The following is a 108040-nucleotide window of genomic DNA, read 5'->3' on the forward strand; positions in this document are numbered from 1 at the left end:
AAACTGCTCCTTCCACAGGCTGGGGCTGGGATGAGCCCCTTCTCGGGGTCCCGCACAGAAGAGATGGCTGTGGACTGTCTCCGCATAGGAATCTCGATCCATATGCTACACACATGCCACTGTCCCCATGTTTCAACAGAGAAGATGGTGAGCATCAGGAGAGAGGAAGATGAAAGGTCTGCCTGATTTTTGCATCATTCTCAGCTTCAAAAGGGCGTCAGAAAGACTTTTCCCCCCCCATGAGAAGATAGAAAGAGCCTAGAAATAAGCACCAATTATTGGCTCCATCTGCATTCATATTGCTGGAAATAATTTTGAATTACAAACATACTAAGGGCACCTTGTACTTGTACAGAAGCAGCACCACCCATGGAGTGATTCCAAAGGAAAAGGTTTGGTTTAGCCTCCAAGTTGCACTCACCGCTTAAAGAGCCTCTCTGTTAGGATCCAAGCTTACCCCTCTCCCCTTTTTTTAAAAATGCAAATAACACAAAAATGCATAAGGTTTAAGATTAGGCAACAGGAATTTTTCTCAGCAAACACGTTACTGAAGCCCAGCAGATTCAGAAAGTAGGAAACGTGCTATGAACGGGGGTAAAGAGGCAGGGGTTTATAACCGGTAAGTGAGGACAGGGATGGAAGAGCAGCAATACCACCAGTCGGTTCACTTCAGTCAGCTGCATAACTTCTGCATCATAAAAGTTCATGCTCGTACTGCAAACACAATTGCTAACTTTCTCCGCTGGCATGAAGGTTTCTTCGGATCAGATCAGAGGTGCTCAAGTGAAATTAAACTGGCAGTTTAATTCTGCTACTGTACAGTGCCTGCTTTATGAACAGACAGCATCTACGTCTGGACCTGTCAATCCAAAACTTTAATTTATTTCAGAACTGAAAGCATAGAATTTTATGAAGAAGGAAAAAAAAGGGGTGGGGGTGGTGTAAGAATGCCACATGGCAATGCCTCACATTACAAACATGTATCTGCAAAATTATAATAAGAATGCCTCAATCACAATGCTGATTTTACACAAAAGTAGAATGGCTCCAGAAATGAAACAGAACCACCTGCTTTTTTGGTCTTTTTCTGGCTCTTCTAGTTGCATTAGACATGCAAACTACATACATATACTTGCTTTTTCAGATGAACACAGGGGAGACAATGAAGCAATCTTGTCTGTGGCAAGTGCTGGGTGCCTACTTAACACGTTTCACTAAACTTCCCAAGTCAGCCCTTCAGCTGAGCCAGAAGAGGAAACCTGGTATCAAGCCCAGGTTCACCAACTTTGGCTGATGCCACCTCACCAGATGCTCCGTGATGCCAGAACCTCGGCACTCACTGTCCTCCCCTCCCCTCGGCCAGAGCAGGGACGATACCGAGTGCCGACAACTGCCCGCTCGGGTGGAAAGCCCTGGAAGAAGTGGGTGGTTGCCGGCAGAGACGGTTCCTCCAGTTCTTGCCATGCCTCCGGGTCTGGAATACGGGCGTGCGGAGCAAGACGTGATTTCGCAGCACCGTGAGAAAGGGCTGTTTAGCTGCGGTGTTGGTTAAAGGTTTAAAGACTTACGAGCAGGATGAGAGACAGAGAGACTGAGGCTGACTTTGCAGCCTGGGGAGGAGCTGGAGTCAGGGAAGAGAGGGAGGAAGATCCCAGACTTCCCAAAGTATCTCAGACCCCAGACGAAAGAAGGAAGAGACAACCATCGAAAGGAAATCCATACAAGCACATCAGCAATTTCTGCCTTAGACTGTATGTTTTGAGCGCTCGCCAAGTAATAAAAAAGACCTGGTTTTAAAACCCTTCCCAAGCGGCTGGGTAATAACAACTCAACGAACAACCCTGCACTCGTGGGGCCACCCCTGGCTGCGCATGGAGCGGCTCCACGCACAGCTACGAGAAAGCCCCACGCTTCCAGCAAATCCGCTCTCCAAGGAGATGCTCTCCCTTGCCTCTCTCTCCAAAAGCTTTTCCAAGGCTCTCCAGAGTCATCACACACCAGCCTGTTAAGAGACCCCGAACTAATTACGCTTGTTTATACTTCCAAAACGTGCTCAGAGAATGACTTAATTCCCGTTATTAGCACTTGACACGACGGACTGGTTTGCTCGACACGACTGCAGCTCCGCTCAGCACTCAGGCAATCCCCCAAAGAGCAATTCGGAGACGTTCCTGCAGCTCATCCACACCTGGGCAAGCTGGGTCTCACCTCTGGAAGGATCGATACCGGTGCCTGAAAGATGTACGGCGGTCTCAGCTTGTGCAAGTACCGTGGAGCATCCCTGACATCAGCCAGCTCCCGAAATTGTTGGCATTTATCTGCTCACCCATCACTTGCATTAGCTTTCTCGCTGCTGACTGCTGGGATGATCCAGTTCTAAAAGGCTCCACTGCTGCGTTGTACATCTTAAATTATACATGCAGTGCTCTGCCATAGGAGAAGAGCAATCAAAGTGATTTATTTCTGGGTGAAGAGAAAGCGTCCCCTTTGTCTCAAAACAGTAATTACTGTGGGCCACATTCCAATGCTAGCCTTAGTCAGGGCAGAAGTTACTAGAACAGAGATTATTTGTGGAGTAAGGTATTTCTCAGCAGGTATCAGGATGTTGGTTTTCAGCCCTAAAGCTCCTACGTTAAATACCACATCTTTAATTATTTCAATTTATCTTTAATCAAACGATGTGTAACTGCAGTGCCTCCCTTTCTCTTTGCTGATAGCTGCTCCCATAAATACACAGAAAAGCAATTAATTAGTGCAAATTTTAGAACAGAAATAGCTATGCAGATATCTGTGAAGATGCTAAAAATGTCAGGAGAAAAGCAAGATAAATGTCAATGTTATTAAAAATAAATGTCTACTTAATGCAACATTTACCTAAATGTTTGCCAGGAAAACAGTAAATACAGAATTTAAATCCTTATGTAGCACAATTACATACAGAGGCTCAAAGGGTAAACTCCAGCCCTGTGCTGAAAGGCAGCCCGAGATGAAAATTTCATTCTAAGCCTTTGTACCATCTGTGCTAGCCCTCTGCACAAAAGTGGACTTTATCCAACGTACGGTGCCTTTGTAAACAACCCACTTCCTTTTACCAATACCGAGATTAATTTTCTGATGTTTCCTTCCACATCCACAAAGGTGCCTCAATCAAACCCCACACCCTGGCAGAGTATCAGGATTTAAACTCCTTTTTCCATCCGTCGGGGCCTCTCAGTCGCTGCTCCGCAGGACCGAAGCCTCGGGCCCCCGTGAGACCTTCTGTCCTGAGCTCTAAACACAAGCCCCTGTACGGGGCAAATAATAAATGAGCGTTTCTTACATTCTCCCAGTTTATCAAATAATGCAGGTGGCTCTGCCAGTGAGCTGACTTATTCATCACCTCAGCAGCCTCCAGTCTGCACGCACATCTGCAAACATTATCCGTAATGATTATATGTTTTCTAGCAAGCTACTGATACAAGTGTTAAATAGCGAAAGGCCAGCAAACGATCCCCGAGGAACCCCTCTATACACGCACCGGCTCAGCGATGATTCCCTCCATCCATCTCCATTTGGAGGTCTGTCAGCGTCAAAACCATTTTCTGTTGGACATTGTTCATTTTGTCTCTGGATCAAGATGTGAAGGAGGCCCGCTCAGAAGACTACCGCACCTTTTATCAGGCAAGTTTGTAATCTTGGTAAAGTAAAATACATCAAGCTGATTTGACAAGGTCCGTTTTCCTTAGGCTCAGGTAGATAGACATTAACGAGGTGGCCCTCCCTTAATTTATTATTAAAGGACTCCTATTCAGTTGTTCCATTATTTTGCCTTGGACCTATGTCAAGCTGACAGACCTATACTTACCACCACCACTCCATTTTCAGAGCATGTTAACAATATGCTTTTTTCCCCACTTACTGACTAAAAAGCAACATATAGAGGTCAACAGAGCTCCTCTCTCCAGCTCTTTAAAAATTCTAGGATACGAATTTTTTGGATTTAATGATTCTAAAATGTTCAGAGGCAGCAGCTGTCCTGTGTAACCTTCTCTAGCTGCTGTCTCAATGGAAAATACTTGAATTTCATCTTCTGTGATAGAGCTACATCTTCCATTTGCTAGGCCATGCAAAACTCATGCATTAGCACTGGCTTGAACACCAATCCCAACAGAAACCACCAAAACCGAGCCAGTCTCTAGGCTGAACATTCAAAGCTTCCACCTGAAAATATCCTGGAAGCTCGTTTCAGCTCAGGACGAGCTCATCCTCTCAGCTCCATGAGAATAACTTCTCTTCTAGAACACCTTTAAGCATTTCTGGCTGAACTATAACAACTTCTTTGACTCTTGCCTATTGGACTAGGAGGGAGCATAGAGGGCTTCATGCCAAGGATAGTTATACCTCTTCTAAACTAGGATAAAGTAAAAGCTTTGTTCTACTTAACGTGGGTTACGGGCAAGACCTTGGATCAGTTCCTAATTTGATCAAACTGATTTATTCCCCCCAAAAAGCCGTGCTGGAAGCGATCACCGTAACACCAGGGTAACGCGCAGCTTCACACACATCACAAGAACAGTGACAGAAACCAGCAAATATCCTCCCATGCACTGCCAGCTCCTAAACCTGCAGGGGTTGGACTGCCTGACAGGGGGAAAGCTGGGACCTTGACACTGTTCAGACTAATAAGCACATGCTTGACTAAGATTTGAACAGCAGCTGTAATTGCCATCTGCATTATTTGCCTCTGCCGTGTACAAACAGTGGCAGGCCCACGCTTCTGGAATATCCAAGGAGGAAATTCAAGATGTTACTATGTGCCTCGCTCTCGCAGGCTGGGGGTCGGGCTACACAAGCTATCTGTGTTTTTTCCACACACCATCCCACTCTCTGTTGGATCGCTTCTGCCAACGTAACGCTGCAGCTTGACCTTCTGTGAAGTTTTGAGCAAGGTGTAAAAACTTCCTCATGGAGGGCAGGAGGAGATATTTGCAGATCGTAAAGATCGCATTTGCATAGCCTAGATATTATCAGAAACATAATACCTCTCCTTAGCATCCCAGTAATATCTAACCCATCCTAATTTCCTGTTGTTTCTTTCAGCCGACGGCGCGTCAGAACAGCTGTGGCAGCAAATATCCCCTTCAACAAGCTGGAGATGTTGCACGGAGAGCTCCTGCACTCACATCCCAGGAGTTTTCGTGGACTGGCCCCCATTAAATGCCTGTTAGCAATCCTTCCTTCCCACTGCTTCAGCTTACTCTAGCCGCTTCATGCACAAGAACAACTGTCTATAGCCAGCCAGACTTGAGTGAACAACGTAGATCTGCTTAAGGAGAAGTTCGCATCGTCAAATATGCAGCTCCTCATCCCTCTCGGAGAAAAAACACCTCCTCCCCAATAACGTTTTAAAACTCTGTTGCAGAATTTACTGGAACGGCTTCTAATGTGAGAAGCCACGCTGTCAGTATGAAAGATGAAACTGCAACGTAACGAAGAATGAATGCCCACTTTTGTGCAAAAACGCAATCCTAGAAAGCTACAAAAACATTCGGAAACAACAGCTCTTTTATTTGGCCGTAATACTGCCCTCGTGTTCAATCCAGTTCACCAAATAAGACAACCCCATATCATTAAAGATGATCTCATCGAAAAGCAGCTCCTAGGAAGTTTTCTTGCATAGGAGGCTTTAACTGCCGGCCCTGATGCAGCCTGACTAGGAGCGGTGTTTGCTCAGCACATTCTGGTGGTTTCAGAGACAAAGCCAGCGTTCCCAAGGCTCGAGATAATCAAGCAGATGAAGTCATGCACTCCGGATACTCCAGAAAGAGAAATGGATTTGGGGGGGGGGGGGGGGGGGCACAGGGGACCACACTTAGCGTTACCACACAGAGAAGGAGAGAGGAAAAAGTGTTCCCCTTTTAATGATTCTCTACATGCACTGGCATTACCGATAAAATAGTATTTGAAGGGATGAACCGTTTAACCCCAGGAGAAGTCAGACTCACAGGCAGCCCGTCTAAGCCCAGGAGCATCTGGGTCTACGTGCTCTCCCCAAGGACAAAGATCTTTGGGAGGGAGCATAAAGCCAGTGGCTTCTTATTTGAGGGATCTCAATTAAGCGTCACCTTGTTATCAACCCCAGCTCTTTTGAGGAAGGTGCTGCTAATACCCGTCAACAACACGTAGAAATAAAAGGTGAATCACATGCTTACAACAAACCCTTCTTCCATTTTGGAGCCTGCTTAGGGAGCAGAGGAGGAGGGCAGAGCAGCTCTCGGTAGCGATACTTCAAAGGCAGCCCAAGGTTGGGAAGCAGGACAGGATTAGATATCGATAACCACAAACATTTTTGAAAGCAACTGGGGTTTTAAGAGCCCTTGGCTTTCAGACTTCAACTCCAACCGCTTAAGGGAAATAGATTTTCAGCCCTTTCTAGAAAATCCTGTACTAGTTGCTTAAAAACTGAAATCATTGCATTGACCTACCCCTGAACTCCTGTGCCTTCTTTTTATATTCATCTCTGCCTGCAAGCCCTCCAGGGAGGGATCTGGCCTCACATTGCAGCATATTTCTGGGGCTTACATTGCAATTATTATAATGGACAGCTTTCTTTTCAGATTGGGGGAGAGTTTGGTGAAAATCCTTTCCATTCACATGTGTTTTCAATCATTTTTTCCTCCTTCTTACACATACACATCTCCTTCCAATTCAAAAATACATCATTTCCCTGCAGATAGCACAGCTGGATGGGTACAGCTCATTACTTTCTTAGAAGCTTCTTTTCTTCCAAACTCCTTATTTCTATTTTAACTCTTGCTTTATGCTTTCTTCCACCTAGGTACGGATTATGGGCATGGTGTCTGCTGCTGGATAGAAGTGTATTATATTCCACTTATCCACTGCCTATTAGATACAGCCACCTCTCGATAAACTGGAAAACTCCTGAGGGAGCGTTTTTGGAAGGAAAGCCCATGCCAGATGCCACGCCAGAATTTCTCTCTGTACGAGACAGGCAGCTGCGATCGGGCTCCATTCACTCCTATTGCCGCTGAAATGGCAGCATGAAACTTTTAACAGCGAAAATAGTTTACGCTCAGGCATTCCAGCCGTGGATAAAACATAGCTAGCATCTCTGTTGTCAAACATCCCGCCGTCTCTCACCACATTGATTTCACCTCATGCTGATCCTAGGGGCAAAATCTCAGCGCTAATGAAGTTAATGGTAGTTTCACCATTGGATTCAAGAGGGTTGGGATTTCACACAAACTCTTCAGACATAAAATTCCTTCCGCTCACCTCTGAGCTTAAAGACTGTGCCCGTTACACCCAGCACGTAGGATCTGGGGCTGATCCAATATCCTTTTAAGTTAATGGAAAGGCTCCCACTAACTTTAATGAGGACTGAGATAGATGGTTAGTGGATGACAGCATTTTATTTGAGAGAGGGAGATGTTGTTCTACAGCCACTTACATTGTCTTTTTAACCCCTCATGTGCTTTTTTTGTGTGTCTTTCTCTTATCTCCCATGTTGATTTTGATTGCTGCTGATAACCATTTTGCAAGAGTGGGGGAAAGGAGTCTCCCATCACGATCATGGAGGTTTTTACTCTTCCCTCTTCCTACCATTTAATGTGAGCTGTAACTATTGAGGAAGTCTGAATATCAACAGAAGCATTCAGGAGAAAAAAAAATACAGATGTAAAAATACACTAGAAAAAAAAAACATGCATAATTGTGGTTAAGAATATGGCACAGCCTCAGTTATGCCTGCAGCTTACGGCAACCTCTCTACATTAAGGTAATGTCTTGTGTTGGGAGGAGACATTAGTAAGCAAACAGCTGTGACAGCACAGTTGTGCTTAAGGGAAAAGTATTACTTTTGTACCGATGCCAATCAATAGATCTGAGTTAATGCTCTTCCCTTTCTGTGCGAGTATCGGTGAAGACTCATCCCTCCTCCGGATCTTCCCTGTCACCCCCCATCCTTCTTACCGCATCAAACCCCCACGCTTGGCTACCTCGGCTTTCTCTTGTTCTACCCCACGCTCAGTTTTTCTTCAAATACCATTCTACAGGGCACCTCCTTAAAAAGGGCTTGCTTACATCTCCTACTACTGCCCATTTGTTTTCAACCCCAGTCCTAGAACCGGGAGGCAGTTTCTTTTATCCTGGATGAAGCAAGGCACAAGAAAAGAGGTTGCGCTGATGATCCAGGTAAACTAGATCCGATCCAAGTCTCCGAGCCTGCAGGAGGACTCTGGATGTCAGCGAGAGCTGGATGACGCTGAAGCCCACGGGAACATCATGCAAACCTTCACTGTGTTTCTGCCCAACCACTGGCATGAAATAGGGCTTGTCTTAATGCTTCACACCTTTATTTTTACTGCTCGCTTTAAGCTCTGTCCTCGGTATTACAGCATGCTTGAGAACTGAGCAGAAAGCTGCCGGGCCACGTCCAGGGCTGAAACCACTGTCACAGTTAGTTACCTGAAGCATCAGCCAAGGGGTTTTAATTCCGTGCCACTGGAGGGAAACAAACACATTTTGGTCCTGGCCTTCCCACCCTCGAGCCCACATCCCCGTTTTTTAATTTTTTAGATCCCAAGTGTATTCTCAGAGCAATGTATTCAAAGGGAAATGAATGATTACCAGCTTAACAAAAGTCATTAATCCCCTGTAAGCATGCTTCTGCATGAATCTATTAATTCTCATTTCCAAGTTTTCAGAATTAAAGTAAGTGTTTGATATAGTACGTGCTACCTATTCTCTTTAATTAAACAACCGCCCACTGTTGAAGTGGGTGAAATATTTCATCAGTCAACAGCACGCACAGCCCTCATGGAGAAAGTTTCCGGGATTGCCCGACACACAATAAAACACTGAACATCAGCTGAAGTTTCATCAGCTCGCATTAAATCCCATTTGTGGCAGAAGCAGCGAGGGAATTAATTCCCTGGCATCTTTACGACATGTACCTTAAGCGCAAATCGCACAGTTCAGATTTATATTGAATATCCTCTGCACCCTTCTTCACAGACTAAAGTGTGGCTCAGATCAACAGCAAAAATAAATGATTAATAACAACGCTAATCACCTGAATGACAGCAAATCAGTGACCTATAGGAAACAGTTTTGCAGTGCCAATGCAATTTCAAGTGAATGAATATCCATTCACTAGTGAGATTCGCCACTTGGCAACTCCGGCAAGGAATTTGAATAGCAGAGGGATACACTGTCTAAGCAATTCTAGAAAAGGAAGAGACTAGCTGTGTTTGTATTTCTCAGTGCTGCAAAGCATGCGGAAGAAATGGGAGCTCTAACAAGCCGGCGGCAGAAAACACACATCATTTATTTTTCTAAGTCCTTTTTGTAATTGCCTCTATTTTTTTTGGGTGGGGGGGTGGTCTGCAAAGAGCGTGTACAGTGTGCAGAAGTAATCTTGTTATATTTTGTGATTTGTTACCATTCTTATAAATAGAAAATGGAAACATACCACTCTGTCAGGAAGGCGGACTTTCACACATCCGAGATAAGCAGAATTCCGTAGAGGCTTTTTAATAGTGTCTCATAAGCACGTTGTGCTTTTAGTTCAATGCGTGATCGAGAAATCTCACAGACTAAGCAGACAGAAGAGAAAGGCACAACAGTGGAAGCGTCGGGGCAGTACAGACACCCATTTGACACGGGTGCCCCACATCCACGCGGGATCGTGACCCTGGTCGCAGAGAGAAGCTGCGAGGAGAGCTGAGCACAGAGCAAGCAGACTCGCTCAAAAGAGCTCAGGCACTTCACTAACTCACGTTTTGGGGCCCAGAACCGAAAACTGGTGATTGCGTTGAGACTTTTGAGCTTTTAGGTCACTTCGAACAAGGTTCCCTTAAGTGTGTGCAATGCAAGCTGTTCCCAAAAGTCCCAAAGGCCTAACACCATCCGCTTGATGGAGTCAGATTACAAGGAAAACTTGGGTCATCCAAGAAACATCATCTAATAACAAAGTCATCTCTGGCAGTCCCAGCGGACTGCAGTGTAGGAGGCTGTGAATCACTGAAGACGTGGGAAAATGGCAGCAAGGGAAAGGAAAAAAGGCCAGCGCGCAGCAGATAAACAGGTGTAACCTTGCTAAATCCTTCTGCAAGCAGTTGTCAGAACCTGATCCCTGCCTGGAAACTCGCTGCTCTTCTCTTTAAGTAGCCAAGCTCTGATACTAAACATCTTATAAAGAATTCCAGAGTAATTACTGCAATATTAAGCTTGTGAATTTAGCCAGCTCCAGCCAGTAGAGAAGAAAGGAACATCACTAAGCAGCAAGGACTGAGAAGCTGAAACAGAGAGAACCCAAGCAGAACAAACTGCCTAACTTAAAGCTAAGGTTTGTGTTGTATCGCTATGCCATCGCAAAGATAAACATCAAAGCCCATGAGATGAACGAATTGAAAAAAACTATTCATAATCTACCTTTTGAGCTCATTCACATATTGATAAAGTTTTCACTACAATGACGCAACTAGTGACTATCTCGAAAACAAGTCCCAAAACTGGGAATATGCCAGGTGACTGCTCTGGAATTCCAGAAGACTGAGGGAAAGCATATTTCTACATCCAGAGTTTAGTTTATTCATGCTGGCTTATTGTAGATGAACGAAACGTGCAAAATCCCTGTGGGATGGGAACGAAAGGTCCAAGAGCACAGGCACAGTAATACTGTAGTGTTCTTGGGGAGCCGGAACATTACTCAAAAGGTGAAATAAAACAAATAAGAAAAAGCAACAGCATCCTTTTCTTCTCCAACCTGAGGTTTCTAAGTCCAGAAGCAGTATAATATTCTGTAAATTTTTAATAGTAGGAAGGTTTTGTCCATTAAAAATATATCTATCGCTTAAACCACTTTCCTCTAGCTAGGATAAAATAACATTAGGAAAGGGAGCTCTGGAGTTGGAGGGCTGAATTTTAATAACCAGAAAATCTGGGAAAAGCCATAGTGATTCTATAGCAAAAAACCTAGGAACTCAGGTTCAGTTAAAGAACAGTGCAATAGTTGATACCAAAGTAAGCATGAAATCCTCTTTCATATGACATTTTCTTTGCAGATTTGGCACTACCTCCACTTTTTATCCTTTTTGCAAGATTGGTAAAGTAAATATGCTTTGCCTATGATAGTTTAGAAAACACAGATGTATAATTGAGTCAGCTGCTCTGGAACAGAAGTTAACTCTTCTGATCCCCTCGATCCTCTAAAATTAGGCCTCTTAAAATCATAAGGGTAAGTGCCTTAATACTTTCTGATATCAAACAAAAGTCAGTAAGAAATGAATTGTATTAGAGTTTGAACCAAAGCCAAGTCTAGTCACTTTGATCTTTTCATTAAATTTCAGCCTGCTTTGCTATAAGCCCTTAGAAAACATGCAAAGTAAATGTTGATGCTCTTTGTGGTTATTGCATAACATTAGGAGGCTCTTTGCAAATGATTTTGTCTTTCTGCGTCTCAGTTCATGGCCACTGCCCATTAAAAACTGAAACATTATCAAAGTGACAATCAGGGTGCCAGATAAAGGATATGAATCTGCATGCAGTATCTAGTTATGGAAAGCAGCCATGCACACAAAGGACCAAGTCTACAAAACCACGTAATAAACTAAGTAAGCACTATCACGTTCTAACACCTAAAGGAAAAATGTTAAAATATATATATATGCAGAGGTACATGTGCACTTACCCAGTGCAGGCAGCATCACTGAGGGTCAGCCATTTTGTGTCTGTGCTTGCATAATTACACAAGAATCTTGCTCAAGTATGTTAACAAGTCTGTATATTCAACACATGTGGCGAGTGTAAATTGTAAGCATTTACCAGAAGGCAGTACCAAGACTGGCCAGTTTCCTGAGTTCTAGGGCAAGAAATTAGGAGGGGAGGAAGCACTGTCAAATTTCCCTATGGGCTGGAAAGGCTGAGGCTTGCAGGAAGGGTGAACGACATTCAGAGAAAGAAGTATCTTCATTAACTCTTCCTATTTTTGCAGTACCTGGCTATCTGTCATCTTAGATGAGCATGAAAATCTCTAGCTGTCTAAATCACAATTTATCATAGCTTAAGTTCAAAAGACTGTTCTTTCTCACTTCTGCTGACTCAGATACAAGCTTTTGGGAAAACATCTCCGCTTTCTTTTTCAGGCCAGTAAATGATGGATGTGGTTTTCATCACCGGGAAGCACAGCAGTCCAGAGGCTAAGGAAGGATTAGTTCAGAGCACCATGCTAAAAGTTCCAAACTCGCTTCTACCCATCCCACCTGGGAGGACATGGGTCCCGTCCAGAAGTCAGAACGCCCTGCAAGAACTGATGGGGAACCAGCAAAGAGACTGCATCAGTCAATACCACTAACAAGAAAGGTGTATTGTAGTCCAGATCCACTGCTTTTGCAACAGTTGTGTTGTCCTGCTTTAGAAACAGAAACACCACAGGGAATTTCAGTGCTTTTCAGGCCTTGCATCGCCCTGACGTACGCGTACCGGTAAGCCAACTATTACAACTGTATGGTTATAGGAGGGCCAGCACAGCCATTAAGACCTCTGCATTGAAAAGAGCCAATTCAGAACTGAGACGCATCATATTTTACCTCTCCTCCTCGAGTTTTACACATCATCAGCTCCCGATCCAACTCATATCCACGTGGATGTGGAATGACATAGGCTCGACATAGAGCCTCATGCTGCTCTTCCACTGGTGATGGAGCAATCCTTTATTTTCTGGATGCTGATGGCAGGCAACATGTTCACCTGGTTATGGCAGTGGACATGCCACCAGGTTCCCTGGCTGGCATCTGTACAGCTACACAAGTACAGCTATTTTTCATATTCAATGGGAAAGGCTGGTGGGAGGAGAAGCAGACTCCAGGGTTTTTTTGCAAGTATCAGACTTAAACTTAGAATAAATTTGAACAAGTAGCAGGGCTGCAAAACAGATCGCAGAAGCCAAAGGGATATGCGTCCCCAAGCAATCAGTGTGGTAGGGAAGGTGGAAGAGTCGAGGACTTTTAATGCAGTCATGGACACAACTAAAATTGTTCAAACATTGGTGCTCCCTCCAGAGAGCACTGAGCTCATCAAGGATTAGTCACCCATGTGCAGTCTAGGACAAGTCAGCACTCATGCTCAAATGTAATCAAAGCTCTCCCCAGTGAACACCCTGCTACAGAAATGTGTGCACTGATTCTGAAAGGATAAGTGAGTTAGTTCTGGAACAAATCAAATTTGAAGAAATCCTTTAAATGGAGGGAAAGTAAACACGTACACACACATCTACCCGGGACAAAGGGGACTTCTTAGATGTCTTCATTTCCTACCGCAGAAGCAGAGGCTGATTGCTTATTCAAGCCCACTGCTGTTTATACCCAGTCTGCATCTCAAGAGAAAAAGCAAGAACTGCTTCAGAGCGAAACTGAAGTTCCTCCAGCCTGGGCCTGCTGAGCCTGGTCCCTTAGCAAACGCCTTGTGCAATCGTTTTGAACTTCCCTCCTGCTCACTGATGCCAACACGTGTATCATCACATTCGTGTGGGCGAGCGCGCTCCTAATAGCGTTATCTGTCACCAGTCCTTTTATGATGCTTCATTTCCATGGCTCCTTGGTGGATGCTTTTGTCTGCTCTCCATCATCATTGTACAGTACCCAGCAATTATTTTGGCTGCTCTCTTCAGTTTGAGCTGTTCCTTCCTTTTGTACGTGGGCTGGGTTGGTTTTGTTTTTTGCTTTTTCTTTTTTAATTAAAGGGCTTTGTTTACAGTATCGGGTTTTTGAACGAAGATTTATAGCCGACCCCATAATTATAACAGTCCCAATAAACAGTACGAACTGTCATTTACAGCTACAACACAGTGTTATAGTTCTATGCCAGCATAACATCTCCACTATGTCAGCCTTCCTCTCTTGGAGGAATCCTTGGTATTTTCTCTCTTCAGTACTGGAAAATACCACCCAGTAGGTCGAGGAGAAGAAACTTCGGCAAGCAGGAAAGGAGGGGTAGGCAACCACCCCCAAATACCAACATAAGAATTTCACTGCCCCTGTTTTGAGGAGCACGCCGAGTGATATTTGGGGTAAATATGCGGAAATGGTGACCATGTCATTTTCCCCTCTCCATTTCAGAGTCGCAGCTGCTTAGCCAGTTTGAGCACCAAGCTTTCAGCAGTGAGAACACGTGCACTGAAGCCCTAAATTCAAGCTGCTGATCTAGGCTGGGATTATATCGTCCAGCGAACCACCTCTGAATGATAAGAAGAGGTTTGCTCGAGCAATACAGTCGCTTGATGGCCTGTTCCTTGCGGTGCCCACAGCACAAATACAGCTCTACCCGGGGAAGGGGGCCTGCTTCTCTGCAACCTGGATGTAAAAGGGACAAATGTGGACTACAGCAATTTTTCCTGTTCATTAGGCAGGCTCTAAATATTAAAAGTTGAAAATGGAGGGAGAGTAGAGACAACTGAAGAAAGGAAGAAGGAGCTGAAAAACTTGAGAGGCTTTACAGCACAAGAGAAAACAGAGGAGGAAAAGAGAAAAGACAGAGTAGGAAACCCAAGAGCAAATGGGGCAGGAAAGCAGCGCAGAAGAACACCACACAGGACGAGCAGGATTCCTGGAAACTCAACCGGCTTGAATGGAAGTGATGCTAGACCACATGCAACTGCACTAGAAAACACACAAGAAAAATTCATTCATCTGAGTCATCATGAAAGTAAAATCGTTGCAGTTAACAGAAAAATAACAAAAATTCAAGCCAGATGACTATGTGGTGCCTTATCCTCAAAGGTTCAGAACTGTATTTAGTAAGCACAGCTTGGTTTCGGGTATGTTTCTGAAGGTGGTTGGGTTGGCTTTTCAAAAATTCAATGAGTATTGCAGAATTAACATTCTGCTAATGCTGAGAAAAGCAGTCTCCTCCTTCCATCGGTAACTAAAGTAGTTCCTGGCATTGCATTATATAACGAGCTCCTCCATTCTTACCGTTTTAAAATGATTTGCAAGAATTTACAGAGTGATTTGATTTAAACCAGAACTGGAACCTGTTCCCTTTTTTTGTTTCTTTTCTAAAGCATGGCCAGAGTTCATTCCATTAGCACAAAGTGCTTCCAAGAACTAGCATAAAGTCAGAAAGCACCTTTGGTTCTTATTCCCGCCCCCCCCGGATCATGCAATTCATCAAGAAGGGTATTATTTCCCATTAAGCCAATACTGGACGGAAACGCTCTTCTAAATGGCCCAAAAAGTTTCAGAACAGCAGCCAAGGAGACTTTCCGGGAAGTAACAGGACTGCCAAAGACAGATGCATGTGCATTTCTGAGGAAAAGGTGGAGGAAAAACAAAAAGGAAAGAAAAAAAAGAAGAAGAAAAAAAGGCAAATCTGATGTTCATTTAGGGACACAAGTCTCAAAGACCACTGTTAAAAAACATGAGATATTGCCATCAAGGGGCCCATGATTGGTAATCTAACACTCGCCACATGGCAAAGGACTGAGCTGAGATTGCTAACTTTTGAAACATGCTCAGACTTCTCTTTTTTCCAGAAGAGGTTACACCAAAGAGCATCAGAGGACTGGCAATGTAGGTGTGCTATATACCACATCAGAAATGTCAGCTGAAAAGAAATGTAATAACTTCTCTTAAACCATCCTGAATTTCATAGCAGAATGATTTCACAGAGACAAGCCAGAGAAGTGGCACATCTGATCAAAGCTGCCTGTTAGCACAAAAAACAACTCTGTGCCTTATTAACACAGAACATCAAACACTGATAATGTCAGCACCCACTGCTGAATTTGTAAAGGCAAAGGACAAAAATAACTGGATTAAAGGAGTTCTCTATGGCACCCATCCATTACCGGTGAACACTCATTCAACAACTTGCTCTCTTCTCTTCACCTTGAACTCTGTGCTTAGCCCAAGCGCCTTGACTACATTATGGAAATCTCTTCCACCATAATCACAGTTATCCTGTCTTCAGTGGAGACAGGTTATGCCAGCACAAAGTCAGGCTGACGCCAGAGCGAAACCAAGTAACACGGAGGAGTATCCCACTTTTCACTGGGATATAAACCTGGAAGGATTTTCAGTGGGAAAGCTGCCACAAACACCAGTACCCTTCGCTTTTCTTAGGGCCTCAACATCCACTTTCCCTCCTGCAGTGATAATTCCTGGAATTTACTTCTGAATAAATAGACTGTACACCAAAAAAGAGTTAAGTTTCACTTTTACAAATTAGCTATGTGTATTCAAATGAAAATAAGCATTCTAATTCTCCAGAGAGAAACCATCGGATACTTGCTTCATGATCCCAGGAGCCTGTTCTCTCTGTCTGTCTGCTGGTGCCCTTACCCACGATTTTTTATGGCTGTATTATCATCATCATCTATGGACTTAGTATTCCAAACATACCAGCTGCCCACAACTGAAGGGCTTCTTTGCATTACAAATTATAATTGCACTGAATGCACTACTGGTTCTGTGACATAAAAAGGAACAAAAAAAAAAATCATCAAGCTTATTTTAACTTGACAGTTAAACCCAGGTAAAAAAGCTAAGTCAGTAACCCACAGAACCCACTAATTAATTACCATGTAGATGTATGTATCCAATCTAATGGAGATCAAAATTAAAAAAAAAAAAAAAAAGTAACCCATTATTTACCACCAGTTTCAATTACAGCTGGGAGAATAAGTCCAGTTAACATATTCTCTGTGGCCTGGCTCACACCCAAAGAGGTGCTTCTCAGGAAGAAGCTCAGAAGCAAAATTTGGCTTGAAAACTGGAGCAAGACACCTCTTTTGAAGTCTTCTTTCAAAAATGAAAAGATAAAAACCCAACAACAACAAATCCCCAAAATCATAGTTCGCCCCTTTTGAAGATTACTACTATTTTCTAGAGTAGGCCATTGAGATTTACAATTTTATCTATCCATTCCTTCATTAAGCTGGACCAAGTCAGCATTCATTTGTTAACCTTTGTAATAGTTCAAGCACGAGTGCCATATGGTATCAAGCTAAATGCCAAACCAAATTCACTTAAGAGAACAGAAAAGAACATTTCTTACCTGTTACTTTTTCCTCATAACTGTGGACTCCCACTGCTGATGATAATCTGTCAAGTTAAAGAGTCTTCTTTTTTCTTTTCTTTTTTTTTTTTTTAAACCTCCCACTCCTAAACCATTTAACATTACCACATATGAAAGAAAATGCAAGGAAAAACTTGCCTAATCTATCAATGGTTACATGCCACTTCTGTTAGTCAGCTTCCGTATGAGCTTGGGTAGATATTTCAAATAACAGGGGAGACAATACATTTTCTAACAAGAAACACCAAGAATATGCCAGAAAAACTTGCATTTTAAAATACAAAAGTAGCATAGGGTTCCAGAGGCATGCAAAGGACCAGAAAATATTATCGTTTTAAGTGTATTATATATAGGTTATATTTCATGTTATGTTGATTTAGGTCAAAAAACATTCTGTGTGGGGGATTTTCCGACAGCTATAGATATGAATACCCACCTAAAATAGAGAAAAAGACAATAAGCTATTGCTTTTGCAAGACAGCAGCACAGGAACATACACATACTAGGCATTGTTCTCATATACTAAAGTTGGTGCACATTTGGGTTGCAATTGCAGTATACTTTCTAGAATGGTATTGCACAACTGAGGTACTTGTTACTTAAAAGCCTATTCCACCTAGGAGCAATTAGTGAATGAACAGCAGCATTTACCTGCATCCTCCTTTTACTCCAAAACCTTTCATTCACATGGTCCAGGTGATTTATAACACCATTCAGGACTGTGCACCCTGTACTCTTGCTGGTTTACACTTTTCCACTTCTTAAAAAAGGCACTGAATTTTGGATATACTGAAGAGAAAGGAATAGCAAGATTCATGGTTCCTAGTGCATTTTAAGAGCTGAGAGTTACTTTAGCAATACACCTTTCACAGCTAGTCAGTATAAATATGTTAACAAGTTTCCATTTAAAAATGAGTCATCCCATCCTACTGGAGTAAGAAAACAGAACTCATCAGATTCAGATTCTGGAGATTGCACAGGTTTCATTTACCTCTAAATCACTGAATTAAACTAGTTTAATACCAAGAAAGAACAAAAGTCCTTACAGTTATTTGTATCTTTTGCCAAGTAAATTGCCAGACCTAATAAAAAACTAGAACAGGGGTCACACTTCTTTTGGATTTATAACTTAGGCAAAATCTGACTCATTTTTATAATTAAAATTGTATAGTGGTATTTTAAAAGTAATTCAATTTTGTGTTACAACAAAAGTTATCATTCTAAATGTGGAAGATCTCCATTTCCCCTTAGTGAAACCGTTAAACCAGGCAGCAAACTTTACAGTATAGAAAAGCTACAATAAAGGCTTGAAAGAACAGCTGTAAATTTTAAGGATTTCATATAAATTTATGAGACAACAATATCTGAATAGAGAACACTAAACAGAATCATTCAAGAGTGGGACTGTACAGTCCATTCATATAGTCCACATTCACGTTAATTACCCAACCGCACGTCTTTATCGCCTCTTCTCTCCCCAAAAGCAAAGCCTAAGCAAACCCTTTGCTTTTATAATACAGTAGATCCACGTGAGTTGACCTGGTATGCTCTTGGTTCATTCTTAGATTAATCCTCTAATAATTTGTCCCCACCTAATATGTGGCTACCCTCAGTACTACATCAGGTTAGCTGTGGCTACCTGGTACCCAACCGTGCAGTTATTTTGCTGACAGATAACACTGCACACCTGTATTCAGTGTTTCTGCTGTACTCCTCTGCAAGACTCTCAGGCTGAGACTCAGCACCATGCCACGGGTTCACGCTTCTTCCAATTTGGATCTGGCTAGCAGCTGCCCAGAATTTGGATCTGGCTAGCAGCTGCCCAGGACCCGTGCAGAAGCTTGCGAGCATTTACCTGCAGGTCAGTGTAAGCCTTGAAGTTCTCCAACGTTTTTGGCCAAATACCACCACCGTCAGTAACAGTAGCGTGGCAGTGTAGGTGCTTGTGCAAAGAACAGCAGCTCCCAGTCAGCATGGGGCTGTACACCACTCTGGAGTGGCTGGTGTAACACTCGTCTCCCCCCCCCTTGGAAAATGTCTTGTACACACATATTGTCATAAGACTGAACAGCACAAAAGCTGGGACCAAGGACTGCACTGTAGATACTTATGAAGAACAGCTACCACAGCATCCTTGAAATAAAACATCTTCAGGAGAGGAGTGCTAGAGAACAGATAGGCTATGATGTGTAAGTTCAGAAGTGACAGGATTTTGACCATCTTTTTGCACCTACTCAAGGTAGGGCTATTTGGTGAGACCACAAACGGTCGAGATAACTGGAAAAGGGAGCTTGTCAACAAGCTCCTGGAGCTAAAAGTAAAAACATGGATCTCAGATTCCTGCCACTGCACGGAAAGTACAGCAACTGCTATGGATTCAGGCAACTCATTCACATTCTTATGTAAACACCAGCAAGGCAAGAAACATTAACAGCCATACAGGAATAATACTTAGAAGTACAACTTACACACCTATACAAACCAGGTATGATGGGAAAAGCCAGACTGAATACCATAAAGAAAAATCACCACTTCTACTCCATCAGAAATTATTTGAGCCTTTAATGAAAACTGCAGGTGAAGAAACTCAGGTCACCACAATTGTTCTCATCTTAAACCTCTCCCCCCTCCCCCCAACCCCAAGCTTTGACAAAGAGGCTTTAAGTAGTCAAAAAATAAGGGTGAGGTTTTGTCAAAAGATAGAAAGGTACATATAAAATAGGAAAATAAAAATAAAATCCGTGTCTATTGCACCTTTATTAAGCAGTTAGTACTTAAGATTGTTAATGCTTAGGCCCAATCCAGCAAATGAGGTCAAAAATGCAGCAAAACTTGCAGAAACTTATCTTAAAGACAGGAAGAACTGAAGAACTATTAATGAGCCTGTTGAATGGAGAGCACGTTGATTAAATACAGTGTGGGCAAAACCAAGATGAGGCTTGTTTCAAAAAAACCAAAAAAAACCCAACAAAACAAAACAAAACAAAAAAATCCACCCAAACCTCAAGCTAGTCATTCACACTGCTTGGTTGTAAATTAACTAACTGCTTCCAAAGCAAAATACTTTAACAATTCACACCTCAATACACAGAAGCTGTTTACAGAGGATGAGGTAACACACACAAAAAAATTAAAAACTGATAAATCCATTACAATATAAAGTATGTGGTAAAAACTTCACTTAAACATCTATTTGTATTGGTTCTAAGCTACGAAGGCTAGAAAGGGGTTAGGAACTAACAGACCTTGTAAAAAGGGGCCATAAAAAAAAAAAAGGTGAAAAAAAGGATCAAAAGAGGCATACGAAGGCTCCTGGAAGAGGAAACATGGGGAACATTTCAGAAATATGAACAAGGGGTATGAAAGAGTAATTGCAGTAATCAGTTTACTGGAAAGGAAAACCATTCCCATATATCATTTTTCCAAATACTACAAAGAATCAATGAGACTGAAAAGCAATTCAGTCAAACCTCAAAATGCTCATACAACATATAGCTGACTTTAACGTCACTGCCATACTCAGTACATGCTGAGATTCACCTAAAGAAAGAACTAGGTATTAGAAGGCAAAAAATGACATTCTCTGCAGAATTCATTTAAGAAGTTTAAGCAGCAGCCCACTGTGGAGTCCTTCTGTAGGTAGATTGTAAACAACTGGCACTTCTCACCAACTTCCTAAGGAAAGCTTCTATATTCTTAGAAGATAGTCATGGGTAGGTGCTCTTCAGGATAATGCATGACCATTCTGGATCGCTCTGAATCACTGCTTTCCTTCATTAAGCTGGACCAAGCAGAAGTGTCACTGCCCACTTAACTGTATGTTAATGCACATACAGAAAAATACATTTGTTAGTTAATTCAAATACAGTTGTCAATTCAGATGACCTTACAGAAATAAGATTTCAAGAGTGGTGGGAAAATAGTATGTGTGTAGAACTTCAAAAACCGTACTTGCCTCTTGGGTCTGAGCAAGACTGCAATTCACTCGCAGATGTAGCGGTGCAGTTTCCCGGTAGTGGTATGATTTACACCAAAGCAAGTCAGACAGCGCTGGTGTCTGCTTAACCTACACTGGAGTTATGCACAGAGGTAGCTGTACTACCACTGGCTGAAATACAGAATAGGTAAGGAACATGTTTTAATAGCAAAAAGGTACCAGGAAACAGCTCCGTCTTGCAGTTTTCATTAAAGCTATGAACAGACTTACTTATCACAGAAACAAGTAACACAGAGCTCATTAGACACTGCCTCATATCAAACCGTTCTCTGCAGTTGCAGAAGTTTTCTTTTTAGGCCACACGAATTCCAAGACAAACAAATTCATTATTCACTCTATTTCACCTTGCTAAAGCAACACCAGGACTACCACCCAAGGATAAATCCAGTACTCCATCATGACATAATACCTTTTTTATTACAATATCCAAAAAACTGAGTATGCAAGATTTTGAGATCTCACGATCCCTTCTTCAATCTCAGGAATGTGCCATCTAAAGACTGTATATTTAAACCATAAAGGAGTTTAAATGTAAAGAAAAGAGAAAAATGCATTTTCTTCATAAACATTCTCTGTGTCTCTTCCTACCAACCACACCATCCTCTGTAAAACCCGAAGATTTCTTTCTGTAAAGCAAATATATATATAGTGTTGGTAGCCCACCCCACCCCATCCCAAGATCAGTTTTTATTAATCTTCTGTATTAGTGTCAACAATCAGCTACAGATACATATTACTTTGAGAATTAAATACATAATCGTTTAATTCAAACAAGCAGAAGGGCAAGAGGAAAAAGCATTATGTGGATGGCACATTTGGTTGTAGATTACCAAAACATTCAGCCTTTACAATTCAATGATTCTTTCTCTAGTAATCAACTTTCAAATAAAATTTCTCTTTGTTGCAATTACAGACCAAAATACACTAGATAGTTTTCTTTTACTACAATCTTACCATAGTAGTTTAAGAAGTACTATTACAAAATGCTTTTAATTAGTGTACTCTTTACAAAGAGTCAGAGAGGCAATGTAATAGCAGAGTACAGTGTAAAGAGTGCTTCTAGGAACTAGGAGTTTTTGTAATATACTACTCGGTAAGCAATATAGCTACAGAACTCACAGCCACAACTGTTATGTCTACTCTCTCACTTAAGTAGCTGCAGCTTCAGTGCATTCAAACTGTGCCCGATGTCTCTGAACGGAGAGTTCTGCCTGCGTGAGCAATCTGAACAGATTAACACTGGTTTGAATTGAAAACGCCCCTCCTTGATCTGAGCTAACTATGTAAACGTACACAGGAGAGGGGAGTTTTGAACTCAGCCGGGAAGGTGAGTGCTCGCCACGGCCACCCAAGGGAAGCTCTCAACCTGAAGAGAGGTGGTCGGAGATTAACAGAACTGGAACACAAAAAGAGGCAAACAAAAAAAAAAAAAAAAAAAAAAAAGGACAAACAGCAACCGACAGAGCAAACACTTTAGAAAGAGCCTATTCCTTAAGCCTGCTTCCGATATTGCTCTGCTCTATAAAAGTGAATTTAGGACCTAAGGCTTGTAAATTATAAGAGGCCCAGGTGGCCAAGTCCATCTTCAACGTCACTGAAGTGCTTTCACAAGATATAGCTTTTCCCCGTGTTCACTGGTGAAGATGGGAGCCTTTTTGTAGTGTTCCACCAACTCATCCATAGTATTAAAGCGACGCTGCCCAATACAATAGACATTGTCCACGAGCTGCACCTTGAAATGTTTGTTCTTCCCCGACGCCTTTAGAGATACCGAGAAGTCACTGGGCTGTTGAGAAGAATTCAGAAAGAAAAAAAAAAAAGAATTACATAAAAGTGAACAAAATGAAGGCGTAATTTTGTGGTTTCAGGAACAAACTGTGTCACATAGTTGATGGTAATTTATGCTAGTCTTTGTTCCACAGCTCGGTGCTTTAGCTACTTAAGAAACCCAATAGTCTATTATTCAATAAATAATTGCCATCATTATTAACGTGCACAGTTAAGACAGTTAAGTGAAAGCTCCCCAGATGCACAGTCTGAAGTTGCCAATTACATGACTAAATTGCAAATATTATCTTAGTTACTCGGTCTAGAAGCACGAGAATGTCAAGGAGAAGGGAAAAACTTTCATCCTCTATGGTTTCCTTGCCAGAGAGTCCTGGAGAAAGCAATTATTGCAATATTGCTTGGGTGAGATGAAGAAAATTGCCCGTATGGCTTTTTTTAGAGCTGTGACCACCACTAGAGGGCTGTTCTTGCTTTGCATTGCAAAAGACAAAATGCACATTCACCTTTTACCCTCTTACCATGTATGGGGAATAATTTCTCCTATTAAGTACAGCTTTTTTGTAAAAAAAAAAATAAAGCTATAGAATAAAAACACAGTACAAATCTTGCCATCAAACCACCACCCACAAAACACAAAACTTAAACACTACGTTATTCAGGACAGAACAATTTCACATGATAAGTCTTTTCATCTTGGCGATCGGTTGCTTTAACGAAGACAGTGCTGTCATCCAAACGGCTGGGATGAGACCATTCCGCTTTTTGCGCCACATGCTGCCGTAGGGAGGGCAGAAAGGACACACTGTCCCTCGCTTCCAGCTGAACTCCATCTCTAGCCATTGACCACTGCTGGCCGGCTGTAGAGATCGGAGTATGGGCTTTGCCCCACCAGAAGAGGCTGGAGACTGGTGTTGCCGGCCAGTGGGAAAACGGAATAATAAAAAATAAAGCACACACCAGATTTTGTAGCAAGCACTTAATGGAGATAAGTAACGGCTGATGCGACTCTGGGGGTACTGCTGCAGGGTCTCTGCCCGCTGAAGGCATGGCTTCAGGCAGAAACCGCTGAAGGCATGGGCGAGACTTCAGACACGGCCTTTGTGCAGTCCCTCGGTCCTCCCCACCACCACGCTGCTGCTGTGGTCAAGCCAGCGCTGTGAACCTGAACTCGTCCAGGCTAAACAAAACCCACAAGGGACTATTTGGTTCACAGCATCGCCTTACGAACAACCACGAGCGGAGCTGTGGCACAGCAGAGGACTGAGCTGGGGGGAACTGGGAGCCCTCGGACGTTACTGGTGTCACCAGACTTCGGTTCATGAAACCACAGCCTCCGGAGCCCTCTACACTGCGCTTGGGGGGTCAGATACACACCGAGTACCTACCCAAGGAAACCGAAGGACAGCGTTTTCTCAGGCATGCTGTCTTTTTTCTTGCAGTGATGTGGGTCTCTGCCCCACACATCCCCCACGATCTGCCTATCCCCAAAATCTCATCCCTTGCATCTCCCCCTCAGTTGTTTTAATACTGATGCCTTCTCTGCCTTCCCTTCTGACTCCATCTGCCCTGTCCGCAGCAAACAAAGCTCCTGCCATGCCCATCAATCTGGCTCTGGCTTGCTCCTCAAGCTTTGGGCAGCAGCTCTTCCCCTCTTGGACTGCCCAAGCCAGCAGCCAGCTCCCCACACCTCTGGGCTAATCCCCTTCTACCTCGAGCCACTCATTTCCAGATCCACAAGCATCACTTCTTTAAATATTGTTTTTACCTAACACCCATAGGAGAATTACTCCTTCCACCTATAATCCAGTGTCACCGGGCCTTGGCCGGGTCAGCGCAGGCTCCATCAGGAAGGCTGCCTCGGGCTCTGAGCAGCTCCAAAGCCACCAGCTCAAAATACAGGCAACACCCCCCGTGACCACCAAGAGGAGAGGACTGGGGAGGGTGGGGGAAAGGGATGGAAAGAAATGTGCGTAAGAACGTATCTTTGGGGTTTCCAGTGCTCCACCCAAGATATGTTTCATGCCTGGTCATCCATCCCTAGCTCCAGGTTCAAAAACTGCTATTTTAGGCCAGCCAGCTCTGCTATGAAACCCCTGCCTCAGGAGCATCGCAAACAAGGCTGCAGAGAACTCACACCAAGACTGACCTATTTTCAACACCTACCTCCCTGGGTTAAAGCTAACCCAGTTGCACCAACACCACGCTGTGGTTCAGAGCCCGAACGCAGCGTGGACAAACCCTCCAGCAGCCATAACCACGCAGGACTATGACCCGTTTCAATGGACATCTCCATAGCCCTAAGAAGGGGCAGCCATTAAACGGTAACGAAGCACAAGCCTGCACCAACGAAGCTCTGCAGAAGCTCTGGGACCCTGGGCTCACGGAGGAGAAATTTAGGGTACGGGCTCTGGGCAGCGAGCTGATCGCTGTGCTCTAACCACAGGCTGCCAGGCAAGTCTGTAGGGTCTCTTCAGTTGAGGGGAGCACGTACGGATTAGCTGCTCAGGATTCAAAAAACAAGATCAAGCCTTGCTGACTAAGTTCTGCTGCTTCCATGGGCGATGCCTATGGCAAACAAAAACCAGTAAGCAAAAGGCCTTCATTTAAAACAGAAGAACTTACCATTTCTAAGTTCATAATCTGAACCAAACACTTTTTTTTTGTTGTTTTAGGAACAGGAAAAGATGTTATGACAAAGGTTTAAAAATAAGTGAAATAATCACTTCAAGCTCAACAAAATTTTAATGTTTTCTGGCAAAGCACAGTTGTTTTCAGCATGCCAAAATTATGAGTTTTCATTGCTCCTTGTATCTGCTAAGAATTGTTATCTTTAGACCAGAAAGGATGTGCTAATGACACACAGAGGTGCTGGACTAGGTCTTAGACCTCTGATCTACTGTCCTATGTCCCAGGCACTGGCCAGACTTAGATCTTTGTGAGGTGATCTACACAATACATTAAATACTTTTCCTGCCATTTTAATTATAAGTCTAATGAATGAGCATTCTCCTGAACTATTGTCCATTCTTCCCAGTCTTAGAGCTGCTAATTAGATTGATGCATAAATAGAAGACATTATTATCACTTATTTTCTCCAGAATATGTTACAAAGTTTATTCTTTTCGTGATCTGATCTAATTAAAGAAAAAAAACCACCAACCCCCCCCCCACACACACACAACGGAAAGGCTGATCTAACTCTTTTGAGAGCCATCATCCGGTGCAAAGAGATGGAAGAGCTCAAACAGCTGTTGCAAGAATCCTGAAACCCTTTATTGGCCTCAGCACTGTAACTTCTACAGGATTCAAGAACAAACACCAAAAGCAACTGGACTTGCATTTGTTTTTATTTTGGTTCTTTCCCACTCTAACAAACATGCAAAATGGTTAAAAAGACTATTTAAAAAAAAAATCTCTAGATAAACTACTGCTCTTAAACATTCCATTTCAAAGTATGCTGGTTCGATGCAGCTTGAATTGGTTCCCTGCTGTCCTCCTTGGATTTGCTCCAAGTCTGTTTATTTTATTTACTGTTTAAGCTATTTTGTTTCAACTGCTGGCCAATTTTTCTCCCTTCTCCCTCTTAAATTAATTGCTACATTTGGATGTTTGCACACTAACTTTTCCAGGAATAAAAGCCTCACATACACCAAATAAGGGCACATCAGAAGTAAGCCTTAATCCCTGAAATCTATAGAGGAGCTGATGATTCTGCAACAGAATTACAGAGCATAGCTTCATGGCAGGGAACCTGTGAATATTTCTGTACTGCCATAATTGTGAAGACCTAAATCTGAAGTTAAATTAATTCCTAAAACAGAAAATTGAAGATTAGCTGTTATGTATCTACAGCTCTTCAGACCAGGTGTAGTACTTCTTTGAATTGTTTCAATTTCCTTTATTTTAACTCCTGCTTATGACTAAGATGACCATAAGCCAGCTGGTGCCTACAGCATTTGGAAGACAACAGGTAGGAAGATGTTCCTTTAATTTTACTTCTTTGGTCAGGAACTTCACTGTCTTTTCAAAAAAGATGGAAAACTATCATGAAGACAAGTTATAAAGCAATATAAGGGAAAACAAGTGAAACCGGGAAAGAAATTTCCCTCTTTACAAACTCCATTTGAGAATGAAACAGGACAATTTTATCATAAATGGCAATATTGGGAAAAATAACTCCCTCTGAAAGCCTTTTACTGATCCTGTAACTTATTGTTTTTCCTTTCAATCCAGTTCCAGTTGGCAATGCCCTTTCTCCATGGAAGATATTCTCATGCACTCATTCTTCAAACTGTTTTAGACCCTTCGAGCTCCCACCTGTGAGCCTGCCCTAAAGCTCACCAACTCCTTCCACCTCCACACCCAGGCTTTCCCTCACTCCTCCTCCTACTCAGTCACCCAGCCAAAAAAAAGTCATAGCTCAAAAGTCTAAGGTCAGGCTGGACAGAACCATCTGGGAGGGTTAAAAATTCCTTTTTTCTACCCCTTCCACCTCATTTGGATATAAACAAATACCTTTCTCTATGTAACGTTCACCATGTTCCAAAATCAACATTATGCAGGTCAGAAACATGAATTAGCTCCACTGATCATCAAAAACAGCTCCAATAAGATTTCTATTCTTCCATTTAAAATAAACCACTAGGATACTTCTTAAGCCTGTTTTTAAAGATAAACTTTCTCCTCCTCTCCACTGTACTCATCAATCACAATATGTCATAGAACATGACAAATGCTTCAGTTTTTTAACTGTTGCCACATTTCATTGCTTCTATCCAACACTTGCGGGATTAAAACCCCAGGAAAAAATGGGAAAGCCTGAATGCTACAGAATTAGCACCTCAAAAAGCATACAGACTGTCAACCTGTGCCTCCTCCCTCTGCTGCCACTATCGCTGGACAAAGAGCACAGAAGCTAAATGCGACCTTAAAGGACTGACACAAATCTAGCTGCACCTACAATCCTCAGTATCATCTTAATACTATATAGCCTGCAACCCCATTTAGGATCGGTTACTATAATTTGATAGCTGTGACACTATTGGCAGAAGGTAGCCATTACTTCCCAATAAATAATTGCTCCCGAAATCGTCCAAGAAATTGCATAGATCACTCATGCTAATAAATAGAGCTGGCCTGAGAAAAACATCTCTGCTTCACGAGAAGACATCATAGGGTTATGAAACAGCGGTGTTTGTCTGATCGACAGTTTCGCACCCGCTTGCAGCTGAGCGCGAGGGGACTGCGAGTCCTGATGGAAGCTCCCTTTGAAGTCTCGGGGTGCCTGGAGCAGGGGACCTGCTCAGCGGCGAGCTGTGGTGGCCCTCCATCATCACCAGCCACAGGCTATTGCTGGTTCCTGTTAGCTACAGCGCTAGCAAGCATTCTTGTTTCCCAGGGTGAATCTGAACAAAAAAACCTTCTTCCTTTCAAATTTGCTTCTCTCCCCAGTGGAACCTTAGATCTTCAAAGCATGATGATCACCTGCCCAACCCAGGCCAACGGTGTCAGCCAAGACTTGTTTGTCTTGTGGTAGGTACCACACAGAGAGAACAAAAATCTGACCGCTGAAGAGCCTGCAATTCAAAAAGGGTAAGAAGTGGCTGTACGGAGACTGCATAGATTAAATCTGCATTAGTTGTTCAGGAGGGCTACTTAAACGAGACAACAAACTTCAGTTTTTAATCGGCAGAGCAGCCTGCAGCAGAAAGAACAAATCGAGCAGTTATTTCTAACTAGGTATGTTCCGCTTCAGTCTCCTCCTTTACATCTCCAAAACTGAGGCCACATTACCTGGGTATAACAGAGTTGGCAAAAATGTTACCAGTAGGTAACTGTGCCTGTTACATAAACTATAGGCTTAAATGGTTCAAACAAGTTTATGGTTCTAATAATAGTATTTCGTAATTAATGAAGATAATCAGGCTCCTAGCTACCTGACTGAGTTCATCTCGGGATATTCTCCACTATGGCAGCATCCCTTAGATCCAAATGTATCTGAGGAGAATGTTTTTGGCTAAAGCAATCTAGCTGTGAGACAAACATCTGGTAAGTTAAATCTAGAGAAACATTGTAAAATCTTGCAACCACTAAAATTTGAAATGGAGAAACATGGCAGTCTCATCAAGTGAATACAAAATACAAACCTTCATCTATCCAAGGAGAGCTTTTCATAGCTCAGTAACAAGAGCAAAATGCAAATCTAAGGAAAACTTTTACACAGATGACTTTTCGTAACTATGGTGATGGAAGTCTATAGAAAACCCTAAAACAGGTCAAAAATCAGGCACAGGATTAGCAGGATGACTCAGAGTTTTATCTATGGGCCTTTTTAGAAAGGAATAACCCCTGCAACTACAGCTTTAATAGGTGGGTTCATAACACAATGTAATGGGAACTGCTGGCTTGGTGGAAAGATGAGCAAACCAGAGAGCTGACAACTTCGCTCGGTTCAGTCTGGTCTCTCTAATCAAGATCCTTCGCTCCGATCGTGCAGTCACTCCTGGTGACTTTTAGCCACAGCGTGGCCCAATGCTTTTATAATTCACATACATAAACAAATTACATGATGGTATGATATATAAAGTATTATATATAAAGATTAGGGTAGGCAAAAGTTTGAGATGTAGTAAAATATTTCTTTAAACCTAATAAAAACTAAAACTCGCAAGTAGTACCAAGACAAAGGAGGCATTTACATGTTCAGTTACAGTTACAGTTTTTCTCATTGCTCAAAAAAAAACCCCAAATACAGGATCTGCAAGACCAGATCAAGATTAGAAAAAGAAAAAAAAAAAAAGCCGTTAAGTTCCTCAATTCAGCACATTTTTTTTGTGTGTGTGAAAAAACTTGCTGTAATGTGAATGGAGCAAGTTTTCTGGGATTCCAGTAAGTGTTAGACACTAGAAACAACTTGAAGACCACATTCTGAATGAATCTTTTTGTGCTCCACAAGCAACAATTTCCCCAGCAACAATGCAGGCAGCAAATTTGAAACTGCTTTGAATACAAGCGTCTTTAGTATTATGATGTCATATTAAATTAAAAGGTTACTGTGTCCTTTCAAGGAAATTTGTTTACTCCAGAGGTTAGACTCTTAAGAGCAAAGAAACAAGCCGTAGCACAGTGGTCACTGTGACATGACGTGCACTGAGAAATGGCTGCGCATTTTTGTATTTTAAGTAATGTATTAATTTTCAAACTGTCCTTCTGGCACTTTCCCAAAAGACAGAAGAAAATGCAGCATCCAAATCTGAAAGTGAGCTTCTACCTACTGGATGGACACACCAAGGGTATACTGCATCCACGATACCCGCCTGCCCCCAGGAGACAGGATGCTACCTTGAAGAGACAGCTGAACTACTGTAATTTAATGATTACCATAATCCTCTCGTGGCTTTCTACGTTTTAGAAGACTGCATGCCCAACCTCAGTCTTTTCTTCTGTTGACTAAACAAACTTGACTCCTCTCAGCCTCTGTAAGTCAGAAATGTTTTCTAAATCTTTATTTTTCTTCCTGTTCTCCTCTGGTTTATTTTTATTTAATCTCTATTTTTCTTCCTGTTCTCCTGTAGTTTATTTGCATTTGCCTTCATTTAGTGATTACAGAGCAGATTACTAAGAGTAGAAATAGCAACTCAATGACAGAGAACTTCAAAGGAAGGGTAGTCTGACAGCTACCATGTCTTCTTCAGAGCAAATTCATAAAGGAAAGATGCCTGAAATTTAATCAGACAATACTGTATGCAGAAAAAATAATCTGGGACTATTACAGAATTGTATTTTGTCAATAATGTTACATATGATGTAAAAATTTCAGGGCATAGCAAGAGTCCTAACTTCAATAATAATAAACTACTACTGTTTTCCAAAAATTAGAATGCAAGGTTTTATTTGGATTTAGAAAATCCTACACAGTTAACAATTTCCTTGTCTTTCACCTGTTGTTCTGCTGTCACTAGAAGCCTCTGTTCAACTCCCTCACCAAGAGTCAACATGCCAGCCAACCCCGAATTTAAGTATTACATATGAGGAATACACGAAAAGCCTGAAATATTTAGTTAGTTGCTTGTCCACTAAAGAGCATCCTTTAGTATGCACTACTTAATGAATCTGCCTCAATACTACCTCTGATTTTGACTTCACTCTACGACCTCTTCTGAGTAGCTGAAATTGCAACTTTGGAAGAACAGAATCAGCAAATGAAATGTGAAACATACTTCCAAAAAAGTATCGTGAGCTAAAAGGATCTTTACTTCCAGATTTGAGCTCAAGCTTAAACCTCCCATTTACTTAAAGCAAATTCTTTGTTTTCCAGCATGCAGTCATGCCAACACCTACTACCAACTAATTACTAAAATAATTTACACGAGGAATAGTATATAGGAACAGTTTTCCCCCAGTTTACAGACAATTATGATAAAGAATATCACAAGTTCTAACCAGAAGTGGTATATGCAATCAATACAGCCTTCTTAAAGACATCAGAATCAAGAAGTCTTAAAAACCATATTATGGTTCAAACTGTATGCTTTAGTTTTTATTCACAACCTACACTGTAAACGAAGATAGCCCATAATATGGGCACAGTGAAACCCAACACAAATACGGCATAGAGATAGATGTCCATAGCTGTGTAAGGTATACTTATTTTAGTAGTACCGTATGCTCAAATTAGAAGACTGAGCTAATATAACTACATTATTTTTTAATTTTTATACATGAAGCAACAAAATACTTAGATGGAGACATCTACTAAACAACAATGTGTTTCATGGAATGGCTTTACAGTTGAAACAATAAATGCAGAAAAGCCCTAATCACAAATTCAGATTTATTTTTTTTTTTTTGGTACCTTTTGAAAGATATATTAAGGGATTATTAAAATCTGTAACCTTTTCAAAATTACAGTCAAGGGTTAATTAAATTTTGAGTGCTTTGACTATGAATTCTCTGGCCTTAGCATACATGAAAGGCCTCTCAGTGTAATTTTAAATTTGAACTTTCAGAATCACAATGACCCCTAATCAGCACTACTTGTATCCCTCTGATGTCATCAAGGCTCAATTTACAAAGCATACGAGCTGCTGACTTGACCCTCTCTGTTGTATATCATAATCTTAACAGTTAGATACAATAATAAGTTTCCCTTATTACAACCTAAATAATCTAAGTAGAGCAGAAATACATTAAAATGGGATTTTAACCCATAGTTTAAAGAACCTATATTATTATTCAATTAAAAGCAGAACAAAACTGACCAATGCAAAGATCCCATTTGAATTAGCTTTAAAATCAAATTAATAACCAAATTTGCAATTCACAAGAGTTATTTTATCTTGTAGCGCTGTAAATTTAAGGACGATTGCATATGAGGAATGCCTGAAAAGTCAAATTGAAGCCTTAAATATTTACTTGCTTGTCCACTAATTAAAAGCCCTGGGTAATACAGACCACAGCTGCTAAATTTCAGTGTAAATATCACTGCATTTCAGTAACAGACCGATTCTTGCAAGCAGTAAGCGTATCGGTTGGTAACGCCAAAGCGTTGCTTGCTTCTTTAAGGGTGGAAAGCCCTTTACTACAGCTAGGGAAGCTATTAACTGTCATGCCTGCTAACCCAAGTGTCGGGTATTACAAAGCCTGCCGGGCTGAGTACCACTTACCGAAGATTCACTATCTCTAACAAGGAAGTCTCCTTCCACTCCCCTTTCGTTCAGGGCACATTCTGCTTGGTGTCGGGTAACATTCCCGTAATACCATTCTCTTCCAGCAAACCGTCCGGTGGAAGATGGTCCCGTGTAGCTTATCTGAGGCGGATGGGAAGTGTTAATGGTAGGACCATCGCTAATGATTACTACATAGTTTTTAGGAACAAGACCAATTTGCCCTCTGGAATTTTTACATTTCCACCATTCTGGGTCGTTTTCTGGCTTTTCAATGACTTCCATCGTTTCCCCTTTTTCAAAATTGAGCTCTTCTTCTGTGACGGAGCTGAATGGATACAGTGTCTGAACAACGTGGAGTACTTTGGTGCCCTGGCCGTTACTCATGGAAGCGCCTTTCCTTAAGCTGAGAAAGCTGGGTGAATCTGCAGTTGCCTCCTCAACCTCCTCTACCACATAGTTCGAAGGAAACCAGCCAATCTGTCCATTGTAGCTACCTCTCCACCAGCCGTCGCTGCACTTCTCCATGACAATCACTCGGGATCCTTTAACAAGGGACAGTTCATCCTCCCTCTCCGCGACATAGGCAAATTTCACGTAGGCTGGAATGTTAAGATCATAAATCCGGTCGGCGCTGCTGCCGTTGGATGGGTATTCTGCGTCCGTGCTAGGAGTGGGTGAGGCGTCTCTCGCGCTCGTCTTTCTCTTGGTTTTTCCCAAACCTGTTAGAGAGAGAAACGTAAAGTGGTCATTCGGAATGCTTGTCCCCAGACTGCAAACACTGGATTTGGTGGCATGCCCCTCCATCACTTTAACAACACTGCTAAACGGAGATCTCTTCTGTGACACCGCATAGTCAGGAAACAGTAACACCTTTAAGAGATTATCTTTAACATCCAGCTGATGCAGCATCAAGTAAGGGGCAATGTGCATTATAATGGCTCTCTTCCCTTCCAGAAGTACCACAGTTTCAACACACTTAAAACCAGTGGTTTCTTCACTAGGAGAACAGCTAATCACTGGAACGGTTGCACAGCTTGCTGTTCTGTCTCTTAAAAATCCAGCCAAATGATCATGCCTTTTAATTTTAGTGATGACTTTAATTTGGCTCAAGCAAAAGATGAAAGAAAATCTACAAAAATAAATAGCACAGCAACAGAAGCTTAAGTTTCACTGCAGATTACATTTTGCTCTCTTCATTCTTCAGTCAGTCCCCAGGCAGCTACAGCTACAACTCCTTCCAACTGCAAGCCCCCTTTTGAAATCCACACTTCTTTCATCTACGTTTCATCACATACTATAAAAGCGTAAACCTGACTGTGAGGAAGACCATTTGCATACATTCCTCTGTAATATGCAAATTCTGATGTACTGTCGTGGCTTTAAATTTAGCATGAAATACAATGTACAGAAGAAACAACAATAACATTAAACACATAACTTTTTTAAAATATTCTTAATTAGAGGAACCATGCTAATGTCTGTTTAAATACGGCAGAAAAACTGCACAACACACTTGGTGTACTTTTCAAACCTTCACAGCAAGGACTGCTGAAGGTTATATATAAACAGAAAGATAAAGTGAACAAGTAGCCCTCTCTTGTGAAATTCACTTACAAAAGTTCTGAAAAGAAAACAAAAGATGAAGTCTCAGTTTAGCACAAACCAAGCAACATCCAAAATGTCGTGCAGGGGACAGAAAGCAAAAACCAACACAGAAACAGGAGCTTTTGTACTTTTCTCCATGTTCCTAGAGCCTTGCTGGCAGGTGAGAGATTCACTTGAGACACAATGAGTACACACCGATTATGGCAGACTGAATGAAAAAAAAATAAAAAATAGGACTTTGCTTTTGTTTCTTCAAATAACCTGATAGAAGAAGATGCATGCTATTTCATTTTTAACAATTCAGGACTATTTAATCTGACCACTCCACTGCTGAAAAGTGTGTTCATTTTTTAATACATAGATACATAAATATGTACATGCATACACAATTAATATCTTCAGCAAAACTGTTTGTTCAGTGCAAAACTACCTGGTTTATTTCACAGGGTTAGCTGTACAGCACAAAGAGTGCACACACGACCACACAGGGATTGCTAACTAGAAGGGTTAAATACATTAATTAATACATGTTTAAGGTCTCAGAAGACAGCAGAAAATTCCAATGATCCTAAAGTGTTTCCTGACCTTCCCCAGCAGCTCCTTGCTTCCTGCTGGAGCCTGCTTACATCCTAATGTCATTCTAACTACATCATTTCAGCCGACAGCCAGTGGCTGCACTTTCAGGCAAAAAGAGGGAGAGCAGCTTATTGTACTAGGGGAGACAATCGCAGGAAAAGAATGTCCAAGCAAGGGCTAATCAGAAGCTGACCAGGCTCTGGTCTCTGCCAAGACTGGAAATTTTCATCAGTTTAGAGATCGTTTGCAACCAAAAGACAAGGATGTATCAGAATTTAGGAGCATTAAATTAGGGTGATAGAAACCAACACAACTTAAGGGTTGTTCTGTTAGGAAAGGGGGGAAATTACTTGTATAACTTCATGGAAAACAAGCAATTTTATTTCAATAGATTCACTCTACATAAAGCCCTACACTGAGACTGAACCTTCCAGATTAAAAGCTTAGGTTTTGATGTGCTTTGTAATGGAGATCTGCAGCACCACTTCTTGGAATTACAGCAGCAGAACTAATAAAATAAAAAAACCCAGCAGATGATGAAGTAGCTAGCCAGAAGAAAACTAGTTGAAAATCAGAGCACAGAGATAACTGTGAGCTATGGGGATGTAGTGTGATAAGAGAATGCCATAAACTGAAGTATCTAGAGAAGAAATTGTTGACAAACAGGTGAAAAAAAATTTCTGAATTCCAATAAAAGTGTCTAAACATTTAGCAAAAGGTTATCATCCAAGCACTCTTTCACTTGGAGTTTCAGCGGTTGCATCTTTTTCCACAAACTTTCCAATGCTGTGTCTGACATTTAAAATGTTCCTTTCTATCCTCCCCATTCAACACAAACCATAACGACACAGAAGAAAAAAACCCCAAACAACAGAAACTTCACTTGTTTTTCTTTATCAATAAAGGCAGTCAGAGCTCTTCAGTTTAAGCTTAACATTTAATGTAACCAAACTTTTTAAGGCCGATAGCATGGTAATGATTATTAGCCTTTTGCACTACCAGTGACATGCACCAAAGACTCTGTTTCCAGCTGGTTTGAGCAAGGTAACTGACTATGCAGAGACCCAGCTGCAGCCAAGCACAGCAAAGGGCATGCACAACATTATCTAACACTCATTTTTTCTGTGAGGCTACAACATTCATAACTGCGTCTATGACAGAAGAGGAAACAAGTTGTTCCGTGAGCAGAACGAAGGAAATCTGTTCCTGTTTTTCTCCTTACACCTCCTGCCGCACTATTCCTCCTCTGCCTCCCCCATCTCCTGCAGGATCCACAATAAACCCCCTTACCATATGACTGCTTTCGCATCCCCCTCGTCCTTCTCATACCTCCAGCTCCCCAGTGCGATCTCCAAACTGCCCTCGAAGTATACTCCATGTCCCCTGGTGTTGCCCTCCCTACCTTTGTTGGGCTGGCCAGCCAAGCACCGTGCCCAGCGCCCCGCTGTCCTTCAGCCCCGCTTGGACGGAGCAAAGAGCTGGAATTGCTCTGGCTTCTCCTCCAGTGAGGGACACCAACAATGACCCTCCCAGGCACCAAGTTGGAGAAAAGTAGTTAGCTTATCTCTGCCAGTCTGTCAAGTTTGCTTAAAATTGGCTGAGTTATCAAGGGTGGACAGATGGACGGACGATGACAGCTGACTGTGACAGCATGACTACTGCAAGCTTCATTTCCTTAGGAAACAAGTCTAAAAATATAATTTAGTAGGGTGGCTGGTCATAGCTAAGCAAGAATAAACTAAGCACGATTATAAACTTCGTATGCATCTATGACAAAATCAGAACTCCATTGAAAAAAAAGTACAATCTACATAAGTCATCTCTGGAAGAGTAAATGCTGCCATTACTCGCTACTAACAGAAATGTTCGCTTACTACGATTTGCAAGGGTATCCCTATTCTTATGTCCAAATGGAATAAGACCCATGTAATGAATTTCATGGAAAACATTCAAGCACTTTGGGAGTCACATTTGGGAGAGTCAAATATACTTGTAATGGCAGTCATTATTTTGGCATTTTTATTGTCTTTGTTTTAATGAAAACTTATCTACTAGTGAGATACAACTGTATTTTCCCATTCTGACTCATTGGTTACAGTTCACTTGAAGCCGTAATCCTTTGTAATGCAACTAAAATCTAAAGCAATGGATCAGCTTTCAAGTGAGGGGAAAACAGTGGGAGCAAATGCACTGCAAAGCAGCAGAAAGCCTGGTTTACGTGATGGCATCTCGTTGGAAATAACACTGTTCACAACTACAGCTGACCCACACTAAGCCAGCTCATTTTCATTCTTACAAACAAGCTGCCAAATGAGGTGAGTAGGTTTAATTTTTAGGTGGATATATTGCTGAGATTAAAAAAACTGGTTAGCATCCTTTCCAGAGAAGGGACCCACTGCAAATGCTCCTCCTCTCCGCAGTGAAAGAAATCCGCTGGCCCCGAGGTTAGTCCTAGGGAGACTCAGAAATGTGCCTCCCGCATTATTCCATGCCCTCTTCCTTTCCTCGCTCAGTTGCAGCTCTAAAGAATAGCTTGTTTTGCGAGCAGCAGGCTGAAGGAAGACCAGTTTCCTATGAATTTGCTTCCTGTCTCTTAAGTCCCCATTGTGCAAACCCCAACTTTACACCCTTTCGTTACCAGCTTGTCCCCGTGACAGCCTTCCCGTTGTACCCACAGCTCCTCCAGCTCGTACCTCCAATGCCCTCTCCCCTGCAGCACTTCCAGCCTTCCCACCTTGCATTCTTTAAGCTCCCCCAGGAAGCCCCAAAGTGGTGGAATTTCCTTCTGGTCACTCCCTTTTGGCCCGTTACCGTGATAGTGCCAGTTCCCCTACCCCTACCTACGTCTTCTGCCATGCTGGCTACGCTCCTGGCCCAAAGCTCAGCCACCCATCAGACAGCACAGATGCCCCGACTGCCCAGCCTTCTCCTGCTAAAACCAATTTATCTTCCTTCAGCGAAGGCACTGAAAAAGGCTGTGTAGCCACAATCTTTATGAAAATTGGTGCCTAGGAGAAACAAGTTTAATTAAAACTTCATCTTGATACATACTTTATCAAATACATAGATAATGCTTGTATAAAAAGGGATTTTGCTGCCACTAAATTCATATCCCATTTGCTAATTATGGTTTGTATTACATACTACCTTTACTAGAAAAGGCCCATTTACAAAACACGTTATCTTCCTAATTTTAGGAAGACTTATTTAATGAGTCTTTCCATGCTCCTGCAAGCTGGTGTCCTTGCCGGAAACTGATGAGTGACCACATTTTGTATTTTAACTGCTTTTGCTCATCCCCAGAGGTGAAAGAAGATTCACTGACACGGCTGTATAACGCATCTCCGCAGGCTTATCTGTACTCATATTTATTTTATTAAGTTCTATTTAAGAATAACATGCACTAAACACTGAAAATATTTGCAGTCAAATTGTCTAGCATCCCCCTCCCAAGACTGCTCCCTAAATTTATTACATCTTGTATGTCACTTAACTTTAAATAGACTAAAACCAGTTGCATTTCTTTTCCAAAGGATTTTTGATACCTCAGATTACTGACTTTTCCATTCTCCCATTTTCTGCATATAAAAAAAGGTCAGTCAATACCCAAAGCCAATTTCTGAAAAATCGTTGGCAAGTGAAACTAGTGTCATCTGAATTCTCCCAACCTACCTTTTCTAAAACCTTTTCCAATTTTAATATATAAATCTTGAGCAAAAACATTTTCTGTAGCTTACTTGTGCATCAAATCACATTCACAGGACAAAAAAAAAAAAAAGGCCTTTCAGAAAAAAGGTGCAATACAAGAAAACTGTATTGTTTTGAGAAATCATAAAGGCAACACTAAACAATTTTGAAAACAGAATTCCTCAATCCAGCACTCAACGAAAGAGACCATGCCACTAAATATGCCAGATACAACTGCTTAAGAAGCCTCCAACAACTTCTCATTAAAATACCGAGAGCAATTAAGGAAGAACACCCCCCACTCCCCCCCCCCCAGTGACCTTTAAACTACAAAAAACACTGCAAAACCAACAACAAAACTGCCCCAATACAACTGAGCTCTTGGAAACTACTAGATTTCTACTAAATGGTATCCTTCAAATATCCTCTATCACTTTTGAAGTAGCTAGTTTTAAGTCTAAATAAACAGCTGGAAATATAATAACAAATGCTACTGAGTAATACCGTTACCTTCCCTCTCCCTGTGGCAATTAGAAAATCAACTTTTAATATATTTTCTTTTATTGCTATATTTACATATTGTAATAGATTCTTTTTCATAACAAGTCAGAACTGATTTTTGTATCATGTATTCAACCTTTCATGTTTGAAATTAGTCTTCCATCAGTTATTATATATTATTACAAAGCTGTAAATCAGCAAAAAAGTTACCTCAAATATGTAAGGGTCATCAAATTGATATCTTGAATTAATAGTACATCAAATACTGCCAGCTACTTTCTTTCACAGTATATTTACAAATACAACAAGCTTTTTCTCAATTAAAAGACTAAATTATTTGACCTAGTCAAAACACAGGAACTGATACTAAAGCTGAATTAAAAGCACGCTTATGTACAGTCAAAAACAAAGGTGGGTAAAAATTGGTATATTTAATTTTTCTCTCTCTAAACTAAATTTTCTAGTGAAAATTTAGGATCCCTGCCTTCCCACCTCGTGGCTCCCCACCAGCCCCAAAGTTGCCCAAACCAGCCATGCCTTCCTCAAAGAGACTTGCTCTGCAGTCATGTTAGCATCCCACCCCCCCACCCAAAAAAAAAAAAAAAAAAAAAAAAAAAAAAAAAAATCGGCCCATGATCCACGGTTCTGTCAAAAGCTGCCTAACCAAACACGACACCGGGCTGATTTCGATGGGTCCGCAGGAGTGCCGCGGCGGTGGGGTTGTGGTTTGCGGGGCTGAGCACCTCCTTCCTTGCATGCCATGACACCCTCGCCCGGCTTCCCAGTTTGCAGTGCCTTCCAGCACGACGCTCAACTGCAGTGCTTGACTTCGCAGCTATTCTGTATCAAAGGGACTAATACATAAACCCAAAGGTATTGGAAAGAGGAGGAAAAAGGGAGAAAATTCCGGGAGACGGTTCCTTCAGCTTCTACCTTAAATCTTATCCATGCTGCCACAACTCTCACACAAACTGTCAAAGCATGGGTTTTAAACATAACATGAATGAGTATTTGAAAAATTATTTATGGGAAAGAATAATTAAAAAAAAAAAAATCTTTCCTTGGCATTACAAATAACCCAGAAACTGAAATTTCTTTACATTACTGGTCATGCTTCTCTGAATTAAAAAAAAAAAACAAACCAAACCAACCAAATCAACAACAAAGCAGTTATTTGTAAAATTTTTCATACAAATTTTAATGCATCTCAATTTGTGTACCCTCCTTCTAGAGTAAAATGCTTTAAACAGTACTACTTGCTTTATGGTTAAAAAAAAATGATCATAGAAGCAACCACAAAGAGCATAAGTACAGTACATTTTTTATGAAAATATTTTCATTTTAATCAGATTTTTAAAATAATGTTTTTCTTCTTCAAAAATAAACCCATTATAATTCAATTTGAAACCAGGCACTCCAGAGCTGAAAAATTTAAGACTACTATAATCTATTAAGACAAGTTCCATTAAACAGCTGAAACATTCAAGCAAAACAAGTTTGAGGCTGATAAATTTAAGGAAGTCAAACAAATGAGCTAGGAGAACTCCTAGTATAAATACCTAGAGCAAGAGCTTGTTCAAGTACTGAATAGTCATCTCTGAAAAAGTTAGGAAAAAGTATTTTCAAAATAATTTCTGTTAAGTTTAGTGACTTATATAAAAACCTAAAGAAAACAATTTCAGCTGAGATGGAAATATGTTTTAGTTCCCCCAAATATAAAACCAAATTTTACAGAACAGCTCTCCTAGTTCTAAAAATCTTCAGAGACAAGGTAACCAAGGTAATTCTCATTCAATTTACTAATCAAGTGTTTTATGTAAGATGCAGCAGGGACAAGCAAGTTTATTTAGAGGTAACATTTATTTAACATTTTAGCCAATTTATATTTAAGATACTTAAAATAATGATTTTTCCTGTGCATTTTAATAGAAATGCAATTCCATCTGGCTTCACACATATGCAGTTAAAAAAAATGATCCTTCTCTGTTTACCAAATAAATTATTCATCGCCTAATACTAAGGCTCTGAATTATATTGCATATTAATGCATACAGTTAATAAGTATGCAAAGTGTACAGTGTTTTCTTAAAAAAAAAGTATTAAAAAGGAAGTAATTAACTTTTCAGGAAAATTCTTAAGAAAAAAACATAAACCAATGTAAATTAAGTAATTCATTCACCCAATACAGAGACGAACACATAATTTCTTGACAGCTGGAATGTCCAGATCAGACGTTCATTTAGCTTTATGTTATTTATTATTATTATTATAATTTTAAATTAACTTGTCTTTGCTTCTTTATTAAAAAGGAATTCGGCAGACTGAAGTTTCTTCTGTTACACAGAAAGAAAACCCAAACATTTCTGCACATTTTCAGTCTGCAACCTCCCACGCCTTCTTCTCCCCCTCCACCTACATGTCCAGTTTCCAAGCGAATGTTCAAAGGCCAAGATCCATGGGATAGTCAGTATTTTAGAAGAAACATCTCCATCAACAGCACTCTTTAAAGAACACTGCTATAAATCCTAGAAATCTTTAACTGCATTTGTGATAGAGAAATGAAACCTTACAGCTCTATTAATGACTTTTTGTATCTTCTTTAAGAAGCTCAATACCAAAAAAAGCCACAGTAGAACAAATCAGAAATTCTGACATTTCAACAACCAGTCTGCTTTATCACTATGTTTTTCAAACACAAGAAAAAGTAGTGTCAAAGTTTCCCATACATCAAACACTATTTGGTATGGAGGCTTCCATAAAGAAATCAACTCAACAACTGTATTAAAAACAACTACTGCATTAATTCTTGTAATTTAGACTGTGTTAAACATGCCTATCTCTTATCAGGAAAGGTACATTCAAATTCCAGTACTAGATAAGGCGCTTCCTGTACCCAGAGTGTTTTAGAGCAAGAGGTTAAAATGAAAGATGTACTACAGGGACATACGTGGACAGAGTTTTCCAAAGGCATCAAACACACGATCCGAAGGCTTCCATCAACCAACTCGTGTATGTTCTTACCCCAGTGGAAAAGTGAAGTTGATGAAGTCTTACTAGGCAAACTCAAAATGGCCTTGGGATTTTAAATCCTCTATGGAATAGGAAAATGGCTGCCCTAGTCTCAAAGAGAAGGCATACAAAATGAACGGGGTTTCTCAAGATCTATAGTTCCAAATTCTGTCTACAAACTTAAATTGAAGACAGCTTGCTTTAAATACACAGTCTTTGCTTTCAAATAGAGATCATTTCCACCTACTTTGTAATCTTACTACTGATGCTCTCTTGATTTTGTAGGATACCCCGATAAGAAAAAATGACGAGGACTACCTATCGTTCTAAGAACAGATCTATATGGTTTGGGGTGAAGGTACCCCCCCAGCCCTGTAGGACTTCTCAGTGCTTTCTGTTCCCTTGATGTAGAGAAGGAAAGCTATCCCATTTTGCCTCTCCTTCACTAGCACTAACACAATATTGACAAAGAAACCCCTAGTATGCATGAGGTGCTCCCCACCGTCTACCCCAATACATGCTCCTGTCCCTTAGTAAGTATACAACAGCTTATGTTCGCCCTCCTCCAGCATTTGATGGAAAGATGACTTCTATTTAGCTATCTCACATTTATATTAAGTACAAGAGGTGCATGGGACAGCTAAGGATACAAATCCAACTTGCTAACATGAACCCACTCAATTTTTTATTTAAAAAAAACCCAAAAAACCACCCCAAAACCAAAACTGCAGGTACATAGTAGACTACCCTGAATGTAAGATGATGACCCTCCAATTTAAACACTCTTCCAGATAACTGAGAAGGAATGACTCTATTTTGGATACAGGCAATTATAGTATTAACTTTGTCTTTTCACTTCTTGTTTGCTCAAATTTGCTCTCAAATCTGTACCTGAAAATGAAAGGCTTAAGAGGTGTTACAAACACAGATTGAAGTTTAGATCATTGAGCCCAAACCTGAACAGATTAATTACAAAGGAGTAATTATACAGCCCCTCAATTCAAAGAAATGCATTAGAAGACTAAAGGACAATCTCTCAGCATCAAAAAGCTCAAGATAGTCCCCCCGCAATGTAACATGGTCAGATAGTCTTTGAGGTTATAGCGTTTTATTCCAGTTGGCTCATACCAACACCAAGCATGATATAAACCTTTAGTAATTCTACCACAAGGTCAGAATGACAATGCTATACTATACTAATGTTTTCAAACATTAAATACCATCTTACAACAAAATCCAAGGTGTTTATTACTTTTTCCGTTGGAAACCTCAGAACTCCTTAGAAGCCTGTCATAGATACTGCAATTTTATTCAGAGCTTCTTTTAGGAAAGGAAAGCAAAGTAAATACCACCTTTTCTTTCTTAACTTCCTCTCTGAATTGTAATGCCCATAGCTTCATTAATCAAGGGCTCTCAGGTTATTTGCAACTTCATACACAACACCAGACCTCCCCATCACTGAAGGAGAAGTAACAGGGGAAAATGGCCCCTTTAACAAAACAGCCCGTCTCCTCTGAGGTTTAGCCCTCACGGCCAAAACACAAAACCCCACAACTCACACGCAAACTAAAAAAAATTTATTCTATAGATTAAAACTCAAGAATGAATTATTAAGCAATATAGTAATAAATTTAGCTCCCGTTCTGGAGAACAACTTCCTGAATGACCAATTAAAAAAAATATCTTACAGATTTCTAAATTGGTATAACCCATGTACAAGAACAACAGCACTTTCACTACATCAAAATACATTTTCCCTTTCTTTTTTCTTTCACCTTCCATTTTCTTTCATTTACAAGGTCCCAAAGACTGCTAAATAGAGGCGATGGCAATGATAAGATATAGTTTAGACACTCTACAGCCAAAGTCCTAGATCAATTTTCTGGTCCAAAATACAGCTATAAGTAGTCACCTAGTAGAAACAGCACGCCTGAACATCCACCTCGCCAACCTGACCACCCATTGACGTTAAGAGCAGTGTCTGTGCAAATCAGTTTGCTGTGACCACAAAAACTACTTGTCAGTAAAAAACCATGTTCAGCACTGAAGTGACTCTCCAAGAAAGCCATCTCAGCCACTAGAACCCTCCTCCTGAAAAATAACAGAGGTGGGTATTTTCTCTCATGTAGCAGGTTTATGCTGGGAGTCTGCATACACTGCACACATCTTGATTCCTGCTTTATGGATGCACTCCACATAACATTTCTGAGACTCAGAAGAAGGAAGGAAATCTTCTCTTGTACATTCTAAGATAAAGCCCATTTTTTTTTGGCGTGAATGCTAATTTAGAAATTTTGTTGGCATAGTATGAAAACATGTCCCAGGATGGCCACCTATTGTTCAGGTCTTCAAAATACCCGAGAAACAGAAAGCAATGGAACCCAAGTGGGACCACGCAGAGAAAAAGAAACAAATTAATACTCTGAAAGACACTGGAAGATTATATGTTAAGACAGCCCAAGGCCTCAAAAAAAGAGAGATCCAGTAATACTGAAAGAATTATTTAGGGATGCATACTAGAGGAAATACCCACACCTAAATGAGAAGAATTCCCCTATGATGCTAAGACAGTAGAAAGAGCAGCTGCTGTCACTTTAATATAGAAAAATCTCATCCTCTGAGTCACTGGAATTCTTTGGCAAATGACGTCCCCAAGACTACATAGACAAGCTATTGGTTTTTAGAAGGGTGACCCAGCTATACACACCAAACAAGGTATACGCGAGACCTCAAAATGAGCTACTGTGGACTGCTTCTTCTCTGCTGCCACCCTCACGTGCTAGGACGTGAAGCTAACGGAGAGGACAGTACGCAGAGACCACATTTTCTGGAGAACCGTGGTCACCACATCCCCCCATAAGCACACGTTTACGGGGAGGGTCCAACCCAGGCAGCAGCAGGGTGCAATGCGGTGACCCACGCTGCGGCCACGGTTCTGGTGCTTCGGCGGACTTTGGTCTTCCCAGGAACCTGCGGGAAGGGAAGACAGAAGGAAACACAATACAAGAAATCCAGTACGATGCTACTTGGAAAAAAAAAGGTACTCTATTTAGTCACTGCCTCAGAAGAAGAGACATCATTAGCACATCGCTTAAAGGATTTTATTCTATGGAAAAAAATGAAACATCAAAAGAGTTGAGGGTTCAGACGCAAACTTTTAACGCTAAGAGAGCAAAAGGCTCTGCCTCCACGGCTGGAACAGGGTGTAGGAAGAGCTACTGGCAATGGGGTGACTCTCTTTAATAGGGAACAAAGAAACTACCTTGGGAGCTAATTTTGGGCTTGCTCTAAGGCCAAACACAATTACTCATTGAAACATAACTGGCTCAGAGAGGGGCAAAACCAAGGGTCCTCAAAGGTGACAGCTGAGGGAAGTAATACCGCCAAAGACACCAGTACACGCAGCCACACTGAGTTAAGGCGATCCTTTTATCTTTTCAGAACATAATTATGACTAAAATAAAGGCTCGTTCTGCAATCTGTAAATGTCAAATTGTACCTCCAAGCACACACATAAACTGCACAGGGAGGGGGGAGGCACAAAACTTCTATTACAACATAAAGAACAGATTTATTCACTCAATGTGGACTAAAACCAGCAAGATTTCTTTATGCCTTCAGCCTTGAAACATTTTACTGCGACCACTGTATTGGAAAAATCTGCTGAAAGGTAGGACACATCATGGCTTCCATTATATGTTTGTTTCAAACTCCTGAAGCAGCAAATCCTTTAAATAATCCACCTCAATAAATAATTCACGTTAAGACAAACTTTCAGCAGAATATAATACATGCAAGTGTAAACTGAAAAAAAGAGCAAACTTCTGCTCCCATCACCAGCCAGCGCTGGAGCTCAGGGGCACCGCAACAAGCTGCAGGTTCTGCTTTCACTGCTGCTTTTGGCTTTTCACCTCGGATCAGATAAAGGGCCTGATGCATACATCCGGCAGAGAAAGTCTTTTATCAAGCAGTAAAAGAAGCATTACTCCGTACCTTGAGTTCTCCAGAACATTTACCAATTTTCTTTGCTTTCAAGTCCTTTTGCTGCAGGTAACAAAAAAGCATGAAGTTTGTGTTTTATTTTGTTTTGGGGTTTGGTGGGGTGGTTTGTTGTTGTTTTTTTTTGAATTAGTCTGTTCTGCAATTTCAGATGTTTTTCCTTCTTAAGCACACATTCTTTTAGAAATTATAACAGTATTTTTTAGAATGTCTGATTTTAGTTACACAAAGCGGAGACTTCAATTCCTTTAATGCTACTTTCACTGGACATATTTGATATGCATAAAGTTATTTAGATTTTTACAGGCATACAATAGGTCCATAACCATAAATTTCTGAATTTGTTTTGCATTCTGGGTAACTATTTTAACACCCATAATAGTAACACTACTTCAAAATTAATATATTCTTTTGCCATTATGTATATATCAAATTGATAGTGAGATAGCAGACCCTACTGCGTCAGCAATATCTTCTTGTATCATTTTCCATATGCAGAGCTACTGCTATTGAATATGCCTCTAGATCTTCAAAGACCATCAATGAACTGAAAATAGTCACTTAAGCTAAGTCTATGTTTTTATGATGATCATGAGGCAGATATATTTCCAGAAATTAGCAAAGCATTTGAATTCCTTATCATACAAATCATCTGCTACCACTCCAATGGTATTAGCACTGCCAGCTCCTAACTCCACATGCTCTAATGGGAATGGAAGAAATCTCTTCTCTGTGTTTTGAAATCATTGTGAGCATCTCCCATTTCTCCTTTCTCAGCATCTACTGACAGGAATCCATGCAACCAGACTGATCTATCATTACTGTGAAGATGAAAGAAATGCAATTGTTCCAGCTTTTTTTTTTTTTTTTTTTAAACCACCAAAGACACCACACCTAAACAGAGCTCCCATCAGCTTCTCTCACTACCCCAAAACCACGTTCCTCAGTTTCATCACCGGTGAAGAGTCACCACTGTTGCCATGCTGTCCCACAAACAAACATGCTTACTTTGAGCAATGCAACTAAAAAAGGAGGACGCAGTGCAGCAGGGAAAGTGCTTTTGCTGAACAAATTCAACCATAGCATAAGCTATTTTAACACATGGATTCTAGGCAACTGAGCAAGAATTTGTGCTTCATGTAAAAACTTCAACTACTTCCTCTCTGTAAAGATGAACTTAAATTCCTGTATATCGACTGCTTAAAAGTGCCAGTACAGACAGCTTAGCCTCATCCAGTCCTCCAAGAGACACGACAGACGTGCCACTACTGTCATGCCCACATTTTCTGACAAGCTAGAAAGCTTCAAAGCAACATAAAGTGACACAGGAAAAATACTTTTTTTGTGTTGAATTCCTATCAAGGGGATTTTACCGCTAATTTCAACTGGAGATATCTGGCTAAATGAAAGACTTTGTATCATTCCTTCTTAGAAATCTTTATATATGATAAATAATTTGACAGCTACAAACTGTAGAAAGTTCTGAAGGTTGGTTGGTTTGGGTTTGTTTTTGTTTTTGTTTTTTTTTAACATCAAATTTATTAAATGCCTGCTCTTGAGTGGAAAAACTAGCATTTCTTACAGGTCTGTGACAAGGAAGTCCAACAACATTGGGAACTCCAAGTTCTAAAGAGATTAAAATAACTTCTGTTTGTCTTACAAGGCAGCTCTGTTTTTATTAACATGAGCTCTACAAAGCTTAAGAGGCTGTGCTATACAACAGTGTATTTATTTTACAATGATACCATATTTATCCTTATTTCCACCATTCTTTCATCCTGTAGTAAATTTTACACCCACATGGTGTCCAGAAAATACTAAAATGGAAAACAACTAATTAAGAACTAATAGCAATATTTTCAAACTAGTACTTGGTCATATTACCGATTTAATGTGTTTTCTGTGATTTCGAAGCTAATATGGCTAAGGCAGTTGGCTGATAAACACAAATTGATCAAGCAAAGAGTACGAAAGACTCTATTTATAGCTACGACTGTGCCAGAAAGACTGTGTATGCTTCTCATGATTACGCTTTTAAAAACCTAGTGCTGAAGAACTGGAAAAAGTTCAGTTAAAACCCACAACAATCAAAGTCATGTAAGTAACTTTCACCAGTGAAAGACTCGAGTATTGAAATTTGATTACTAAAGACAAGATTTAGAAGCGATTTGATGAATGTCAAAATACCACCTTGTACAATTAAATCTACTAGACGTACCAAGTCAGAACTACCGAAATCAGACCACTAAGATATTTTAAAAAAGAAAAAATCCTCACAACCAAAATAAAAATAAAGACCACTAACCCACACACCAGAAGTCTAAAGATTGACTACTTATTTGGAGAATGAGATTTCATGACCATGTTATGCAGAACTATGATGGTAATAGTTTAAATTTGAGTTGAAATATTTGTCTCTAAAAAGGAAGTACATCAAACCTCTTAACCAACAGTGTTTTCTAATGCTAAAGAAAACATTGCATTAAAAAATGATCTATTCCACATTTCTGCTTGTTACTAAGCAGTGACTGACTAATAAAAAAGAGAGCTAACTTCCCCAGCAATTTCCAGAAAGGCATGGTGAAAGTGGTATTAAGTAGCTCTCAAATGGGAAAATGTGAAGTTATAAATGTGAAAAAAAGCCAAAACCCAACCCAAAACCAACCCAAAAAACAAACACAACAAAAACCCAAACCTTTTCATATAAATAAATAAAAATAACCAGGGGAGAAGGGGAGAGGTGTAAAACTGTTGATTCCTGGAAGCGACAGTATATACAGCACTCAGGAACTGCTGCACAGATCTACAGATTGACCCAGGTAGACACGGTGGAGGCTGACAAACACAGGAAATACTCCTGGACGCTCACAACACTTCTGAAATAACATACTAGCAACAGTGATGCAAGTAAGGACTCGTTTCTGTACTTACACCTCACTTGGCAGTTCTTACTTTCCACGTGAAGAGCTGGCACACCGAGTGATTTAAAACTAAAGTTACTGAAATGTTTTGCCGACTTACAGATGCTTAATAAAGAAGTCATTTGAAGAGTCCCTCGTGCAACTTAAAGATCTCTGTGAAATGTTATCAAGATTACTGTTATTTGCCATCATTGCCAACACTCACCTCTAGTGTTTCGATTGTTCCTACGCATTTTGCAAACCTATCTCCTGTATTCTTGATGTCCAATCTCTCTTTCAATACCTTTTAATAAACCTTTCTTTTGCTGGGCATCTGTTCAAAAACCCACACTGAGTGGAAATGTCTTCAAGGTTTCTTATGCGGTTGTTCACTAAAGGGAGCAAGACTGGACACCTTTAAGAAATCCCCATTTATGCAGTGCTGGTTGTGAAGCAAAAGCAGCAACGTCCGGAAAATCGTGGATTCCCATGAAAATGACACCCTGCTGCTGGATCACGCGCATCAGTCACCCATGGCACGTTGCTGCCTGGGGAGTTGTGCTGCTGCCAGGAAAATGACTTGCAAAGGGATGGAAAAAATGCAGAAGTTTTATTTTGCTTACACAAACAACTGATTTCATAATTATTTTTACTTCCTTCAGATAAGGTTTATGTTCAGCGTGACAGAGATGAGCCAGCCAGCATAGATCATCTTTGCTGCAGAAGAGGAAACCCGTGGAGCCGTGCTCAGAGGCAGCTCTGGGGGTGGTGCTGGCAAACACCCGCTCCATCCAAATGGGTACGGGAATTCCTTCCCACCCCCGGTGCATGGGAAGAATTGCATTACAGAAAATTACAGTTTGGAAGATGCATGCTGGAGGTCTGTTGCTCAGTAAGGCTTAATCGAAATGCATAAAAAATACCCTCCCCACAAAAGAAATACTGTACAAGGAAACTATTTTAAACTTCATTATGATGAATGAAGATGAAATTTTAATCACAGGCCTGGAAGCTGTCTTTTGCCTTAAGAATAGTAATAATTACCAGATTTCATTCAATATGAGCAAACAGAAGACAGTAATTTGAAATGGCTAAATTGCCATTAACTTTTTACTCACAGTATCACTCAGTTAAGACAAAAAAGGGAATGAGAAGATGAATCATTTAAAATACTTAATAGGTGGCCTATATGCCACATTTCCATAATTAAACCCAGGCCATTGTAGCTAAGTATCCATTAGAATTCACTCAAGAAAGAGATTTAAGAACACAGAAGTAGTGTATATCAAACAGAAAAACAGACAGCCATCAATAGAAAAATTACAAGTCTCAAAATGTCTCCAAGTCACTTAAGGGAAAGCTAAAAGTTCTGGAAAATTTCCCTCATGACAGGACTAAAAGAAGATACGGTATAACAGAGTAAGCCCATAGAAGGGGAAAGACAAAGTGAATGGTGCAGAACAGGATATTGTTTTGTAAAAAGACATAGGATGGTATCTCTTCAGAAATTACTGGGGGTCATCTGAGATTTGAGGTGAGCTGTTTTTCAGTCCACAAGTAATCGATTTAATGAACATATGCTAAAAATTTAGCGACACATTTCAAAATGTGTTTAAAACACATTTAAAAGAGCTGGCTCTGAACACGTTTTATTTGCTGATGTTCTTTTCCAAAAACACTGAAATACAATGGAAATTCTAGAAGCCTTAAGACATTGCTGAAAACAGGCTGAAGTTTTAAATCATCAAGCTGCATGTTCTAGGTACCCACATGCCCATTAACCTTCCACCAACACCAAGCCAAACAGTAAAGCTGATGGGATTCTATTAATAAAGTATTCAAGGGCTGAGATTCAATTAATGACAGTCAACAGAGTTCCAGGAAAATTAGTTTTCAGCATCAAACAGGCATGACTTCATTCTCTGATGAGATTAGAAGTTTTCCTGATAAAGGCAACTTTATAAAAGGTAGTAAACTTTCATGGTATATTTGGCTTTTTATGAATGGGACACCAATGTATTAAGTGGTGCCATAAACTTTCATTAGAACACAGACTACATGGATTAAGAACTATCTAGATGATGCATCTTCAACAGCTGGCTATGGGGACTATTAATTAAATAGTAATAGCTCTTTATAGGGTCTGCCACAATTTGAACTATGGCTGGTACTCTTCATATTGATTGAATATCTGGAAGTAAGTATAAATCAACCACCGGTAATTACTGTGGATAAGCATAAGAGTGGCAGATAGCTACGGGCAATCACACAGACAATACACTACATCATTTGTGTGATAACAATGCTTTCAGATGAAATATGTTTGAACACAAGGAAACCTAATTGATTACGGTATAGGTAGGGAAAAGTGCATCTCCATGGGAGCAACCGTTTGCTGGAGCACCACAAGTATGAAAGGTGGGTCCAGGTACATCGGAGGGTCCATCCCTCTCTTTAAAGCCCGTTAGTCTTATCACTGGAAGCAACTTAGAGCCTGCTGTTTCCCTCCTGAGATTTCACAAAACTTACGATTAATTATTGACTGATTATTAAATGACTTTTTTTTTTTTAGTTCAGCACCTGATATTTTGGTAATAGCTTCAAGATCAAAGTCAGAAACAGATTTGGTTTAAGGACTAATACTTGTGACCGCCATTCCCATCTGTGCTAGGTTATCAGGTATTTTAATGTGAATTTTCTTGTGATCTTAGGAGAGGCATGTTTGGTGAGACATTAGACATACTTCTTTAAAGAGAACTTAAGAACTTGTTTCACTGGGTGCAGCAAAACTTTCAAAAGCTGTTTCACTAGATCAAACATCAGCCTTGCAATTTGCAAGCCTTTGTTAAAAAAAAAAAAAAAAAACAAACCAAGAATTGCATTCTTGATGGCCGCTCAGAACGAAGAATCCTCTAAAGGACACATGCTCTCCTTGTTCTGAATGGGAAATTACTGTACAGCCAGACAAACATGGCTTAAAGACTATATAGTTTAGCTGAGGGGGTGTTAAGAATATCCTGAGCCAATTTGTGGGTTAGGTATGGCTTAGGCAGTTTCTTACTGTCACAGGATGTACGAGCATAAAGAGCATGAGAGGTGCTTTGTACGCTTAGCAGGCACGTGTGGTCACTGCAAAAGAAAAAGCTAAGCTCTGCCACGTGATATTTTCTGCCTCAGCTGAACAAACAACACACAGAGAAAACTATTAGAAAAGGTACGGGGAAATCAGTAGATTGTAATAACGGTCCTTCAGAACTTAAAAACCTGTGTACATGTGTGCAAAGGGCTGAGGTTTAGAAGATGGAATACTAGCGAAGGCTCGGCCATGAAACCACCAAGATTTGCTCTCACACCGTTTCATCGGTCGCCACCACAGTGAAGCGAAGCACCCTGCAGCATGCAGCTTTTTTAAGATCAAGGAGGTAAACATGCATATATGCCAGCACACGCCTCTACTCTTTCACTTAAACACTTTTCTGTTGGATGTAAATAAAAATGTGTTTGTTTACATCAAGTAAGTACTGTCCACATTTTACACAAACACTTGATACATTATCACAACAGAAATGCAATCCTTTCATAAAGTAGCTTTTAGGCTATACATATATATTTTTAAACAACATAAATCCATATAAAAGGAGCTTAAAGTCACAACTGGGATTTTGATTTTAACTAGTTAATTGATGTTGGAGCTTATTCTTTATACAAATCTTTGAAAAGGCATAATCACATTTGCTGGCACTGTAACGAGTATATTCCAAGAGTATCTGTAGAGAGGCCTATGGTTTTAAATATTACCATGGTAAATCTTTTGATAACCTTATTTGCTTGCCACCTGTCCTGTAGTCCTCAATTTCCACATACTTTATAGCAGTTCAGCAGTGGAGGATACAGTAATGAAGAAGTGACCAAGAAGTCTAACCTGTTAGACACAGCATTAGCACAGGACGGCTGCAATAAACCTATAAGAGCTATTGCCATTTTATTTTTAAGCAAACTTTTTTGCTTCCTAACAAGTCCAATCCCAAATTTTAATTTTTCTGTTGAAGAGTCAGTATTTTCTACAGCAAACTGCAACAGAGTAAGTTTTCCCTATGTAAGACTTCACAGGTAAAAACCAAAACACAAGCAAAAAATAGCCTCAAAACACCTCCAGGTGCATATCTGTTTCTGTTTTATTCACTATATCCTAAAATACCACTAGTAGGGGTTTTTTGGCCTCTTATATGTAAAATGATCACTTATCACTGTTTAACATTTCCTAGCCATATGCAAAGCCCTTTATTTTTTAGTAATTTAAGCAGTCACTAAAAGTAATTGCAAAAATAAAGAAAAAAGAATTCATTTCACCTGACTTCCAAATACATTTCTTCAAAATACACTCAAAATTTTTCAGAGGTATATTATTTTTTATATATGATACACTGTTGTGAAGAATTTATGTGCAAGTATAAAACAGAGTACATATGAAGGACTTGGAAGCAGAAGGAACATCTCAGACCACAGAAACTTAACCCCTGACATTGCACATAGCCATATCATATAATCCCATTCATAAACTGGTTTAGCTTTGCTGTGATAGCTATGCTGAACAATACAGTTTACATCCTATTTCTGAGCAAGAGGACTTGGCATGAGAGGAGAGGATTCAGCATTTGGTATCTCAATGAAAACACAGTTCTTCAGCCACTGAAAACATACAATCTCTGACAAACTGGAACAAAAACAACATCTTATTCTCCTGGATGTGATACGAGAAAACCCATTACAGATTTTTCCACATGACTCTCCCCCCACACTCTCCCTCCCTCCCCCACCATGTCACCTCAAACTAAGGATTACGAAAATCCAAACGAGCATGTTAAAAAAAATATTTATATGAACATTACATTCGCAATCTGAAACCCATCAAGTCTACTAAACTTCTTCCAAAATACAAAAGGACTTACCCAATGTGTCTTTTAGATTTTTAACCAGAGAACCTTTCTTCAAGCTGTTTTTTCGCTCCACATAATTTGATGGCACGTATCCCGTTTTGTTGGCCGCGTTTCTTACCCTCCACCATGTCTTGGAATCATCTAATAGCCAAAGACGCTCATTTTTCTTGATGTCAAGTTCTTGGTCCTGCTGTGCAGTGTAATCCCACTTTGCAATAACAATAACTTCTTCTGTCATCTTTCATGGAGTCCTTCTGCAACAAAATATTAAAACACACTCATCAGTAAGTTATATCATGTAACTCTTACTCAATTTTTTTCTTTGAGTTCTTCTGAAATAGAAGGGTAGGGAAAAATGAGAAAGCCATACAGAGAAACACCTCACAGATTGGAATGCCTCTTTCAAAAATAAGGGAAGTCATATTGACCTTTCTTGCTTTTTCTGCCACTGAAATATGACAACACCTTGATAGCAAATTCTAGTCATAATGTATTACGTTCACTTCCCCTGAATGCATATAAAATATTATTCAGAAATACGTTAACAAAGGCTAATTTATAAAACCCATTTAGTTTTTGCATGTAGCATTATAAAACTATCCCACACCTGGCATTCAAAGTTCTGACCTGAGGAAAAAAAAAAAAATAGCAGCATTCAAAAAATATATTTTCCTTGTGCCCTAGTTCCTCATCTTCATACTAAATGCAGAAAACTTAAAAATAATACATTAAACAAAGTTATCCATCTTTTTTTAATAGGAAGTTAAAAATACTTCAAGTAATGTAACTCAGCAGGGACATTTGCGATCAAGAAGAGGGTACTGTCTTTAGTTAGCCTTTGTTCACAATGTTTTGCACAGGCAGCACAATACTGCATTTTAGGAGAAGACTTCACTCCCACTTTGCTCCCAGGAAGATCCCAGCTCACCGCAGTCCTGTGCTGGGCACGAGTCAGCAGGGTGAAGAGCACCCGCTGCTCTTCCCTCGATTGCATTGCTTTTCTTCCCTACCCGAAACTTATCCAGAGTTCTGTTAAGACTGAATGAGTTGTCTTTTTTTACTTACCTGTAACAAGAACGATCTTTCCCAAAGCTATTTGTCAGCTGCATAAAGACAGCTGCGTGCCTCCACGTTTTCCTACGCACCCCAGTAATTACCAGGAACAATGTGAGGGAGGACAATAGTGTACAAGGAAGACAAAACTCCCATGCCAGTACCACTGACATTCAAACATATTATAATGCCAACAAAAACATGTTGATTTCATCCTCTAAATTCTGAGAAGTTACCTAAAATTTTCTAAACGCTGCTGGGAGTTTTTGGGGGAGAGGGAAGTGGAGGAGGATGGGAGAGAGTGGGAGGTGATAATATATTTAAAATCAATGTAGCAGATTATTTTTTTAAAAAAGTAAAAGCTGTAGATTTCCTTTAACTTACAGATTAGTAGAAACAGGTCCCAGAGTACTTCAAACTATTAATGTCCAAGGATCTTTTTAACATTATTTGACTTTGTTGCCTAGTTCTTAGCAGTCCACAACCCTATGAACTTTGATACCTAATAGTTTATGGGGCAAAAAGGTAATTAAAAAAAAAAACCCAAACCTCATTCAGAAATTCTGTTCAGCATGTAAGTTATATCACCTGTATTCAGAGAGGTTCCTTCTGCAGTCTGTAAACACACACACACACTTTCTCCCTTTAGCTACAGTACAAGATGTGAAAACTACATGCTAGACAGCCCAGCAGTCTACTCTTTCAAAGGAAAAGAAGTGTTTCCCTTATTTAAAGTTAACCTATAATCATAAGACACAACAGTGGACTCTATTACAATTTAACAGCCTCCTCTTATCATCATTTTTGTTTCCAGGAGAGCATCACATAGGGTTGAGCTATGGTTGCTAAACTATTTGACAGCAAAGTTCTGGAAAGTACCAACAACGTCACCCCTCATGGCCAAGGTAGGATGACATTTTGGAAAATCTGAAGCTGAAATCAACAGGTTTAAATTCTCATTTTCCAATTAGAAAACACAAAGGAACATACAACAATTAAAACATTATTCAAATGCGCGTTTGCACAGCTGAGAGCTCCAAGATTAATTCAAAAAGAAGTTACGATGTTTTGAACAATTGAGAAGAAACACCACCCTTAGAGTTCAAACAGCCAGTGACTTACGCAGGTGGAATTGAGGATTTTACAAGAAATAAGTCACCATACCCTTCAACAATTTTTTTTTTTCTCCCCTAAAATAATAATCCCGTCTGACAATGACATAGGAGAGCCTGAGCTTTGGACCACAGCCTCCAATAAACTGCCCTGGTTTCTGACTCACATAAAATGGACAGATAGCCTACAGGTCGATAAGCTGATGTAGCCACAGGGGGACTGCAATCAAGCATGTTCTGGAGGCCGGTGTTGTCAATATAATCTCTCTCTCCAATTTAGATCAGTTTATTTTATCTCAGCAATTGTAAAATGGTCAATTCTTACTATTCCCGGGGTCATGGAGAACATGAAGAAATAGGACACCATCAATGCAGTTGGCTGATGCTGCCACACACAGGCTCCACTTCTAAAAAAGGTTATTTTCACAACACAGGCAAGTTAAAATTATCTATCAATATTACAGTATATTAATAATAAAAAAAACAAATTAGGTGTAATATTTGACTAGTGACTGATGGAAAACTATTAAACTCTTCTTATCCCTCTGAAGCAACAAAAAATAAATAACTGAATTGGCTCCTGTTGTAAGAGTCACCAAGTGTTTCTCCAAGGTGTTGGGGCAAGGACAGAAGCACAGGAAAAGACCACACGTCAGGGCTGACGACATCAACTACACAGTCCTCCGAAAAATCACTCAGGGAGCCCCAAGCCACCCAATTTCTACAATTCCAGTTATTGTTGAGGTGTAAAACTGCCACTCTGCCTGAGAAACAGTGTCATTTCACAAGCAGACCCCTTGCATGATGCAATTTTGGCAGAAGTGTAGAAAGCCAAGTTTCTCAAGTGGCATGCTCATGCAGAACCCATTTCAGTAAAGCACTCCAGGTTTTGCTGAATGTTTAATGGCAAAAGCACTCCTACCCAAGTGGGGACAGGATTTATAAAGAGTCAAAATGCATCATATAATTGCAGCTGAGCATTTGTCCTTTTAAAACTGCATGCATGTGTGTGGAAGAGCTTGGTTGTGCTGGTTTTTTAGTTTGGGGGGTGCGGGGGGCGGAGATCTGGGTTTGGGGTTTTTTTGTTTGGTGGGAGGGTCTTTTTGTTTGTTTTTTGGTTGGTTGGTTTTAAATTTGGGCAACTAGTATTAAAGTTTTTAAAATTACTTTCTTATGGTTGCATCATTAGACTGGCTCCATCAAGGACAATAAGGTTCTTCCTGTGACATTTGCAGAGCTAAGATTTCCTCGTATGTGAGTAACGATAATAATCCCCCAGTTGTTCCCCAGAAGGGGGGCTGTAGAATTAATAGTTTTGAAATGCTTCTGCAGCACAGCTGTGTGCCAAACAAAAGATTAGAAGTAAAGGACATATCTAGATCTGGGGAAAAACATAAGGAAAAAACAGTAATACAGCCTTCCAAAAAAGGCGAGTGTCCCATAAAAACTTGACACGCACTCAAAATGTGAAATTTCTTCAGTATACTGCTTATAGACTGTGCAACAAAATATACCACAGTCCCCATAGATTCTAATGATAACATGAGATTCTTTCACATCAAGAAAATGAAAGTCCATTACTGCTAAGAGTGTACAACGTTCTGGAATGTTCCTCCTCAAAAAGCTCAGAAGTCCTAGTGCTGACATGCACTCTCCTCCTCATACCCAACAGGACAACACCCCCCCACTTTAAAAAACACCAGTGAAAAGCTTTGAAATACCTATGCAAGGAACTGTAAATTTATGAAATACAACACAGTCATTTCTCAGAACAAGATTGCTTCACTTCAAAAGTATATGTATGGCCTTAATTTTTAGCTTACCATATCAAGCGGTCATTTGCTTTACTTTTATGGCAATCCAACTTCCAATTGCAGTTTTTAAACAAACAAAAAACCCCAAATAACCCAAAACAAAAGACACCACACTAAATGAGCCAACAAACAAAACTCCACATCCCAGACCTTCAACAGGTAATTCTTACACTAGCTATGTGACTGATCCACACTTCCAACCCCTTTTAACCCAGCATTTCCTTCATTGCTAGCAGTGGTACTAAACTAATTTATTTTACCAACATTGTATTTGCTGAAATGTTACAAGTAATCAGTTAAGATTGAGCTCAGGTATTTTCAGCCACTTTTGTTTCTTCCCTCCAGTTTAGGTTTTGTTAGCAGAGGAGTCCTGTCTTCAGTGGCAGCTGCCCTTCTGCAGAAGCACACCTGAAAATTTTCCCCCACAAAAACATCCTTGGGAGAGAGGGAAAACCTGAAAAATCTGCCTGGCTAGGAAGGCAGTGAACAAAAACCCAGCCAAGGTAAAGTCAGTTATAAGAAGACGGTACTGAAAGCCTGCTCAGACAGGTGAGGAACATTAGCTAACCCTAAGGCAGACATCAGTGGAATGTCTAGTACTGTAGCTCCTGTAAAGCCTTTATCAGAAAAAAGTCCAGAAGGGAAAAGGTTATGTTCAATAAACTATCAATGATTCAAGAATTTAGCAATGTTAGAAAGAAAACAAAGACAACCAACCACTTATGCCGTTTTGAACCGATGCTTAAAACTGAACCATGCAAGCAGTATTTGAGGTTATGGAAACTAAAATGTAGAGGACCTGAAGAGAATTTGCTCCCACAAACTTTTAAATCTGCTAGTGATTTTCCATGTGAAAGATTTGCTCAGTTGATGTTATTTCAAATATCAAACTATATACAATTGTTACACAGATCTCATTATCTTTCACCAAGCCTGGATTTCTCCCCCTACCATATAGGTCTAATGTGTTTCTCCCACAATGCTAAGTAAGAAAGGATCCATTCCAGCATGCCACCTGAACTGGAACCTTCTCCTATAGATTGAAACAAGTTAGCACTCCCACTAGTTTAATGCCCTGGCCCAAAGGGCAGAAAAGCAGTATCTTTTCTTGCCTTCAGGAGGAAAGCTCAGGGTTACATCAGGGATACACAGTTAGTATAGTGCAAACAGGAGGAGGTATGGTTGAGCTTTAAAGACGCAGTGAGAAAGGAAGCGGTTGCTCTCCTTGTTCACAATTTATTTTGCAAAAAGGAACATGGCTGAAAAATGACTGACAGTAATGCTTGAAATTTAATCCCTCACCAAGGGAACAAGCAAAAATTCTATTAATAGGAAGTGACAATTGATGTAACAGACTGTTCTGGAATTGGATGCCCTCCTAAGACACACTGAAAGAAAGGCACTAAATTGATACGGAGGCTTTTACATGACACTGATGTACATTAAAACACGTAATTGCTATGCAACATTACATAATATTGTATAGTAATTATGTCTTGAGTTAATTGTCTTGGGAGAATGAAAAGCTAACTAATGACGTATCACAGTTTTCTCTAAGATTTGAGGCTGAACATCCTCTCTCCTTCTCCTGCCCCAAACTCTGAATCAAAATGGGTTTGGAACCCTCCAGCACATCTTGCTGGCGGGCCAGCTATCTGGTGGTGTCCACTTGGTTGATCTTTTGTAAGCTACAGCAAATAGGCAGTATTTGGTCCTCTAAGGTATCACAGCTGTGAAAAAATAAAAAAAAGTCTCTTTCCATCAAGGCCTCTTTCATAGTAAGCGGATGTGCTTACTGTATTCTGTAATTAATAAAATAACTTGTATTGGATCACTTCATCTGAAGCGCATTCTAAGTCTGAAGCTTTCTTATTTTTGAAGATGCAATCTCTGGTTAGCCTGCCTACTGTTTCAGGAGGTTTGAAGCTTTGTTTTCACTTACAGTTGTTCTCTTTGTTGCATGTGTGGTTAGGTTTTTCTAAATCAGCCTGGATGAACAGTTTTGACATATAGAAAGATTTCAAAAAAGCATTTCTACATTTGAGATTGTTCCACTCAGTTCTTGGGGATCAGTAAAGCACCAAACTCAAAGACAGAACTCAGAATGCATTAAAAAGAACAGAAATGTGAATTCAAATGAAAATTTGTGAAAAAGAATACACCTTTTGGACATACTTTTAGCAATTTCCAGTAGAACACAGCACTTTTGACAATTAAAGCATGTATGTCTGAAAAAACAGGAAAATATCATCTCCTTCTTGCAAAGGCCAAAGTTAACCTAAACCAAGCAAAATATATTTCAAATGATTGCTACAAGAAAATCTCAAAATGCAGAGGTTTAGAAAGAGTAAGCAAGCTGACCCAAATTATGGCAAATCGCAGCCCTTTGTTAAAACCAGTAAAAACCCTTCCATGCTTTGTTACATGGGCTATTTGCTGGTGCCTAGACAAATGGAGATGGATCACATAAAGGCCACCTTGTCTAACTGCTGCTGCAGTTTAACACTTTAATACTGCATATAATGTGTGTCAATCCATCCCAAGGGACACATTTCTTTGGAAAGAGGTCACTGCACCAAAAATTATTGTAAGAATACTCCCCCCTTCTTTTAAAGGAAGTTAACCAAATAGCTGTAGTGATCAAACATTCATCATCTTGCTATGCAGTTCTGAGGTGCCAAACTGATACCTGGGCTGCCTAAAATTGCTGACTGTTTTAACACAAGTTTTACAATTAATTTGGGGTATTTCACTATTAGGTCTCATTAGGATGCATTGACTACAGCACTAAAAGTGATAGCTGAGTAAGTGCAAGTGATTATTATCTAATTTACTTTGATGTGCAAACTGAAGACACAATCACAATCAATAGAAGCTGCTGTTGGTAATTTAGGAGGGTCAGTTTTCCAAAGCTGAAAACAAGCATAAGTGGAAGCTGTAAAGAATAAACGTGAATAAAGATATAAATAAATGGATCCACTGCAAAGGAGGAATGTTTTATTACATTTCCCAACCTACTCTCACAATTTAGCATTTATGAAAGAAGTATTATATGGTTAAAAGAATATTCTGTTTAAAAAGTGAGGTAAAAAGCTCTGGAAGTTTTCTGTGTCCCCTCTCCCTGGTCAGTTGAAAAGGAAAAACTGATAGCAACAAGCTCAAGTCAGGAAATGCAAACTGAGGCTATGAAAAAACTGCAGTTTAGCTCATTAAGAACTATAAAAAAGTTATTAAACTGCATCTGGAATAAACTAAATATTAGCAATAGAATAAGTACAGAATTAGATAGAACATTAAGTTTCCTGCACATGATGTAGGAAAAAAATGTTTAACACTTATTTCTACACTATGGGATTATTTTACAATGACAATCATTTTCTTCTCTGTCATTAACTAGGGTATGAAAACAATACAAGAAATTAAACACTTTTAATCTTCAAATGCACCCCAAGATAGCAGAACCATGCACAAAGCTTTTACAGTTTTAGTGTCAACTCTGACAAAAATTTAGAGCAACGAAGTAGTTCTGGAGAATTGCAGCTGTGCCACTAATTTGAAAGCATAAATTGGATGATCCTTGATAACACCATGAAGCAGTCAGATGAACTCTAATCCTAAAGAAAAATAAAGGAAACAGACAAAGGACCCCCCCCAAAAAACTCCACACAGTATACCAGCAGATTATGGATGTGCAATTAGTACTTATCAAAAGGCTTTTAAGGAAGATAGGCATGAACAAACTATTTTCTCAGTACATTTTTCACTTCATTTGATCTCCCAATTTAGGTCTACCAATTGACCCAAGCCCACAGCCATGCTGGACAGATGAACAACCAGCCAAAGGACAGGTCCAGCCGCAGGGCTGACTTCAAAGGCAGGCTCAGCAGACACCGTGAGCCATTCTGGCAGGTCCCGAGACATCTGTTCTTAGGTGCCAAAGTACTCGGTTTCCTTATGAGTCACTTGGGGGGGCGAAGAATAATTATAAGTAAAACTGTGAGGGTGATACAGCCCGGTAAAACAGTTAATCAGATGCAGGACTGCCTTGCCACGGGCCCACTTCTACATGATACTTCTTGCTAAAGTATAAGCAGGTTGTATATCTTCAAAAAAAGTGAAGGATCAGTCTTAATTAACCAGTTATTTAGAACTGTACTAAATAACTTCATCTTGATGCTGCCCCTGCACACCTCACACCCTCTCCCTCTCTGTATCACCTGCCACTGTTTCAGGGCACAATGCTGCAAGGTTTGGGGTTTTGTTTCTTCAACCGGATGCCTCCAACAGCTTCTAAGCAATGTTTGCTTCTCTCGGCCCCACAACATATCTGATATCCCAATCTCTAATACAACTGCAGCTACGCTCTGGCGCCTTGTATCTTGTGCTACAGAACAACTGCAAACAGGAAACCTCAAGACTAGTTTAGTGGTAACGAATTTCTGCACAGCTCTAACAAAGCACAAAAGCCAAGCTTGTTTTTTGTCTTGTAAGTGGCTTAGATTTAAAAGACACACAAAGAAATAAAGGAGAATACAGATTATAAACACCCAGAAATACATCCTTCCTGCTAAGAGGTCGGTACAGCACTTTACCATTCAACAAAAAAGAAATCTCACTTTATATATGTTTATATAATAACATACAAAATGATGTTTGTAAAAAAAATTTCCCACCCAGTGTTTTCATGAATGTTCACACGAATCAGTCTGCCCTGATGAAAAAAGCAGGGACTGCTTCAGATGATCTTTTCAAATGTAAGCTTACCATTTAAGGAAAAGAAATAGTTTTAATCACTGTCTGCATCTCCTCGGCGAGACCCACCTATGTTTTGTGTGCAGCCCAGAACCTTAGTGATGACCGTCTCTGATGGCTCAAAGTCACCTCACAGTCACAACTGCCCATTATTCAGACCAATACAGCTTCGTAATTTTGAGGTATACTGTCTCGGAAAAACTTGAAGTTGCAAGAAGAGGACACAATGCTGTCAGAACAGTAAGACTCTGGACAATATTATTAGGTAAGAATAAAATTGCTAACATTTATATGAGAAACTAGCAGATACTTTAGCCTGCTACATCTCTAGTGGTAGAAAAGAGAAAGTCATCCAGACTATGACAAGGTAGGCTGCTGCAGCACTAAAAGAACACAAAACCCAGTTCTGGCCTTCTATTAATTCATGCAATACCACCCTAATTTTATATGATATACACCGTTCCATGTTGTGACCTTCATAGCAGCTAACCTTCCCAATTCCTTATTTTTTTTATTTCATTAGTAGTACTGCTACGCCACAAAATTTCCTGGTCTGGGGCAGTTCAAGATATAAATGCTTAATCAATGGGACAGTTTTTAAAACACATAATACGAAGTACTATCTTTCCTATTTATGTGATAAGCACTCTGCTGTTTCGGGAAGCTAAGTTTTTTTAAATCTTTTGATGTCTAACTTAAAAAGAAGAGGATATTTCTATACCCTTTTTGGAACAGCATGCCTAATATAAAGTAGGCAGTGTTCATTTTTAGCTTCTGACAGATGATTTAAATTGAAAATTCTATTTCAAAGGACAAAAAGCTGGTATTCTACAGCAAAAAGCAACATATGTTACAGTTTTGCAATACTAGTTAGGAGCCTTATAACTTACCTATGCTTAAAAGATAGATAATGTTAGTAATAGAAATTACAGAGAAAACACTCTAATAGGTCTTTAGCTAAGCTGAAGCTGAGTATGGTCACCAACACAGTTATAATAAAAACCTGGCTCAAGTCTTTCCATAAATGTGGGATGACTATTAAGAAATTGGCTAAGGACAACCTTAAGGGATTAAAAAACCCAAACAAACATATTTCAGCTTGTTTGGGGGTGGGGGCATTTTTGAGAAATTTGTACTTTTATTTCATTTGGAAAGCAAGACAAAGATTAACAGACAGTACCGGCAATGTTATAAAGACCAGGCAAAAAACGAGAGAGAGGGTTTTTGTAGTTAGATGATTTTATTAGTGCTTCATCCAACCCAGATGGTATTTTTGGAAGAAGGTATTTCCCCATACCTTGAAGACTATACAAAATTGCATCTTGTCATGCCCTTCTATTATATATTTATCAGAAAACACAAGGAGCATGAATTATTAAGTCATCATCGCTGGTTTTAGTCTGTCAAAAAAGAGTTAAAAAAAAAAATGTCTTGAATATAAAGCAACTCTGACCGCAGACAGCCAGCTAACATCCCTTCCTACCAACCCCTTCCTTCCTCCAGCCTTTAGCCCCCCCCTGCTCATACCATCTGCCCTCAACCTCCCTCTCCTGCATCTGTTGCTGCAAGCTCCACCAGCAGGCAGGGCTCAGGCAGGTGCCGGCAGCAGCTGCAGGTTCTTCTGCCTCCATCAGCAGCCTACGCAGATGCAACCACTGCGGCTGACCCGATCTGCGGTGACTTTTTCCACTATTAGGGCAAAAAGCTGCTGGTTGCTTTGTTTTGAAGGCACTGCCATCAAGAGCGATGGTTTTCCACGTTCTGGACAGCAATGGTAAAAGCCAGACCGTGCAGAAAGGACATTTTCAGACCCTTCAGCTGCAAACAGCATGAGACAAACAGGGAGGCGGCAGCTTTTTTGGCCTATGTTTCTCGGCTGCGGAGTAAACAAAACAGAACCCCAAACGTTGCCTCACGTTTAGATAAATATAGCGAGAGGGTCAGAAAAGAGCATCGGCTCACCTTTTCTTGATTTCTTTTAGAAGCAGTTTCAGAAAAGCCACACTGCTAATAAACAGCTCAACTGCACTAAAGGAAACTTTTGGGAAAAGAGACCTCATCTCTCTTCTAAAACAGCAGCAGTGATTAACGGCCACACCTCCTCCGCATTGGTTTACGGGTATTTCTACTAAGTCAGAGACACAGATAGGCTTAATGTTTGTTGGTGTTGCTCTGGACTGTTGTATCTCCACTCCTCCCAGCAGACAACATTTAAGCTTACCTATACCTTTGGAAATACATGAAAATAAAAAAAACAAACAAGACAGAAGAGAGAGGAAAAGTCCAGGAAGAATACAACGTGCGTTAGGTGTCTACGCAAGACAAAATTAGAAATCATTTTATACCTACCAACCCCTCCACAGTCCCTTACAAAAAGGGGGTAAGGAGGGAGCCAAGCACACAAGATCATAGAAGAAAAAAAAATCCAGACACTCTACTGAGAGGACATTTAGGTAATATTATCTGTATGATAGACTGGTGAAACATGCTCTGCAGAAGAACAAATTAAGTGTACCGCTGTTTGTGCATTTTCATACTCACTGTCAAGAAACCTTCCTTCTCACCTTGAAATTAAAACAGCCAGCCACTCAAGATAGGGTGAACACCATGAAATTTTATAAAGGAGACATCCTTGAATTTCTTTCAAGATAAAAAAAAAAAAAAAAAAGGCATTTGAATGATTTGCATCCATTGCTGCTTCTTTTCCCCTAGCTCAAACATTCAATGGACTGCAGGAATTACACTTCACTGGAAGTGTTAGTACATTTATGTATTGTATAAACAAAGAACAGTCCTCAGACATAAGAAGTTTAACCTTGATCTCGCACAGAAGGACAGAGCTCAGAATCACTGTGGATTGCTACGTTTTACTGCTAATCCCTTGAAACACTGCTACCTACTTTTCAAGGGATTTCACTTTAAACTGTCTATAAAATGCTGAAAATAAAATTGAACTGCTGACCTTCTGTTCCCCAATAGAAAAATCATATATTCACTTTTTAACTAGAAAGAGGAAAAGATGTTTGTTCAGTTCAAAAACGCATTTATTCCCAACCAAAGCTGTTTAAGGAAAAAGAGTACATTGTCCATTTCTAGACAATGTTCACTTTATAGTCTTAAGCAATTTATCAATTGCTTTACAAAAAACCTCATTCAATCTACCTCATGACAGTAGGAAAATGTGAAAAATACTTATATTAAAACAATTTTTAACTTTCTAGCTCACAGAGCCCTAAGTAACTTACGGGCCCTGTTCAGACTGTTGCCGTGAGCTTTCCAGTTTACTGTCATTTCAAATACTGAATAAAATCTTGGACTTCTGGATTTATCATTTTTTTTATCACCTGGACCAGAACTTTTGTCTAATATAAAAAGGTGCATGTAGCAGCACAAAAAAGTAGTAAGATGCTTCTCAATTTAACTCTCAGGCACACACAGTTCCACAGATTTTTACCTGAATTTGGAGTTACTGAACATCTATTTGTCATATCTAGGAGACTTTCTCACGGAAAAAGCTATTTTCTAGAAGCAGAGTCTTTGAATAATACAGGTAAAAATAATCACCGGATGCAAGATAACATTCTTGATTCTGTGCTTATGTATGTAGCCAAAGAGGCAGCTTAAAAGATACAGTGTTGGATTTCATTAAGAAACAGCTAGTACTCTTAAATTTATTCCCATATAAATCTGTACATCTTCCTGAAGAAGATTGGACCACAAGATAGTTACTCGGAAAGCTATCCTTTTAATTTCCTGATAGGAACACATACCAAGAGAAAGCACAATTTAAATAAAGAGACACTCTTGGACCTCGTATGAGACATAAGTAAATGCTGCAGCTTCACAAGTCTCTTGTCAGTCAGACTGACTGCTGTGCTAATGCTGTACAACTGGGAAAGTATCAGCCCAGGCAAGAAAGGGCCATCCCCCGAGTCTCCCCCTGAAGTTATCTGTTCTCCTTCCATCTGACAGCTCTTCAGAGTCAAGACAGGAATCCTCTCTTACTGCTCCCAAAACACAAGTGCAGGGGAAACTCTATCCCTCATGCTTTTCCAAATAAAACAGGTTTCAAAACGACCTGTCTTGTAGCTCTTAAAAATGCTTTAAATCTAAAGTCAAGACTGCATTTTTGGTCTGGAATGTTGGCAGCATTCATATATTTCAATCAAATTATTTCTTACATATCTTCCTCCCGTTCAGATGAGGTCCTCTTCTAAAAAATAGTACTTGCAAGTGCTCTGCCACACAACTTCAGCAGCCAGCCATTGTTAAATCCTCAATCAAAGGGGAGGGACGCAAAACCAAGAGAGAAACACCATTCACTGAAGGGGGAAACGGATGAAAGGGGATTTACTGAAACCCTTCTGCCAGCCGTGCTCCAGAGAATGCAGGCTGCTGTAAGCATGTTAGGAAGATGCTCCTTATTCTGAACTCTCACCTTGCTGTTCTGGTGTCTGTGTAAGCAGTCTTAGAGCAGCTGACAACCTAAACAGTTGTTCCACTACTACTACCCCAACATGATTTTCCACTGCTGCTCAAAAAGGTAAGCTTCTGAAAGTAAACTTTTACCGGATAAAGACTAGGAATATCTGACTTTTTCCATAGAAACAGTTACCAAAAACCAAGAATAAGCAATTAGAAGAGTCTACATTTCCATGAGCAAAATATACATTCAATAGAGACCAACATTGCCTAGCGATGCCAGACTCTCATCCTCCTTTATTCCTACTCTCAGCTCCAGTGCCTGAACAAAACGGAATCTTTCCAAACTCCTCTAAATCTCCTCCTACTGTTTTATCTTCTGCCAGAAACTTCTTCACAGCTCACTTTTCTGAATAAAATCTCCCTGCAATAAACAAATCGGTTCAAAATTAAACATTTGGCTTTGGCTGCTATATCACATTCCCTTTCATACAGAAATGTTATATACTCTTACACTGATGAAGATGTTCTATGCTCACACGCACATGGACACATTTTCTTCCTTACTCCCAACAGATAACAATAAAACGCATCAACAAATGTGAAAGGGAATTAAAAGTAGCCAAATAATTTCCAAACATGGAGAGAGACTGTGGGGATTAATATCTGTGCTAGAACAAAGACTAAATAAAGGAAAAACAGGTTCAAAACCACAGGTCTGAAATTTGGAAGTTTAGCCACAGAGTTCTCGTTCCTTCTAGATTAATACAAATTTAAAAATTTATATTACAACAGAAGAGAAGCCAATAGTGTTACCAAATCTGCATCAAGCCTCAATGAAAAAGGCTTTTTAAAGAAATTTCATACACAAATATTGGGAGCTGTGGAGCAGTATATGAAAGGAGTGGCAAGTTACAATCCCTTGACTTATCCAAAGTAGGAGCAAGTATATAAAAATTCACAGATTACCTCAAGGTGGGGAAGAGAATAGGGAGAAAGGGGAAGACACATGTATCCCCTCTCCCCCTGGACCTCAGGGAGAACTTACAGAAAAGATCCCTTTTCCTTTCCTACATCACAGAACCTCTGAATGCTTCAAGTGGCTAATACCAAGCTTTTTTATTTTATTTGTTCCTGTTCTTAAGCTTCCAGTTGAAAATTAAGTTCTGAGGAACAGGTCTGGGACTGAAGTGTTACTTGATGCCTCGTTCCTGCTCCTCTAGTGTGTAGTTAAAAAACTCAACCCTGAAATCAAGCTTTAGTTCCATAAAGGCAAGCAAGACTGTGTCATTGCATCAGATGCTGTTTCTCTTATTTTTAAGGACTCTGCAGAATTAGTCAGGGTACTGACTCAGGATGAAGAGATGCCCAGTCACCACTTACAGACCAGAATCCTCAGTCTGACCAGTGACCTGCTTAGTGCCGTCATTTTCCTCCTCTCCTCCTAAAGCGCAGCCAGCGAGCAAGTCACAACCACCTACTGATGTCTCTGCTGCAACACCTTCTTTGCTGAAGAGTACACAGCAGCAGCCGCTCCTCACACCGCTGGACATAAGCCCAGCACACATACGGGACACCCCCGTTTTGGCCACACGATGATGTGTTACCGGTTTCACGGGAGAAGGCTTACAGCCCACAGGTCAAGACTTCCTGAAGTTTCAGTAACTTACTGCAGTCAGAAAGTATGTTATAGCAGCCACGCATCCAATGAGTGCCTGAAGCACAAGTCAGCAGTTGAGAATGCAAGTTTCCATTATCCCTCTGACAGTAAATTCAATTCTCTAAGGAGCACAACTGTCAAAACCTTGCTTAGGAGCTACTTTTAAAACCAGTTTTATAAACATATATATACACACACACACACACACACAGAAGGTTTGTAGTTCTAGTCAAAACACTGCAGTAAACCCAAGGATGTCACACCCTTTTCTTTTGAGATAAATACTTCAGCTCACCAGGCACGCTGATCTTCATCATCATAAACCAGCACTCTCTCCAGCAATAATGGAACAGACCTTTCCAGATCTTATACAAATCCAGGGCTGGCAGCAAATGCCATCCAGTAATCTTCAGGGAGAACTAAGAAAGGAAAACTAATACTCTGACTGTTTAATCTTGAAAAACAAATTCAGAGATCAAATATGAAGAGAGGTCTAACCCTCGTTCAACAGCATTTTTGGGGCTGGTATGTGATAACTGGAGAACTAATGGTATGAGACAACCCAGCTTATCAAAGAACGTGCCAAGTGACAGACAAAGAGCTACTGATTTAGTGCAAGATGGAGAACTCAAAATCAGCCTCTTGGGAAAATCCAGATCCCCCAACTGCCTGCTGCTTCAGGGAAAGGATGTCTCCGACATCACCCGCTGCAGCCAGCTGCCACGAGGGGCAGATATTTAACTTGCATATAGGAACACATTTGTTCAGATGTCTGTATTTCACATTAAAAAAAATATCAGGCTACAGGTAAATTGTAAAGGTTAGTAGGAAGAGGTGGAACAAGCAGTTGCAAGGAAAAGACAGGCTAAAAAGAAACGCAAGCACTCAAACTAGTGAGGAAAAAGAACAGTGTGAGTAGCAATGACAGTAGCAGGGGACCTGCTGGAAGGATTATGCATACAGCTGCTGAATCAAAAAGCAGGAGTAGGATCATTTAAAAGAAAGGGGTTAGTGGGGGGAGAGAGTGATGGAGCAGGTAGAAAATAAGCTGCACAGAGGCTCTATTATGGGGAACAACTAAAAGCAGCTGACACAGACAACAGCCTCCAAAATAAGGAGGGATAAGATGAGAGCTGCAGGGGAACCCTGAAACAAAAGGGTGTGAAAAAGACAGCACAAAGGAAAGCGGGGGTTAAACCCAGGAGAATGCAAGGAGGCTGTGATGTCTTAAAGTGAGACTCTCCAAGTCAGGGAAAGAAAAATAGACTGTAAAACATTTGTATCTGTACACATGGTATTCTATGCTTTATGTTACTACTGGCTTAAAAAAACAGGACAAGATCATTTTCTCAGTCCTCTCTGCTCAGTACAATTCGAGCTTTGTTACTACAGTGCAAACAGTAATCGTAATCCAAGATTAATTAACAGAATTATTAGAAACAGAATTCCACAGCAAATATACCACACTAGCCTTTAAACATTTTCTGTTCTGTGAAATTCACCAATTTCAGCATTTATCCAGAATAACACACGCAAAATCATTCGCCAGATACGAAACGAGATGAACTGCATGTGCAGTCTCTTCCCATGCGTTAAAAGGCAGTATTTCAGCAAGCCAAACTGTTTTTTAATACCATAATACATTTGATGTAACACATACCATTTGAACATGATGTTGTATGGAATACGTTAACAGAACTACTGAAAATAGACGCATTTATGGCTTTAGCTGTATTTCTACTACACACCAATTCCAACACGAACAATGAAGCGTTTAAAGTTCCCTCAAAGCCTCCACACCAGAAGAACTGCCTTCCAGCCGTTATCAAATGGAGGAACAAGCCTTCAACGGATTTTTTTAAGTGACCTACACCAACGCTGGCTGGGTACCTGCTCCTGCAAAGCACCAGTCAAGCAGCCAGCCCCAAAGAGCTATGGAACAGGGACAGCACACCTCAGAAACCCAAAGAGGCATTTGCAAGCAGGAGATGACAACAGCTCCTTTATGGGGCAGTTAGATCTTGGAGTAAGTCGGTGACTGTGGCCTCAGCCGCTAATCTGCTTCCTCCGTCGGGAGGGTTTGGGATCACTGACCTGGTCCCACACTGATACGGCCCTATTGCACTGCACAGCGCTGGCGCAAGGACTGCTCCCCGTCCCCGCGTCCCAAAAACCTCAAGCTGACTTTCCCCGACGTATGCCTCCACGTACAACACTCACCTAAGGCATGAACGCGTTCAGCATCTTGGGACAACCTCCCTGTGACGTAGCTTAACTACATGAGCTACCCTGAAGAGTTTCTCAAGATCATATTCTTGGCCACATCAGTTGTCCCTGAGAAGTGCAGTGCATATTCAAATCTAACTGAAACTGGTGTAATGCAGGGATATGTTTATTTAGAAGCCACAGAAATATGGGCTCAGTAACCAGTTCTGCCAGTGGCATTCCTCTGAACACTCATCAAGACACCAAGGTTGGTCGCCGAGTGTTCTGTGCTCAGTTCACGAATATAGTGGGGCACAAGCTTAACCTTAGCCTACTCATATATAGCTATTTTATACACACAGCTTAACTAATAGCCATATTCATGAGCAACATGCTAGATGCTTTTCAGCAGGCAAAGCTTTTTTTGGCTCAGAAAAACTAACATGCTGGATGAGAAGACAGCCGAAGTCCACATTAGCTATCAAACCACAAAACTACTTCCACCAGGAAGAACGTGGTCATTGTTTTATTTTTATTGAACTGAATTTTCACGTATTGATGAAAGAGCTGTACAGTGTCCTCTGATGAGGACTCCATAGGGATTGCAGTTAAAGTATACTGCAATGGCCATTTGTGGGCCATAGCAGGTACCATTGATACCCACAAACCTGAGTTGCACCTGAAGCTATCAAAGCTGGAAAAAAATTATAGACAAGTGATTCTTAATAATCTAGTTTATACTATTAGTAAATAAGAGCATGCCTGTATTTTCATGTGAAGAACTACAATAACTACAAAGAGAAATAGAAAAAGTGTAAAAAATCCAAAAGAGAAAATACTAAAATTATGTAATTCAGGGAAGATCAATTTATTGGGGGGGTGGGGTGTATACCTGTGGTTATGGGGGCGTAGGATGGGATGAAAGTGTTCTCCCTACCGTCCACAATTACAGGTTAGAAAGTATTCTGCCACTAGCATAGCATAATGGGCAGTATTCTACAAATTCATTTATTATACTAAATGTCTGTAAATATATTTAAGTAATGCTAAAGTTGCATTCGAAGGCTTAAAAGCAACACTTTAAGCACCTGGGATAATTGATGTAATTACAGGAAACATTTTTTTCTTAAGGGAAAGGAATCCAGACATCCACTCAGTACATTCAGTACATACCTTTCATTCTCTTAATTACTGTCAGAATCCAAATTTCCCATAACTATCTCATACAAAACACTAAGAACAGGGATTGTTTTCCTTGGGTTTAAACTCCTCAAAAATCAACAACTAGAAACATGCTGATCCATAGAAAAATACCAAGAACTATTTTGGTACAGCATCGCAGACAGTTCCATCAAATTGAAATGTCTGTGGTGCTTTTTCCTTTAAATGAGGAAGATCAGTCTTTCAGAAGCTGTGAGCAGGTCCCCAGTCTGACAACACGAGGAGTGCGTTGGCCTCACAGTTGTTCCAAGTACCTTTACAGACTGGGCTTTCCACCAAATGTTGTGGTACTGCAGCCATTGACATCTGATCGCATTTTGGCAGATCTGCTGAGTACTAGGACACTGATAACTTTGCTTGTACCTGTTGCTCCTGATATGTACAGAGGTATCCCTGAAGAACCAAACAGTACATTTCATAAAGGTGTATGAAGTCTTAAAGAATTATACTATTAAAGAACACTTCCCAGAAGATTTTTTCTAAAATACAAAAAAGAACTGCTCAAGGCACATATTAATATTGCAATCACTTTTAAAAATATTCTATTATGAAAATACAAGATGAAATTTATTTTTTGATTCAAAGACCGCAAGTGAATGAGGAACAAGTTCAAAAGTACAGAATACCACTACATACAACATGATGTTCTAAAATAGGTTAAATGCTTTCCAGATAGTTTCGGATTTGCCACAACTGAACGATTGCAATAAATTGCCAGAACATTAGGCTTCATGACAGATCTTTTCTTTTTTAAAAAAGAGTGCTTTCCATATAGTTCTCTTCAGAGAGAGAGAGAGAGAGAAACAAAAACAAACAACTGAAAAAAGCCAGCTTGCCCAGCTAGATGAAAGATGAGCTGGCAGATCTTGACAACCACATACTAATTACACTGTAGTTCTGACTCAACAAAATCCTATAATGACACATTATCGTCTGCAGTTCAGTGAAGTTTAAGAATATTTTGAGTGTAATTTGTGAATATTTACTCTGTTGTCAACTGCATTTCATTTTCAAAGGGCAAATGGTTTACTATGTTCTGGTTCAACAAAGCATTTCGAGTGTAGGCTTTACTGAGCATACACCTATGCATTCATTTCCTTTCAGGAAAGGCATTAGAATGCTCCCTGTTTTGCAGAATCACATCTTTACCAAGTTGAACATAGTCCATCGGAAACATGCACACAAAGGATGGAAAAAGACATAAAATATTAATACAGAAGTTAATTTCAGTAACAAAATTAAATCTAAGTATTGTCTCATTGGACACAGCAAGTATTCTAGGTACCCATACTTTAAAAGAAGAAAAAAAAAAAAAAAGACAGACTCCTACACCCCCTGTCAACTGAGATGTCCAAAGAGTTCTTTCTCTCCTCCCTTCAGTGAGCTACTATCTATTTATTGCCTTTTTGGGAAGTATAGAAAACCTTCACCTGCTGTAAACACCTTCACTTTGGGCATATTTGGCTCCCCTCCCCCCTTCTTGTTTTAAAGAGTAGAAGAAAAAATTACTCAATAAGCCAAATATCACAGAAATAAGTTCAACAAATAAAGATGACTCGAAATCTATAACTCAGATTCCAAACACCTATTTCCTTGAACAAATAAGTGGATTTTTTTTAAAAATTCTTTTCACTGAAAATTTAACTGAAAGCTATTATAAAAGATGACAAGAAAGAGATTCCAAAGATAAAACTCTAAAGACTTTTATATTACACATTTGAAATCAATACAAAATTTGGGACATAGTTGGTAAAATACAAGCTTAATTTTGAGTAGAAATTTTAGTAGAAAAAATAGAATAATTTTACTATGATTAAGTCTACAGTCTGATGAATCATTGGCTATACTCTGATCTGTTGGAAAGGCCAGGGTTATAAATTCGTCCATTACACTTAAAGACATATATCGGATAATTTGAAAATGTAGCGCAAGAGCCAATTGCAGCATCTCAGAGTTTCTATTCTAGTACTTCAGAATTTCCTTGTCAGTTTGAAGGAAACTGAATAATTTGCAAAAACTTATGTAGATGTTATACTTAAGACTGGGTTGCATTTTTAATTCTAACTGGTTCACCTGCACTTTATTAAACAAATTAAGTCTAATTTCAACATCTAATAACACTTCATTGAACAAGTATTTAACAGAACTCACAACAAATATCAAGGCACACAAGGACTTCATACATTGCTTTCCATTTAAAGGCTCCAAAATGTCAATAATGAGCCTTCATAACTTCCTTCTGAAGAAGGTAACATTACTTTTATTTTATAAACAGAGAATTGGAGTAAGAAATAATAAATCCACCTGGTGAAGTAACGAATGAAACTAAGATTCCCAGTTTTCTGTTCAGTCTGCAGCCACTACAATGCTGAAAGTTCTTTCAGTGTTCTGCCTTTTTGCTTTTATTTTTTTGGTACAGTTGTAATGAGGTTTCCTTTTATTAAAAGCTTCTGTTAATAAATCTCTGCTAAGCCACAGAGATAACTACAGATACTAGAAACAGACAACAGGGTACATGAATTAACAGAAAAAAGATAGCCAGACTCTACCACAAAATGAATCCTATGGAAAACATCAGCTTCATTAGGTTACTTCAGGTCTTCAGAGCCAGCCCAGGAAGATACTCTATATATACTGAATGCAGTTCTGTTCTACTCCCACAGAAAACCCAAACCTCCTTTCCTCTCAGTGCTTTATAAGCTATTACTTAGTTTTTAGATTTCAATCAAAGAATAATATTAAGCCTGCTCCACCACAGGCTATGGATGGCCACTACTCCTCCATACCTCCCACACCACCACATCCTGTCTACAGCACCTTCAAGGGAAAACGTCCCAAGTCAAAGCAGTAGGTAAAGGGAGACAGGAGCCAAAAAGCAGTGGTAGCAATATCTGGTGCTTAATTAATAGTCTGAGCATATCCTTTTTTCTTGTCTTTTTCTGCAAGTAAGAGCTAAAACTGATTTGTCTCAGATCGCTGAAGGAAAAAGACTTGCTATTTAATCATCCATCCAGCAGTTTAAAAAAAAAAATCTCAAGTACTACACTGCACAGAAGCAAAAACCAAGCAATACATCCAGTTCACTCATTATCTTTAGTTACAAAAATAACCACTGAACTTGAACCACTCACCTTTGGCACACTGTTAAAAGGATCCAGGCAGTGAAAGGCAGGACTCTCCAACAAAGTTATGTACACCACTATCTGAAACAACAAACAACACTTATTTTAGTTTCAGCACTAAACTTAGAAGACCTTCATCTAGGTAATTTAGTTTTCATACTACCAAGATCTCCTCAGAGATGCTGAAGAGCGGGCAGAATGGCTCCAAATTGAGCCACCTGTTCAGCATAAATAGAATCCATCTTCATACTTAACTTTTCTCCATGTGAATACACAGACAATCAAAACCATCTAGGAAAGAAAGTAACTACAAACCCAGCCATCACAGTACAGAGATAAACCAATCAAGAAATGGAATTAAAAATTCAGTCCAGTTTTAGAAAGATTATGTTTTAAAAAGCACCCTTATTTACTGTTTCCTTCACTTTTACATTAGTCAGTTTAACTTGCCCATAATTCCTAAGAAAAGAGAAATGCTGTTGCACATGGAAACCTGAGGTACATCAGTAAAAGCACAGCCAGCAGTTTTGGCAACATGACTATTTCCACCCAGGAGGCAGTCACACACAGTTGGATGTGCAATCCAGCTGGATTACTATCATGTCTAATAGCGATACTGACCCAACAAGAAAGCTCTGACAGAGGCGGTGAAACTGGGCATAGGGCTGGAGAACTCCGTTAAGGGATATTCTGGCTGGATGTAAAAAAGCCATGAGGGTGGCTAAGCACAGCCACATGCCCCCTGAGAAGTGATGGACCTTTCTCCCGGGAGAGTCTCAAATTCTCCAGGACATGGCCCCAGCCTTAGCCCTGCCAGGAGCTGGATGGCACAAGCCTCCAGCAGTCCCTCTCAGCATCCATTCTTCTGTTAAGTATTCCTAGCCGCAAAAGTAACCTTTCAGAAGGGACTTCAAAGTCTTTAAACATTTGTTTCTGTTTTTTAATGACACTTCTAACTCCATAGGATGTCTGACAAATTCAGGCAGCGTAAACCCATTAAGATCCAATTCAAAGAGAAGGAAAAAATTCTGAGCGTCTTCCTGCGCTGTAGCCCCTAGCTCGTAAGGATGATATATCACAACTCCAACTCAACCTGAGGCCACTCATGCACAAATGTTTCTGTTCAAAGTCTTCTCTGAACAGATTCCAACCAGTTGCCACTCTACAAAAGCATCCTATGAAGAAATTCAATTAAAAAGAGCAATTCATCCAATGATCCCACACATCATAATGAAGGGGGCAGGGGGGAAGTATATTGACAAAGGTATAATAAATACCTTACACAGATGTTTAGAAGTGAGATTTAGACTTCTAGCCATTAATAAGTGGAGTAACAGAACTACTAAAACCACAGTTTGACAAACATTTAAGCATAAACATATTGTTAGGGGATAAAGCACGAGCGAATCCCTGCCCCTCAGCTCCCCAGCTGCTCACCCCTTGCTCCCCAGCAGCTGCAAGGGAAGCCAGAGCATTGCCAGCCCTCCTGAAAAACACACAAGGAAAAAAAAAGAAATAAACAGAGGAAGGCAAATCATGAGGCAGTGTTATTCAACCAGAAGAGCCTCCTGATCCAGTTCATCACCTGAACGAAGATATGCCTGTGAAAGCAGAGTACAGACGGGACTGGAAGGTGACCTACCCCTTTCTCTGCCAGGCTGCTGGCTGGAACGCCTGCTGCCCCACCGCCCAACCTGGGTTTTCAGCTTTCTGCAGACACAGGCCATGGGCAACCACACTTTGCTCTATCAATTTTCCTGCCCAGTTACAGACCTTAACTGTGTTCTCACTGAAAACTGCTCTGTATTTGAAATTATAGGACAGATATCAAGTAAATGGGAAAGATACTTTAACAAATGAAGCAACATTAAAACCCAGAAGCAGGGCAGATCTATTTTCCTACTGGGTGAGTATTTTGTAGAACATGTTTTCCTCCTGTCAATAATACAAGAACATTTTTAATAATAAGGGGAAAAAATGAGAAAATAAAAGTCACTTCATTTTTTGTTACAAGATCTTCGGAACAGTACTATCTTTCCCCTTCCTACCTCACAAATCATCTACTGCCCATTAGCACCCACCACTAAAGTACTGTACCAAGATTCTGATTTTGTTTGGGGTTTTTTTTGTTTTGTTCCTTAAAGAAAAAAACAACACCTCTCTCAATTACTGCTTCCACCTTCACAAATACACATTTGCATATAGAACTTGGGTTTGAAAGTGAGCTGAAAAACAGTACTGTTAATTGTCAATACCTGAAAAACTAACCTCGTATGTGTTAGTCAACTGGAGATGAAATTGGGCAAAATAAGAGTCCAAATTCCATCTAAACACAAGCCGTGTTTATCTCAATATAACAATACTAAGTTCCTTCTGTACAGCAAGAACGGTTTTTACTTTCGCAGTTCAATTAACATACATTAAAAGTAGCTCAGAACATTAATGGTGATAGTGCAGAGTCAAAGGAAGAAGACACACAAGAAAACCTCATTCCTATCAACACTTTGATTGAAATGAATCTCTGTTAATCTAATGCACTAACGAGCGACCTCCTTTTCTATTTTTCTCCAGGTAAAAATCTTCACTTTGCTATGGAAGAGCCAGAGGAAGTTTTTTTGCTAAGAGTCACACTGAGAGTGACTTTCCCAGCAGAGTAACCAATTTCCATCACACCCCCGCCATGGCCCAAAGCTTTGCCTGCAATACGTCATGACTTGCAGAGTGACTCAAACTCAGGATGGAAACCCGGACCGCAAATAATTCGCTTGTACTTTAAATATGTTCCTTGAAACAATCTTTCAGTTACAGAAGTTTAAGATCTTTCTTCTCAAAGGGCAGTAAATGGAAACAGTAGTTAGGGTTTGGGACTATCGCTCCCAGGCAAAGGGTTTGCACCGTAGGTGGGTTTTTCTGGTTCTGCTGCTGGGTCCTACCAGCCAGGACTCTAGACAGCTGTATTTGATAGCAAAGCCAGGCTGGGGAATGAATAGTTAAAAACTTTGAGAGTATAAAATGCTCTCCATCAGCCTTCAAAAGCCTTGAGGCACACATGGCAAACACTTAACGTCCACCCAAAAGACAAACTGGTGTAACATTAGAAAACTTGGGAAATGAAGTCAACAACTTTCTTGAAAGGCTGTAAGGCAAACAGAGGCACAGAGCTGGGCAGTCATGTCCCATGGCATCACCAGCGCCCATCGCTTCAGTACCATCTAGTGTGATGTCCATTTATCATTATCTCAATCTTAATAACAATACTACCACAGTAACATCAGCCCTGCTGCATCCAAAATGCCACAGTTCCTTACGACTCACAACTGCCTTCAGATCCTACGCTTACCGTGAGCCCAGAGCAGAGGAACAGAAGATGACAAGGAACAGGAATGGCAGAGTGTAGGAATTGGATGAACATGTGATTACAAACATGCAAGGCAGAAAGACAAATTTGTCTATGTCTGAACAGCAACCTCAGTTGCTCTCATTTGTTTTCTCCATCATGGCCTTCCGAACACAAGGACTATACACATGCCACAGTGAAAAGCACTTTTGAATAGTCAGAAATAAAAGTTTGAACTTGATGCTTGCCAGCAAGCGCCAGAAGATAAATATCAGTAACATCTAATATAATAAGCATTTTATCTTTAACTGTATAATCTTTAAAGATTACAACCTTAAGAATAAATTAGCAGTCTTGTAATGATTACAAGTAACATCCAAAGTTATTAACCACCTTTCCTTTCACTAATAGCTCTAATGTGCCCCATTTTCTTTATCCCCATGGCTAAAATCCAGATTCAGCCTTACAATGACTATTTCAATGACAATTCTCTCAGGCTTTCTTCCCAACACCCAACCACCTCCTATTTAAATTCTGACATGAAATAGCTAAAATAATCTCTTTGATACTTAATATGCTAATACACAAGAATGACCCAACCATAAACCTGTATTGCACAGAGTAGGAATTTCAACTCCAATGGTAAGGCATTCAAGTGACTTCGATAACTATGATAAAATTCAACAATTGACATATTACTGGTGACCTTCTGGATAACAAGTGAAAAGCATCACATTAATACAAATTCTCCTCTGGAGAAGATCATGCTGGCAATCTGCCAGTTCATTACACCATCTAGCTCCACTCCCAACATTAAATATTGCCTTCCTTTGTAATTGCCTGAAATACACTGGAGCAATTGCAGGTAACCACTTTGGGCTATTAAAGTATTCCATTAAGACTTCTCCATTAGGCAGATATTTCAAATGAAGTTACATCAAAATAGGCTATGTTCAAAATATTTTAACTATGCAGACAATTGGGCAAGCACAATCCAGTTCCACAGAGCAGCAGATAGATCAGCCTAAGCACTGAAAAGCTCAGTGCCTGAATTTGCTTAAAGGAAAAAGAAATCCACCAAGTTTATTCAAGACTCTAGTATATGCTTAGTATTTCAACCTCCTAGTCATATATATCCTCATCGAACTCACTTAATATTACCTTCTCCTAAAGCTAAGAAAATGGTAATGTTAAAATACACAAGTATTCTTTAACTTGGGTAAGTCAAGGCATCAATTGAATACTACATTTTAAAAACTAATGAAACACTGGCAGGAAACAGAAAGAACTGGATTCACATTGTATTTAAGGTTTCAAAAAGGCAGCAAACTGCAATGTTGCATTACAATGGGTATAACATTCTGAAAACGAACAAAAAAATTAAAATCCTTTCATGCTATATACTCTACACAACTACGCTTTTCTTCTCTTAAGATTGCGGTTCCTTAACCGCAAGGAAGCAAGTGAAATAGGGCACAAGAACAGGTTCACTGCCTTGCATGCAGAAAAGACTGCCAGATTCTTAAAACACTGGAAAAGATTTAAGCCTGTATGCCAGCTGTGAAAATGAGCCTAGCTCCTGAAGCAAAGATGAACTTTAAATGGGCTTTTTTTAAGCGGTCCAGGTCTGGAGCCATCACCAGAGGCTGCAAGAGTTAGCCGACAAAATTCAGGTCTCTTCTGAACAGTGCACGGGCAGGAGGTTGTGTATCTTCCCTGTGCTCCTATCTGGCACGTGAGAGCTGTAGTACACCTCCCGACCACGCTGTCTGTATCAAAGAGAAAGCGATCAGACATGTATCACTGCTCACGCAAACAACTTTTTTTTTTTCTTTTAACAAACATATACTCAGAGGGAGAGGTAGGGAGAAGAACACAGCTAGAGAAAGTGTGCAATGGCTCACACTTTCACGACATGCAATGAAAGAGGCTATGCTGACCTGTATTCCCATTTAACTCCTGCAGTCAAATGCATATCCCCTGGAGACTCTGGTGTATATATGATACGTTTATCAAAAAACAAGAACATTTTTTATGTCTACTTGCACAACCACCAACTCCCAATCTACTCATGAAACACAAGTACTTTATTCTCTAAATAATATCAACATTTAAAATAAATACTGTATTTCAGAAACCAACTTCCATTGTCAGCTTCCTCTGTAGTTGCAATCCAAATACATGCATGACTAGCATCTTTTTAAACTGGAAATAATGAGGAGAGTTACATCTGATTGTGACTGCATCTGCTAAGAATTCTACTATATATATTGTACAGATTTACGCTACTTTCTTAAGAGGAATCACATGCTTCTTATATTCTCTCAGCTAGAAGTTTCCCCCAAAAGTCTGAGCTATTAAAAAACCTAATACTGATACCAAATTACTACCTAAACTCACTGTGATATGCAAATTTTTTAATTCTTGGCTTAAGCAGGATTTTCCATCTTGATACTTACTGATACTGACCTAATTCAAATTAGATTATGCTGAGCTGCAAACACTTCCAGGGCAGTCCCTGAATGAGAAAAAGAAAAAACCCACAAAGCAGAGCAGAGAAATCATGAATGGGAAGCCGGGAAGCCTGCCCCCAGCAAGGGGGACAAACTCTTTGAGAGGACATGTAATATTGCAGTCTCAAAAATAAACAAAAAACCCACACACCTGTTTTTCAGACTGATAATCAAGCATCAAAATAAATGCAAGCTGTGTCCAGTCTCCGAAAGCTGAAGGAGGCTCACAACAAAGGTACTGTGCCACCAAAACAGCCCTGGGTTTTTTAAGCATTCGTATTCAAGAGCCATCTGTGAAAGGTGAAGTAGTTCAAACTCCATTTTATCTCAATTCCCCTATTTTTTCTTTTCTATTTACAATATAGAATAGGAACTCACAATCTTTCTAATTTTCTTTATTTAAGGGTTTACCAGCTGGCTATGTAAGCGCATGCATAAATATCCCTAAAGCCCACACAGGAGAAGCAACAAAGGTCTTCCTTGATTTATGCTTAGGACAGCTCTAAGCACCTCAAGAACCCTTACAAATGTATGCTGAAAGACCTGAATTACCAATTATAATTGCAGATAGATAAGCAGAAACGGAACTATACTTACCAAGGCTGTTCTTAAACTTTGTCTCACATTATCTTTAAGGAAAGGAAAGGATTAGACTTCAACCTTATGTAGTGCTTAACTAAGCAAGCTTCTCAGGCCATGGTTTGAACATGAGATAATTATTTTGGTTTCCTTAGCAGGATACCTTGTCATTCAAATTGCAGATTTCATTTTTAGAAACATCCTAGCATTTATAGTCGGATAACTTTCTTCAGCACTTTAGAAATTAGTATTTTGTATATACAGTTCAATAATGCATTCCAGTGGAACTTTAGCCTTTTTCTGATTGATACTTTATTGTTTGTAAAAACCGCACAATGACAGTCTTTTCCATTAAGTAAAATCAGGTCAGAATCTTTGAGGACCCAAGTGGTTAACAACTCATCAGCCCAAGCAGCTCCTTCACAAATCTATTTTTCCTATTGCATCTTTGCCATTAAAATGTTTTACATAAAGACATATACGACCCACCAAACCATATGAGTTCTTCCAAACCTCTCTACTAGAGTCAGAGCTTTTAATTCAGAACTTGTGAATTTCAGGGCTGTGAAAGATGACTACAAACAGCTTATTAATATACTCTTTACAGTAATCTAGTAATCTGCACGTGTAAATTACTGAAAATGCACACCCCCACTGGAAAAGAAGTGAAACCCACAGATTCCGATGAATTAGCTGCCACAGAAGGATGCAACACTAACTCACTCTCAGAGAAACACTAGGCAGAGACGCCTGGTTACCACTCTTGGCTAGGGAGACTAATGTTTAAAACAAGCAAATAAATCTCACATCTACACAGTTAGAGAAGATTTGCTTTGGAGTGAGATGTAACAGAAAATGGGCTGTAACAGGGGCTACAGATCACTAATACAGTAGAGGAGTCAAGTAAGGCAGACTTAGGCTGGCTGCAATCCTTACTAGACCTCCTGTTCTGGTAAATTAATCAGTCTTTCTTAGTCCAAAGAAAATCTTTCCTATGCGTACATTCAACACAGCATTGTCTGAATTTGAAATAATAGTGCCACTACTGTCTCAGTGCTAAAATATAAGGATAAGGTGATTTTAAGAGGGATGGGTCAAGGTCCATGGTTGTCTTTGAAACCACCAGGCAGATAGAAGGAGTTGGAGGAAATGCACAGAGCAGATCCTGACTGACGTCTTCGAGGAAAACATTGTCAGAAACTTCTTGATAACTCTCAAACTGCCAAGTGGCAACTTGATATGTTACGCCAATAGAACAAGACCTGGTCTGGGCACTCCCCACGTGCTGTAAAAACTGTCATCACCAACAGCTGCAGCAATCGCTCCCTGCGCCTGAGCCTGTTTGCTCAGGGTGTTTCTGGGTTTTACCCTGCCTCCAGGTGCACAGCTACCGGGTATAAAAAGTTGCTGTAGGCTTTACTGTCCAAGTAGAGTAATCTTATTCTGAAGAGTAAGCAAGCTCTGCCCTATTCTGTTCAGGCAAACTGCATCTGAAGTACTGTCAGCATAAATAAGAGCCATTTCATATCGAAGGGATGGTAGAAAGAAGTCCAGGCATCTTGGCCCTCAGGTGAAGAAATCTATAATGACTTCAGCTGAGGGAGCAAGTTGAAAAAATTTCTCTCAACCACCACCAGCAGAAAGAATAGATAGATTTACTGTTTACTCAAACTTGGTATTTCATTTACAGTGTTGAAAAGCACAGGGCTGCAAACTCACACAAATGTAAAGTGGAACCCATAGTAAAATTGAGGGAGGGGAAAAAAGCAACGACCACAACACAAAATCCCTTACTAAAACTGGAATACGCTCAAATGGTACCTGGTGTTAGTATTCAGTAATGCACTGATGGAAATGATCTTCCCTGGGAGAAGCAAGACATTTTTGTCCCAACATATTTGTATATCAAAGGCTGGGAAAAACCAGCATTCCAGATTTAAAGTTTTTCTGAGTCTCCTCTGATCACCCCACTGAAGAAAAACAACAAGCTTCACGCAGTTCAAGTACAAAACTACCACAACAAGGGGTTCACAACTAAGACCCAAAGGTAAGTGGAAGACAAACACTTAGAACTTGGAAATGGCTTTGATTCCTACAGGACTTGGTAGGTAGTAGATGCTAGTCAGTGATGTGTGGTACCGCGACCGTCCTCTTTGGACATGGCAGAATGGCAGTCCCTAAAGTCTGCACCTTCAATGTGCAGGTCGAAACGAAACTGCTAAGGTTCCTCAGATCCACAAAAAGGAACCAACGCCTGAGTTGCCAGGATTGCTACTTCCCAAGAACAGAGAGTCCCCCAAAACACCTCCTTTTTCTTCCAAGTTAATCACCAGAAACTGTTGAAGTAGGTTTTGCCTGAACTGCCCCATAAACTTTGCTTTGGGTTGACAACAAGAACAGATGTTAACACAGGTTTGGTTCCACAACAGCATACAGCAGCCCTAGCCACAGGCACTGCTATTATTGCTGTTTGAAAGATAACTAGATATTCCAAAAATCTCGTAATACCCAAATAAAATTTGGCAACAGCCTACCTTCTGAGGTTTTCAGAACTGATTTTCTCCCTTTCATGTCTTGTACACATTTGATGGTGTCTTATTCTACTCATTTTAATCACGCCAATTCAGTGGCAGACTACAAATGAAAATGCAATAGAAACATTGCAGGCCCTGTAACAATAGTCAAAACAAAGATTTCCTATGGCAGCTGTCAAATTAATGACATCTCCAAAGCTATCTAAATACAGTATCTGGGCAGAAATCCAATTATGTCAATTCTTTCTGAATACCCCAAAAGAGAGTCCTACTGGGGTTAGAAGTGGAAATAATTTTAAGTGCAGATTAGCTACATAAGCAGCTCCACACTTGAAACCAGAACAAGGGAACAAAATCCTAAAGGCATGACATTTATCTGGACACAAGGGAGAGGGGAAAAAGAACTGTTACACATCTGGCAAAAGGTCAAAGCCAATTATCTTGTCGAAATTTGCCCCCCAAGATAATAGCTTCCACATTCACTTCTTCAAAAAAAGATGTATTGACTCCAGTAATTAAAAAGATTTCTGTTTACCTCTACATCCTCCACTACCACTTTGGTTTTTCCAAAACTTCTTTTTCCCGACAAAATATTAACAGCAGTAGTAGAACATGCCAACTTCCTAGAAGCACAAACTAAATTTATCTAAAACCTACATAAAAGAAAATCATATTCTCCCTCACTTAAATATTAGGCAGCAGTGACAAATGGTATTCAGGGCTTTTAATTCAAGAGTATGATTTCTTGCTGCTTTTGCTTCCTTCCTTAAACCATCATAACCACTGGTTTCCCTTTTGCCTTGGAAGTGTCTGTGTAACTGCTTAATTATGTGGCAAATTCAGTTTGCTGAACCTTGCCACGAGATTCTGCTTATTTGTGGTTTTAAAACAAGACAATGATCAAGGTGGGGGGAAAAATAGCCTTTTAACTCAACAAAGAAAAGAATACAAGGATTGTTGTTTTCTTTCTTTGCAGGCATATTAAAGTAACTGCTTTTGAAGCTACAGATAAACTTATCTGTTTTTTAAATGAAACTATTCAAGAGACTGCTACAAAACTGAAGAAAAAACTGCGCATGCCAAATAACTGAAGTAATATATATTGGTTAGTAACTATATTCTAACTAGAAACGTTTATCTCTATTACGAATAGATAAATAAACCTTTAAATAAATATAAGTGAATGATGATGAAAAATAGCAGGCTCAGACAAGTTTCTAACCCCGATCTGTCCGTATACTGGAGAGAACACTTTCAAAGGTAAGGATATAACTCACTGTACACATATTGTGAGAGCTTCTGCTATCAACACACTATCAAATTCTGGAGAGAGTAAAGCATTCATTATGAATGGGCCTATATTTAGGATTGCACATTGCAGGCTGTGCTTCTTACACCAAGACTCACACAGTTAGAGGTGGGGGTTTTTTCTTGCTGTTGGGTTGTTGTTTGTGGTTTTTTTTCCTGAGCACAGTCAATAGGGATATTCAGAAAAGTCTGAAAATAAGAAGCATTTTTGGCCTAGAGCGTACAGCTAATTCAAAGAGAAATTCAAAGAAATGGGTAATACGCAAATGCAGGGTTGCAGTCCAGAACTCCAGGTAGCCTTAATTCAAAGCAGTACCAATGAAGACCAGCTACCATCTTCACCCACTCCGTGCATTTAATCTCAAAATCATTTCTAGATGCATGCACAGAGATCCCTTTGCAAGCCAGCAATTTTGGATATTACCAGTTTGGACCAAATTCAAATCAGTAACCCACCACATTTTCTGATGTTAAAGCATAATTTAAAATATCAGACAAAATAATTTTAACTAAACTTGATAATAATATACTTTACTGTGAGTGTTTTCTTACAATGAAAATACACACAGTTTATTTAAAATAGCTTCCAATTGAACCATGCAGTCAACGAGGCTGCCAGAAACGTTCTGGCAAAGCCTAGAACAAATTTCTTCAGCTTCATTTTTTTTCTTTTTAAGTTTAAGAATATATACAAGGAATCCATTTGTTGCCAGTTCTTTATTAGAAGAGATTTCATTTTTGCATTTGCTCTCTGGAACGCACTGAACACAGTACCATGAATCCTCCTTTATGTCACACAGGCACTGCAAATCCAATTACTACTCTATTAGGTCTCATTTAAATCCCATACGGTATGACAATAAACTAAACGAAATGAGCATCAGCACGTTTTTCAACCATCTTTACAGTATGACATAGATGGCAATCACAGCTTAATAAAATTTCATTTACAAGGAAGGTAGCTCTGAATTTTCTCTTTCTCTGCCAGGCGTTTCAGGGATACTTGGGAAATGCTCCTTCTTCCCACACTCCCTTGAAGAAGCCAGTTGGCCATCGCTATTTCATGCTTCTCAAACACCTGAGCCTTCTGCTTGTAGCACTGAAGTTTGTCCTGGTGCTCAATGCTTAAAAGCACATGCAAACCCTACCAACCACCACCTAGTGAATTCAACATTTACTCCCCAAAGGGTCACAGTTGGGTTTGTTTGTTTGTTTGTTTTTGTTTGGTTGTGGGTTTTTTTTTTGGGGGGGGGGCGCAGGCATTAAATTTCCCAGGCACAGGGTAACATCAGGTTGGGAAGCAGGGAGGGGAGAGTGAAAGAAAACCCCACCAGCCTGAAGGGTACTAAAAAGATGATGGCCTTTTTCAGTAAGCTCTCATCCTATCTCAATATAAAAAAACCTATCATTGCTAAATATTGCAAAGTAAATTTGCACAACTTTCAGAAGCTCTGAATACCTCACCACTTCAGTGGAGTTAATTTATGCATATATTATAATCATGTCCCCTCTACCTTCATTACAATATTTCCCAAGCTTGTGTCACTACCCAGCGACTACTGTTTACACATGTCCAGGACTGGCCTTTCTTTTGGGAATGCAAAAAAACCCAAAGAAAACAAACAAAAAAATCCCTCATTTGTAGTAAGCAGTCGCCGCAGTCAAAGCTTTCTCTGAAGGATGCATAAGAGCCTTGTTGAATAGCTGTTTCTTAATAGCTGACCCGACTAAATCATCTTCCTCATGCAGGCTAGAAATCAAAATGTCATGCTGACATTTAAACACATGGTCTGTTGTTAAAGCACAAAAGCCAGGAAAACATATGCTGTCCACTTTCAAACACAGTCCCCAGACACTTTCTTGTTAGGACACAAAGGTTCAAAGTTTCAAGAACTTCAAATACTTCAGTCATCCCATTAAACAAATTTATTTATAATTTTATTAATTTTTGTCCTTTACATGCCTACTACCAATAGTCAGTAAAATCATGAGAAACAGGTAAGTTCCAGGATGAGGGAGAGAGGATGTTGATGGGGGAAGGGAGAGTAATTAAGTCATTTCAAGGTTTGTGCTCCAATTCTGCAATTAGAATGGGAAGATTTGGGCCAAAGCTTTCTCTGTGCTGAGATTACAAAGACAGTAACATTACTGATTTTTTTCCCTTTTGCTAGAAAAGGAATCAAAAGGCAGAGGCATTTTTCCATGCATGTTACTCAATCACATGGTCTTTTCTAGTGTATTTCCATGGGCTGCTTCTTCATGCTCTTTAAAACGCCTTCACCAGTGCTTTGTCTATCTTTTGCTCCCATTTAAGTCTTTCCCGTTTATCTTCATCTTATATCTAAAACCATGAGCCACATTAGGGAACAACCAAAGCCAAAGACCACAGACCCTGAATTAACTCTGCCTGCAACTTTGAGCAATATAACAGACTTTAAGGAATATAAGCTTCGCTTACAAAAATACGAAGATGCCAGCTTCATGACCCAAATGTCTTTGCCTGAAAATGAAGCTAAGAGTATCACCTCTTAGTTTTTAAAGCTAATAAAGAACTGAAAACACTAAATTGTACTTGTAAACTTAAACAATTTTGAAAATTCTGGTTTACCTTCAAGGAGGCGGAACGATTTCTCCCCCTTTCTATAGGATTTTAATTATATTTGCTTTCACTGTATTTCACCATTCCTTTCAGTAGGTTATGATGGCAAATACAGTTCCTACAAGAAGAACTTATCCTCTAGGGAAGTTACACCTCTCGAGCTGCAAAAGAGCACAAACATCCAACATGCTTCAGAACACAAAGCCTATTTCCATGAAACCTAAGAGTAACAGTCTCAGAAACCCACTGTCGATTGCTAAAGCTTACACACAATTTTTCTTCAAAAAAATCAGTTACAGCAACCTTCCATTTAAGTCAGCGATATCACAGATGCCACAAATGCTTTCTTCTTGACAAATATAAAGTAACAGTTCCCAGTAAAAATGAAGAATTTTCAAAACTGGAGCCTAAATACAGACTACAAACATATCAAGTGCTTAAATTATAGCTACTGTATTTTTAGAAGCACTAGGTACCTTAAGAAAGCAGTTCAACAAGCTTCAAGTTCTTAGCACATTTGACATATGGTAGCAAAAAAATTACAGAAAAAAAAAATCAGTCCAGGAACAGACATTCTGTGCAAACAGGATTCAAAATTCTGGTGATGGTCCAACAGTCAGAAATAAACATACCACACTGAAGCAATACCAAGGACAAAAAGCATGATGCATCATCTAATACTGGTTCTGCCCCTTATGGGGTACACCATTAATTCATTCCTTTGCCAAAAAACAATTCTCACCTTACATTTTCCTAACTTGTAGCAACTTCACATGTGTAAGCTTACTTGTTTGACTAGAATTACCTTACCCTTCCTGCATTAATGAGCTCAAGAAGGGTCAATCAATATTCAGCATTTCAAAATACACATGGAACAAAGCAACTTGGGTCTACTTATTTTTATTACAGATTACTGTCTCACTTTGTGAGACGCCAAGGGAAACAGAGGACATGAAAAAAAGCGACCCTCCAGAGCACGTACCTACCAAAATGCCCTAGCATGGGCTTCTATGCCTATTACTGATCACTAAGGCAGTTCTGAAGAAGAGAGTGTTGCACTTATAAACTGCAAAGCTAAATGTTACACACTTTGCATAACATGTTTCAGAAGCCAATTTTGTCTTTGCCACCTAAAAAAGCTGGCTGGCTTCACCACAGAAATATGACTCCTCTTTTCTGCTGAATACAACCCGATGGGAGCTTCAAATGAGCACACTGGGTCTGAGAACCAAACTCAAAGCCATCACAAAGCGAAAACGCCTCCTGTTTGAATAAAGCTTCAGATTCTTGCAGGAAGGATCACCTCAAAGGAAGGTGGTATTGTTTCTTCTTCCAGCCTTTTAATATACCCACAGGCAAAAAACTTCTCTTTCCCATCAATGCTCTCCCCAGAGCTGTGAGGCAGGAGGACTGCCTGGACCTGCTACTTGAAGAAGAGTTACGCTGGCAAGCAGAAGAGTAGGTAATCCAACATAAACACCAGCTTTACAAAGTTCTTGGCACATGTTACTCAGTCAAATTTATGATGTCAAATTAAAGAATGAGCCATCAGACTAATACACACACATCCACAAACTCTGAAGGCATCTTGTGTACCTATACAAAAGCTTTACTGTAAAACAGAATGAGACTGTGGGGTCCTCAAAAATCAACCACAGGACTTCTGTAATTCTCCGCAGGGCAGGATTTCCCCCACAACTCAAAAGACTGACTCAGGCTAATTACCACCAAATGTTACGAAACAATTCTTCCCTAACAAAAAAAACAAAAAAAACCAAAAAACAACCAAAACCACCACCCAAAACAAAACAAAAAACCACCCCACACACCTATGGTTTCAAAGAAAACTTGCAGAACTAAAAGTATGTGTAAATTGATGGCCTGAGGACAGCAGGAGTTCTGCTTCAGGTCTACAGAGCTTCTCCAAACAGTACCAACATGTAAACGAGAGTACAAATCTACCTGGGATATATCCTGGTTGCTAGACCACACTATCACATCTTCATTACTGCCATTACCTGCAATATCTAGATTAAAGCTTGGATGGGCATACAATCACAACTTAATTTTATTGTAGAAACGTGCCAAATTGCCCCTCACTGTTGTCTTCAAAAGGAGAGCTTGGATAGCAGATGTAGTCTTTTAGTAAGCGGCTGGTAAAGACTCCATGCCTTGCATACAATACGGAGCAGGAGGCTGGTGTGATAACTCACATGAGAAGGTTGAGCACTGCAAAAGCAGAGGAAGAAACAGGACAAGAGCAGCCAAAACGTAAGAGGAAAAACACAGAGAGATGCAGAAAGATTTTACACAATTAGCAATTCCCTGCATAGACAGGGAAGGAAAAATACACACACAAGAGCTATGCAGAATTTAGTTTTCTTAATTAAGCTGATGACAAACCATCAGTTCTAACAGATTTTTTTAAAGTATTCAGAACCATTTGACAGAAAATAAGGGTTGGCTGGTAATAGGATATCTGCACCTAGGCGTTCTGATACACTGAAATTTCAGAGATAATAAATTTAAGGAAATTTATAAACAATAAAGGAAACAGACCATCTACACTGAGTACTCACCAAAAGATCTCAGGTTTTAGTTAAGGTTTTGTATTTGACAGCTTAAACTCTAATCCTGAAAGCTAAAATAAAATACCAGTGAATTTGAACCAGTCTTTCAGAACGGGAAGAATTGCGGAGATTTTTGTTGTTAATTCTGACCCAAGTCAAAGACACAAGATGAAAAGGTTCAGCGTACAGGGATTCTTCAAATGTCTGACTACGTGTTCATTTTGTGATTCTTCAAAGTTTCCTTCCAAAGTTTCTTTAAAGATGTGAATACACACAGCATTTCTAGAGAAAGTGGGACAAGAGTTTTCAAATGAAGATATAAAGAAAGAGGCCTCACTAACAAATCCACTAATACTCCTCTTAAAACATTTCAAAACCAGTTTCTATACGGATGGAAATTTGAGAAGCGTGTTACCATTCTGACACAGAACACTATGCCTAAAAGTTGTTTTCTGTGGAAAACAGGTAAAGCTAAAAACTCTGAAGTGTCTTTTATTTCATTCCTACCAAAAAACCCAGAAGTTGGATTTCAGAAATGCCAAATCCTTGATCACAAATAAACATTACATTGAGTACATGCTTACTGCTACATATGGTATTACAGAATTTCAAGAGGAAAGAACAATGTCCTAGGGGTTTTTTTATTTATACTCCGGAAGTCTTTAAGTGGAGTACAGATATCAACTGAGATTCTGTTAAAAAAGATGTTTGCTTAAATTATTAAAAAAAAAAACCCTTGTCTCAGAAAGAGGAAGATCATTTGAAGATGATTTCAAAAAAAAAAAAAAAAAAAAAAGATATAGTCTTCCCCTCCTAGAAATCTCCCTGAATTTTCAGACAGTTACTCATTGCCCCCCACAAAAGAACACGCTCTCAGCATCAGGAACCCCCCACCCTGTGCCCATTCATGTTCCTGACCATGATTTCTAACAGGGGAGAGCTGCCCCATGGCCCGGAGCAGGAACGCACACATCCAGATCCCAAGTGCAGTTCCTGGCCCTCCTGCCTGCCACTGGTGATTTGAGTCTCACCAGAAGATCCATCCTCACCAAACTGATTTATTAATTAAGAGTGGCCTAATGAATAGGTGTTTTCCAGGAGGAAGGAAAACATTTTTCCACCAGAAGGCTGTGTGACTAAGCACATCAGAAATGTCGGTAATTATAAACACATGTAAAACTGCTGCTTTACATCACTGAATACCATCCCTTCGCTGTCACATTTTTATTGCAACTGGAGTGCAACACACGCTTTCATTCAAGGTCAGAAACAGCAATTAATGGGTACATGGCAAGTTCAACTGAACTACGGAGATAATCTAACATGGAGGAAACTCACGACCTTATCAAAAGCCTTGGGGTTTCATATGAATCAAAGAGCATAAGGGCTGTGGGTTGGAAGCGGTTATGAACAATTACCGTATCAAGGTACAACACTTTTTAAAAGAAAAATTTAGGGAAATGATTTAGTAGAGTAACATGATTTCCCCTGTGAACTCTCTCATTGCTACAGGAAGACAGAATTAATTTTAACAAATTCTACCAGTTAAGCAACTACTAATCACTCAAATTATGTATGTCACAAGTAAGTTTCCCCCCCCCTCTTTCTGTATGAAGAAAATTTCAAAATTCATTCTTTGATTCTGAAGAAAACTCACAGAATCTGTGTAAGCTTACATGAACACAACTAACCTTAATAAGGAACTATCTTATTACTTTATCCTTTGCAAGGAGATGTTTTTTCTAACCAAAACGTGACACAAGTTCCCCAAACATCTTTTCTGCATTTAGAAAGTTTTCATAGAGTCTCCAGGATTAAAAATAACCCTGATACAAATATCTCCAGTAATGCTTCCTCAGCTTTTACTAACCAACGAAAGCTTAAGAAATCTGCACATGAAGTACAATCAATACAGAACCTTTTAAGGAGACACAGCATATATAAAAATAACAGTTCAACAATACTTAAGAATTAAGTTCAGGCATTAAAGCCTGAGAGAGAGGGTTAGGCACAAAAAGGGTTGGAAATGAAGGATTGAAAATGGTAACAGAGTTGCCAGCAGCAAAAGGATGCTCAGTATTTCTTAGCATCTCCCAGAACAAACACAGTGGCACGTAAACTGACAGACCTGCTGAAATTAGTGCGTATTTTGAAACATAAATTACATCTACACCTTGCTGCATTAGGACAGCAGCTCAGAAATAAGCATGCAATCCCTCCAGCAGGATTTACTTCAAAGCTTCCCCCCCTCCTCTGCCTACAGAGCTCGGCAATAGATAAAATTGAGAATGTGGTTTTCATTCATTTCTTCCAGGCACTCTAAAATTCACACATGCACCTCGGAGTGGCTTGAAATCTGGCGTGCCATATGGCAGTGCATTTGTCATTTCCAGAAATATGTTGAATATGGGTTCCAGAGATATAAAGCCCCAATAAAAAAATAAAAAAATAAAAAAAAGAGAGCTCCTGAAGCCAACAGGTTCTGCTCAAACGCCACCAACTTTATACTACATGCAACTAGAGAACCTGGGCTTTGATCAGGCTTCAAAGAACCTCTTCATTTGCCCCAGAAAATAAATCTGATGCCTTAGCTTGTGGAGGCTCATTTCCCTACTGTTTTGCAACTCTGTAAAGTTATTTACAATTGCCTTAAGTGAGACTGAAGTAGAAATAATACATCAACATCAATACTAGAATTACACAAACACGTTGTACTTGGAGCACAAAATAAATGATTTACAAGCTGCAAAACAGCGGTGAATCAGGATCAAGAGTTTTATGGCTATTTCAGTGTGATCCAACTGAAGAAGAAATAATTACTTCTTCCCATTCCTGCATACAGAGTTTAATGGTGCACATTATGAAGAAACGTTCAAAAAAAAAAACCAGAACAATTAGCAAGCAGATTTTTAATTTTTTTTTAAACCTGAAAAAGAAATAAGGCTCTCCTGCTGGCTGAAATATTAACACAGTCTCCAAACTCAGCAAATTAGACTGAGATTTAAAAAAAAAAAAAAAAAAAAAAAAAAAAATTGGTGGAGCTGACCTAAACACCTTGCTGTTGCCAAAATGAGCAAGTCCTGTGCTGTAGGTAGAAAGCAACTAATTCATCCTTCTACTACAATTTCTACTTTCCAAGGTTGTCTACTTCCCCCTATTTGCAGTCTGTGATGAAATGATCCTTTTTCTTTTTCTAAGAAAGAAAATGTTGATTAGCAAGCAGCAATCAAATGACATTACATGACCAGAACAACTTTCCTTTTTTTTTTTTTGTTTCCCCCTTCCAAGGCTGGAATCACAAAACATGATCTTTTCTGACACAGATACAGAGAAAGAGAAACAGAGAATAATTCACCTTTCTGCTGGCATGCTCAGTTTTACCTTCCTCTCTTTTCTCCTCACGTTGCCTCCTGAAACTAAGTTATCTTAGCACACATCTTTTTACCCCAAGGACAAAAATTAACAGCAAGTAGTAACTCTGTTGACAAGAACTGCTTTGGGGGTAGTACTTTATTTTGAAACACACACAGAAATCAAGAAAAATCCTACTCCAGAGGGTTGGATCCTAGAGTCTCTGAAGAACTTCCTGTGTGCATATTCCATAGCAAAATTTGTTTTCAAGACAGTGTATGTATACAATTTATCCAGCATGGGGAGGTGAGCGGAAAGACTGCAAGAAAGTACAGGTGATTCTGTAATCAGTCTAATCCAGACCTACTGCAAGGTTTCTAGATGTAAGGAAGAAAATCAAGAGCATTTTCGCCCTAACTGGGAGAGAATACTTGCAAGCACCTAAAAAAAAAAAACCCACCACAAAAAAAAAAAAAAAAACCAACTTACGGCAGCAGCAACTAGGATATTTAACATAGCACAGACATTGTTCCACTATACTAATCAATCATGTTCATCCAAGACCAGGATCCATTCAGCTGCTCCAGCTGATGAGTGTTTGAGCCATCCAGAGACAAGACTACCACATATCTGCCAGTCACATCTCCTAATGACAACAGCATATCTGCTCATTCTGCTAGAGGCAGTGGGCTTCGAGAAAGCCAGGGCTTTTTCCCCAGGCTTAACAAGCACAGAGCTGCCAGCCGCTGGTGTTGCCACCTAGGGAAGCTATTCCTAGAAAAGCAAGAAAAACGTGTGGGCTGAGCTGGAAAGACCGTGTAGAAACTAAAGCAAGCAGAAGAGTCCTCTGTAACAAAGAGGTAAGGAAAATCCCCATGTCTGCTAAGATTTAGGTTGATGAGCAGATCTCCAGCCAATACCTGGGTTTTTTACGTATACTGAGCTTGTGGGTGGGATGAAAAGCTGCTTTCACATGCTACAGCAAAATTTTACTGTGCCCAGCAGACAAATAAAGTGCACTAAATTTCCTGAACATTTTAATATTCATTGCAAGGCAGAATAAAAACAAACAAAAACCCTACAAAATCTGTACTTTACAGAACTTTCTGTATGTTTTGCAGGTTGCATGGAAACCACTTAGTGATGCTGCCAGAACAATCCAAGAACACAAGTCTGTGTTTGACAGGTCCAGACCTACTGCAAAGAAATGAAAATCCCACATGGGAAGCCTAAGCGAGGGAATGACTTCAGTGTGATAGATGGAGGTATTCCTGGATAATTCAGAAGAAATGTCTTCTTTAATTATTCTTACAAGAAAACATTGGCCATCAGTCTGAAACTCAACTTTTATCATATTCTTAAATCTAGGTCTAGAAAACAGAAAAACAGCTATTGAATTTACACACACTCTACCATCCTCCCACTGCTTTTACTCCACTGGCAACAGTAATAGCTGTAACTGTATGTGCCCATATAGGAACACCTATGTAGCTGCGACCCCACGTTTCACCCCTGTCGTCACCCCGGTTACCTCCTGCTAGGACAGTAAGTCAGCAGTAATTGTCTGTACTAAGACTCTCTGAAGTAACTACATAAGGATAGCAAGACAAAGTTTTACAAAATAATGTTAAGAAAGGTTTGATTGTACTATTAACAATTAATGAATACATTCGTATAGTTATCCTATACAGCAGGTAGATAATTGTCTTCCTGTTAAAATAGGGTTTTAGTCTGTAGGATTTCCTTCCTTTGAAGCAAAAGTGAACAGGCACTGTCAATGACCGGATACTAGCGTAGCTAGATCTAGGATAGCAATCTAGGATTTGCCCAAATCCTAACAAACTATCTTAGATGGACAAAAGTATCTACAATAGCAATTCTCACATTGTCACAACTAAAATGCTGAAGAGACAGAAGAACTGATTCTCAACCATACATGCACTTCTTTTAATCACAGTTTTCTTCTTCACATATGTGTTTTTCTTGCCAAAGTCCAAAATCTAAGCCTCAGAAAAGTAAACTAAACATATTCGTAAGTAGCTTGAGTGTAACAACTCAGTTGATTAAATATTTGGAAGAGTTCACCTGGTGGCTTTGAAGTGAAGCAGAGGAACAAAGCAGAGCTCTGCAGGTGGTAATATACTCCTTGGGGATCTATCAATAAAACGGTAACAATCCTTTAGCCAAAGCAAAGCCAAAAGATTCAAGATGGGAAATGAAGCTATAAACAGTAAGAACATAAAAGTTTACTTTCTGTACCCAAGGTTAGCAAAGTTTTACAACTTTAACGTACGTGCCAGTAAAGCTATTTTCCTTTCTTACTTACAGATTTAGCCTTTAAGGTGTTCTATGCACTTTTTCAAGCTCTTGCTGCATATTTTAATTTTATACTTAAAGATCTTCCTGCATTCCTAGACAATTCTTATTATTTTGCTTTGATGCTTTTTTCCTTGGATGTTTTCCAGATGAAGCTCTAAATTGAAGTTCAGCAGAAAAACGATCAGAGCACTACATTTCAATAACAGAAGCATTGAAAATGTGGCCTTCAGTGTATTAAACTCATTGCTGGAAGCTACATATGAAAATATATTACCCACCTCAGAAAACTCTCCATTGTTATAATTTGGTCATTTCACACACCAGTGATCAATCTCAGCTGAGCACATTCTGTAGGTCCACACATAATGATAAAAAATTAGACGTACCAGAGAAAAATTAAAGCCCTTCCTTGGTGAACAAGTTTATTCACCTAGTGATTTTATATAAAAATCACTTTTCTACTGCTTCTTAGTATGAAGCTAAACAAGCTGAAGATATATAAATTGTTGATTACAAGGGTCAATGACTCAGCAACCCCCATTATGTCCACTTTGCAGCAAAAGCAAAGAATCAACTTTAAAAAACAATCTTAGAAGCATGCCCAAATAAACATTCTTCTTCCAAAAAAGCTACAAACACATTCAATACTACTAGCTGTAAATCACGCATCCCTTGTCCAACTCTCCTTAAATTCACGATTTCTATTCCCCAACTCACTCTCCTTTACCTACCCTTAGAAATTTAAAAGTTTCAGACTGGCGTTGCATTTAAAAGCCTCAGAATCAGTGGTTGTCACAAATCATACTACACACACATCTGCAAGCCGAAAACCCCAGGCTATGTTTCAGCACAGAAGAACAGAGACTTTTCATAACAGCAATGCTCTAGAGAAGTATTACTAAGAAGAGAATATCCAGCTATTGGGAAACAGAAAAGTTAGATTGCTTCTGCTGTCCCCCAGCTCCCTATCACACCGAGATCCAGCGCAGGGCCTCATCACATACTTCGCACTAGGGCAGCTCTCCCATGCTAAAGAGTGGGCAAGCAGGAGGAAGATGCTGCATAGGGAAGAAAAGTACAGTGCTATTTTTATACTATTCATGTTAGTCCAAAGCCAGCTCACGCTGGTAAATCCTACCCCAATTTAGACTACAGTGGTATTCAAAAATTAAGTTCAGATTTAATGAGTAATTCCCAAATACCAGGTTGCAGGCATATAGGTACATAGGTAGAAAAAGAAAACATGATATTCAACAGAATAACCTGTAAGGCACCGTGTACTTACTCCCAGCCTGAGCAGATAAAGCAAACAACCTTATTTCATGCGACTACATGCTTAGAATAGTGAGCCAACAAAACAAGAACAAAAACATCTCCATCCAAATCCTATTCACAGCTGTTAATTTAATGAAAAGACTCTTTCAACGTGAAAAATACATGAGTAATAGCCTCCAAGGCAACTTTAAAGAGCAGACCGTTAGACAAGGGGCTTCATAACACAGTGGCTGGATGCCATTCAGCTACCTGACAACCTCTAAGTCGCTTGGAAAAAGTGAATTAATAAGAAGACATGTATTTCTAAGACAATGACCAGTGCCCCCGGTACTGCAAAGAGAGCAGAAGGGAGAAGGAGGCAGATTCGGATGCTCTGAAAGAGGGATTAGAGCAAGGGACTGTGTGATTCAAGACAATGTATGATGATCACTCTCACACAGAAGCTGCAGGAACATAAAGACTTCTCCACAGGATGGTTACACACATTCATTTTAGCCTTCCGTAAATTTACAATATTTTAAAACAACTGTACTGAAAATGATACAAAAACAACGTAAAACATTCACTCACGGCTTTTCTCTGTGTGAAAACGCTTCTTTTTATTTAGTGAAAGACATTTATTGACTGAAACATGTGGGAGCCCACACCAATACCCTAATGCAATGCCAGAACGTAGTCATGGAAGAAGAAAGTTTAAAACAATTATGCAGAAATGTTCTATGCGAGGGTCCGCAAGTGTGGATAATCTGTCCTCATTTCAGAAACATCATCAACTGTATTTTTGAACATCACTTTTAACTGCAATATTTCAGTCAAATCTTGCTCGTTTTATTCCCAAATAAGCATAATCATGCTAGACAGGATACAGGGGTTTTTAGTTTTATCTAATTTTTTTTTTATATTTGCTGAAATATTTCTGCCATATGAATGGATTACAGACAACACAAAAACACATCCACTCACAATCCAGGCCATTCCCAATCCTATGTACAAAACACTGCAAAACGGAAAAGGAGGAGGAAAAAGACTAAAAAAGCCACAAAGCAGAGGTGATCGCCATCTGCTTAGATAACACTACAATCAACGTATGTGCCAACTAAATTAAAGTTTTTCTAGAATGAAGATCAAATATTTAAGACTTTGTAAAATAAAATGGTATTTCCCTAAGAAAATCTAAAGGTGCATCTACACAACCACCAAAACTATGAATTATATTGATACCAGGGGCAAGTATTCTTACTGGGTTTTGATTGTTGATGGGGTTTTTGAGGGTTGGGTTTGTTGGGGTTTTCTTACATCTAGTAGGCACCACAATTTTAGGACGGTGTCAGCAATTTAACCCGCTGAAACCTGCCTGCTTAACACCAGGCACGGCGTCTTGCAAGGTGGACACATCGCTTCCATTCAAAAAGCTGGTCCCAGAAAAACGGGGCAGAAGCCAGCAGAAACGAGAGCCGAGGGCTGCTGCCAGGCAGGCAGGCAGCAGGCAGGGCAGGCAGCAGGCAGGGCAGGCAGCAGGCAGGGCAGGCAGCAGGACGGACCAGTGGGGTGGCAGAGGGAGGTCACAGCTGCCTGCTGCCAGCACTGCCCAGGCAGACAGAGCAAGGACTCACCTGCAGGCAGGACGGGCACTGCCTGAGAGTTGGGGCTTGAAAGGCAACACCTGATTATTTCCCCCCCCGCCCCCCCCACCTGGCTAGGATGAGAGCCAACCAGGGACATGATTGGAGCTGTTTGATACCGCATTTCGTTTTCCTGGGTTTTGAGCTGCTCACAGTTTAGAAGCCCTGCCCTACACTTTTATCAACCCCTCCCCACGTAGTTGTGGAGCATGGGAGACCTGGGGGACACCAGCCCTTCCCTCATCCTTACGAGCTCCTTTGCCAAACACGTTCGGTTCAGGCATTGTAAAACGATTTCTAACCTGCCAAATGCACCTGGAATTAGCAATGCCAAGCTGTTCTCTACACAATCAACAAGAAAAAGGCTGTATGAGCACAAGTTAGTTGATTATTATCTTGCTGATCTATGGTCTATATATACATATGGACTCCTCCCAGGTTTTTCTGTAACTGAAGTGACTTGATAGTACAGCAACAGGTGCTCTACCTCAACCATCAGAAAAATTACCTTCTTTCTAGTGTAACTCCACCTTGGCTCACCTGCATTCACGATTCACTAACATAAGACTCAGGATTGCTATCTTTGAAGAATGAAACATTTAAAATTTTACTACCTCCTTAGCAAGCACAGTATAATCTACTGAATACCAAGCTGCTTCTAACGCTGTGTACACTCAGTAATGGTATGCATGCCATTGCTGCAGAAGAGTAAGGCAATGTCCATTAATTCAGATTGCAGTTATGTATGGTATCTTCTTTTAACCACGAGTATGTCACTTAAGTTATCTCAAAGGAATCCAAATGACCAACTACTTAACCGCTAAAATTATCCATTCAGAAAGAAGAAAAAAATCAAAGAACAGAACAGATAAATCACAAGGACAAGCTGAAATGACTTTTATCATAGAAGATTGAAACTAAGTCTAGTTGCATCGCTAAACAATTTATTATAGTTAAAATGGGGGGTGAAGGGGGAAGAGTTTTAAAAATTGTTTATTTCAGTGATCTGCATTAATACACTTATCTTCAAACCTTGATTCCTCCAAAACCGATATTATAACCCTCAATGCATTTAAGGGTTTTTCCTGCATCGCATTTTAATTTTCTGCTTCCATACAGTCTGGTTTTCTGTTTTAAATTCTAGGTTTCCATATTTTAAAATTAAACACCAAACTAAACCATTCCTTGTTTTCCCCCATGAGGAACTAACTTCCTTTTTCCATCAACTTAAGCAGGCATTATACCAAGCACTGCCTGATCCTTCCCTGTTCTTTAACATCTCAGTATTATCATTCATTAAACAACGCTAAACTACTAGCAGTCCCACTGACACTATGGGACTGCTGATAGAGTAACGTAATACACAATGTATAGGTGCAAAGTCTGTCTGTAAAAGTAAGTTGGCTATGTGACACTGCAGGCAGAAGTTCAACATGCAATTTAACATACGTGTCATGACAAGTTAAAGAATGTATAACTAAAAAAGAGTTGACCTGCAATGTAATTGTGGTTCTTGTCTTGAAAAGACGTACTTATGGCTCAGCTTCATGTTTCGTAAATAACAATAGGACCACTAGCGGTACAAAGCACATGCTCGCATTTTCACAGGGCCACAGCAACAGTGGGAAAAGCTGGGATACAAGACAAAGAATGAACATTTTGGCAAAGCCGCAACGTTGCATCTTCCTGACGTTCCAGAGCAGCAAAAGGAATATCTGAGCAAAATAAATATCCAGGATCTCCTGTCAGCAGAACAGGAAAAGATCCTAAAGGAATACAACCATCAGTATTACAAGACAGGACTAACAGCAGAAGACACACATCGCCGCAATAACAACATTACAGAGACTTTAATAGTTTTCTGTCATAGGAGGTCTATAACATTTCAGTTCATTACGATTCCCCATGCATCCCTTAAGAGCCTCAGAGCTCAATAAAAACGATGTGTCATATTTTGATACTTGTGCTAAACACAAAGCTTTATTATTACCAGTGTTTAAACCCAATACAATCCACACAGTCCTTACTGAGATATCTGATTAAATTTCTAATATTCATGAACTAGAATTTTAATATTGAATGCTCAAAATGATTTAAGTCTTCTGATGTAACGAAACATAAGTCATTCAGTGTCAAGTGGAAGGTAGATCCTTTATTATAGCATTAATTATTTGGGATATTAGCATTAATTTCTTTCTCTATTTGAATTAAATGGAATTCAAAACAGTGTGAATTTATGAATAGTCCACAATATAATTATTTCTATATTATCCCTGCAGCACTAGCAGAAAGACTGCCTACAGACCTGAAAGTCTAAAGGAAGGAGATTGATCATCAATTTTTCTTTTAATCTTTTTTCTGAAAGACAGGAAAGGTGAAGCTCAATGTTTATATTCTAAATGGCTTACGCTCTTTTTTTGATGTAGAAATATACGTCTATAAATGCCATCTACATATTTTCGTATTCAACATGCAATGATTAAAAGGAAAACACATTTAAGCAAGATATACCATAGCCAATTTCTTTTACAACTGGAACAAAAACATTCTTAATTAAAACCACAAAGCTGCAAAAATAGCAGGGACTTTTACAAAATTTCAATACTCGCTGGGAAAAACACTACGTCTTAACTTACATTTCCAAAGTTGCTATGTGCACAGGATTTCAAGGAGTTCTGGTAGAAAGGACTAATTAAAGATACAAACACGGTACCTTTTTTCCAGCAGCTAAATGGTACCAATTTTTAATTAACTTACGTTACAGGTATAGCCAGACAGTACTGCTAACAAAAAATAACTCACAACTATAAATAAATAAATAAATACAACCCCACTCACGTAAAACTGCTGTTTGCAGATCATCCAAGTCAGAGTTACCAGAATGCTAGATACTCAAGGACCATAACCCAGCACAATATTCCCATATAAAACACACAAAAAAAAAAAAATCAGTATTTACAGGTTTTTATCCAACTTTACAAGACTTCTGCAGTCTGGTTAAACCAGAAACAGCTGTCCAACTGAAATTGCAACTTTACAAATAAACAACAGCCAAGGCTAAAAATAAGCCAAACAAACCATCTGTGCCACTGTCCCTGTTCACAGCCCATCTAACACAGGTGTCAGCTCCCGTCCCTGCACTCCACAGCAGAACTAGCATGGGGTGTTTATATCATCACCGACCGATAGCACTAACACAGAATGAAAAATCAGTGAATAAAGCGCTCACTTCCGACCTAAAAAATACTCAACACTTGTCCTTCTGGTTTTGCTGAAGTTCTTACTAAAAACACTGAAAGCATCTAAATCATGCACACCTTTTAAGTGGCTGGATCAATTCCAAACACCTTTTTTTTTCTTCTACCAATCTAGCAAGCAAATTTTCAATCTAAAGTTACCAATTAAATTTTCAACATGCATTAAATCTGTTTAAAACAAAACAAACAAAAACCCAAAGGGCACTTGTTTTTCCACCTGAACTCAAAACCAAGAAAAAGCCTGAAGTAAGTTTTGCTAAGCCAGGCGGCAACGTGCATTTGCAGCAGCCCGAGTCTCCTGTGGTGGAATCCAGAATCCTTGACATGTCATCATTCAAGATCTGTCAAATTTGATAACACTCTGTGTGTGTCTGGAGGGACACCATCCATTCAGGGAAATGAATGTGTGATTTGTTGTCATGACAGCTATCAAAATTCAGCCCAAGAACACATCATACAGCCACGTATCTCTCCTTCTGCATTAAAAGGTTGAAAAATACTTTCCTCATCGTCATCCGAAACATCATTAGGGTGTCAACTATGAAGTCAACTCCCTTGGAACACTGGTAGCCCAGGTCAGCACTGGGAGCCAAGTCCGACACACAATGCATGCGGGAGAAAACGAGTGTGATGAATACACTGCTACTGCAACGACAGAAAGGAAAAACCTTGCAGCCGTGCTATGGTGAGGGTGTTCCTATTCCATTAAAACCAAGAGGTCAGTCCGATCGATGCTTGGGACTCCTCTCCTCTGGTATCAGTGGCACAGTTTGCTAAACAGGAGGCTTAATTTATTGCTGTTCCTTGAATTGTTTTATTAGTTCAGAATGCCCTAAAGAAATTCAGAGTAATACACCAATTTAACTCTCCATACGTAGAGGAAGTTTTAACAGGATTTAGTGCTCCTCTTCTCCCCTAAACCTCTGAAGGGACTACTCATGAACTGCTTTGTTTTACTATATAGTTAACTAAAGACTTAATTGGTATACAAAAAGGATTATTTCAGCCAACTTAAATTTGACAAGAAAGACTAGTTAGAAAATCCCAATATATTTAACTTATAGTTTGTGTGCTTAATGAACACCACATTTCCTTTCTAAACCTTCCCACCCTGCAAGCCTCTATTCTCATTTTGAAAGAAAGATTCTAAAACAGTGTTTAATGACCTTTTAAAAATAATATAAATAAGGACAATATAGTTACATCAGGAGAGAAATGGACTAGGTTTTTTTTAAACAGCTTACTTTTATTTACTTAAAAATAAAAAGTTGGGGTTTTTTGTTTGTTTGTTTTTCCTAAATGCTACACTGCTAGCAGAACCCAGAATCTCATCTCAACATAAGCAGAAAAGCACCTGCTTTTGCTAACCGTCCTCCCATTCTCCTGCAGGGTCTGACGGCTCCTCTGTATTCACATGGAGCTGATCCAGTGTAACCCGTAGGGAAGGACAGCCAAGAGACAGCACTCAGCTAAAAGCAGCTTCTCACACCATAAGAGGACATGACCCAGTTCACCTGTGTCAGGAAAAACATTCGCAGCCTCTAGCCTCTTGCTAAACTTTGGTACCCACTTCCACACCACTGTCACTTCTCCTTATTAAGGCTCCCACAAATACTCTGATCACTTCTAGAACTCAGAAACTTTAAATGGCTCGGAAGGCTAAAATCTGCCTTTTTTCAAAAGAAGTAATAATCTGAAGGCCTGCTCATTTATTTTTGGTTATTGATCCATTTTGGCTAAAGAGTCCAGCCCTGATACAGCAAACGCTATCCACATCGCTTCCAAGGACCACAGGTTAGATACCCGCTGGAGCGACAGAAGAAGAAAGCACTCTACCTATCAAAAGAGCACAACCTGCTGAAACACAACAGTAATGAGTTACCACGCAACCATATTTTGGGGTTTGTTTGTGGGGTTTTTTAATTAAAAAAATCTTCTTGGAAACAAAGTTTATATTTCATTTGATTTAAAAAAAAAATTTAAAAAAAGGAGGTTGCCCAAGAAGTTTACTACCTGATTTCGTAAACATACTAAATATACCAGTTTTATCTAATAAAATATCAGGTATACTCTATCTGTGGTGTATCTCACTACCTATTTTTGCACCTATTTCTACAGTTGTGTGTACTCTGCAGTTAGTAACTTAGATGAGTTGAGGAAAATTAGATCAAGTTTCTCCAGCCTAGATTGAAAACACACCTGTATTGCATTTTATTTTGCATCTCTATTCTGTCATGATTGTAAGAGTAGCAACATTTTTGAGAATTCAGGTATCTACCAAGAGTCCCAGCATGTTCAGCCCACAGTCGCTTCACAGAATAATCAATATTAGTTACATGTCACCATATTAATACTTGTTAATGAGATCCGGACCAAATCCAGCACAACAAACCTACAGAGGAGAAAAGCCTCTAAGCCACAAAGTTTGTTCCTACAACTCTGAACAAATACTGGCTATACAAGCATACCTGAGCTTCCACTCTAACAGATGGTTTTTTTAGCACGAGTATTTCTAAAACTTTACTGACACTGGGTTATTGTGCATAGCTGCAGTAATTTAAAATGCAATGGGTTGCTATTCTCTAATCAAGATTTATTCCTCTGCACCTGCATTCTTAAAATTTACAATACTCATGTTAAAGCTTAAAAACATACACTGCCAGGCCACCCCACCGCACACAAAGTTATTTATGCTGGGTTTAAAATATGAACTCACTTCATTAACAGTGAGAAACAAATTCATTTGTTGTGTCACATATATTTAATGGAATATAAGAATGTGTATTTCATATTTCAATGCACTTCCAATTTACTCATTTCATTAGCATTTATGAAACAATTAAGAATCCTTATGATGGGGAAAAAAAAGATTAATCCAAGAAAAAAAACAACTCAACACTTGAAAGAATTACTTTACCCACCACTGAACAGAGCAACGGTTTAATTGGGCAGAACACCGACGACTACGTTATTATGAGGAAACTAATGGGCCTAATTGAATCGGCAAGAAAAACTTAAATGGAACTACCTAAAACAGAAATGAGCTTAGGATTCCTGGGCCGACACTCATAAATTTGCAAAGCAAAACAAACAGAAAAGTCATTTTTCAAAAGGTGTAAGTCACCAGGATCTCATGCAGTACCTTTTTCAGAAGACTGAACAACAGTGCATGGGTTAAACGACCAGCACAGGCCTCATTTCTACGTTTTAGGAGGAAGAAACAACGCTACTTCCCACATTACAAACACCATCCCGGTTCTCTCTGAAGGTCTTCCACTCCAGGAACTAATAAGGATTCTTGACTTTCACTCTGTGGAAACTATTGTTCTGCAACATTTCTGTATACCTAGTAAATACAAGGATAAAGTGTATTGCCTTTAAGTTTATTATTTCAGTAGAAGTAGAAAGCAGCTTTCCTGCAGAGCGCCTCAACTCTCCGCCTCTTCAACAAGCCAGATGACCTACTTCAGGGGAGCAGGGTGTCCAGTGACGAGCGCCCAGCACCTTGCCCCGGGTCTGACTAAACTAACCGAAACACGGTAGCATCTGGTTTCACAGCCAGTTTTCAGCCATCTAAAAACTCCTTCAAACACCTCTAATAAATCCCCACCAGCAATCCCCCTTCCTCAAAACACAGAGCAAGGGGGTGGGGGAAATATCCACAGCTTAGAAACCATCAGTCCGATGCAAACGGGCAACATTTTCTAGAACATACGCTTCAGATTCAAAGATGCCTTGGTTTTGATTTCAAACCTGCAGCAAGTAAATTGATACAGCACCTGTCTCCATGAGTCTGGAAGCAGCTTTTATGCTCAAGGAGCATGAAAAACACAGATACTCCGGGTAGTTTCGCTGCTGCTCAAGACCATGACCAGCAAACAAAGCTATCTGGGCATTGCTTTTTGAGTTGCTACTGTTGTAGCTTCTCCTGAGGAAAGCCATGAGCTCTGCGGAGCCAACAGCAACACAAGGTACAAAAAACAAAGGCTGGAAAAGAAGCAGACACCGCTGACCTTGTCCCTCTTCTTTAGCTGACAGTAGATGCGAGGTGACACATAAGAGAGCAAATACCTTTCCTTACGCTCCCACAAAGCTAGCCAGGAAACTATAGAAGAAAAGAGAGGAAGGGGAGATAATAAGTTCCCTTTCCACTGCAGTAACAAGCCAAAGGCTGAAGTTTTGAATTTATCATATATTCAGTAGCAAGGATGTAATAAAAAGGACCATCCAGACAATCAAGGAGTAACTCTGCCGTTGGTTTTGGAAAAATACAGCAAAAGAGATTTTGTGGATCATTATACGACAACAGCAATCAGAAATGTCATCTAGCAGAAGTAATAGGCCAATACACCAGCTAACGTTGCAATGACAGAACGACAGCAATGAGAGCTAACATCCTAACGAGTCTGTATCTGTTTCATGGCCTATATAAAAATATTTGCTAATTACAGTCTTGATCTTCTCGGTACAGGTGCCTTCTATCTCTACACTTATTCACTGTTCCCGAAAGTGACATCTTCTGTCAAAGTCTCCAGAAGCAAGTCAGTTACAAAGACAAAGCGATCTGCTTAACTGCTTAGGCTGACTTGGGTCAGACAGAGGATTTCAATTTCCAGAGTTGTGAAATCAGTATTTCTACGAAGCAACAACATTATTTTACTTCAGAAGTTATAATCCTAAAAATGGAAACACAGTACCATTAACATCACCTATGTGGTGCTAACTGCTTCAGGTTCCTAAAAAGCAGTGGCAAAACAAGTACTTTCAAATAGAAATTCTTCATTCGCTCCTACCCAGTGAGCCCTTTCAAATTCCTCCATATTAAGTTACCAGCCTGAACTCCTGATGATACAAACCACGCGTGGTTAGGCCATGAAAATTTGTTTTTACAAAGGCCACTACCGCGTTTCATGAAAGAGAAGTCTGATTCTCCTACGTTGAGCTGCTACAACAGTAGCGGTATGTTCCTCAGAAACAAACATTGCTTCACAGCAAGGGGAAGAAACGCAGTTCAGCTAAAGAACGCTTCAAATTCTTGCCGAGGTTCGGCTAGCATTCAAGTTTTAAAGTCACAAAAGAACAAGACCGTTCTGAGTCAAACGCTACATGAAATTCACGGAATAACCCTGATACATGCAGAGGGCCACATGCACTGTTAAAAAAACCAACCGTGGGAGACGTTAACATAGGAACCAGAGTCGAGAGGCACTCACGATTACCCAGGCGCAGGTCAGACTTGAATTACAAACCTGAACCCCGATCTGACAACTTTATCTGGGGTGGGCCACAGCGCCCAGCCTGCCAGCAAGGGGGACCTGTTAGCGTGGGCACATTTTTAATTAAAAACAGGATGAAAAGACTGAGAAGCTTAAGTAATTTCCCTGCCAAAACAGCCAGGGATGCGCTTTACTGAAGAGTCGGTACGCGAGGTATAATTCTGCCTTTATTTTTTTATTTTTCTCTTTTTTTTTTTCTTTGAGCTTTATGTCCTTTACCTACATCAGCCTCGACCGGCGGGGGGGGAGGAGGGCATACTGCACCGTGCTCCTCCAGAAACCCCCCCACACACACCTTCAGCCCTCGTGAAGTCGGGAAGGGAAAAGAACGAAGAAAAGCCAGACCCGGGGGTCCCCGGGGGCCGTACCCCGCTGTGACCGCCCGCCCCGCACCGC

General features: G+C 39.9%; 1 protein-coding gene across 3 annotated transcripts; it reads right to left on the minus strand.

The window, feature by feature from the left end:
• Positions 1–21471: 21471 nt before the first annotated feature.
• Positions 21472–75187, minus strand: NCK2 (NCK adaptor protein 2). Of its 3 annotated transcripts, XM_075057313.1 has the most exons (4): positions 75114–75187; positions 53756–53997; positions 32527–33248; positions 21472–22859 (listed from the first exon to the last, which is right to left on the minus strand). In XM_075057313.1, the coding sequence occupies exons 2-4, from the start codon at positions 53979–53981 to the stop codon at positions 22665–22667; spliced, it is 1143 nt and encodes a 380-aa protein (XP_074913414.1). In that variant the 5' UTR covers positions 53982–53997; positions 75114–75187; the 3' UTR covers positions 21472–22664. The 3 variants fall into 3 exon arrangements, with proteins under 3 accessions (XP_074913414.1, XP_074913416.1, XP_074913415.1); XM_075057315.1 differs by lacking the exons at positions 53756–53997; positions 75114–75187 and adding an exon at positions 49033–49353; XM_075057314.1 differs by lacking the exons at positions 53756–53997; positions 75114–75187 and adding an exon at positions 36001–36285.
• Positions 75188–108040: the final 32853 nt, after the last annotated feature.

This window comes from Buteo buteo, chromosome 25 (assembly GCF_964188355.1).
Source record: "Buteo buteo chromosome 25, bButBut1.hap1.1, whole genome shotgun sequence".
Taxonomy (NCBI): Eukaryota; Metazoa; Chordata; class Aves; order Accipitriformes; family Accipitridae; genus Buteo; species Buteo buteo.

Coding starts and splice junctions, on each gene's coding strand:
- NCK2 (XM_075057313.1), bottom strand. CDS start 53,981: ATGACAGAAGAAGTTATTGTTATTGCAAAGTGGGATTACACTGCACAG. Junction 33,249..53,755: donor AAATCTAAAAGACACATTGG/GTAAGTCCTTTT, acceptor TCTCTCTAACAG/GTTTGGGAAAAACCAAGAGA. Junction 22,860..32,526: donor TTAGAGATAGTGAATCTTCG/GTAAGTGGTACT, acceptor TCTTCTCAACAG/CCCAGTGACTTCTCGGTATC.